General features: G+C 37.5%; 1 protein-coding gene and 2 long non-coding RNA genes across 6 annotated transcripts; 1 reads left to right on the forward strand and 2 right to left on the reverse strand.

The window, feature by feature from the left end:
• Positions 1 to 19,396: 19,396 nt before the first annotated feature.
• On the reverse strand, positions 19,397 to 62,442 carry LOC144360997 (uncharacterized). Of its 2 annotated transcripts, XR_013422333.1 has the most exons (3): positions 62,293 to 62,442; positions 24,753 to 24,889; positions 19,397 to 19,668 (listed from the first exon to the last, which is right to left on the reverse strand). It is a non-coding gene; the product is annotated as an uncharacterized LOC144360997 (long non-coding RNA). The 2 variants fall into 2 exon arrangements; XR_013422332.1 differs by lacking the exon at positions 19,397 to 19,668 and having other exon boundaries at positions 24,491 to 24,889.
• LOC100313563 (BRN1.2.4 transcription factor) lies at positions 39,603 to 76,683 on the forward strand. Of its 3 annotated transcripts, none has more exons than XM_078013342.2 (2): positions 39,603 to 40,947; positions 75,829 to 76,683. In XM_078013342.2, exon 1 carries the CDS (start codon positions 39,679 to 39,681, stop codon positions 40,921 to 40,923), a length of 1,245 nt encoding a protein of 414 aa, XP_077869468.1. In that variant the 5' UTR covers positions 39,603 to 39,678; the 3' UTR covers positions 40,924 to 40,947; positions 75,829 to 76,683.
• Positions 76,624 to 93,612, reverse strand: LOC144360993 (uncharacterized). Its single transcript, XR_014930830.1, has 3 exons — positions 93,221 to 93,612; positions 80,588 to 80,738; positions 76,624 to 77,568 (listed from the first exon to the last, which is right to left on the reverse strand). It is a non-coding gene; the product is annotated as an uncharacterized LOC144360993 (long non-coding RNA).
• Between the last annotated feature and the right edge of the window lie 32,706 nt (positions 93,613 to 126,318).

Genomic DNA, 126,318 nt, shown 5'->3' on the forward strand with positions numbered 1-126,318 from the left:
TGCGAACTTCCAGTGTCATTGTTTACAGATACGACTGGTGGCTTCAACGATACCAAGATGAACTGCTATGCTGCACGTTTTTTTAACTTAGCGAAAATAAATAAATGTTGCAGTATGTGTAACTTGAAAACTGATCTAAAACATCAGCTATGTCTAATTCATTTTCTAAAATAATAATATATTTTTTAAACTGCATGACCTGGGTTAAACACACACAGCAAACGTACATGCCCGTATCACAGGCTTACGTTCAATGCAAACAAAACACGTCTTTATCGTCTCACTGGAAACCAGGGGTCATCCAGGTGTCATTTCAGGCGACCCCATTATATAACATCGCCATTCCCTCCTTTGTTATGTCAATTTCAAATGCTAGATTTCCACACGATTTCCATTTCACACAATTTGCATGACAAGTTTACATAAACGCACCGATCGCTGTCAGTTGCCATCTACAGAAAACAAACAACTATTCGAAATTGACATTACCTCGTTTACTTTTCCTAGTTTCGTCCACTGATATCGAAATAACAATTCCACAAACAGAATTAGTTAGTCTCCTTTCTAATGAAATCAGTCTATTAATTCAATTTCAATTTAGCTGATAAAAAGCTTATCGTTTGCGTTTCCACTACCTCTTGACTGTCTTTTTCAATTAACGGAATTATTCATGGATAGTTTTTTTTTGTTTTCGGGCTGATCCAATTACTGGGCATCTCACGGTGGTTAGTCGCAATCTAATTGCGGGAGAACTGATCCAATTAAACGTTATCAAGTTTCTGGATAGGGTAGTTGTTCTCGTTATTCCCTGTGACATTTCCCATATCGTGTTAACTCAAACATTTAAACCGTCGATAAATGCCTAAAAATGAACAATTACCGATGTTTGTATGTATACGTGAACGTGACGTCACGTGGGTAATTTGAACAACAAATATCAAAGTTGAATTTCGCGCCAATCAGAATTTTGATAGTAACAAACCAAGATGACAAGGATACTAGCAACAGAAGTGTAGGTACGAAATATAACTTTTAACTGTGGGATGTCCCTCATTAAGGCATACAGGGCAATGTCGTTATTCATGGACCCGGCGAATAAAACACACATCACAATTCCCAAAATACTGTTATCTAATTTATAAACACAATATCGATGTGATCAACACTTTGTTGCTGGACCATCGCGAGATGGCGTTCACCAACAACAACATGTGACACGAGCTTTAATCAGACATATGCACTAGTATTTTGTACACGTAATGCTATTGTTTAATGTCAAGATATCCAGATTAAAATATGTTGGAACGTTGTAAATCATGTTTTTAATCAAATTAGTACTGGTGAAGTTTGTTTAATTTTTAATTTAAATATTAGAATATTTGGCCTCTAAAACTCATGCATACGAGTACCATAGTGCTGTATGTCTTTTCAGGATATCCAGGGTAAAATATGTTGGAATTTTGTTAATCATTTTTTAATCACATACTGGTGAAGTTTGTTTAAGTTTTACTTTTAATATTAGTCCTTATACCATGGTACAATATATAGTATTTTGTTTACATAATAAAGCTAGTCAGAAACATTATATTTGAAGAAAATGCTTAGAGAAATAATAAATACATATTTGAAAAGTAATATATATGATGATATAATGATCTGAGTAAAATGTTGACAATTTAGATATTTTTGATGTTTTTAGAAGAGAGAATTAAAACTAGTTTTTACATATTTGGGAAGGCTCGAAAAATATATGCAGGGTTATTTTGAATTATAATAATCTCGTACAATGGATAAATTAAGATAAGGTGGTATTTATCGTCTACAATGTTCGCATTATTAATATGTTGCGACATCTCTGGTTTATGAGACTGTTAAAATGACGTCAGACTTTTAAGCTGAGATTGTAAGTGGAAGAGCGAATGTTTGTTATTATTGATTTAATTCAGTAGTCTAACAAGTTCAGATATTTTTCCGGATCCAGAAACTGGCTACAATGTTTGAATCTAATGTGAATTTGTTATACCATGATGATACTTTTGTCGAATACAACTACCAATACAATTATGAAAATTGTTCGTGATCACTTTTCAGCCAAATTTCAACATGGAAACACATGCATTGGTATAGCTATTAATTCCCATTTTTAACATTTTCAACTTTTATGCAATATGCAACTTTTTAATTGCACAACATAAAGGCATTCTCCAAGTACCACATGGTTGCTGGTACTGCTGTTAACTTTCAATCGATCTTTTATTTTTGTACAATTCAAACTAAATTGTGATATGAATACTACACGTAATTATTTATGCAGTAAAGTAGCTATACTGCACATTGCTAGTGGGGTTTATTCCACAAAGCTCTGGTTCGACGTAATATTGCAGTAATTAAGTGTACAGTGATGGTCATGCATGTTGTGTTTGATAATCTGTGGAAATCCCGACCTCACTGCTACCAATCACAAACAAAGATGTAAACATAAACCGATGCAGTTGGCGAATGACGAAGTGTAGAATCTATGGTTTAACTTTTTTTTCTATTTAGGCCAAACTTTTATTATCCCTTGTTTCGCGAACCCGCCGAATGAACAGGAGCCAAAAATGAAATAAAAATAAAATTTTATTTTAGCGTAATTTCTCGCGCCCGCCGACTTGTAAGTGCCAAAAATTGCTAAAAAACCTTATTTTTTTTCATGTTTTTTTTTCCGCCCGCTGCATAGCAAACCCAAGTTGCATTTTCGCATATCTTGATCAAAGTACCGAAGTCTCGCGCAGACGGGAAACAAGGCTATACATGGAATACAATTTTATTTCATTTCTTAATTATTTTTTTTTCCGCCCTCTTCAAAAAATTGCCTTATAAACCCTCGAGAAACAAAGAATAAAAAAGGTCTGGCCTTATCCTTACATATCGTCGGTGCAATATGCTAATTATACATAGCGCATAAGTGTAACTGTTATCTGGAATATTTGGGAATAACAAATATCATATACTTATATTTATGTGCAGTGATTTATTTGTTTAATATCTTCATAGTTTGCAGCTATTTACTCACCAGTTATCGCTGACATCCAATAGGTGATTTTCCGTACAATTGCGAGATCAATTGCCTATCATCAAATGTGGACAGCACATTATTAAGCATGGAAATGTCCCCGAAATACTTTCGCGTTTGTCGAATCCCACGCGATGTTTGACGCGACTACGACGCTATGACTTTTGTTTGTCCTGTTTTTACGTTCGATTTCACGCATAACGCGTGATTCCCGCAGTGTACGGAAAATGGTCTATTGTTTTTAAATGTGTTCAACTATTGGGTGAAAGATTAACACAATGGGCTCTGTCAGTTCGGTTACGGCAACTTCAATGGACATGAAAGCAGGTGAAAAATAGGTTACCATTATTTTGTTTTCTCGAATACTAAGTTTAACCTAATAAATGCTTTTGGATTTTAGCACAAAAAGCAAGCATTTAAAAATATGCCAGATTAACACCCTACATATTGTAGAACACTAAATTTCACTTTATTGTTTTTACTCTATTTTGGAAGCCTAGCTGGTATTGGTAGGTAAATTGTTCATGTGTTCGTATAGGTGCAGATATCATGTACTAAAAAGCGTATTGCAGAAATGAATATTATAATATATGTTACCTAAGGCTTCATAAAATAGAACACTGCGCTCAGTAGATGTATCTCAATTCTGTACACAACAATCAGTACGTTGTATTAATTAAAAACAGGTAAAGAAATGTACACACAATGAAACGATCATTAACGTGTTATATCACTTGCATGCTTACAACACCTACATGTATTTAAGACATCGAGAGAATGCGCCAAAATTGTGATACAACTCTCCGATTGTTTACAAATCAGGTGGCCTATGTGCTCAACTTGGTCAGCATAATATATGTGTACTCACTACATAAAATGGTTATTTGCAATTTTATATTTATAAATATTTATTTATTTATTCAGTCAATCTGTTTTTTTCTCGGCTGACAATAAAATATTGCTATATATATGAGCGTAACATTTGCTATTAAGCGCCCGTCGTAAACCCCTACTGCGTATTTGCTTTAAGTAATCAATTTGTCGATTGTACATCACAAAAATAAAGCTACGTATTCTTGACATATTCAAGTACTATTTTTTTCCACTCACAAATCGAGTCAGGTTTCTATCGCTCCGGGTTTGTAGAATATAAATGTCATAGAGGGGAGTTTGTCTTCAATCACCAAACAACACAAATAACGACGATATAATAACTACCAGGTAATGAATTTTTGTTAACTCGTTATTACCTTGACTATACTGAGCCTCCCGCTGTTTTCTTTCAATTTCATTTCCTAATATACTTATTTATCAATAAAATGCCAGCAGGTAAGACATTATTGAATTAGCTCTGAATTGTTATCGCATGTATTCTACTCCATTATGGGAACATTTGGAAGGTTCAATTCAACCTCTTCGAGTCCACCTGAACCACGTCTGCGATTCATACCGAATTCATTGGAATTGTTCACGTGTGCGTGTTTTTGAAAGGAGATGACCATGAAACTAAGAATACACGCAATTGTGACAATTCCATTGCACAGTTTCACCTTAACGTTGTAATCACGCTAGCTTTTGCGGCTACGTATATAAATGCTTGAATCTTAATTTCTGTCTTGTCCTAACATTTGTAATGTAATTAACAATTCATTTCTGTAAGGGTCAAGTCTGTCCACGCATATTTTATGTTCACGAATACACAACAGTAACAGCAATTTTTTGGCAATTTTCATTCAATGAACATAGAATAAAATAATAGAACACCCTTACAAATTTCGAAGAAAATAGTTTTTACAGCATATAGTTGAGAGTGCAGTGCAGTTCCTATTTCCTATGGCATGGACATCCCTCAGTGTCTGAGGATTTTGCCTGGTGACATAAGGTGATCTGTTTTACAATTTTAGTAACTTTAGTTAAATAACAAACAATGTTTTCATTGTGATCATTTGATAATACTGTAACGTATAATAATAGCCAAATTTGAACTTTAAAACGTGTCACTATTTGCACTTAAAATATGCGCATACGTCGAAGACATAACAGGTAGAATTCTAAGAAGTGCATCTTTTGGATTGATTTATTTGAGCTGTGTCACATCAACTAATAATAGATTTAGCTTAGGATAATATGATAAGAAAAATAAGACTCTGTGGAAAACTTGTTCAACAATAAAACAATACCATGACCGAAGTACGATACAGCTTGGTAGAAAATTAGATGTCTGGAGTAAAACGAGCATAGCAACATTTGTTGTATAACATAAAGCCACATTTGTGAAGATCATTTTTCCAATATTGCTCTCTTTTCAAACCTCACTTTTCTGAATCGAGGTCTAGTCACGTTGCACTTGTTATTACCGTAATGGTACACGACCCTAAAATGAACAAATAATCATCTCAGTTTTAAATCGACTGATTTATTACGTTACATGTAGGATATAAGTGAGATGCAGGACTCCAAATAGATTTGCGGAGTTGTTATGTATATATAAAACCCAGATGTATTTATATTAACATTACACTAATCGGAAAAAAATAATATTTCAAGCAACGATATATTCGAAAGTTCATATCTGAAATATATGTGTAAAAGTACATATCCTTACGGCAAGTAAACAAGTATTAGTAAACATCAGGGTAGCAATGTCTAAAAATGCTTAGGAATAGATCATTATGCATAAAACAATACGTGGTGTTTGTCTTAGTTAATTCAAATGTAAGATTGCTGTCATTACCAGTAATCCTAGGAGATTTGAAGAAGAAATTAAACATGAAAAATACCCGCAAAATATCATATTGCTCTTTAAACTTGAATGCGCCATTAGTGACAAAGTCTGAATAGTTGTAGGTCGTTATCTTGTGCATAATTCTCTCTTCTCAAGGAGACATATATATCACACGCGATGCAGGTGCGCTGTTTGAAGAGACTTGTAAATAAAATAAATTACTAAAAATATAATCCAAACAAACCTGTGTAATTCGCTTTCATCTCACTTTCGTTAATTCCGGCTTTTATTTGCAATTACAGCTCCTTTTCATAACTGTTCCATCGATAATTATATATAATCAAGTTCGTGAAATTGCGATTAGTTTATTATTATATTTGTCTCATAACACGTTTTCCAATTATCTTATTATGTTCCTAATAGTCAGAACGACGTTATGAATGTTATTGTTAATAGATGATGCAGCTGATGTGCGTGAATGTATTGCTATACGTTCTGATAGACGCGAGATGCCGCAAAGCGTCACGGCCGCCACGCAGCGCGCTTCCGAATTTGACGTAAACAACAATGTATTTTATACTCGTTGTATACGTTGTGTGGAACTTATATCAAACACAACGCGGTGTGATGAATGTGACGCTTTAATTTGGAAGTTTAACAGTACACCTTGATTCGCAAGGACGTGGTATTTAGACTGCGTCCAATTCGCGTACCTTTCATGTATCTCTTCATATTTACCATGTCTCAGGCTTACGTTTTTAAACAAAAAATACAATTCTTATTTTAAGTATATTGGGAATCTAGGGAGATAGATATACCGACGAATCACATAATATAACTGTTAGAAAGTGTCCCCAGTAAGGCTCTAAGGTGAAATCGTATTAAAAATTCCCTCACGTGGCAATATGTAATGTGTAAACTCAGAATATCATTCAACTTGAAAGACATTATTTTGTGTGCCATGTTTCGAAAACTCAAGGGGACAAATACCATGTAAATATTTAAAATGTGAATATTATTTATAACAAAAGATTATGATAGTAATCTGTTTAAAAAATCCTCTTTTAAAAATAAGTACAAATTAGCATATTAGCAAGACAATGGGGCTGGTACAATAATTCGAATAATAATTGTTGTGTAACCGCAACCGAGTATTAATTATATATAGGTTTCACACTACGATTACAATATATGTTAATGCAATGCCTCCTGTTCAATAACAAGCTGCAAAGTGTATGACACAAGAATAGGGAGTACTCAGAATATTGAACGATTTCCACTCTCAGTGTGGTTGAATATACTTCATTGTTGACATTTTTAAATCTACAATGATATAATATACTATTTGATTTTAAAAACTAAACATTCCACTGCTTATTTTTCTTTTGAGTTTGTGGTATGAGTAAAACAGATCTGTATAATGTCGCCTATGGGAAGTTATTGTAGTATAAGACTTGTAGTACCAGTACACCTTTTATCGCTGCGATGTTAGCGCCATATTCATTTCAGTGTATTATACTATTCTGAGAATTTTCCAATAATCATCTCTTCGACATAAAGTGGGGTGTTATAACCGAGTGCTGAACTCTATTTATTCTGTTTTCCGCATGGAAAAGATCGATGTTATGACATGTTACACTATACTGCACAAATCAGTTGGCTGGATATCATTTGAAACATACACCGTGTGTGTTGTTTAATTTCACGGTATCCCATTGTGTGGTCTGTTTCAGATATCAGGGGATCCTCGCCCAGAGTCTCTTTGCGTGTGTGCAGATCCGCGAAGCACGACACCTGTTTCCTTTCAAGTACAATGCACAAACATTGAACATAGCCTCCCTTGAAAATAAACTGCGAATATGTTGCGATCAATGAAGGTGATACGCTTATAAAATTAGGAGGAGTGTTACGTAGTTTTGCTGTGTACGCGAATTGATGATTATCTTGCTCATTTATATATATTTTAAGGACGAATGAAATATCGTATTTGTAACTTAAACTATCGCTACAATGTTATAATTATACATATATACATATATGTATGTTATAGATGTTGTTATGTTACGCCTTCTCTGAATATAGCTCCTTTGTTTGTTAAAATAGTTTGTGTTTACTGTAACTTTTTTTATAAAAGACTGTGATGTCACGAGGATCCCGCATGATATTTTCATTGCAATGGCTTTGTCTCATGTACGTTTAATGTGTCAACATGACCTGTGTATGAATAAAATTATCGGACGTCTCGTTGTTCCTTCTAGTTGCTAATAACAAAGCTTGTCAGTGTTTACGCCGGTTGCTAATTTCTCAAATTAAACTGTAAAATATATAGACATCAAAGCACACTGAACATAGTGGTAAAATGTTGTCCTACCTATAAATAAAATATCTACACAACATTAAATTTTTCTGAACTCCTGACATTACTGAAATAATTCCTCGATACCGTGAACGGGATAATCAAAGTACATTTTTATATTTTGCATGAGTTTGAATGCCACATGCAGGGTTTGTGTATACGCCTATGTACCATTGCGTTGTCAGTTAAGTAAAATGCTGTATATTAATAGGTTTTCATGTTTTTTTGCAGAGCTTATTAAACCGTTGTTCATTACCTTGTTGGTTTGGTTTACAACCTATTATATCTTGTCTATTTTTTGCGGATTCTATGGTTTGAATGTCATTATTGTATGTTATGATGTTACAATATTTCTTCATATGATTAGCATTTATTGGTGTGTCAATCCGATTGGAAATCAAACAGATTTTGTTGAATGCAATGCGGTTCCCATGACGACTAATATTCAATATTGTTATTCATATAATAAACTGTTTTTGTCGTTTTTTGACACCTTCACTTCCAACTTACCAAGTGAATCATTCACCTTTATTACTTGGTGCTAGGGGACGTAAATGTTATCACTTTTAGATTTGATTCTTGAGTTAAATATATGTTTATTCTTCCGAAATTTGTTTTCTATCTTATTCCCTCTCTTTCCTTAATGCCACAAACATCTGAAAGATGGCCGAGAGACAATACTAACCCCGGGGTAAAAAACAACCTTTTCCGTGAAATTGCTCGCCATACTTGTAACAAAGGAGGTGAAAAAAACAGCAGCGATCCAGGTGCACCATCTTCCGGCTCAACAAAACTACATACCAGAGGCAGAACCTTTCAATACATAAACCAATCAACGCGGTTTTGTCTATTCATTCATTCATTCATTCATTTATGCAATGATATCAAGCTCGTTTTCGTTTATTTCTATATTTGGACAAGGATTCTTCTAGCCGGTTGATGATTAGGTTATGTTTTAATTTGTAAAATGCACATTTTCATAATATTGTAATAATCTACTTCTACTACAAATGGAATTGCATTAAATTCGTTAGTGATTCAATTTCAGCTTGTTCGTCGAATTGTTAACTTATGTTATTCCCATCGTGTTAACTCCTCTAGATATGAATGCAATGCACTTATGATACACATGCGTTTGAATGGCAATTGAATTTAGGTATTTCTCAAGTCCACGATGCGTCAGGCGATTTTATAGATTAGAACATTGACTTAACTCAGTGTACTAGACGTTTACGGTGCAAGTCGAACACAACATATAAACTGAAGAGTGTAGTTTATGGACGCCAGTCTATACTGTTTTGGGGAAGAAACTGTGCACTTATAAAATATAAATCGATCTACCTTGTGTTAGTGCATATGTTGTGTACAATGAAATCGGCCAATGCTTCGCTTTAATCATACTTCACTTTAAAATAGCCATGCATTACAGAAACAATTGGGCTAATAGTAAATTGTTTACATGAACTATAGTATCAAAACATGAACTTTAATTCATTCTTTGTCTAGTGTGTTTATGCTAGCTATAGATTTCATCGATGTTGAAAGCTCGACACTTTGCCTCAATCAATACATTTGGTTGTCATCACCAGAAATCCATACTGAGTCTGTGTGTTCAGTTTAACGTATTTTGCATTTGGGTGTAATCAACTACTAGACAAGTACCGGCGGTTATACGTTCGTACGATGTACTAGGGTCGTTTGCCCTTTAATATGATTGACACAACAAACTTACAAATTCAATGTCAAATTTCTGTAATTGTTTGTATTTATTATTGTTTATTATTTTACATAGAAAATACCTTAAGATAAACACATCTTTTCTCGAAGCGAAGGGAGTCAACGATTGACCCTCGCCATTTTTATAAAGAATTGATCATTGCAGCTAAAACACAGGTACACTTACAATTGAGTATATTCGAAATACAGCCATCATGAAGAGAGATCATGACGCACGCGAGAACCAGAATAGTTCACGATCTTCAATTTAGAATTTTAGACTAGCTATTTGGAAAGGTCTACAGGGAAAGTGATTGCTCGGACTAAAGCCGTCTGTATTTTAAAAGTGTTACCGTCTCTTTGCAAGTAATTGAACTTATAATCTCGATTACTGGTGACAATAGTCGAACTTGAATATGAAGATCACGTTTGATGTAAATCGAACAAAAAATGTTGATAAACTTTGTTTGTAAAAGTAAATGAATCGTCGGATATTCATTTTCATGGTTACCAACACTGGAGAACTTATTAATTAATTTATTTTATATTTTCAACTTGGACAATTGAAAAATCTTCACGCAGGGCGAGCATTTAACACTACAATCAAATTCGAACTCAAGAACACCAGGCACATACTTATGGTGTGATGAAATTTTAGATTTTCAAAAACAAAAATCTCTTCACGGTAACTTTGAATAAGTTATTCATAGGTGGAATCTTATTGTCGACTTGGACTCAATGAAGTGAAGTACGGAAGAAATTACTTTAACCTCTTCAGTAAAAATGTCAATGCACGATAGATTCCAATTAAACGAATGTAATCAATCGATAGCCTTTGTCATTTACGTGAAATGTGGTCATGTTTTCCCGATCACTAACAATATGTACGCCATGCGCTTACATAGCCCCAACAACAATGGTTTATTTTTAGGTGTAATGTAACCACTCTTGACTATTTTATTACGGGTATTTGAGATTGTAAGCTACTTTAATTGATGGATTCGTGAACCTGACATAGTGGCACAAACTTCTATAAGCTCATAGGTTATTTTATCCATGATCGTCGGATGCTACCTGAAAACTACTTTGCCATTTCACATTCACATGACAAAATGATATTGATTTATTTGGTCGAACGGCCAGTTGCCGGATGATTGTAACTCTCGGGCAATTGACTATTTAGAGGGCCGGCGATTACTGTAACACGTGTGTCTCACTTGGAATGGTTCCGCCACACTTTGCTTCGTGACAGGCGTGTCAACGCGAGGTCATAAATGTTGACATGCCTGCTTATTAAGAATGTAAATGGGTACCATTAAATACACGCAGAAAATGCAGCTTTTTAACTGAAATTACCATGTTTCTATGCGCAGATATGAAACGAACAAACTGCATACATACAATGAGGGGACATATATATTTCCAATTTTAAAAAAAATTCAATAGCAATACAATATAATAACAGTTTATTGTAGCCACCACAACATATATTGACGAAGCAGAGAATATCGGTAAATCTCTTTATTAGCAGCGCTGAAGATTCCAAGAATGCAGTTATGATTTTGAGTACCCTGTAAACTGGCGCAACGTAAATATTTAACTGAAATACTGTTTAGGACACGCTAGAAAAAATCTAAATACATGCATAAAACCATATTGATTAATCTGTATTCACTATACAGAGTATTCTATTCATAAATGACCTTGTTTAAATATTTTATTTGAATGACTACCCCACTCCCGTACTGTACAACATTACTTTCGTGTCACCTATGGGCAATTACGTTTTTTATTGCTCTTCTGGGTGCAGTATAGGACACTATAATGATCATTTTAGGGAGTCAAGGCCCATCGAAGCATGTACGGAAGTGTGACTGCCTCCATTCGACGGGGACGTGTTGTGTGACTTCAATGTATTTAAACGGCTCTTCGTTTTGAACTGTTTACGATTTGTAACGATGGTTGGCTGTAAATCTCTCGTCAATCAGAAATTCATAACGTTAAATCCCATCAAATAAAACTAATACCGGACTGTTTTGTACTTGCGCGTCAGTGAGGTGTGACGTCGCCTTTTCAAGTGCGCCGTGTCTGCCTAGTGCAGACTTTCTGTCAACTTTGTGTTTAAATACTAATACAAATGAGGATTGCCGTGGTAGTGGTTTGAGCGGGTACAAACATTGTCATTACACGGAGAAGGGGGAGATAATAAACCAGCCTTTGCAAAATTCATCGCGACGGGTGTTCGAAATGGCGTATACAACGCGTGTAAAATATATTGGAAGTTTACGTGAAATTGAAACGCACGTTGCACGACGATTGCGCTTTATTAAAAGTAAGAAAGATATTCGTTGGAACTAAATTACGGATGTGTTCAACCACTCTCCACTGTATGTTAGCAACTCGGATGGCTTCAGGTAGAGTTAGAACGCATGGCCTTCCCCTTTCCAGAAATAAATTTTACTTTTATTTCTCCGTTATTGCACTCACAACAAACCCATGAGGCGGGAACCGTAGCTTAGATGTTTTCATGTAAATGTATTGAACTTACTTGTAATACTTGTAAAAAAAAACATACAAAAAAAAACGCGCTCTGATGAATCGAGGAATGAGTTTCTCGCCAGATATTGAATCCTACCTGTAGTTGGCGCTCTTTACAAATTTCAAGTTATTTTATGAGCATATGCGCTCGTGTGATTATAGTAGACATTCATTGCATTAAAGCCAGCAGCGGGTAACCGGGACAAATAACGTGAGTTTGAGTTTGATAAAAACATGATTGATGTACAGAAAACAGCTGTGTGTAGGAGATATATAAGTCTTTCATGCACAATAAAATTACACAGCGTTACTTGGATGAGCGAATTTCGCAGTAAAATCGTACGCCAATGTTGTTCCAATAGAATTTGCCGTCCCATAAACTACATCACACAAAAGTACAAAACTAATTGCGTACCGAACTGTAATTGACCAGGGCATCTACTAGATATCCCAAATAACATTAATTAATCCAATTTCCATTTTTTGAAATAAGACTCTATAGTTTGGTGTTCATTTCACCTGGCTCCGATGTCACCCGAATTGGCCGCTGTAATTCCTTCATGAATATGCATAACCATAGTAGGCTTGTTTGTTTCCATTTTATTCAATTATTGTCTATTTCACGGAGTCTGTTCCCCGGAGAATTGTGGGTGAGCTATTCAATACATTGGAGAAGATATCAAATGTCTTTGATAAAGACGTTTATTTTGATTAGATCAAAATTAATCCGACTAGGTACATCTACGTCGATCAGCTAGAAAAATTGGCAATCTACTAGTAGTTTTAAACTCAACAACGATGACCATTCCTATTTAAAAAAAAAATTGTCAAAATTGTAAACGCATTTTAACAGGTAAATTGAAACTGATTTTGATCTGAAATATACGTCAGTATTTTGTGCATGTTATGGTGTTTTCTCAGAATACTGACAGCCAAGGAGGTACGCGACCTTAAAATCTGTCTTAAGGTTCAAACAGCCGCTTCGTATTTCCCTGGCGTGTAAGTTTCACCACTGTTGTTCATTTCATCTGCTCGCGTGAGAGACCAGGGGTTGGCAGGTGCACAATTTCTGCTAGACTTAAAAGCATTTTTAAAGATATTGTGGAATGATCCAAAATCACCTGTTTATTATTCATTTAACATTCATATCTCTATTATTACTATAAAACTATCTTAGTAACTCACTTACATTGCAAACTTTCACTTTGTCCTAAATTATTAACAGAAATACGAAAGCTCGTCAGCTTTTTATTCGAGGACAGGAGTGCCTATTATATTTATATCTAATGTCGTTTTCATAATGTATGTTATTGTTTCGTCAATCTTTCGTCTTAATAATCTCTGTTTTCTGTTCAATGTCGCATTATTTAATCCTCGGATTTCTACACAAAGCCGCACGCTTCAAAGCAGATAATTGTATTCTGAAATTAGATTTTGTTTACGGAGAAGAAACTCGTTCGCCAAATACGTACCTGTTACTGGCAGAAGCGAATGCGGTGATCAGAAATAAAAGCTTTGTTCGTACAAATATCTATGTATGTGACGTTATACATTCCTCTGTCCGAGCTCTGAAAGCAGGGCGTAAAGTTGTATATCCATCTTTACACCGCTCAGTGGAGCTTCTGTGGAAGGCAGTCTGAATCCGTTAAAAGTAGATAATAAAGTGTCCCGTCAGCGCCCCGCGTATTACAAGAATCATTCTGCAGAGAATAGTCGCAGAGACGGTGAGTTAGCGGTGAAATCCTTACACGGACTGTAAGTGAAATGATCATCGTTTTCCGTCTACGGTTATAATTATACAGTATTACAAAACACATTAGAATCGCGCTCTGAATGTTGAATCAAGTCAATATGAAAATTTCATGTAATACTATATTTCACTTTCTATTGTAGTACTCATTTTAATAAATACATCTAAATTGGACATTGCATGAAATTCAAATCTCGATGTCCATTGAATGTGTTAGACTGTTAATGAACCTTTTAAAAGTATTGAGTCGCCGCCACGCATATATCGTCTTCTGCTTCTCTAAATGTTAGGTTTAAAAGTTAATTGAAATGTTTGTGATGTTATTCGGCGCGTAAGTCATAAAGATATGAATAAAATCAGTTACTCCCTTGAATTAAATGTGTACACCATATCACGTGATTTAGACCAATGTCTTCTCGTATAATACTTCGTATAGAGCCCGCGCGGCCGTGAATTTAATTTGGCCCGGTATATGTTCAATAGTTCAGTCGATGAATTCTACATAAGCCTCATCGTATGGTAAAGTTAAAGTTGCTATACATGGCCAGTATGAATTAAAATACAGAGTACATAACAATTGAAGGGAGGTAAACGAATAAGGGAGTAGAGATATAACAACGTGACGTACGCGATCTTCTTAATAATGGAAAAATTGAACCGTATTTTCTATTTTTATAAATATCACCGATTTCTTCAAACAACCCATATTGATTCTGGTTTTATCAGCGCGATATTATGACAGTCTCGGGAACTTTATTTCGTTTTCTTATTTAGTCTCAGTTAATAAATAAAATGTTAGAACATGCCACTTTGGCACCTGATCAATGCGTTTGTTGAATCTAACTTGAAATCTATACATCGGGTGATGTTTAATTTCACCGTATCGCGTTGTGTGTTCAGTTTCAGGTATCGGGTCGTACTCACTATTTTCTCTAAAGTTTGTGTAGCCCGACACTTAATTTAATTACACTGTGTATGGGTAAACAATAATGATCAATAGAATTACTTCCCCATTACGGGAGCCACGCATTGCTAATTTCAACTGCTTGTACACCGAACGCCTGCGACGCAGCCACTGACGAGGCTCTCCTCCCGTCGAAAAAAGTAAGCTTGCACCTAAAATTATAATAAAAACACGCAGCATGTTGATCTCCTTTGAGTAAAAATATTACTGTACAAAGAAAATCTCGGCGTTTTTGGCAAAGCATACGCATTGGCTAAGTTAAGTGATCAGTTCACCGAGCAATCTGAAAAGAAGACCGTCATATTTCCCGATGGTTTCACCACGACACGGGCACAATAGACTTCATTGTATATTCTCGTTTTTTCACTTTTTCTGAGCTCCCCATTTTGTAATTTTAATCCAACAAACTATATGTACTTTCCGTGATTAATATGATAAGAAAGACTCTGCCACTTATTAAACATGGCATGTAATTATTCACATTAACGCGATTTTCTTGAGGGCTATAAAAAAGGGACATCATAACCTTAACCAGTGAATAGAATACCTGCAGGTCTGTTATATATATACATATTGATATGAACGTGAATATAAGTAGATTTATAATTCATTTGTCGATGAAGGAGTGCGACGTATGTTGATTGATATCGGATTTAAAAGTATTCTTTCATTTTGAAGGAGATATATTTTAAAACGCAAATTAGTGAGATAAGTATCTCTCTTCTGCTCGCGTTCGTCGCGGCGATTTATTCTCCGATATCAGTTTGAGTAAAACTTTTGAAGAGGGAACGAGGTGATGAGAAGTTCGCCCTTAGCTACGCAGTTAAAATGATTTGTATCCGCAAAACAAATAATATTCCAGTGATCCCAGGCTGAGTTCAGATTCGTATATATTGAATTCGGGTCTACGGATTTCCAATCGTAGATATAGAAGCTTCAATACCTTAGGATGACTTGTGGGGTTTCTGCCTGCTATCGGGCACACGGATAGAGTTGTCAGTGATATTGCACAGGCTATAAAATAACTATCTAATGTTCCTCGTAACGACGCTAAAATGTTTATTTTGATAGCGGCTAATAAATTCAATGGATGATTTATCGGAAATACAGTATTCAATATTTAATCCAAAAGAAGATGTCTTCATTCGTATTTTATTTATTAATTAATGATATTGTCGTCGGGGGATTGTTATTACGGTTTGAGTAATGTTCGCGCTAATTGGAATATGTACGATGTCCGTTATTTTCAGTCCACTGAGTTAGAGAAGGTTGGCGTGTTACATGTAGGTATTCATAGGCAATTCGAACACAAGAATTTAGTGTAGAACAATATACGACAAAAGCGGCGTCTCAGTTTTCATATATATATATATTTAAATATTAACGCGATATCCATCCGATTTCAATATTTATATGACGCATCTTCAATGCGAATATTAAACTCTTTATACATTTTTATACGTTTTTGACACCTAATAAAATTCGCATTGAATGTATATTACTTTCTATGTACCAGAGAGAATTCACGCAGCGGTGTCAGGAGTTATCTTCTAGAGACCTATAATTACGGTGCACCGGGAAAAAAATGATAATCTGTAACGTAAATTCTCGTACGAATATTCGACCAAAATTCATTTGTTTTTTGTAAAGTTTTATATATTGAATACAGTGTTTGATCTCATTCAGTAGATGGCGCTCTTTGTCGTGTTTTATTTGCATCCGCTTACGTTCTGTTTCTGTCGGTGCCATCCGCGCCGGTAAAAACAACAAAAAAAGCACTGCGCATTTTATTGCTGTAAGTCGTATATACAGGATGATAAAACGTTCGAGATTGGGCTGTGTGGTTCTTTCTTATAGAGATTGAGCAGGAATTAAAAGTCCCTTTTTAACTTGATCGCTGCTATTTCTCTCCTAAATTAAATCTGATATCAATTAACCGTCGAACCACCGTCGACTCATAAGCCGCTCTTAATTTTAAATCAGTGAAACGCGATGCCGAAGAGTGTCCCCTTACAATAAATCCCAGTTCTTCTGTAGTACGCGGTTTATAGTTTCTTGTTATTATAAAGATCTAAATCATTTTGTTCTCTTGCAATAAAAGATAATGTCAGGTCAAAGCCGTTCTTGGCTTGATTATCAAAATAGGTTAAGTGTCCCGTTGCCACATATCCCCCGCCATCTGTATAATTTCATATCATATACTCATCTCCTCAGCGAACAGTGCATTTAAAAAAACGATGACTCTGCCAGTGAGGCGGAGGCGAGCGTGACTATCTTTGCGACTCGCTGGCGATTAACCGCCTATTTTGTCATATTTATCAGCAGCCGTACCTGAATATCTACAATAATGTATGTGCGAATAATATTAATCTTTAATTTGTTTCGGGAAATAATATGAAACATATAACATTTATCATGCGTCTATGCGTTCCATACGGTCCTTACGATTCCAAGTTCATGACTAACTTTCGCTATATCGATTTAACTGTCAAATATCGATAAGAACGGGTGGGTTTATTTTTCAAATTGTGTGTACCCTAAAACGAAGCATTCCGGTTATTGTGCGAGAAGATATCGCGGACTATTTGCCTTTAGTTTATTAAATTCGCTCGATATTGGATATTCCTGTGGGATTGTTTGGTGCGGTAGCCATTAAAGCTACAAAAAAAAGATATCGATTCCGTTTATCCGGACTATCAGAAAGCTTTTGCATACCCTTAAAGCTAAATTAACTGGTCAGTTGAACTTGACATCATTCGAATCTCCTAATACTGCACGCTGTAATGACCAATTTTTAGCTCGTTCCCTGGCGGAAATTTGACTGCTATTAGTACTCGCCATGCTTGCAGCAATAAACAACATACAATGATTACTATATGTACTGCTAACTAATAAATACAAATCGATGAATAATAATATGTTTTCTATTTTTAAAAATGCCGTAAGTGGCTGAAAATGAAGATTTTAGTATTTCAAAGTAAGCAAATTCAGACTAAAATAAAAACCCTACTGTTTAACATAAATGTGAGGACATTTCTCTTATTAACTACCCAAGCAAATGAGGCGACGACATACGTGTGACGATTCGTACGTAGCGACAAACGGTGAGGGTACTATTGTGTACTGTGTATATTTCATAACTGAAATAGTTCTTAGCCACGTGATATATCCCGGAGTTGTAATTTGCAGCATTGAAACTAGAGGATTAAGTAGCAATCTAAATAAGGAAGAGAAATGAAGTGAAATTCTGAGTTACACACCCTTATGTGATCCACGTTCCATTCAAACTATCAATACGATTGTCACTGTAATTCTCTTCAGGTTCTTTGTGCTTTCTATTCAAATCTAGGGAGTGTCGAGTTATATAATTAAATTATTGTTGTTTTTGTATTGTAACAAATTTCACATTAATCTACCAATTGATTGCTAATTACAATGACTTTAAACATTGTTATTAATTCAATTCAATCGCCTCATAAACCATCTGGGGGACCTTTATATGCACGCTCTTTTAAATTAGCTCAAATGGTATCCGTAGGCGACGATCATTGCTGTTTCGAACAAACTTGAATGTCCGATAAATGGGAAGCAAATATATTTTGAGTTTATCGCTCAGAATAGTGCATGCAATCATTATTCTATAATCAAGTCACGTGTTTTGAAGAGTCTGAAAACAATCTTCTTCAGCCTTTAAATTTCACATTTGATGGATTTAAAAACAATAACATCCTCTCACTTTCTTGCCTGTAAAAGTATAAATTGTCAGTGTTAAGTCTTTTTGTATGAAACATTGCAGACACTGTGATCATTTGGCGTCCATGTAAGTCAATGTCTAGTCGATAGCTATACATTTTTGTGTGAGAGTCAGTGATGTAAATTATGTTAGAATTATGACCAGGATGCGCAGTACTGCATTTCACTTTCAAACGTGATGATGTGTCAGTCACGGACGCTACGCTATGTTTTTAAAGTCATTGCATTTTTTTCCAAAAAAGAAAAACGTGGCAACGCCGCTGAAATGTAATGCTAAGATGTTTTCGGAGTGCGTGTTCAGAATGGGCAATATTAATTAAGACAATGGCACATTTAGGACACCCCCAATTCAAGTGCATATTTTTTCTAATGATATTGCTACCAGTTTAACAGAACCTTTCTTTCAATACACCGCAGAACAGAATTCTGCACCCTATTATCTGTGAATACTACACCCCGCCTCAATTAGTTTCATGTGGTGATGCGCATCTTGAAAACTCAACGGTGCAAAGCTAAATATTACTCTTACTATTATAAAATTAGTGGACGGTAATTCGATCGATGTATTTATTCTTAGTTAAAATAGAACCCGTCATTATAAAGGCGTAAAACTGTGTGCTGGTCATGTCTCGGTTGGTTCAATGTCAGTTGAAATCCACACTATGCGCGTTTGTTTAATTTCATCTTGTTCATCAATTTGCGCTGTGTGCTTTGTTTAACCCCATCAAGCGATCCTCGCCAATGGCGTCCTTGCGTACATGTATATTCGTGAAATATGACACTTATAGTTCCGATGCATTTCCATAAGTACCTGGAAATCAAACAAAATGACATAGTGTATGCACACATCCCACTAGAAGCAATACACCTACGCAAACTAAAATATGGTATACTTTTTTGTCGCAATCAGTACCGATTTTAGTTTACATATGTTGAGCCAGTGGAAAACTCCAAGCACTGAATGTCAGTGTTTGGCCTCTCCACCTTAGTGTTAAGAGCATACCAGCCGTGCATTAAAGTTATTTTGCCACAGGCCTGTACGAGTAACATTCTATAATATAATGTAGCGATAATCCCGTCGACAACCAATACCAATCTACCTCAGACATCTACGGAACTGGGAAACTTGACGATCCCTCACCCTCCTCCTAAAGTGATATCTTTTATTGGGTGAATTTCGGTCAGTAGCCCTACAATGTATAAGTAACACATCAACTATGTAATTTGCCCTTTACACTGTCCAACCGCAGCTAGGATTTGAACCTGGGAGAAACAAACACATCCAACAGTAGCCAGTCACAAAATATATAAGCTTGATATTGTTGTTTTAGATTTCGTAATGAAAACGTCATCCATCTATACGGAGAGTCATAAACTCAATATCACTTTACAGACTGCCAATTACCTGAAGGACAGAACCAAGTACGGTAATAGTAATAGGACAATAAAAACACACGGTTGGCTGGCTATTTTCCCAGCTATGCTTACATTACATTAATGACTATTATTGCTAGCATACCTACTGTATGAGGGATGGCGATGAGCACTATCGTATTGACCACGTGGGTGACACAGATGCAAATGTGTCTATAAATTCAATAATAAATAATTAATTACCAGGGTCGCTTCAACTACCATATTGCGGTTTGAAATATCCACTTTTTATTTTGGCCTGACTTATGATTGTAAATCCCACATGAAAACGATGAAAAAATATTTAAAATACTGAAGATTCTATCATGTATCACGCTTGGAAAGGGAAAAGCGTGGATAAATTCGGGAATAACCGTCGAACGAATTGTTCAACGAATGCTATTACATGTGCTTTGCTTTGTTTGTTTTTTTTGTGAAAATGAAAACAACTTGAAGGCAGAGCGCTGTCGTTGGACATAATTTTGACGTCACAAAAATATTCGCATGTTGTATTTTAAGAAATAAGTAAACTCCGCGAAAAGAGACGCGACACGTACAATGTTGCTCAGTGTTTTGGGTCAAAGGTCACCGAGTGTACTTAGTAATTTGATAAGTTTACCAATTCCAGGTTTTGAAAGTGTTATCAAGCCCCATCTCACTGTGTACATTGTAATCAATTTCTCTCCTCTGTCGGCGTTGTTGTTTTTGAAACTACTAATAAAAATCAATCAACGCCAAACCAGAGCAGTTGTCTTTTTCTATTTTCGTCATTTAATGAAATTTTTAAAAGAGATCAACTCTATTTCAAGTCAATCATTGTTTAAATGTTTTTTTAGAAGATAAGCGAAGTTCTGCGATTGCAGAGGCGATTTCACGCTTACGAGATCCAATTTTAACGAAATTTCAAATTATTTTCGGCGATGTTGAAGGCGATTAGGCGACACAATAACGCAACGTGAAATATGATTTCGCTTGATCTCAAATGAGTGCAACAAAGCTTATTCTCGCCTAATGAACTACCTCGTTCAAAACATCAATCCTCGACAAACGCGTCACTCGCTTTTTTTCCCCATATAAGTGGTAGCAATAGCATCAATCAGGTCACTTTGTTTAGAAGTAAATTCGAATTCCAGTTTAAACAGTAGACTCTGTCACTAACTTGAAGAGAATTCGTTTGTAACGGCTTGTTATGGTACATTATGGCAAGGCAGCAATTAAACTTAAGTCTCCTTCAAGACGTCATTTTTAAGGGGCCGATGCATATAAACGCTAAGTGCGTCGCGATTAAAACTTGATCTAGCGACAGAAGTAGAAAAAATGTCCGAATGCGTATACAGTACGAGTCGGTCAAGACTTATAATAAATACTTCAAACAGCGTTCTAAAAGTCAGTTTGCGAAACAGTAGCCCGCGCGATGTGTCAATTTATGTAGCAGTACATAATGCACTGCAACTATTCGTATTGTGTCACGTGACATGCCGCTACGCGTTTCCACCAAAATGATTCTTAAAATAAACTAAAGTGAATTGGTGAGACATTTGCTTTCCTCAAATAATTTCGCGACTATCAAATAAATAATAATTGAATGTTTTTTTTTACATGGACCCAAGACGTAATAAAGTATACGGGATACGTTCAAAGTGGACGTGTTTAGACGTGGCATCGCGTCGGGAAGATAAAAACCTCTCTTTTCGATCTCACATATGATCACCCGTCTCGTCGATCACTCCAAACAGGCGAGCTGAAATTGATTTCTATGTATATTTCCAGGGAATCCCTAGAAACGAACACGGGTAATTGAAAATTGCTTGATAAGGAGCTCAGAAATTAATTCTATCATCTCGATACACATAGAACTAGTCACGGTAAAGTGAATTTCGTCTCGGCGTGGTTAGGACCATCGGGAGATAAGTTTCCAGCATGGAGAGTCTATGAATTTTCCCGCTTTTAAGTAGTTTTTAACGAAATCAGCGCATTTTACTTGCAATGAGGTGATCGCTATCAGTGTTCATTTCATGGTCCATTACATCCGGGTACTTTTTATCTCTTTTCGCCTGCGAAGTTATGAGATAAAATGTTCAAAAAAGTCAGCTTACAGTCAAGTTGGTAAATATCATCCAACAACAAAAAAAGCTTTGATTTATTTCATTCTGCCTTGCGTGCTGTCTTTATTTCAATGCTTGCGAATACTTTAGACGTAATAAAAATGAGACACCGGTAACCTTTACGCCACCGCGTGAAAGTAATGTTTGTAATCTAAAACATTTCGCATGAATCAACGTGAACGATTTTCTGAGATTGTTCACCATAATACATAATTCAGCGGTAACTGAATATTTCGAGAAAAAAAATTATATATCTATATTTATTTTTTATGCGGTTTTCTGGGAAGTGTTTTAATTATTCGTTACACAATCTCTGTTTATCGTGATGGATGCGGCGTACACTGTGCTGTTCTGTGAAGACACCACACCATGATGAAGAGAAATAGCTCATCTGAATTGTGATCGCTAGCAATCGTGACCACTTCCTTCAACCCTGTGAAGTTGTGTACACTGTTACAGAAGTATACTGTTATTCCAAAAGTTTAAATAACATTTCACTGGGTACAACAATTGATTAGAGAAAATGGTTTCCAATATTGATGTTCTGTTATTTGCCATTACTAAACTTGGGTCAACGAATTGTGATGTACGCCGAAGGTGGATTCATTAATAGTCTGTACACACGACCTCGAAAGGGCACACATCTTGGCACATTCTTGGGGTATTGTTGTCATTGGATTATTCTTGGGAGCGGAACTACGTCACAAAACGTTCTATTTCTATGGGCACTGCGCGAGCTGCTGTGAAACGGCGAAAACAGCTAAAGTCAAAGAAACAGCACAAAATCAACTTTGAAGTAATCCTGAGCAATCATTTTTTGTTTTCATCGTGATGGTTGCCAAGCGGTTAAAATGCCCGGATGTCCGCCCCGAGAGTACACAGATAACAATAATTTCGTTGTTATCTGTGGACTGTGAACAGTAGTAGTTTCCAATATATCTCGTTCTGTGCAAGTTAAACTGAAATACTTAATGATAGCAAAATATACCCCCAGAAAGTATCTGGTCACGTGACCGTTTGGGGTTACGCATAAGGCATATTGGGTGACACTCCTGAAATAAATTTAGTTTCATTATTTGTACTTCGGTGACAAACAAAAAATTTATCTTTCACTGCTGAATACGTCCTCACTCATCGAACCCTGCTATGCCCAGCAGCGGGTCTCGTAACACCCACGTAATACACTGTCATGGAATTCTACGTGGGGTTGACGAATTGACAGCTTAGAGCTATGGTTCCTATAGGAGCTACTAGCCTTTCTAAATGTCCATTCTCTTCAGAGGCAAGCTCGGCGTTGTGCATTTCCGGCGAGGATCTCATGAACCATTTTTGGCCGAAAATATAAACAAATTAGGGTGTATTTCATAATTATGTTTACATTAGACACGCACAAATTACTTCAAACTCAGGGATGAAAACGTAAATAAATCATCGATCAATTGACTGATTGACTTATTGAATATTGGTAACCTGTTTCAACTTCAAGTTGATGCCTAGTCTAACAGGTGGTTTGGTGGGCTGTTTTAATTGCCTGGCTGTTTTCACTACTTTCAAGTTCAAAATATCCTGTTAGAAATTAGGAATGAAATTATATATCATTAAATTCATACTTTCAGTAACATTAGTACATGCCATTAGACATGTCTTGTTTTCAAGAAACAAGCACTTTCTTGGAAAGTGACATAACTATCATGTTATCCTTGACATTGAATTGGTTTCTATTCTGATATTATTTCTTCACATCAAGAAATGATACTCGCTGAGCTCGGCTGAAAATGTAATTCGATAGCCACCTACTTCACATTTTTAATTTGATGTCGATGACTTCTTTTAAGAAATAAAACCACTTATAACAGCAATCAACTTGAAGTAGTGTGTACACAGACAGTTAATTTCCCCGGGAAACTTACCATGACGCTGGGGCAAATTGTGAACTATGCTTCTTGTTGATTTTCTAAATACTGGAAGCATTTCCTAATTCCCAGTCGTGAAAAGCCATTACTATGAAATCCAGGATTTATCTGATCTCAAGAGGTTCTTGCAAAAAAATTTTTTTTTTTCGGGATTAGGGTGACTCGGTAGTGGGTGCATGACACTCTTAAGATACAAACAATCTGCTTTTTCGAAAGTTGTCGTATATATTTACCGTTTTTCTATACTAGATATGAAAATCGTCAGATGCTTCACTCATCCCAATCAGCAATCAGTTTGGAAAATTAAGTTTGTAACAATGCTTATATGATTTGATCATAATGTTAAAAATAAGATACGGCACAAATGAATAAATTTAAATGACGCTGTACTTTTCGCAATTTCCATCCACAGGTGCCTGTGTTCGACCGGGCCTGGTTGACACCGGGATAGCGTATTAACCTACCATGAGACCAGTACGATGTAAAGATAGTCACACATCCTTTTCACGTAGTCCCAAAGCAAGGGATATGGTTTCAATATGTACATCCAGCAGCTGTCCTTGTAATGTGGCCTGGCACGAAGTTATTAAGAAACAATTTACTGTGGATAAAACAAAACATATATATTATAAACTAGTAGTGGGGTAATTGTTGTACCAAAGTAACTTTTTCCCTTTTTCGAACTGCTTCATCATTTTGTTCAAAACGACGTACAATATTTTCAATTTATATGTTCTCATGCAGATGAAAATAAAACATTATCACATTGGAAGATAAAGTCACATTTTAATTAGTGGACAAACTTCTAATATTTCGCACAGAAAAGTTAGATTAATTAAACTAATTGGATTATTTAATTAATTAATACAATCTAATTACGGAAATTGATCCAAACTGTCTTGATATGTCTACTACTTTCAATCGTGACTGCTGAGTGAACTTCCGGGACGAGTATTAGTTCGCAAATAATTTAAATTTATATTAATATTCTTCAACCAAATTAAGTTTGTTTACCATTAATTGCAGTGAGAGTTGATAGTCACCAATCTCTTTGTTTGAATAGACACCCATGATCAAAGTCGTCAAACACAGCCATTGTTCAACGCTGTTCGTTCCCAGGGTTAATCTCCTAAATTGGGTACGATATACTGCTACCTGTGTTCATTTATTTTAACTTGAACGCGTTTGGGATAGTTATACCACATGATTAAACTTTAAAAAGTATAACTGCCAGTTAGGGATGTCGATGTTTGTTACGAGGTCCAGATCTCGAAATCGGAGGTTCCCGCGTCTGATCAGCGGGCTACGGCGAACAAATAGCGTCCTTTCAATGATTATTTCATCAATATAACACACACTCAACTATTCGCAATGTTCTCAACTATATGATAGGATATATATGTTTATTCCACATATCAAGGCAGTTCAGTTTTGGTTAAAGCACGTGTGTGATATAAAGCATCGTGAGACCTCATGTGAGATCTCATTTTAAATTCTCCGAACCCCAACTTCTGCGCGTACATCATACACTTGTTTTTACCTAAATCTAGTGGCGAGTTGCCACAGCTTGTGAAAAAGCCACGGTTAGAATTGACTTCAGAATTAGTTATGTTACCAATGCATCCTAGAACTGTAAATATAGTGATGACAATAAAAATAACTACATTTTTAATGGCAATAGGGTAAACCAGCGGTAATCGGCGTTCATGTGCAGTGATCGGTTATGCAAACAAAACAGAGCGCTCTACGATCTTGACTACTTGTTCACAAACCACGATTTCTTTTTAGCAGTTTGAAGCTGCAAATAGATACATGAGATAAGCAGGATATAACCTGTATGACCCTACAATATCACATTTATTAAACGAGTGTAGTAATGTTTTCATTTGTTCCTACACTCGTCAAATAAATCTGACATTTTAGGGTTATTCATGAGATATACTCAATAAAGTATATATAAATAAATATATATATGAATTCTAGAATAAATTACGAATTTCCAATTATATCATGCACAATACTGACATTTCCAAAACAAAATAAAACTTGCTAAAATGTAAGAAAAATATAAATGACCAAATGCGACAACATTTTTTTTTAATAAATCACTGGCTTATAATTAGATTAGCCCCATCCTATTCAAGTTCAATGCGTAGATTCCTCCCTATGGTCTCAATATTCAACTTTGGTAACCTTTCCACGTGGCATGCTGACCGTATTATACAATTGGCTGACAAATTTGATGTTATTTATGATATAATTGCTTGGACCAATAATAGCATTTGTATTGTGATCGAGACATTCATTAAGTACAATAGCGAGTATCCGACGTTAATTCCATCTTCATGTTAATGGCAATACTTCGTCCGATTGTTCAATAAATTATTTCACAAGATTGGCACAACTTTTGGTGTGATATATACATGCTCCATACTCGTCACCGTATTTAATTATCTGATTATGTTGTGTCCGGTGATGTTAATTCGAATCGTGTTTTAGTTTATTTTGGTCTTCAAAGTTATACTGGTACGGAGGGGTGGGGGGTAAATTTGTTTTCACCAATTGTTTGTGTTGCTGTACAAAAACGACGGAACGTGGCAGTTAACAGCAAGCTGACACCTGTCTCAATGTGTGAATAGGCGAGGTGGTGTCCACATGAGGCGTGGTAGGAGTGAATAGTCCTTCACAGCTATATGTGAACGTCCTAAAAAACTCGACAAATGTTTTCATTCAAGAAAAGAAAAACAGACCAACAAAAGAAAACTGCTAAATTCACGTGTTTTTTTTGTTTTGTTTTGACAGGGACAACAGGTTGAAGTAGCTTCTCTTAACTCAGTGTATGACAAACTGTTATGCAAATTAGACATGGCACACTCAGTAATCGACATAGGTTAGTTTGCATCAAATATTGGAAACGGACCTTTATTCATGGCGGGTGGATAGTCTGAAATTTTGACCAGCTTATTTTTTTTTTACCGAATTGGCGTTAACTTTTCCCTTGTGAAACGATGTATAATTCTTAAGAAACTTGTTGTCACCTCTATTCACTGTTCACCAAGAGCCATTGTCGCTGATAGTGTTAACAGTCTTCACGCAAGGGTCCCCGTGAAAACGATTTAAACTGACGACCAATCATCACATCCGTTGTAACCACCAACAAGTTGTATATCTGTGTCTTATTTGAGAGCTTGGTGTCACGCACACGTGTTGATGAGTAAGCTCATGGGAATAATATAAAAGTCCATCTCATAATAACACAAAGATCTTATAGCATACCATACCGTGTTGAAGTTTATAATTCTGACATAGTTTAATAGTAGAAAGGACAACCCAAAAAATCTCGTGGCAATGTCGATATCTGTCTCAATTGGAAAAAGTCAATAAACAGTTTGACAAGAAACTCTACTACTCTAGTAGATTTCTCGTATTAGTTTTTTTTTTTAATTATTTCACGGTTTTATTGCTTTTTATAATTGATTTTCACAAATGACCACATGCACCCGTGTATGTGTATTTCTCTTGATGTGTGTGCCCTTCGAACTATCACAGGAGAGTGGTGTTTCTATGGTGATAATTTCTCCCGTCCGTATCTTCGATGACAATGGCTACATCGTGTTGCAGGTTACCTTGACAACAAAACTGAGGAGCGTGAGACCAACATAGGCAGCACGGTGTTCCCCTGGGTCTTCCCACACTCGATGTCGTGTTAACAACGGCGACGCAAATTTCACATCAATTGCTCGACACTTGTCAAAATTATTGTGCATTTTTTTTTTAAAAGCTCAAGATATAAATTCTGTCAATCACGAGTTCATGTTCAAGTTCATGCCACTCAATTATTATGCATTTGATGGTTCTAAATTAAACAATATAGCTTCAATAGAGAATCATTATCTAGTTTGTATGTGAAATAAACAAAAAAAGTGAATATTTATTTTTATTTAATACGAACACACACAATTTATACACGACATACAATTGTTGTATCACAAACGTGAATAGCATTGTCACATCGAGATTAAATTATTGAATGCAATATTATTCTATAAAATTAGTTAGCAATATTTCCACACTTTGTTATTTGCCAAGACTTCCTTCTCTATTATATGCTTGGACTACATAGCAATACCATGGTCTCTCCATTACAACACTAGGTGGCGCCTTACATATCACTGCTTAATATAGTTGAGTACTGTAAACCTGGCTGTAATGCAGATGTATGAAGGCCAGTCTGCTCGTTCTGCTTCGTGGATCATTCACTAATCATTGTCGTTACTTCCGGTTCCATGCATCGCCAACAACAACAATGCGGCGATCAGAGATGTTTAGTTTTGCCTGAAAATAAATAGGCTTCCTAGCCCTGATGATCAGTCATCGTCACATTCAATGTCCAAACTGTTTTCCCCAAGAGAAAGTTTCAACTAAATTGAAAAAATAGGCCGTCACCAGGGAGTAAGATAACCCCTCTACAGCGACTTTCGTCGTCGACTTGCAAAATAATGGTTACCGTAATATAACCGTTTTTTTGTTTGTTTTTTATTTTTTCGTTTTTTTTTTTAAATAAATGCAAGTATATGCAATTTTAATACTACGCAATTTGTTTAGATTGTTATGCTACAGTGGATTATTCATGTCTCTCGTTGTGGGTGACATTTGTCGCATTCGTATCCTTGGGAACCTGAGGGTTATAAAGTTCCGTGACCACTCGGACTGGAAGTACATCACCACCCGATACTGAAAAACATAGATTCTGAAATTGAATGACAGCATTCACTTAGGGAGGCGATTTGGCCGTAGAGAGTGTTTTGTTAATTTCCTCGTCCGAATTTACCTTGAAACAACATGGGAATGAATTAATGATGAGCAAACTAAACGTACCAAATAATTAATTAGATCAATTGTGGTGAAAAAACAAAGAACACCACGCCGTCACTGACCCGCATGGCCAACTTGAGTGTGACATTTGGCGTGGCCATCACATCAATGTCATAGCGGATACAATCGCCACATGTGTGACAGACATATCTGCACAATGGAGCCGACGAGACTAACTCTGATAATACACGGACGTGAATGGGGATACCGACCCTTAAAAAACATCTAAATATATTCTTTATTTTAGCGGAATGAATGACTTATTATTATTATTATTATTATTACATACACCTTTCTGTCAGTCATTTATTATTTTATTTTATAAATTTAAGTACTGTTAATTTCACTACATAACTATAGAAATACAAAAAAAATACAGCTGTGCATTATTTTTATTATTGCGTGTATTACTATGTTGGTATTTTGTTAATATAGTAATATACAAATACAGACACGGGTGTTAGCCTAAGAATATTATACAATGGACTGACGTGGTTATTTATAATATTGCAATTTCGGAGGGTCAACCGTCACATGTTGAGTTTACAGCTATATGCAATACATAGTTTGTACAATACTATAAATACACCGGCTTTAATTTAGTCTGTCGCGGGGCTCGGATCATTTCCACGGACGCCCGAGTGATATATTGCGGCTTTATTAAATATATTTATTGAAATAAATTCCTAAATACAGACGTCCCGGAAGTAAAAATATAGTGTAGTTTGTATAGTGTAAACGTTGTACTATTCTCGACTGTTTTTTTTTTTTGTTTTTTTGTTTTTTTAATTTATTTAAATATAAACTATACTATTCTCACGAGTATGGTCATTTTTTAATATAATTATTAATATATTAGGTGTACAAGTAAACGACATTCTGACCAATTCCGTTAAATTCTGTATACTTAGATGTCAACAATTGAACGTAAAATTAAATAATAAATGTTGATGTATTCACATTGATGCTAACAAACCCCGTGCTCTATCGACCTGCCTTCAGGTATAATGATGAAAGTTATCATTTTGAGAACGACGCCGAAGTTGACCTTTTTAATTTGCGCTGTTTGTGTGAGTGAACTGTGGTGAGATTTGTATAAATACGAGTCATAATGGATATCTGTAATATATACGTGCGTATTACGTGTGTATTGAATTATAATTTTTTTATTTTTTGTTTAAAATAAACAAAATTTTTATTATGCAATACAACTCGCGCGAATCATACTTTGAATTGTATTTCAGACAGACTTCTCCCAATTATAACGATTATTTGATTTTTTTCTAATAACAGTTTTTTTTTTCTTCATCTGTTTAATGTTTATCCAGAGTCTGTACAAACACACGTGTGTTAACCACTGATGACATCTCAGCATCTATGCATACAACTTGACACTCATTTTTATCGATGAATAGTACACAAAATAACTACCGACTGGTGGCTCGAGTTTGGTCCTCAACGGAAACGTAACAAGAGACAAGGTGAAAAGCTGAAACGACCATTTAGAGCACTGTTATTTTTGGATTAAATCTGGGCGCCATTGTCGTTATGTGCTTTAGAATCATTGTGCGTAACCTGATGGCGAAAAGATGAAGTACCCGGATGACTGCATTACCACAATAACATAGATTGCATCGGGGGTAATCTTCTTTTGTGTTTAAAAGTAACTTTTCACATCGCACCAGGGTGGCAAGCCAGTGTAATGAACTGTAATTCGGCCATTGTTGGATAAACGAATGACCACTGTTCACTTATTTACCATCGGTCCGAAATATCCAGCAAAACATGAGAATTTTAGGATATTCGCAAGCTGGTTTAGACTAATTTCTGGTGATAATCGAAATGCTTGCGATAATTCAGTTTTCTCGATGCTCTTCGGGGATAATTACACCCTTTAAAGCGTGATTTAGCATCGTACACGTGGGGGGTACAAGATGTTCTTGCGTGAAGTTAAGGTTCGTGTGAGAATTGAGCACATGTTGCAAAGGGATAACAATAGTTGTCGTCCAAAGAATAGCACGGAGATTGTTTCGTTCTAAACGTCTTAAAAGAACAATTCACGCTTCATTGCTATACGTATTTAAACAAGTCCCCCATATGAATGATACTAAGTTGCGCATATTCTCTCCATGTTTGCAATTTCCAAACTTTCAGTCAATTACACTTACAGCCAGAAACCTGTATTGTAATTGCTCCTGACTCTTGCCCATTCACTAGTCCGTGTATTGTACGTCCCGTGGAACTTAAGCAAACATCCAACTCGTTGTTCTGTTCTCAGTCAGGGCGCCTAATTCACATCGATGAAAAAGGCACGGGGTAACTTGAACGTCAGTGGACTCACGTCCCAGCTGACATGCCCATGTTGTGGCATAGCTTTCAAATGCCGACGTACTTAATTAAAACTGAAAGAGTCAAGAGGAGATTATTTTTCTCTTTATTCTTTATGCAATCGACAGATAGGAAAATCCACTCGCTCAGTCGAAACGGTACATAGGTTTTAAATGACGTGTGTGTTTTTTGAAAAAAAAAATAATGTTTGAGCTAGGTTTGATACAGGCCGTCGTATCAATCGACAGGCCAAGCCATGTATCACGTACGGAACAGTTCTCGATAACGTCACAAGGCGTCAATATTAAGTACATTGTACTTTTAATTACGTACTTTTTATATTCGTTAGATATGTATGAAAATATCTACTGACAAAAAAAATGTACTCATTGGAACAAAAACTGAAATTAGAAAAACGAATGAATAGCCGAAAACAACAGATTTAATGATTTAACAACGGTGCTATAATATATACATAGCGAAATACCGGTACTATCTTGGTTTTGCAAGTACGATTTCAGGAATACCCGCTTATTGTTACGACAGAATTTTGGTTTTTATAATGTTGACCTTCCCGCGTGGAAGGTATAAACCGTTTAGTACCTTCCGGAGTGCCACTGACATTGATATTTATATCTGGAGTTAAAGCATCGTGCACTATCTCATCGCTGTCAGCCTAGTACATATCGTCAGAGAGGATTTGTTCACATTGATTAGTAAGCCGCCCGGGGAGGGAGCCCCATGGTATGTCGGCGTCATTTGCATATCTCAACATTTAGCAAAGACTGCGTTTGCGGCATAAACTATTGAAATAACATTCAGAGGGTTCATCGTTTCAATCTCCAGTTGACCTTTAGTGAAATCCACCTAATGAACCGCTAAAAGATCTTTGTCAATTTCCTGACCTATGACCCAGAAGCGTTTAAACAGGGCGGCTTTGCGGAAGCCATTATATCCATTGAGGTCTAACTATATGAAAGCAGAAGGCTATCACTTTACGGCAACATGGCGCTTAGCATATCTTTAAATACTACTAGACATGATATAACAAAAATTAGACATTTCTTATTTTAGCTTTGTCGGCTATCACATCATTGGATAAGTTAATTTAAATACATATATTACTTTTTTTTCGAATTTCATGATCTATGTACGAGTAGTCGTGCACTTGAACACAAAAGTAAGAATAAATAAAAAAAAAAAAGCCACTGTTTGGTAGCTATATTTTTTTTTGAAAACTTTTTTTGACTTGAATGTATATAGATATTTTAGTTCACTATAAAGCGCGTTTTCATGGAAATATATACATGTAATGTCGGATTTTACCATCATGCGATGGCGGATACTGAAACACCCAATCCCACCACCACTCATAACAAAAGCATACCGATATTTATGCTGTTAGAATCGGTGCAGAATAGATAACTCACTGGGAGGAGATATAGCCGACAATGGTTAATTCATAAAACGGGGCGTTACTGTGGCAATTTGGTTAAATTGTTAAAATAAACACCGTACAAATGATTTCGTGAATTTATAAATATTTTAAAATCATAGACATTATGACCGAGTGGCTATGAGGGTGATGAATTTTTCATCCTAGTTTTCATGAAATTGTAATCTAACATTTACCAATATAAAATCATTGATATACCAGAGAAATGTCAGTTCATTTTTAAAATTATTACAAAACAAACTTAACGCCATGACAATAAACTGTATTTAAAAAATGGTGATTCTTGATGGCCATTTCTGAAATGAAAAAAAAAATCATACACACAATAATACGAGTTGTGTCGGGAAGCGGTTTGATGTACATTATAAGGCTTTTAAATACGCCGGATTATTCACTACATAGCAACATGACACATCTCTAGAATGTGGAATTAAATAAGCGTGGGTATAATAATGGAAAACTGTATATTTTCACGATATTATAATAGCATTTTATTTTCATAAAAAAAAATGTTTTTAGTCCGTGTTTCCCCCAGAAAATACACTAACACAATGTGATGATATCCAAACGCTGTGTGTAATGTTTGTAGAACGTTAAATGATCCGATCCGCGATTCCCTTTCTGTTTGGTCACTGCTGCGCGGGGGACAATTAGGATCATTTTGTTGCAGGCTGTGACATATCGCCAGCCAGCTATCCTAGTTTTTCATACGCACATTAATCGTACCGGAATATCATATAGTGAGAGGGGAGCGGGGTTGGAATAACAGGGGGTTGGATAATAGACAAGTACACGCACACCAGTAAAACAGTTTATTGCAGATTTAGTAGGACATAAAATGTGTACTCTTCAAATAATACTTCTATTAGCATAAAGTATTGTATAGTTTAAAAGCGTACAACTGCGCAGTTTCCTTGGTTAATGTTTCAAGCATGGACGTAATTATAGGTTAGCTTTCAGACCTTTGGCAAAGTGTATGTTATTATTTAGAAGAAAGTAAAAAAAAAATTTAATTATTTTTTTTTTCTTTGCAAGATGTGTTTGGGCATTGAGCACGAGTGGAATAATCGGGTCTTTTGCGGATTAATTACTTGCTAAGGCCAGCATCAGCAGCGATATAATCGGCTTGCGTGAAACAACTGTGTTTCAAAATAAGTAAAATACAGGGACCAGTGCACGCATGTTGGCCCAGCGTGCGATAAACGGTGTTCTCACTACTGGCACCGCGTGGCGCGCTGTGGAACATCGCATTTGTGTGTAGCGATATCATACTATTGTTTCAAACCCCTATTGAGAAATTTTAACTGCTGTCACAAGTTCAGGTATCCAGCTTAGGTACTTGGATTTTAACACCACGTGGTTTATTTTTCGTTTGAAGTTCACCGCTTTCGGGAATTCGATTCGGTGTTCGATTCGATTCGGAGTAGCATCCGTCTCCACATTTTGGATTTGTTTACTTTTTCCTGCTCTAAAATGTTCGATAAGTGGTTTACTCTTCCGAATCCCACATGTTCGCAGGGATGGGAGATTGTTGACATTTTTGTCATCCTTCGTAGCTACGGTGGAATCGCTTAATGCTTATTACTTCCGATACAGTGGCGTCACTTCGTTATCCCCTTTAGTGACACTTAGACACGCCAATGATCTGAAAATATGTGATTAAATTTCTCTTTACCAGATCAGGATAGTTTCATTAAATTTCAAACTACCGGGCAGATTTTAAAACTGGCCAGTGCAGTAGTAATAATACAATATTGGTGAGATATCACGTAACAGACTGATATTACCTGTATTCATAATAGTTTTACTATTGCCGGACATAGATTTTTTCTCAATCTTTCTAAGACGTAAAATAAAATAAAACAAAACAAATCCTACACAATCGGCTAGCAGATTTTTGAGGTATTTGGTTTACTGGAATGTTCATCGTAGAAAAGTAATCCTTCAATCTCTAGCCATGTATATATTTGATGTTAAACTTGAAATCCATAAAAAATACATTTAACTGAAATACAAATTCACATAAATATTAGTTTTATTGCAGTAATATGCAGCGCTTTAATTCAACTGTTTAAACACAAAACAAATACGATAAATATTAAACAATCTTTGTACTACTAAATGTGAGGGCGTTTTCGACACTGACATTTGCGACGTTTAAAGTAGTTATAACTTAGATGCTAAAAGCCAGACGCCTACAGAGGTGACGCATTTCATGATCATTAACGATGATGTCACGCAAAGACATTCCACGTTCAGTGTCAAATTGTTCTAAACAAACACGTCATTTCAACTTTATCTCGGCGAATGTCGCTCTCTTTCCTCCATTTCATTCCGTAGTTATGATAGCTCAACCAACTGAGTCGTGTTTCTGGTTTAATTAACTTCACTGCTCCCGGTTTCCCCCACTTTCACGATAGTATTGTTCTTTTCCTCACTACTCAATTTGCCTTTCTGCCCATGAAATGTTGAACTACTGCAACCCTAGCATATCCAGCCCTATCTTCACTATCTCTCTGCTACCTCCCCTGGGAGAACTGTGCTCTGTTGCCACATACCGCTCTAATATACTTTTTAACGTAACCCCGACTGTCGATTGCTTTGAAATATTAAATATCAATTTTGCTGCGGCGTATCAGTACGTGGTGTATGATAGGATACCGATAATATCTAGTTAGCTTATCTTCGTCTTCATCGCCGATTTGCTGTCTCACTCCTACAACGTGGACCTTTTCCCATCTATCCACAATTCAATTTCCCCAAGCCGAGTTTTAATCGAACAGGGGATAGTGGACCTAGTAAGGACTGTTTTTTTAATGGTTTGCCTGACGTTTGTTGTCATCCCATTCTCTTTCCTCTAACTACAGCCCCAGGATAACGCAACCAACTCAGAAATTTGAGTCTGTTGTTGAAATAGCTATCTCCTATTTTCCCACCGGTGAAATAGTCAGACGCACGGAATAGGCGAGATGTCGCTTCACGCATCAATGCCACTTGTTTTCGGAACAAAAATAGTAGCAGTAACAGGCGTGCGATGATGGTGTGTGTGGTGCACCGGCTCACCTCCATGGTTACGCGCCCCTCACTGCAAATATGCGGTGTCTGGTATTAGCAGAGAGAATATCCATAAGTTGGCATGGAAAGTGACTCTGTATTCGGGGCAGAGTGTACATAGCCAATTGCGTAGCTTTCACAACATGCTTTGTGCCAATGAATTGTCTCAAAGTATAGAATTGAGGTGGCTAGATTTTGGTCCTATTCTCTGGGCCGGTGTGTTTGAAAAGCCTCAAAGAAACAAAACCAGTTTCATCACATTAATTTAGGCATTCACTGATCCTGGAACATAGTTAACTTATCAATTCACTTCCAACAATGATATAGCATCCAAAATCTTGACTTTCGTTTCTCTTCTTTTTTGTTCTTTTCTCTTTTTTTCGTGATCGTGCAGGCAACATTTTCGGTATAATTTACGGGCATATTATCCGTAATAACAGATTAAAAATCAGCACCCCACGAGCCCGTGAGTTTGCGACGATTCGAGTTTGTTGCATCGGGTAAGCCTGGTGTACAATGATTAATGACCCACTGGCAGCACAGAAACGTGCGACGCAGCGCCAAAACGCCAACCCTAATAGCAGTATTAGCTGAAAGACAAAAGAGTCGATTCCCGGTTGTAAACCCAGCAATATTGAATGGGGGGTCCGCCGTATAATTCTTCTCAGCATATCGCCTCTGGGCAAGAGAAACATTGGGGAAAGGGGATAAAAGGGGTAATAACATCCAGCGATGTGTGTGCATTGTGGAGCTGCTCCCACGAGGGCTGCTCGGGCCTCAACTGACGCGTGCCGACCGGTTCGTTTTTTCTCTCGGCGTGGCCTTTAATTGCGTTTCAACCCTGTCGATGTCGGTGCACGGTAATGAATACAGCTACACGCAGCGATCGTACAAACCGACGACAGTGAGCGGCAGTGGCGGTTTGAAGTTGGTGGGAAATATAATTTTTTTGATAGTGGGCGTTGCGTTACTTTTTTTATTTCTTCGCCCGTCACGGTACTACAGACTGGTCACACATGCGAAGAATAGATTCGATTTGACCAACCATACGTGGATGAGTGATCTGGAACACGGAAAGCACGTAGCGAGCATTCAGCTACACCACACAGACCCGTATAAGCCAAATTACCACAGGTGACCAACGACGACTATGAAATTTGATTCCGGCCATTACAATAAATGTTCTTCAAGAGATCCACACGTAAACAATGCCGCAAACCAATTCTGTCACCGCTTCCCATTTCACGGTACCCGTATAAAAAGTGTCAAATGCACGTGCATTTTTTTCCCATCAAACATGTGAATTGCTTTGCGACTGAGTAATACACATATGCACGAGAACATCTTGTTAGCGAAATTAGAAGTAGATGGCGTGCTACTAGAAAATATTCTATGCATGGACTGGTACGCCTCGTGCATTGAACTCCAAGACGTCAATTCGATTTGATAAGTACATGTACGTGAAGTTGACTATTTTAATACTGCATTATACATTACTATTGAGGGCGAAGTTCGATTACGTAACTGCTATCAGCGATGACCCCAACACACTCTCTAAGGATCAGCTCACTAATAATTCAACTTGAACGAAAAGCCGGCATTTCACTACATGACGACATCCTTGCGTGCGTAATTTGGAGTGATATTCCAAGTCAAGCCAATAAATAGATATACAAAGCGCGGGGGGGGGGTTATTTAATTTATATTAAGGCTTGCGTCTGAACAGTGAAAAATATCAGAAATACCTGTCTCCTTTTTTTTTTATTGTAAGGCGTAGTTCCCTTGTAATATGCATTTTGTTCTCTTTTTGCTTTCTTTCTGTAATTAATTCGTAAAGGGGAATCACACGTTTTCGCTCGGTGTCCGAGAATACGTGTTCTTAACACTTCCGGGTATAGGCGCGTTACTTCTTGGAGCACGTACTTAAAATGCACATTTCAAACGACTTACAGGGTGTCTGCATATCATTTACATAATGGCCTCCAACGCAATTGTAGTACTCGTAACACTGGTGTATAAAAATAGCCATTGGCTCAAGGAAAATATAAGAAAAAGCAAATGCCAGGGGCAACGTCGCCAGGTAATATATATTTTGTATGTTTGAGGAAAAGACAAATGATTCAGTGACGTCACGAAGTAGAAATCCCGTTATCAGTTTCGTATCTTTATGAGGGAGCCTCATAGGAATGATAGTCATCGAATAGATGGACTCGTACTACTAGTCGACTGCTAGTAACTTGGCTCCGTAATAACTTAATTCAGCTCGTTTTATGATGATGCTAGCCGATGACACGTATATGTCGCGCTGTATGGGGGTGGGTGGGGTGTCAACTTATTTTTTTTACAGTCTGAAAAGCGTAAATTGTATCTATTGTATATTGCCTACAAATATTGCCAAGTTCCCGAGATAACACCATGGAATCACGAGACTAGTGCTAATCGGTTCATTGTTTCCCGTTTCAATTTTAATTCAATAAAGTAAAATGTGATTGTGCTTATAACAGAGTGCCCCGAGGTGTCTTTACAGTTACTTGATAGCTATTGCACCTCCGTAGATAACAACAAATTGGCGGTGATCTCGGTCGCCATCTTCAAGTTCGGGTAATACTTTTTTTTTCATATATATGGCGACATTAAAAGTACTGGTCTCTCAAATCTCCCGCAATCTCACAAAAGCACTAAAACGTAATCGGTGTCGTTAATATGTCTTGTCAGTGTGATTTTCTGATCATGACGTAAAGGGCGGAGTTGTACACTGTGTAAACACCAAGTATTTGGCCAGTCATTCCCGTGTAATGCAGGGAAGCCCTATATCATAATACCAACTGCAGCTGCTGAAACAATTTGCTACGAGTGTGGCAAGTGCTTTTTGAGAGCACTCGTTTTCAATAGATCTTCAGTTTATTTGAGGCTTTAAAAGCCAAGCGTACCATGTGACGTACAACGCATGTACATTTCAACGGCGTGGAAAGGCAGCGCAAGTACCCTAAATCGGCACAACCCCTTCATAAACTTTGCCTATATGGAAGTCCCACTGTATTGTTCGCTTAACAAAGGGACCCTGGGTCAAGAAGGAGACATACATATAACTAAAAACGCAGCTATATAACTTCAATGATTGAAAAGTTGACCATATTTCTTCCCAGTATGTACTGTCGCACAAGGTGGCGAAAAACAACTAGAATAGGGGGGCTGTTGCGTATCAATCACGCCGGTAAAACCGCCGCCTTCGTGCACAGTAACCGCCCATTCGTGTCCTTCTCTTCGACCCATTTCCTACTATGTGGAACCAACACTTGGCTTTTCTTTTCATCGACACACGTTATCGACCCCAGAGCGCACGGTTTGTATTTTTCATAATGTGGTTCCTCGAGTAAACAATAACAAAAGCTAGCAAGCTGCTCGGCGAAAATTAATGACCTCATTTAAATATTCAGTCTATTGTGGAGTAGTCATTGACGACTGAATGGATAAGTAGGAAATAGCCAATCAGCGCTGGCGACCGAGCGATTCATGCCAGTGTGGGTGTCAATCAAGTGAGTGATTAGCCAATGAGCAGGCCGATCGGGGTCACATCTTTCATCGCCGTGATGTATCTGGCGGCAAAGTAAAGTGGAGAGAGTTTCTACATAGGTGCAGTTTTGCAATTCAGATCAGTGCTGTGCTAACGAACTGAGATGGCTACAACAACGTCAACGCCGTACAACCCCATCAGTACGGTGGCTACCTGCACGACGTCAACATCGGACACCATGCAGAGCCACATATCTCAAACCATGTATCAGCGAGACTCACCGAAAATCGCCACTGATTTTATGGCGGCACCATCCAGCATAGGTAACAGTCACCCACTTAGTCATCCAGCCGGACCTCAATGGGTAGGTCTCACTGCACATTCTGAACCCAGTCCATGGCCGCTCCATGCGTCTATGTTGAGTCAAGATGTGAAAGGGACGGTAATACAGGGTAGAGATGATATGCAGACGCAGATACCTCACCGAACAACACATCACCATCATAACCAAGCTCCACATCCCGGTGCATGGAATACGCCTGTTACGACGACTCATATGTCGATGGGCACTACCGGCTCTGTGCTCAGTCACCACCCCCACGTTGGGTATGCAATGAACGGCATGATGAGCCCAGTAACACAACTAGGAGCCCACCTGAGGGATAACCCCCACAATGGGGAACACCATGAACATCACGATTTATCGGACGACGACACACCATCGTCAGACGATCTCGAGCAGTTTGCCAAACAGTTTAAACAGCGACGCATCAAGCTGGGTTTTACGCAAGCAGACGTCGGACTCGCCCTAGGTACCTTGTACGGCAACGTATTCAGCCAAACTACTATTTGTCGCTTTGAAGCGCTACAACTTAGCTTCAAGAACATGTGCAAGTTAAAACCTCTCCTACAAAAGTGGCTTGAGGAAGCAGATTCAACGACAGGGTCGCCGACGAGTATCGACAAAATTGCTGCACAGGGCCGTAAACGTAAAAAACGCACGAGTATTGAAGTGACTGTGAAAGGGGCATTAGAAAATCATTTCATCAAACAGCCCAAACCGGCGGCTCCAGAGATAACTCAGTTAGCGGAGAGCCTACAACTAGAAAAAGAAGTCGTTCGAGTGTGGTTTTGCAACCGACGGCAGAAAGAAAAACGTATGACCCCACCGGTGTCAATGGGAAGTCCCGGCCATCTCGAGCAACTAGGAAGTATGCCAAAACACGACTCGCCCGAGATGAGAGAAATCCACATAGCACATTCGTCACCCAGCCTGCCACAATCTACGATGTCGCTAGCGCATTCGTCACCGAGCCTGCCACAGTCAACAATGTCAATGTCAATGTCGCTTGCTAACTCGTCCCCACCGCCAGGGATTGTTATCGGCGTGTCGCAGGCAGCCCAATGACTGTGAAAACACTGAACATTGACTGTGAGTATCTACACACAAACAAACCTCAGCCAGTTCTTAGTGTATAGCCATTCTATCCATAGCTTTGAGCTAGTAGTCTTTATTGACTGAATTCCATTCTCTCTCGGTGTGTGTATGTATATTGAGTTTTTACTTTGGGACAATACCGACAGACTCAATATGCGGGGAACAGCACTGCTATTCACACACAGAAAAAAAAAACACGTTAGACCATGCAGTATTAGGTACCATTATCATAGACACTATCCTTTTTAAACCGCTGCATGCAGCTCAACATTTCGAACACTGGCATTTATTACAACCCACCAAAGCTGCTTGCAGCGAAATACCAGTTGCAAGACAAGCGAACGACGTTTATCTTCGCGACAAGGGAGAGAGAGAGAGAGAGGGGGGAGAGGAAGAGAGGAGTGAGAAAGACAAAAGTTTGGAATTTCATGTATGTTTCAATTTTGTATACCAAGCCAATAGTGTAAGTTTCTTTTTGTGTACATGTCTGTCAATTTTATCGTATGTCTCGCTATCAAATGCACATTTTTCGTCATTCGCTGGTCAAATTGATCAAATTAAGAGATACTTTTATTTTCCTGAGGAGGAAACACACACGATGGCATTGCCAAAGTTGTCATATGTATATTAACTAGACATTATGCAGGTCACTTTTTTTCAACAATTCTTCCATGTCAAGACCAGGGTAAATTATGTTATACATCAAATTATTCACAGAAAAACAAACGGGTTGTTTCAAACGATTTGTGTTAGGGTTAAGGGGAGGGGGAAACAAGGGCGGGGATATTTGGGTACTTTTTTCGTCTACATCTACCCCACCATCATTTGCATACGTTTAGCTCTGTTTAGCATTGCGTTCCCGACTCCTCTTTTTTCGGTTAATGTATATATACGCACCTTGATCACTTACACCCCAATACCCACTCCTTGATTTGCAATATATTTTTTTTTTGCCTTCTTGTACAGTTGCTTGATCAACGAGCCATGGTTTCGGTTTCTCGTCGAAAATATAGTGTTGAATATATTTTCTATTTTTATTTTCTCGATTTTATTTACTAGACAATCGTATCCTCGTTGTAACAGTATATTGTCAGTTTCCTTAGAGCTTTATTTATCATCATGTCTTGTATATGCCTACAAAATTGGACGTTATTGCACTTTCAGAAAAAAAGAACTATATTTTATATTAACTGCAAAGAAAACATTTTCAGAAAGAAGACAGTTTTACCGCCAAGATTTTGTTGTAATTTCAAAAAGTCTTGTCAGATTGTTCTTAGCAATTAGCCACACTATCAATTTATCATTGTACCACAAAAGAAATCGTAACGAAAATAAATACGTTTTTTTGGAAGAGAAAGAATATTTTTTTCATATTGATTTCGGGAATTCCCTTCGCATTAATTGGGGGTGTTGTTTCTGTGTTTGTTGCTGCTACGTTTGTTTTCAACCAAACCCCGAGTTGGTTAATTAAAACCCGAAACACGCTGACAACTGAGTCGTTTCGGAATTGGGGCAAGGACTCCTCGCGGCATTGCAGCAACAAAACAACCCAACACCTCGGTTATAAATAAACGTTGTTTGTACTGTCATTTTCCTCTTCTTCCGCGTTTGCCCTGATGCCTTTTCCAATGAGCTTGTCAGCTGTCACGAGTGGGGAATGCGTTCTCTCGCGTCGCAACCCTTCATTGTTGTTGTACAATTTACATAAGTCGAAAGTTGCCTCTTGCCGCAAATTACTAAGATCACAAACCAGCAAATGCATATTACAATGGGTGCGGGGGAAACGACACAAAACTACAGCTGCTGCTGTAAAGGTAGACTTCTTACAACGTATTAGTTGGTGCCCACAACCATCGGCCATTTTCCTCGGGGTTCCTTCATGCCCTCTATCTGACCTACCATTGATTTCTCGCGCAAAAAATGAGCTTATTTGCTTAATAATATACTGCCGTCACCTAGTCAAATACTTTCAGAATCCGGGATCGCCCCATTCTATTTTTGAACTCTTTTATTTACATGGCCATTAAGACTTGCACCATCCCGCGATGTGTTGTTAACGTCCACCCATAAAACACAAATGTTACAGTTTTTACTGTTGATTCGGGATGGCCATTAATACTTAAATATAATACTCATCTGTTCGTTAATGCTAATCCTTATAAATATCCCCGGTTTTGTTTCAGGTCAAAGTGGAGACACAAGTTATCTTCTAAATTTTGTTTGCCTATTCAGAAAATAACAATTGTTCGTTCCCACAGTTCTCGTGCATTTTTAAACAATTAATTTTGTTTTAGTTTAATTAAATCGAACGTGTTAATTGTTTTCAGCGGCTTGTAGCCGATTCACATTTCCACCTCTTTTTGCAACGTCACACAGCCATATGGGCATTTTCACTCGCATTACGTTTGGAAAAAAAAACATGAACATTGTCGTACGATTCACGATTTGTGACGACTGTGTGTCCGTTCAGCCGACAGTTGTACAACCTATTTTTTTAAGTTTGGTATAAGCATCATTAGTCTGTATTATAATGTTAGGCCTAAGCCACGGCACTGTATTAACAACTAGCACGAGGACACCTTTACTGTGTTAAAATATAGTGAATTACAAAAGGCCCCCGAGTTGACAAGCGAGGTGATTTTATCGCACTGGAGACACGTGATAATAACATCGTATAATTTTCATCAATGACATAAATTTTAATATCATTTCGATTGTTTGTCCAGCCTGGGATGTAAAATATGGTTGGATTTTACGTCACATTTCGTAGTCTCTATATATGTCTAAGGCAAATAAGAAAACTCACTGAAAGAGGCCCCTATTTTTATACTGCCTGAACACCGTCAACGAAGGTGGTTTACACCTGTCAGTGGGAGTCCCGATCTTCATATTTTAATCTATCTTTAAAAGTGTGTCATGCATCGTCGTCACCGGGGGAGTGTTCCGCATTCACTGCCTATCGACATGTTATCCATTGGAAACATAAAATGCCCGTTGTTTTTTGTGTGCAGCCTACCCTCGCCTTAGACTTTTTTTCCCGTCGTTTGCTGTTTGGTTGAATTCTCGAACGTGGATATTACGAATCAATGTCCCGCGAACCGATCTTCTTAATTGAATTAGCAAACATCGAGATGATGGCTATGAAAACAGCAGTGCTAAACACGCCGCTAGCCAGCCACCAACCTGGCTAATTATCTTGCAATTGTTCAGTGATTCACGACTGTGTACGAATACAGCTCAACAAAATAACAATCAAAGCCGTGTTTAATTTCACTGCCACATTTTATCGTCTGCGCCCCCAAAATACGTTTCTATTTTCACAATATTTTCAGTGAAACCAGGTTGCTAAAATAGCTTCACGCGCAAAAAAACACATCCACGGTTAGTTTGAGGGTCAAAACATTTCGTGTTTCGTTGACAAATCGATCAAAATTTACTGTGAATCTGACGAGTGTGTGACCTATGCTATAGTAGTGATTCAACATTAGCATGTGTGCGTTCAGTTGTAAATACATTTGAACAATACATTTCGAAAGCTGCCCCGTAACCTTTCCGTTCTGCCTCTCCGCCATCATTTGACCAAGGTGACTCATTTTCGTTTTTGATCATACATGTTATCTTTTCCTGTCTCAATTCTTTCACTCCAGATGTCGGACAGAATGGGGACGATCGCTGTGAGCTTACAGTGGTCGGTCAATGACAGATAAAATAGAAATGAAATTAATATTTATATGCATTATTTATTTGTATATTATTTCGCAGCGTCCACAAAATTACGTCTAAAGAAAATAGCTCGCGTCTGAATTAAGGCTGCCGAAATTTAAACGCGCTGTAAATTGAACACACCTTTAGCAAAAAAATCTCCACGTTTTACGCCACATTCCTATGCGTTTTACGGTAATGATTATAATAACCGTTTATAGACGGAGTGTCCCCACTCACCAATGTAGTCTATGAAATATTAATTCCATTACCGATACAATGCACCCTAGACCGACTCTGCATAGTCTTTGGTGTTATTGTTTTGATTATGTGTGTGCCATGTACACGCGAGTCTCGGCCATGCATTATGCAAGACCGAGTCTCTCTCTCTCAGTCAGTGCAAGCTCGTGTTTGTCATTACGTATCGACAGGACACGTATGAACATTTTTTTTGTTTCAGAGGCCAAGACGGGTTATTCACGGAAGCGAAGGTAGCAGTGGCTGTCGAGCGAACGAGCCGTATTGTTTTTCACTGTGCCGAAACATGTCACTAGAGGTCAACGATCACAGGCTATCAAAATGAAAAGTGGTAGGGTGACTATCTTGGGTGTGAACGACAAAGTGACGTACTAGGGCATGGCAGCTGCCGAGAGATTGTTCGAGCTCACTCGGTTATAAAATACAATGTAAATATCCGACTGAAGGTGACAGTCCTGTATATTTTGGGCTAATTCCTTAGAAATTTGGTATTTTTAGTCACGTACGCTTCAGGAACTTGTTTCTGCATTCTGCTGTTTGAGTTTCAGAAATGGTGTAGTGAACTGTTCACTCAGGTATTGAACACATTATAACAACATGGCGTCACCACGGCTGGCTGCTTGCCCCGGGGGACCGGACAGTACAGCCATATTGTGAAGACGGCAAGGAAATAGGGGCGAAACAAATACACAACTGGATGTTTAGTTTAGTCCTTGCAACAGTTCGGTGTGCACTAGCAGAATTCGGAACCCCCACCCAACACGCGAATCACAAACAGACAAGCACGCATGGAACTCAAATACGCATGCGCAGGAGGTGATTTTTTTTTTGCTAAACCATATGATGCGACTTTTAAAATGATGTTTTAGTTGAAAAGTTGAAATGCACAGAATAGTTCCTCTCTCTTGTAATGATTAAGAGGAACACTTCCTTGTACAGTATAATATATGCGAAATGGCGGACTCGGAAAGGGCAGCTGCCTCTAGTACACAGACACGCACAAAAAGAACGTTGTCGAAATTACTGTAAAAAGGGACAGCAAGCACTCATGATTTAGAGTACACAATTGTAGCACTACAAATTTGTTAGAATGCCTGGGAGTCAAGTTCTGCCAAAATAGCCTAATCCCTTGTCTGATTTGTCATCCAAGTGGTTTTTAGCTCGTGGGCTCTACGTCGAATATCATTCTGCGTATTGTAATGACGTTATGTCTGGTTGTTTTCAGCTTCCAATCTGTTTCCCTTGGACTCAAAACGACATTATATGAGCGTCGTCGAACGTTGCCGCACGTACTTGCAAAGAGCGGCTGTGTCCAGCCAGCCACCTTTTTATTTTCTGCTCTCCGCTCACAAATCACACGAACGTGTGGGCTCGTATCTGTCACTTCTCGTCTCCTCTGTGTTCTTGCAATTGTGGTGATTCGCGCGGAAAAAAATTGACAAATACAACTTTAAATTTGGGTTGTTTGAAGCACTAAATGGGCTCTTGTGTGCGTGTAGATTAGACTTCTAAAAGAACACTGCTTCGCATTTAGCGTATATTTGACCGACCTTGTAATTCTGTCGGTGGCTGCCATAATATCTGAAAATTGGGCGTGCGAATACAATAAAGCGAGACGGACGCCTTTGTATGCCAAAGTGTCTTGTATTGTTGTTTTTGTATATTCAGTATATAGTGCACAATTTGGCCATGTTATCATACTAAAGACATTTGCCCATCGTCTTAATCAAACACTCGGCAGTCGCCAGCCAAATAAAACCTTGCTTAGTGGAGGGTAATCCCTGCACACAGGCGTTAACATTTTCGATGCTTTTTTTTCTTTTTTAAGTTGGAGCAGACACGAATTATACCCCCCAAAACAACCTGTGCAGAGAAATATTCAAGGTTGGATGTAATCCCGTTTAAACCACGCGAGATGTGCCGTGGTTTGCAAAATATATCTCCCCACGGACGTGCTGCCACGTGAATGAATGGACGGACCGTCACGTGATCACTGACACAACATCAAAAGTTATAAATACATAATTCAGCGTTACATAATAAGCGTTGTATGAAAATGAATAAAAAAACAAATTTGCGTGATCAAGCAGGTATCATGTAATTGTTACGCATTTAGCCACTGGCATCCACACAGTAAGAATATATAGAATTTCTGTTCACCATTTTTTTTTCATCTGACACCTATAAATTAATATACTTGATAGATCAGCGGGAAACGGAATATCATGTGATAACAAATTGGATGAATTGAATGGATGAAAACGTGGTATATGTTCCACTGTTAATTATGCATATTTGGTAAAAAATTATGTTAGAAAATGTAAGGGAATGTGTGTCTTAATCTAGGTGCGTAGTGTCAGAGCGCATCTTCTTTCGCCCGACTGAACTTCATTTGCTAGTGGCTGGCTCGATTTTTGTTCTCCATCTTTTTATTTACTCATCTGGTTGTTGTTGTTGCTGCTGCTGCGGTGTTCTTGCTTCTAAATCAAGTGAGCGTCAATGTAGTGGGGAAATTTCCCAGCGGACAACGTAGCGAACATCTTTCCATAACGTGCAGAGCTTTCATGGAAGCAGAATTGAAGTTCAACAGCCCAGAAACAACGTCAAGCAAGCAAGCAAAAAGGAAACACCAAATAAAAGGTGTTTGTCAAACAGAAACATGCTGACAGCTCGACGTTTTTTTTCTTGTTAGCAGAGCCCAGCTATGGCACGAAATCCCCCGCCCACAACACTATGTACAGACCGTACCCCAAGCTATGTTCTAGAGTTCCAGTGTTTGCTTGAGCGTTCAGGCTTTTAGCTGTCATACAGAATCAACACAATGAAAACTTTTGTATAGTGAAGGAGGTCCCAATCGTAGCATGCGCCTCGTTTCCCATGGCAACCAACATCAGTTTGCAGTCCCCACGTGCAAAAGATTGGAATGGTCCAAATCCGCACTCCAAATAACTTTCCAGCACTTTCACCGCGTTCGAAATATTACGCTTTGTTGGTAAGACGAAACAACATAACGGACATGTTTGCTTACATTGTCGAGTGTTCGGATCGGGCCTCTTTGCTCATTGTTTTATCGTTTACTCCAGTCCTTTGTCCTGTTTTTAAGCGTTAGTCTTGTGTTTTCTTTGCACTGTGGTGATTCTGATCTAAAAATTCCAATTTTGCTATGCTCGATGAACGTGCGTGTACGATCAACTCAATAATACGAAAGAGTGGCCGAGAAGACGCACGCAGTGGTATAACTGATATACAAAAATAATTATCAGAATTCTTCTATGTATTCTACATTGTGTGCTGTGCTAGTTGTGACTTAGGCAAATATTTTCCTGCTATAAATATCTATATATTTTTATTATTATGAAGGTTAATATAATGTCATTGTTGATATAGAACAAACAAAAATATAACTCCAGTACACTAACGGACTAGGGGTGCAGGAGGTGTCAATTTCAGTCGTATCGTAGGGAGGTGGAGACATTTCGCGAAACGATCCGTCCTCTAACGGCGAACTGAAACTGCAACAGACCGTCTATCACATTTAAACAATGGCTGTTAAAATTAAAAGTTTCTTGTGGAAGGGCTTTGTGCACTCATGCGTGGTTATTTTTCCCCTAAGTAGGTTTTTAAATTAGAATCACAACCGACTTCATATGAAATATTTACCGGGATCGACAGAGCACACACTGCCCCGGTAGCGAGCTCAGCGTGTCGGCAACCGCACCGAGTGTTTCATGACAGTCCCAAGCGTTTTGACACGACTTTTTTGTCGATAAAATAACACTGAAACCCGGCACTGAATTTACTTAAGCATGACTTAACATTATTTGTTCAGGAAAAAAGTTAAAGCATTTTTAATCATGTCCTTTCTAACCCACATAACATGGGCGCAGCATAACGAAACCTATGTCAGAACAGAACTGTAATGAACGCACTGTTTGACACAACCATATCAGGATGTTTTGAAAATATTATTTTTTTATTTCACTTTATTTATTTGTATACTCACAGAGGCATTTACATCGCAATGTAAAGCGTTAATTCCCAAGTTGCGACGAAACTGTAATGAAGTAACAATATATATGTCCCCGCCCTGACAAACGCCTTCAAAGTAAATGTCTACCCCCTTACAACCCATATAGGAACGTGGGGTACGTGTTAATTTTACATTAGAATAGAGTAGATTTATTTAGTATTATGACAGACGCACTTGGGTATATCAGTATAGTATGGGGCTGGCTGAAAGATAGCTGTTGGAAAAACACGAATATTGCGGGAAGTTGTTCGCGATAACGGGAACAGTGCCCTCTCATGACGACATCCCCATTGGAAAAAGTGACGACTGATTATTGATGAAGTTTAATATATGATGGCCGCGGTGGGGATGGGGGAGGGGGTGATTCCGATTTTGGTGTAATTTCATCACACATTACGAACGCAACAACATATCTCATTTTATCCATCCAATTAAACTTGTTTTTTTTCTATTTGATTTTGAATTGAGTATTGTAATGAGATCGATTTTTACTAAACTACCGATGGGCTGGCCCTTGATGAAGTTACGCAATTTTCATCCGTTCATAGTATCATACGTTGAAAAATTACATTCGTTTCAGGGATCTGCGATCGATCGAATGGAAATCTGCGAACTACCGTAATAACGCGAAAATCATAGTGAAATGTACCCATTACGTCATAGCCAATGTATACCCCTGGCGATATGTCCGTCACGGTGTGTGTATCGTGAGACCCGGGCATTGCTACACGTTTCACCCTAAGTAATAGTACGCGCTTCACAAAAATAACCGTGGTCACAGTTCATTCCACCGAACCGAAAATATTACATCACTCAACTCTGTCACGATGACAGATTATTTTTTACTATACGGGAAAAATCGTTGATTTTAAGCGTTTCTGGGAATTATCTAATTGTCGGCGTCAACGCATGAGTCGATTCCAATTAAACTAAGGGCGCTGTGTCTCCCTAACTAGGCAGTAAATAACACCCGGAAGAATATACATAGCAAGACATACGACATCGAGAAAGAACAAAAGTGAAATCTGACCAGAGAATTTAAATAACAATTGTTAATATTGTATTTTTGTTTATATCTCAGGAACTACTGCGAAAAAATGAACAGATACGAGTGGATAAAACAAACAAATCAACGGATTTAGAACGTAGCATACCGCCGAATAACATTAAATACTCTTAAAATCAGGGAAACATTCACAGTTAAATTGTGCTTGATATTTATTCCTCCCATGTCCTTGGTACGCGGTAGTAAAACAGCCTAACATTACTTGCTGCGGGCTAGGATCCTAATTACTCAGGAACATTGTACGTTTAAAAAGAAAGAAAATAACTCCCCGAAATAAATGATTGAGAGCGGTGAATTTGTCAGTTGGAAACAACCCGGCACGAGACCGCTGGACTTAATTCGTCGTTGTTCGCTGTTTACTGCAGCAGAACTTGATGGTCAGGCACAAATGCTGCGGTATACATGAGTTATAGCAAGCAAACAATATACGATACTATTATTCTCCCTTTATTCCCTGTACTTTGTTGACTGAGAAGAATTACATGGCGTCGAATGTGCAATACTGTCTTGTAGAATAGACTTCTTGCCTGCGATCACTGCCGCGCAATATTAAGTTGCGACGATATATCACACCGGGCGACAGTTCTGAAACATGCGTCGACTGAACATAAAAAATATATATTTATCTATTTGCTAGCAACTTACATCATACACGAAGATCAATTTATTACTTTACGTTATGCCCCTTTCACAAATCAAGTTTACTCTGCAGCGACGTCTCGGCTCCACTGCGGCGGGTAGAGACAGTTTCCAAAGTGACTAAACATGGTTTATCCACAATCCCGGGGTATTGCACGTTAAGTTGTGGGTATTGCATTACACAGAATCTGTGGCGACACACGCTTTTGCACGGGTCGCCTTTTCTTTCCGATGTTTCAGCGTGCCTCTTAATTGCTAAGCTCCCAGATCAATAACCTAAGCAGACTTAACCGCTGAACGGCAGAACGCGATACCCACTTGCTGTGAAATGTACCGTGGTTGGCAGTATATCGTATGCACCATTGCCAGACTTTTCACATCTCCCGTCAAATCACACCGTCGTTTCCCCTTTCCCTGTCTACCCTTCCTAATTACCCCATGATTAAATCAATGCCTTCCTCAATTATATTCCCGAACCATGTTCCAAGGAGTTTTTATCGTTCTAGAAAGGAAACTACCAGTCCCAATGTCAACTGTCCCTTCCTTCAATTAGATCCGAAATTACCAACTAAAATTCTCGACCTTGTCTCCTCATTTATGTTCAGGCTAAACCTTGGCGGGAAAATCGATAAGAATTGAGAGGCAGACGACATGAACACGACAGCGCTAGAAGGAATGGCCTAATGGAAATACAAGACAAGCACGCGGTAGAATTATCTGGCTTTACGGTGCTGCATCATAGATGCTCCGGCGATTTAGAAACTCGAGTCATACGACAGGCAACTGTGGGACTTAACGTGTTCACTTCTTGATCCCCGGCGAAATAGAAATTCAAATCGATAAAACCATCTTTCTTCCCTGCCTATTTCGTCTAAGCCGTGTCACGACACGGAAGTGATGGCTGTGAACACTGGTTTCAAAAACATTCCGGCCTCTTCACTTATGAAACAATATACTTAATTGATCGCCTTTTAATCGTCCACCAATTTAATTCATGGCCATGTTTATTTCTGGTGAGACTACACACACCCAATTCTTTCCGTAAGTGTTTTCTTTTCTCCATGTTGTCATGGATCCCCACCGTGACGGAGGCAAGTGAACATGTCACTTAAAGGAGTATTGACCACAGCCGTCTCTTGACCTATAAGTTTTATTCTTTTTCAATTAATTTTCCCATCGCATTTAAAATTCTATGGATTGTTATTGATCGAGTGCTACCGGAATAATCAGGCTCGACAGGCTGTTATTTCGAGACCCGAAGTAGAATCGTGATACAAAAAATAAAGTTTCTGCCGCAGAAGATTAAGGCGATGAAGCATTCTGTAAGTGTTCGTAGAGTGCACTGTTAAATATATCACATTTGTCCTTTTGAAAAGTGAAGTTGCTCTATTGAAAATAATCATACTTTCAACCTATCATCCACAGACGTGTTGGCGCCCAAAGATCGTGCAAGCCACAACTTGAGGCGAGCGCACATACGTTCATATTTTAAATAAAAGGGAATATGAAACTGAAATAGGATTTCATTTATAATAATAATACTATCAAACTCAACTTGTATTAATTAAGGGGGCAAAGAAAGCGGTTCACAGTGGAGTTAACTGAGAAAATGCCAACATAATAAAAAAAGTGGCTTGGCGCGATTAGTTCGGCATCTTAAATATATACGTTAATGATGGATTCCGAAATCATCGCTTGAAATATTAAAGCGTCTTTTTCCATCTGCCCCCAAGATCATCAATCCACGATGCGTCTTCACACCTAAATGATTTTGTCACATCTCGAAGGAAATGATGAAATTGCTAAATTTCCTGTGTCAACTACTTGATACGGACCTTCATTTAGGGGGGGACGTGTACCTCGATAAGTCGCTCATACGAAATCGCTCAGATTGGATGAGGGGGACTCGATGACTATTCCAAGCTAAACTAATCCAGCTTTTTCAAGTTTGTTTTTGTGTTCCATACTTGCTTCCGAATCGTTAGTTTATTTGTTTTTAGCTACATTCAGACTTATCTGTATATAATACTACAATATGTGTTTTCGGTGTAACTTTTAAGAGTCGTAAATACTAACCTCCTTACAAAACTTGCACGTGATGACAGTAAATGCGGTACATATAGGAAAGGGGTGATTCCATTTCCGTGACAACTGATAGATCAGCGTCTCAGAATCAGTGGAATGGACACTCTGCAAACGTTTACTCCTGATGGTCAATATACTGAAATTCTTAACCATACATCGTCACGGCGTTCGAACCATCTTGCATTATTTCACACTATCTTGACGCCAACTATATTAAAGTCCGCTTTGGCTGTTTGCGTAATTTGGCATTTTAATATTCTTTGACAACTATCATTTTCACGTATAATGTAAAAGCTTTAGTCTTTTTTTGCGACGCACCAATGCATAACGTAACGCCACTGGGCACCCCTACTGGCAGTGGAAATTCAAAATGACATCGCGTTCTATAAGCTAACAAAAATAAGAAAACAGTATTCAAAGAGAAATTTCTCATTGTGTAAACGCAAGTTTAAACTTTTCATCAGAGTAGTTTGCAATCCCCGTGAACAAGATCAAATTGGCTATATATCCTCGACAGCGCACATGATACACATCATCTTGGCAAAATCCACGCTAACCACAGAATATGAATGATACTGACATTATGCTATTAAGAGCAAAAATACAAGATACGCTTAAAAAAGCACATTTTTTGCTCTTTTACAATTGAATATCTCGACAATAAAAAGTGATCGGTTCAGTGGGTTTTCTCAATTAATTTCATGTATGCCCTTTGAAGCAATCGACTTATTTCTGGTATACGCCGCTCGTAAACTGAAATCCTTTTCCATAAAAATGTAACGCCAGTGAATTTATGAAGCGAGAACAAATAATAGTTGAGATTTAAAAAAATATGATTTCTCTTTTCTTTTTCCAAACGGTCTCTGGTGTGATACAAAACAGTGGGGGCACTGGGGTATGAGGAAGAAGGTGTGAGGGGTATGCCCTGTTTGTGATATATGTCAGTGACTGTGATTACATCAATAGAAGCTAATCGTCACCATCTCTCTTATCATGACTTACACTTTCACTTACGTTTAAAATGTGTTCAATGTTTCGATGTTCCACTGTATGGCGGCATCGTAAAGACATATTACCCATGAAACATATATGTGTTCAAGTTCAAGACTGGTTCATTTCCAACAACTTGAATGAATGATAAATGAACAATGCTTGTGTTGATTGAGTTCAAGTTTTGGAGTAATCATCACTGAGCTGTCAAATAAATAGTTGCTTTGTTTCGTTCAAACTATATAACTGAATCCAAATATCTACCATTCTGATCAACGACTTTTTACGTTGCTTTAACAACGCATCTTGATAAAAATACGAAAAAACTGTATTATCGATATAAGGGAAATATTTAACACAACTAAAATTGACTGATTGCCACACTTGAGAGACCAGTGTTAATAGGGAGTGGAGCTCTCCTCCCCATTCTTCGCTCCAACATAGCCTCTGATCAAACATCGCCCTTGATATCTTAAAAGAACAATAGTTTGTACTGTTTTGCCAATGACGTCAGTTTTAGATTGACGAGTTACGTAGCGTATTAGTTGTCGGTCATTCGTCACGTGATTTGACTAAGATGTTTTCCTTTCAGAGTCCGCGTCGTTGTTGAACAAGTTTGATTGGATGTCAAAAGTCGGATTCCAGCAAGTAAAAAATCAACATTCAAACTGAGGGAATATCATTCCTCACCTCAACTTCATGCAGAAGCATTGGCAATGATCCTGATTTGGTTTTACCTTACTTGCTTGTGGCGTACTTATACCAAGCATTCATTCAATATTCATTCTCAGTCACAAATCAACTACCCCCCTCCCCGCTGGAACGAGGAAGAAGTAGTTTGAAAGCTCGATCCAATCTCTGAAATGGTGTTTTAAGTTCATCTTTCTAAACCCGTTATACATCGAGTCGATTTCTAGGGTATCATTGGAACATGCATTAAACAGTCGATATCTAAGCTACAAATGACAAATTTATCTGCAACTGGGGAAAAGCTGAGAATCGCCGAGCATGCGCACATAAGTAGTAAACTTGGATGGATACACCATTCGCAGATATTTCAAACGTTTTAAACTTTTCTTTGTTTAAATTAGAAAGTTCGTGGTCACAGTGGTCGAGAATTGGTGAGTATGTCACATGATCGGGTTGAATAATGTTGTACCTAGTTAGTATGAGCTAACTAGACTGTAATTGTACTCATAAATTGATCAGTTATACATATATATATATATATATATATATTAAAGTGGGCAAAAGTGGGCAAATGAAATATTCGCTTCAATTTTGATGCAATCTCTCGGTATTGAGCGTATTCTTGCCACTGGGAGTGTTAGATTATGGGTGAGAATTGGTCACAATTGGCCATTAACCGACTGCTAATTCGATTGAATCGAAAAATAAGAAAAGGAAACCGGCGTAAAGACATCAGTTGGAAATCCGGCGACAGGAGAGTTCACGCCTGTGTCACTACTAGGTTTTCCCATTCAATTTAGTCCGGGAGATAAAATATGTATATTTCCATTAAATAACTGGAGCGAAATTAAAGGAATTGGTGAATCCAAGGTGGGTATCAATGCACCCCAGGGACTCGGTTCCATGTGAAGGCACAAAGTCCTACACAGGGTTGATGAGTTGCCGGCGATTGAGTCATCATTATTTCGCACTGAATAATCAAATTCCTCGCAAAGCCGAGGGGTTTCGTTTTTGTCAACTACGGCGCTTGTAACATTTAAGGCCTTTACACGATAATACAAAAGGGAGATGGTGTCGCTAGGAACTCTATTACGTCAAGTACTCTTACCGAGGCCCGCAGAAAAAAATCCCACCTCATCATAGGATCTACTCAGTCGCTTTTAACGACCAAGCACTTGTGTAGAAAAAAAGTGTGGCTCCCCTTCAACACAAGTTGAATCTGACTAGCAATTATTGCGATAATCGACAACAATTTGGCTGTGTTAACTGACCAAATCCGCCAGCAGGCAATAACGGGGCTGTTCGATTTTGCTGCAGCCTCGACATCACAGCATGAATAATATTGCAAATGTGGTAAAAGGGGGAGTTGCTTCATCATCGACGATTGTCAAATACGCTTAGTTTATGTGACTGATCATCGCCTTTCTCCCATCACTCACATACAAATTAATTGTGTTCTTGTCGACCTACGCTAATTTCCGCCAATCTAGGCTGGTTATAGTTTGGGATTTTCTAGGTGGCCCCGCTTGGCCACTTTGCTTCAACCTTATCATTTTCGGCGCTTGGCGTCTGGACTTTGTTCCTCAGTTAATCAGTGTCTCATTCTGACATCTAATGTGAAAAGATTCTCCGTGTAGAGATGGCTATGATCGGAGATGACTTTACCTCCTAGTGTCGAGGGAGTTCTCCTTTGAAGTGATCATTAGCGTACTCGCATCATCTCTCACCAGGCCTGATTGTACACGTGTCTTAATGGTCACTGAATTCACTTTTAATAGCAGGCCTGAGTAACTCGTCAAATGAGAGGTTGGCAACTCGCTCAATTCTCTCTGTGAATTACACTCGCATCTCCCGCAACAGCTTGACCTCCATTTGTCATGGTAATCTGCCGACAACTGCCAAGAGACGACGGCTAAAATCACAGACAAGCTAGCACAATCGCCCTGAGTAATCTTTAGTATTTTCCCTGTTCTATCATCAACGGACGCTTCTAGCCTCCTGCTCCTTGTCTTCTCTAGCAATCGGTTGCCAGGGCAACGCACTTGAGATGGAAGGTAGCGGAGCGAGGTGTCAATCATCTACTCCTCGCACTTCAATCCAAGTTTCATTAAACTTACCATAGATGTGATGTTTGTTTTTTCACGTCAAATTTCAATAAAAGGAATTCCTTCCTCTTTTATTTCTTCCTCTCTCTCTACAAACGTTTGAATTTTTCATGAAGGCGATTTAATATGGGAAAAGAGTATGTTAAATGGCTATTGTATGATTCATGTATACTTTTATAGGTTGTTCGACATGCCCCATCATTTCCTAAGTTTCATAAACTCTACGCAGCGTTATTTCAAGTTCATCTAAAGCATTTCCTTTGCCATGACATCACTGTGTTTCAAATTTCCTCAACGTCGTTGTTGATTCGTCAGATGCAGGAAATCGACCTACTATACAATTTCGATGTTTTGCTCGTTTTATGGGATTTTAACCGAAGACTGCGACTTGTGTTTTAATAGATATTCAAATAAGCTCGAGACTAATATGTATTTTTGCTCCTTCACCACATCCTTGACTCTGCCCCCATTAACCTCACCCATGTTAATACCCACGCTTGGTTGCAACTTTCGAAATGATTATTTCTTTCTTTATTTCTGGCGAAAAAATTATGATTTTCCTCGGCAAATCAAGTGCTGATTTGAAGTACACAAGTTCCGGATCGTAATTGGTTCTGATGATTATCCTATTTCGTTCATTATGTTTAAGTCAAAATCACTATTCTATATGTGGGAAGCAATCGTACCAAATCAAATCCTTGGATCGATTTAAAAGTGTCGATTCGACTATATTTATGTTTTAATTTATGTTGTCTACTCGCCAAAAAATATTGCCTCCACAAATCAATATTCTTGAAATTGTTTCACGTAGTCACTGTAAAACTAACTAAGCAACGTGACCAAATAGGAGATTCCAGCGTCTTCCCCCATAGACCCAGGTGGCAAAGATGTAAGCGTATCTGAAATTTGTCACAGGAGAAACAAAAGCGAAGTGCGTGGACTTATTCTGCATTTGGATGTTCGTGATATTTTTTTCCATTTCCGTACTGCATTCGAGTTCATGTTTTGCGTGCAACATTTAGTCAAATCACAAACGTGAAACAAATTGGAGTTAATAAGTTTCAAATACAACCGGACAAATTCGCACGTGACCTGTCGAACCAAGCAGACGACACCAGATTCCATATTATCATTATATCTGAGGATGCTCAAACAAATTCCAAAAAAAGTTTGAACTGATGATTTCTTAGTAAGCAATTCCGGGTTGTCTTGGTAATTCCGTATTAAACTACTCCAAAATTCAACGAATAACACTACATTTTGTGTTCGGTACGAATGAAACAAGTTAGCTCACGAACTGTCTCTAACACAGTTCGCCTTCATAGACCCCCTGCTATGTGCTACCAGTGGGCTGAATCGATGGTGTCCAAATAAAAACTCACGTCAACACACTGGAGAACACAGGGCGATTGTGTTCACCATTGTACCTAGCGTCAACCGCTTCCGTCAGGGGGTATTTATTTTTATAATTAGTGCAACTTAATCCCTTCTATTTACCAATCATTATTATTTTTCTCTCGTTAAAGTGCCATGCAATTATCTTTGACTTCGTAGTAAAGGCCTTGTTTTTGAATATAAGGACTGACGCGATAAGCCTTTAAATTCGGACTCTTTTTTTGTTCCATGCTTTATGAGCAATTTTAAGATTTAATCCGAAATAATCAGTGTTTGTTGGGTACTTCTAATTGTTGGATAATTTTGCCACGCGTCTGACAGCGAGACAGGATTATAGAAAGTATAATTGAACATGGAAGAGAAGGACACGACGACCAGAACCATGCCATGAAGCGTTTCGTCAGATGGATTACATTTCTTTCCAGTTCCCCTAGGTAACTTTACGATGTACTTGTATTTTCTTGAATATATATATATATATATATAGTGATGATAGAAACTGTGACGTCATGGTACTTACTAAACGATGTTGTCGGTAAGTACTGCAAGATCGCATACACGTACATGGTTTGTTAGTTCTACTCGTTATGTCGTAACTCCAAGCGGTTACCCGGGTTACGTGATCCAAATCGACTTCAGGCTTTATATGTTCAACTTCCAATCGTCATTACGTCATGGTTAAAGTATTAATCGTGCCTTTAATTTGTTTTTAATTTTAAGTGGCGCATTGAAAGTTGGAAAACAGCATGAATTGTCATTATAATCGGAGAATTCCTGCGCACTTGAAGAAACTTTCTATGTTGTGTTAATGGTTAAAAAAATACCTGGGTGTTGACAGTGTGCCCTTAAGGTGCGTGTTGGTACAACTGTGTCGCCAATAGCATACTAGTAGTTCATATACCACCACGTGTCTTACTTGCTCGTGTTTATGCGCGAAGGTTTGTTTAAGTGTGTTGCTGCGTTGCCCAGAGCATGTACAATAATTTGAATTTCCCATTTGTCCATGTGATATCTCAGCTCCAAGACAATCGTGAACAGAAAACCATTACCAATCTACCTAGCCATCATGACGTATTCTACACCTGCACCAGGTGGAGTCAGTGAGCTTTCATCGCCCACAGTACTCTATACTTACTGCGCACTGTCGTCGACATTTCTCATCATGATCGTAACCCCCTCCCCGTTCCCCACCCATCATATGTAACCTTCTCAGTACAGGGGACTACCTGATAGCTTCATCTCACCTTCAACGGTACCCCGACCCACAGCCGAGAACCATACCGACTAAGTCAGTTCACCAAGCGTTGCTCGATTTCGGTCACGTTGAAAAGGGTTGTATTTTTTCGCACCTGCGGGGTCCGATCCCGAATATTCAAAAGAAATTTCTTGTTTCTTTTTACAACTCATTTCCATCCCGAGCCTGATTTTATTGAGGATATTTACCTAGGGTTAAACGTTGTTTATTTTACGGTCTGGGGTGCAGGGTACTTTTCGCTTTGGGCCGGGCTCCCCAAGAGCATTGTAGTATTTATGTGTATGTGTGTACGTCTGAATATCTTCAGTGAAACCAACATGTCCGTCTACACTATAGAAATACCCACTCAACATCTGAGATTTTAAAAAGATACCGCCTCAGTTCCGCCTCCGTGGGAATTAAGTATCCCACTTCAGAACGGAGCGGCATCTAGTCACCATCGTTTTGCCGTCACTATTATCTTAAATTACCCCCAAATGTTGCAGAAATTAAGATAAAGTCCTCTCCAAGGAGGATTCACGGAATTGATATGATGGGCATGTACAGGGGGGAAACTTTAATTTCACTAGTACGCGACCAGCGCTCACCAGTTTGCGTGTACATGCAATGAGTTAATCACCGACCAGAGTTATAGCAAAATCCTAAAATTGTTTGGACTTCGGGGAAAATGCTCGGTGTGATTATTTATGCTACTTCTGTGCAACATCGTCATGAGTGTAAAAAAGACTTAACTAAAAGTGTAAATGTTTTAATGGCGATAAATCTCTGCTCGTTAACAGTATATTCGGAGAGAGAAGGCGCGCTTTTGACAAATTGTCCTTTTTTCTCACTCTCCCTTTGAAGATACAGCTAAGCAAACATTCGTACAAAAACGAATTTCAACACCCGGTGAGAATTCATTAATTTGTATATAATACAAATGACGAGAGTAGGAAAATGAGGAATATGCGCACATATTTCGTGCGTGTACTCAATTTCTCAATTTTTGTTTAACTGTGACCCCCACCGAATACCGGTAGTGTATATCAGGGATTGCGATTGCATGATTACACACAGAGAATACGAGTTCAGACTCAATAGCCCGTCTGCATAGCTGATTGGCTGGTGTCGGATTTCTCACCAGCAGAACGTGTTGATAAGAAGCAACCCTTTCCTGGGCGTTTGTGTTCGTTTCAGTCACACAAAAACAACAATAACGTTCACGAATAAATTCAAAACTACCGTAATATTTCACAGCAAAGCAATGAGTGTGTGGTGTTTATTGTATGTATCGTTCTGAATTCGTATTTTTGTCTCTATCAAAATTACTTGTCCGATCGACATGCACACAAAAGGGTGTAACTCCACCGTATCCGAAACTCATTTATCTAGTGAGCGATGGAGCTGAAACGGAAATTCCTTGTTCCCGGGCGGCCACATCTTGGCACCGAGCTGGGAGGCGGAGACATGAATTGCTTTTTTTTTTCAAAAATCGTGGTGCAACTCGCAATCATCGCCGGTAATGGGAAATCGCGTTGTTTTTTTTCTTGTTCTAGTTTACTGGGCCATGTCAGAGCACACACCACTAGGTTCGGTATTATTTGTCTTAACCACTATTATGTATGTGACCAGTGTCGAATATTTCACACTAACCGACTACGATGTAATGGCAGACCCTTCCTAGTATCACTTATTCACAGCCGACATGGCGATAGCAGCATTGAGAAACAAATCGATGTTCGGATACAGTTTTCGATTCCACGTTGCTGACAGAAAGTGATAGCGATAGAGCGTTGATTGTTGCAACAGCGTGAAGAGAGACCCCAGCCGACTGAATGCGGCAGCGATGGACCTGAATTAGTATTACAGCGAGTAAGGAAATAAACATTAAATAAATGCATAAATGTGCTGACTTACATTCCAATTAATTGATACCGAAACGATATTCGGTCAATTTGTCTAGATTTGTGTTTTAAAAATGTATATATTTTATCACCAAACATACCTTATTACATCATTATATATATAAATTACAAAGTTTCTGAATAATTCATATATAAATCATGTGATCTCGTATTTGAGTCAACGAGCTAATCGCCCTGGTAATATTTCCGGCTGCTGCGTGGGTGGAGGGGGGTTTCGGGAAGATGATCACTAGCGAACGAGCTTTTGTCCCGCTTTCACGGCACAATGTGCGATGAAGCAATATATTTGTCGCGTCTGGGTGTACATTAGTAATTGGTTCCCACCACCGAATCACAACAAGACTACCCAGGTTTACAAGACTTCCTCACAATGAACTGATCAGACATGACAGTTTTATTTCTTTTCTACTTTGAAATCCAAATAAATCACTGCCAGTTACCCTTACTACTCCTTCCATACTCCGTCCATTCACTCATCGTGCTCAAGTGGATAATTTGAATAACCAGTCCCTCTTCTGATCCCATCGTTGTTTTCTTGCCACGCTGCTAAATCTCGGAGTTGAAATTTATCAAAATCATATATTATTTGTATTTTGGATATATTTAAAATTAAAAATTCGATGCAATTTATCATGACAACAAAGCACATTGATATTGCCATTATAATCTAATTATAATTTTCTTTTTATGGCAAAATGCGTTTAATGTTGTTTACAAAAGTTCGATTCGTGATATAGTATATGATTTAACAGAAATTAAAAAAAAAACAGTAATGACGAATCAGTTGATTATTTTATTGACGTTTCAAGTGAGTACATGTACATCATGTAATTATCGCCTTTTTGTGCGCAGCATAAACATAATGCACTTGTAAAAAAAAATACAGGTCACGTTTTGCGTTTTCGAAGTTTTGTTTCGCCCGAAAAGATGTCAGTTTTAGCCGATATAGATTGACTTGTTACCTGCCGTGCTGATCGATACCAATGCGAACACTGACTCCTTTGTACTGTGCTTGAAAAAATACTTGAGTTGAAAGTTGGACAAATACTAGGGATTTTTTTTTGGGGGTAGTTGATCGATTGGGCACGGCACATTTCAGTATGGAGGTAAAGGCACTGCTGTTCTGTAGCCAATGCAGCTGGTACACAACATAATTCAACCAACTGTAAGAACTTGGCGCGTCGGTGTCCCTGGCATATACGATTTGGACCATCACTTACCTGTAGACCGTGTTTGGACAGGACGGTCGGTCAACCATGGTGGGCCATCTATCATGCTGACTCTCCTCTGACTTCCCGACTAAAGTCGGCCAATATGCGAGCAATTGAATTATGCACGACGGGACCGCTGACTAGCTTACAGAGTAAAGGGGGGATAAGACCAGGAATACAAACACGCTATCAAATAGCACCGCTTGAACGCCTTTGTTCCATACAGAACTAGTTGAATTGTTCTTCGTCGCCCGGCGTAAAGAACACTCAAAATACCGCGACTTTGCTTTTTTTTAAACAGAGGGGTTTATCAGCAACCAAGTGTGCGACTAAAAAAGCGTCACGCGGGTGGGTGAGGGGGTGGGGGAGGGTAATGTTTCTTGTGGATTGTTTCCCGAAGTGCGCTCACTTAACGCTAACTCAGAAATTAGCCATTTAAGTTATGTGGAGTCTCATACACTATGCATGTAGCGATGATGCATACAATTTATATCAAGAAGCAATTTTGTTCACGCCGCTATTTTCAATGCAGTGGTGTATAACATTACGGGTTGCTTTGCATTAGAACAGCGCTGTTGTGTTCCCAATACGGGTCGGAGACATGCAGTCAATAGTGCACACAATTTTCACTCATGCCTTGCGCCATTCAGTCCCCATTGTTTGGTTCAGAAGAGACACCTGACACAATGGACGCCTTTGTGTCCAAAGAGGGTCCTTGGTTGTGAACAGCAAACTGCAAACAAACTGTCGACCGTTCAAAAGGAGCTGCCCTCGAGTGTGGAACGCTCATCGGATCATGGCTACTACCAAATCTTTTAAGGACTGGCGGAACGTCTTGAAATACGTAAGGTAATTAATCTACATGTACATTTCTGTTAGTGTGCAGTGGATACCACGTGGGACTATTACACCCGTGGGGGAACGCAGTTCAGATCAGCCGAACGGTTCTTTGGTTGCTGAGTTGGTCAAAACTCACTCGGGAAGGATGGCGACTGAACAAAACAGAACTACATTTCATGACACTTGAACAAATTCTGTGTTTTATACACTTCAACTTTATGAATGCACTCGACTTTCAGATTACAACGAGCCGTGTATATTCGGTGGTTGCCTTAATAAGTACATTTCACAAACCAGTCGTCGAGAGAGTTATGAAATGCACAGCTTAGAATATAGTGTCGTTGTCAGTTCTTACACGACGCGCAGTATGATTGGTGTAACATTTCTGCCCCTTCGTCACAGAGGTGAAAACTCGCTTGACTTGCGAGGTAAAACACGACGGTGGAATAGTCGTTGCCTTGTGACGCGTTCATCCAAATTGTTATGAATTTTTCATTCGATTTCCTGTGATGTTGCCGGTTGTCAGAGCTACCCATATAACCCGTCCGCGCTTAATGTGAGTCACTTGGACGATTTCCATATTGCACTGAAATTGACAACACTTCACTCACTTGTTCAGTTTCAGTCAAAAAAAAGTCTTCCGCATTCGCCTGACACTTTGTATGATTATGTATGAAACATATTTACCTTTGAAAGTGAACGAAATGTGCATAATTTATTCCTGTCAATAATACCATGCAAACTATTGTTAAATGGACATTATACAGGGTTTCATAGGATATATCACTTTATGTATATCTATGAGAAATTCGGATTGGTAGTATTGCAGACCACTCTCAGAAATTGAATGCAAGATATGTCCATTTTTACACCGAAATCTACAATTTAAAGAAATTACAGGGATGTCTGTTTCTAATATACTGGATCGCGGGGATTATTTTCTTTTCATTGTTTATAGTTTTCATAATGTCCATTCACAATATACTCAAGATGCACCTATAATCCACCTGGTGAAATACTCCTATCATTAACATGTAATACCTCCAACCACATCTACAAACAATTATGCCAAATTCAGTGTCAACATCGCGGGTTCATTTCCACGAGGTTCAAATTTCTCACTCAAAGTATTTTTTTTTGCTTTAAAATCATACGTCGTTTGCCACCTCTGAATGTGATATCCCTTGTGCATCGTCAACAAATTCAACAATAATTACCGATTTCACAACTTTTCTGCTTTCCCTGGTGAATTTCTTCTTTAATAATAACACAAAAAATGCGTTCTGTTACTACTTCTACAAGATGGTGCCTTGCGGGGTGTGTACTTACATCAGCTACCGGTCTTTAGGAAAGCATCGATAAAAATCACAAACCCCTTTTCTAATAATGATTTTGCAACATACTCGGTATCGTCGTTTATAAATCATACTATCTGCACACAGGGAGAAGAATACCAGGGCCCCCTAAATCACTCCAGTTAAACATTTGACGGAAATCCAAGTTCTTGTTTTCACTTCGTTATTTAATGATGTTACTTTAGTTGTCGGTAGGGATATTTCATGCTCAACTAAAACAGAATATTTGCTGTTTTATTGTAATTATAATGTTCACAAATTATAATAATACACATCGATAATACTCAACGTTGACCGGGAATTGCGCGTGTACACACCAATATATGGGTTAACACGAGGCTGTATTACCATAAATTTACAAAAAAATAGTCTCTTTTAAAAAAAAAATGTTTCTTTGTTTTCCTTTTCAACATGTCAATCTTTATAATCCAAATGATAAGAATATTACTAGATTTTTTTCTAACGTATAAAGCCATAGAGTACCGCGAATGTTCAGTTTTCTAGGCGTTCATTTCATCGAGATGATGAAATTCGCACACTGTGTGTGTATATATATATATAGCATGCCTGTAGGCTGTTTGCTCTATACTTTAGGCCTCGATTATGATCATTCATCCAATTTACGGTTATCCCCCCAAAATCGACGTTTCAATAATTTTCTTGACGGAATACAAAGAGGTTCGTGTACGCAGAAACAACAATCGACAAAACGCGCCGGGATGAATTTCTAAAAAGGCTCATTCCGCCGTGTGTCGCTGTTTTTCACGTGCTGTGCTGATCAGGCCACGGCAAAGTGTCGCGTGACTTTTTTTTACGAGATATGAAATTATAAGGTTGCATCGAATCTGCCGACAGCTGATTCTACCTTAAGTGGCAAGGAACAAAGGTGTTTGCAGGCCAAAAGTGCGAATATAACACCAGTATGTTGTCCCCAACCCTGTTATTTCAACCCAGTCTTGTTAGTTACTCATGCATGCACGATTTGTAAACACAATTCTCCCAATTGTGTAGCGCTTCCTTCTAAGAGTTGAAAAAAACGAATAATGTGTTAAAGTCTCCGTGTAAAATACGCAAAGTGTCAGACCAGTGCGCGGCACGGAATGACGTTAATTTTGAATCGCATTTCGCAGCCCCAAATGAGATCGGTGAAATGTACAACAGAGATGTAACATGTCATCATAATGTTCATGCAGGTGTAAATTTCATCTCTCGCTTCTCAGCTTATCAGACGGCCAGGGAAGAGATTATGCTATGATTTCGCTCTGCGACTTGGGTTTTATCTTCAGAAGGCGTCGTTTTCTTTACGCATCCACGCTTCTCCATGCCTGTCTGATTTAAGGGAGCTACGCTGGGTAACAATTAGCGGTAGCAATTCAATATACACCCAGCCAAGATGGCCGCCTCGTTTCCAGGTCAGCGAGACTGAAATCTGTACAGCCGCGATGTGGTATATATTTATTTTTTCACTCGCATTCCGTAGCAACGCAGCTGAACCACAATAAAATTAAAGCACCCCCATGTTAACAAACCACATTAAACTACCCCAAGTAGGAAGGTCCGCACTCGGCAATAATATGTGTAGGTCCCTCTCTTTTTTCCCCATCGAGACATAGAGAGGCAGAGAGGAAAGAACACGACCTGTATTTGACAGACATGAGTGTGGTTCCATCTGGAAGGGGTTTGAAATATTTATGTCGTTCGTGTTCATTTTGATGGGGTCGTGATGATTTATGGCGTTTGCTGAACACTCCAGAGTGCTACGAAATTTTATGGTTCCCGAGATTCGAATGGAATTGTCGATTGACTCGCGCGGAAAAGTAAAAATAGCACTCTTTCAAGCATGACGAATTTTGGAGAAAAAAAAAGATTAAAGGTTGCCTGCTTTATTTTTGTATAGAATAGAACTTGATTTGTTTTAATAAATATATTTGTTCGTTTATTTATTTTACAACAATTTGAAATTACGTAACAATTCCTTTGCCTTACATACATTTTAAAGTTTGTTTTGATTTTTTGGGCAACTAAAATATTTCCATCTTCATAATCACATATTTACATTACTTATCACAGACTGGTGTATTTTTGTGTTATGACTCAAAACAATTCAATTTGTGCAGAACATATCGTCAGATAATTTCTCTCCCAAGAGCTATAACAATCTTACATAATACCTTTATTTTTGTTCATCGTTTAAACAACTGAGTGCATCAGCGTAGCCACAAAAACTATTCGTATAATTTAAAAAAAAATACCTACAACACAAAGTGGAAGTCGTTTTCTCGTAGAGTGTATTAATAGAAAATTGACCGTTTCAGATGTGCATAAACTAACAGTCCGAACATAATTTGTTTGGATTTAGGTTGGGTGTATTCATTGTCGACGCAAACCTTAATTCAGTCGAGCCATCCACACACCGAGAGATTCTCGTCTTCTTTATATATACTTTAAATTAAAGCCTTGTTTCCATGGTTTTAGTGAAACGTCAATTCATCACTTTGAGGTGAAAATAATAATAAACATTTCATTGAAAGACAATATATGTGTTTGTTTTGTTTTTTTGCCAAAAATAAATCGTACAATTTCGAGTTTGTTTGTTGTTGTGTTCTTCGTCATGCAGATCTTCTAACAATTGTAATGAGTTTCATTTTGAGTTGTTACCATAAAATTCACTGAAACCGCTAAAACACCACTAAAAACTGAACAAAGGATTTGAAAAATATTGAGTAATTTGGAAAATAATAAATCATTGTTCGCTGATTTTTTTTTTTATCGCAAAGATCGAGATTAGGCTACAGTGCATGATTTCTCATAGTTAAATCATAAATCGTCTTTCGCGCCAAAACAAGATTATTGTTGTGTTCTAGCCATTCATCATTTGTCTAGCTATTTGATATTGATGAACATGCTCAACTTGAATGCGATCATCGTTGGGTTGACTCATTAATACATAAATCATAAACCGCCTTATTTACATAATTTGCATAAAAATGTGCATGCACTGATTACCATACATAACAATGGATGTAAAGTTACATCATGGCGTAGGTCAGGTAGCCGAAAACCTACAATGAATTGTCTTATCGATACATGCGTCTCAAATGTATAATCTTTGTACCTTATTTCCATTGCCCGGATTCTTGGAATTAAATATAAACTTGACTGCTAATGTTGTCATCGCAACTTTGCACCGGTGACACCGCTACAAACATAAAATGTTTTTTATCGGTTCAGGGGCTCGGATTAATCTCATTGTAATGACGCGATTATCATGGAATACAGAGGCTGGATTAACACATTCGATGTGGAATTTTTTTATGCATATCTACCTTTAAAATATTCCGGTTTCTGACCTGTTATTAGTATGTGTCGTTCCTATTTCAGTATATTAACAACTATGGAAATATTGTTCTAAATATTGCATACCCTAATAATGTACGAGATGGCGAAGAAATTAAAGGGTAATTAATAATCTTGTCAAATAAGTGCTTTGCCGCCTCGGATTGTGTTGCCCTTGCGCGGTGAGAAATTGATAACCAAGGAAGTTCCGTTCTATTGTCACTTAACCGAAGCCAGTTAAAACGTGTTTTGTTTCTCTCTAGTGTATACATTCTCCCGCTTCCTGGGAATTGACAGAGTCACTGAATTGGTAACAATTTTCGGATGGGTGACGTTTGGAGTGTCTCCTGAACCTCACGTGTGCAATGTACAAGTCTCCCTCATATTATTGATAGTGTATGGTTTCATCATTTATTTATAGAAATCCAACATCGCCACCCTAGAATTCATAACATCTCATATGAATGTTTTATTACATCGTTTTTATAATAAGACATATTTTATTAATTAAAACGAGGTGAATGGCATTGACAAGGAATATATATATATATATTAAAACCCCATTTGAGGACTATTCTACCTCCAGCTGGAATACAGTTCGTGCGGAAAGTGAGTGTGATGCATCTTACTAAACAGGAAAGAGTTCATAATTGAAAAGATGAAATCAGCCTGAAATTTGATAAAACTTGCTCTGTATTGTTAATTAACAGCAAATACCCAGGCAGATAAAAGCAGGACCGTGTTTTCTAATACATTGTCGATGTAATACGTTGTTGTGAAGTTGTCAGTTGCCGGAATCTCCGTCACCCTGTCCCCAATCCCTCTTCTTCTCTCCACATCATCTAAAACCACACTACCCGTTGGCGTACATTCGTTTGAATTTTAGATTATTGTCTTAATTATGCGAGGCAGTATTGAAATGAAGGGAGCCGCGGGGTTAGGCGAGGAAGAAAGGAGATCCAACTTCTCGCATGGAGAACATGTTAACGTTAATAAATACATTTTTGTTTTAAATGTCACCCATGAGCATTATTAGTGCTATAAAGATATATGTTATTTATAAGAAATTCATTGTCGATGAGAGAGGGTCATAGCTAATGTAAGGTGGGGGTACGTGCCCGATACCACTGATGATATCAGTGGAGAAGTGATAGGCAATATGTGGGTCCCCTCCAACGATTGTATATACATAAAATAGATGTTGCCCGCTGGAGGTTCTTGCAATGGATGATGGAACTGGGGGGAATGTCGGGGGGGGGGGAATAGATGGTCTCCATGTAAACACAAAAGAAAGAAATGAAGCCTTGGCACTTTCCGATGGTGGAAAGGTTGGAAGAACACGAGCATGTTAATATATGTTGACGTTGCGTTGTCTTTGTTTCGTTATTTTAGACAGAATAGAAAACAAGTTCCTGTGTTTTGCGTAAAGGTTTATTGTGTATGATACATAATAGGGGAATATAAATTAAGGACGAACGCCGCGAGTTGTATCGTTGCTCAACATGCGAGAGCGTATTGGTATTACGACATTGCTACGACATTTCAGCATAGATTTATTCACTAGCTACCTCAAGTTTGTTAAGGTTCACAGGTGCCTGTGTTCGACCGTGCCTGGTTGATGCCAGGATAGCGCATTATAATGCCATTACAGCCCTGTCACGTAGTCCCAAACTGGAATACGTTGTCTTTGGTAAAGCGCACTATATGCCAGCACTGACACTTGCGAATAGCATGAAATGATTCAGGAGAGGTATCAAGTTAAAACCAACAAAAAAACGAGATAAATTTGCCTTGAGTTGAAAAGCTCATTACTAATGAAATGAAAACTATAGATGTTGGTGAAAACTTTGGATTACAATTTCTCGTAATATTTTTCTCCAGTGATACCGCCCTCAGTTGCGAATTCGCGTGAGTTGTTATTATTTACGCTATTGCCATCCACCACCGCGAAGAGGTGATGCATTATACATGGCCGCACATTGTTTTAGGAAATGAACCAGATTGTCGGCTTGATACTAACGCTGCAACGGACATGGGGTGTGGATTTCCTAGTCTTGTTCAGCGTGCGTTAAGTTGGTATTAACTCAAGCTAAAGTGAAATCAAACGCATTAACGTTGTATATTACTCGTTGATTTGTTAAACACGGATACTTGTGAAGTTGGATTTGTTGGTGTTGAACGGAATATGAAGTGGGATATATTTCCCCTGTCGATTTCAATTTGGAGTAATATGCTTCTGATAGGCTGGAGATATCGAGTTGTGGCAGCGAGAAGTGCTAACATATTCAAACGCTTGCCAGGTGCGATCTTGATAATAGCGATAGCGCGTCTCTCTGATCTCTCGCTCGAAACATCGTACCTGCTTACACCGGTATTTCAGTTTGACATTGTTCGATTAAAATGTAAGCTTATCCTTGACGGCTGGGAATTATAGGGGGGTTGGGGGGCGTCGCGAGCACTTCGCCGTGACTGGCATAATTACACCCGACAACTACTGGTGATATTGAATCCTATCGGAAGAGGCGCGTTCGTTTCTACTATAGGATATACGGTTCAAAAGAGAGGTATTCTCATGTGCCATATCACACTATATATGCCGCTCTAATATTATATAGCATAATATGAGAGTACCATACATCGACGAGTCCTTTGTATGCCTAAGTCACCCTTCACCCTCAAAAATCATATTTTATTGGTATACTCTTACTATATTTAGTAAAAAAAACACAAATATTGAGCATTGCTGGTAAATATGATCAATTTTTAACCGGGCATTCTTGGGTGGCATTTATTTCGGAAAAAATAATGTTCCTCAGAGATTACTAATGAGGATGTTTCACACTAGCGCATATTTCGATGCCAATTCATCTTCAATCCCAGAGCACTCATGAGTATGTCCCGCCAAGAGTCGGCATACAGATATGTACATTGCATGTGTTTGGATTGTTCTCATTTGCATTCTTTAATTTTATCATATAATGATAAAAAATATATTAATGTTTAGTTTGAAAACGGGCGATATTTTCGCAGATCCTAATGGAATAATGTGGTCTAGAGTGCAGCACTGCATGACGGGTAAGCAAAACATCCTGAGAGCTACATAGGTGGTGGTTAGTGATGCTGATCTTGGACAGAGGGTTGTTCATAATTCACGGATAACAGAATCGGACAGAAATCTTCGATAACATCACGTTCCTAAAGATGGTTTGTACAGTGAATCATGATTCATACTACCAGCGGGCTGGTAGATACTAAAAGCTACCCAGAGGGGATGTCAATCACTCGCTGAAGACAGGGGAATTCCGTGATAAGACAGCGCCGCCAAGAGCTTCCTGGACGTTCCTCCGCGACCCCCGATTAGGTGAGCGCAGCTGAGTCCGCTGAACCGATGGGGGTTTAAAAAGTAACCTGAATGAAAAAAATAATCGCAAGGAGTTGTCCGGGACACCATTAGTTGCACAGGAAGAATCAACCAAAATTTCAAAAGGGCAGCTTCCTGGCGGAGATATGTTTTGTTTGGAAACGCTTTCAAGTTCATACGTAGCTCTTGAACCACATTAAAAAAAAAAAAACGTTGACCAGTTTAGCACTGTTGGTTTTGACCTTATTTGTTACGATAACTTTTCAGAATTATGCTGTACATTTGAATGAGTCAAAAACGGTCTGTTCTTGTGTTTACACGCTCAAGAACTGACTGTTCGACAATTCATTTTTTACAGCAAAAATAAATCTCTCAGTGGAGTTGCTGAATCTTAAAGGGCGGCAGTCGTCGTGCCGCGTCCTGTTCGATATGGGACTCATAGCGACGTATACAACGCGTGTAAAATACATTGTTTATTTACATGAAATTCGAACACGCGCTGCGCGACGACCACCGCGCTTTGACGTGATATTTGAACAAGTGTGTCTAAGAAAACTATCACACCACTACGTGACCAGCACCGCCATGCCTAAACGCATGCCTGCGATGCAATGCATAGGTACACAGAAACAAAGTTGCTCAAGCAATACGAGCTAATTATTGATTTGTGCCGAGGTTTAATTAATTCCACCCCTTCGACACCCATGTCTTTTTGTTCACTACGTCGTTGAACAAAATACCACAAAAAGTGATGCAGTAACTAACTGACTTTTAGTACCTTGCGAATGTATCCATCAATTTCTCCATTCGCACTGCATCCATATGAAAAAAACTTCACATGGTGCAAACATGTTATGAGTTCAACTGTCAATTATTTATGTTGAAAATCGTAGCCCAACGCTTCCCGATATCGATGTTTCCGTTTTCTTCATTCGTCACACGGCAGTAGTTTGCCCACTGGACTTGCCTGTTCTGTGCTTTCTTTATGGGTCCACTTTTTCTTAAGTATTAAGCGTGTTTGAAGCTGAAGTAATTATCTAACTTCAATCGTCATTTTGGTATAAATATTTAATAGACACTAGATTGAACAAGCAACATCACAAACGACTAGTTTGCTCGTTTTTTTTAATTTGGTCATTGCGAACACATTCAACTGTTTTTCAATTCTTTGCGTATTGCGTTGAATTTCCCCCGATCTTAAGCGTCAATATAAATGAACTCGACAGTAGACACTGCCCTGAACCGAGGCTGAGAAACTAGGACGAGAATAAAATACCCCTGGACATTTTAAAAATGAAAGTCTATTTCAATACGGGTGGCAGTTTAAAAATATATTTCTACAGCCAACAACACGACAACCCATTATGTGACCCGAATCGGACTCCCCAGGAAACCGAGGTCTCACAATATTTGGTTGAAGAGATTTGAGAGCACATTAAAGGATTCATTTGACTTGATGTGTGTTGTAGGCTAGTTGTATGATGACCTTTGCTCCCTAGAGATTTGACAACTGTACGTGCATACACATGTAGATGTCACTTCGTGCGCTATTTACCGATGGATTGTGTCTGATCGAGCATGCATGCAACTCGAGTTTTCTTGCTATGGATTGAAGCGTAAATGATTGTTATCAAACCGTATAGGGGTTATAAAATATAGAGAACGGAGCAACTAGTCGTCTGATTATCCAATGATAGACGCCATCGTCAGCTGTCAGTCGACATGCGAAAATTTAACTTTCATCGAGGTCAAAATGTACGTCTGCTGCTGGTGTTTCCGTTTTTTTTCTCCAGTGGACACACCCTGGAGGTGGATGCAGTGTAATTTGCATCGTCAGCGGAGAGTGGACGGGATTTATTTCGCTTCGGCCCTGCGGCAAAGAAACCTTTCGCGGGAGTTGGTCCTTGTGGTTTTTTCTTTTGTCTTCAAGTGTCTGTTTATTTTGTGTGGTCTTCAATTTTGACACAAGGGTCAGGCGTTTGATTTATAATTCGATGGCTTCTATCCGCCATTCTTTTGCAGGTAATAGAATTGGATATACTATAACAGGCGTCATATCCGCTAGGACCTACCTGAAGTGTACACATTGTTTGTTATGTGTTGTTCAATTTGAAATGACTTCAAACTTGAAGTTTTGTTTTTTAAATATCAAACCGCTTTCCCAACGTACATTGCATACTCAACAACACAGCCTGGTACATGTAATGGTATATAAAGTACACACAATACACACGGGGGTACGAAAAAAGTTCTTTTGTCCCTGTATGGTGCAACATACGAAATAAAATGTTATATCCCTTGGTAGCTATTATTTAGTCATTGAAACATATATCACCTCTGTAATATTTATTAGTTCTCATGCAATTGGACATGAACCGTCAAAAGATTAAATGGCTGAGCTTCGATCATTACACCCAGTTTGGCCGTTTTCCCGCTTATGATTTATTTATTTATTTATTTATTTATTTATTTATTTATTTATTTATTTATTTATTTATTTATTTATTTATTTATTTATTCTTTTATTCTTTATTTATTCTTTTATTCTTTTATTCTTTTATTCTTTTATTTATTTATTTATTTATTTATTTATTTATTTATTTATTTATTTATTTATTTATTTATTTATTTATTTATTTATTTATTTATTTATTTATTTATTTATTTATTTATTTATTTATTTATCTCCGCTAATTATTCGTTCCCTCATTTTTTAATGTGCAATAAATTATCAATGCAATTCTCAGTCACCGTAGCAAGAACAAGTAGAATATTATCAAAACATTTACAATAAAGAACATCATTTACGGGAATCTCTTTTAAAATTACGGTACACTAATGATACCCATATTGGGAACCCGTTAAAATGTACGGAATCATAAAGTACATAAAGTGTCGTCGGTCATGGAGGGTTGGTGATAACTGAAGTCAGAGAAGGTTTTCTATGAATGGTGTGAGTTAGAATATCTTTCACAAATTTAGAAATCAGTCTAGATAATCATATTGTTGCCTTTCTAGTTGATTTGAAATATAGTGGTATGACAAAAAGCTTTAAAATTAGCCTCAAGTTTCCTGTCACCTTCAACATGGGACGTTTTCTACCAATTTGAGAATAGGTATGAGATTTCGCGATTTCACTTCTGTTTGGACTTTGATTAACAAAGAAAAAACGCACCCCAATCGCGTCCACGCAAGGTGTATCAAATCAAATTCTACCATTCGATAAACTTATGCATATATTATTTTGGTTCTGAACGTTTAGTGTACAATTTTGGTACCAATCTGATTTATTGTCTATTTTTCCCTTTTAAAGTATAAATTTAATTTTTTATATGTTTTACATTTATTTATTAGTTTGTTAATTTTCTGCTAGTTCTTAAAAAGTTTTGATAAAAAAATTACCAAATTATAACAAATAGAATGAAAATTTAATCAAATAAAAATAAAAAAAACGGTTGCCGTCTTTGTGCGTATTTCTTACGTCACGTGATCTCGTCGGATAACAGAAATGGCTTTGTGGAATTTTACAAGTCGTGTGTACTTGCATTACGCATTGACCGTATTATATTTGAGATTTAATGACAGTAAGACGTAATACAATAAGACGTAGCTGATTCGCAATCATTGAGTTCGGCTGGTCAGTGCGTGGTCTGCTATAATACCAGCTAGATAATACACTCATTCATGTTTTTGTTTTTATATATACTTGTACTTTATCACGATGTTCCAATTGTTTGTACTTGTCACGAAACTGGCCGAACTTTCGGGACCGAATCCTGTCCTATTTTCTCTTGATCTGAAGCTCAATCTGTCGAAAAAAAAATCAGCAGAGGTCATGAAAATTGACCATCGGTTTTGATTTGTCAAATCCCCCTTTCCCTCATTAACCTTAACTAGTGTTTGGTAACCTCCCAGTGACGTCACGTCACAAATATTTGCATTGCAGCTGCGCAGTAGCCGAGTCACATTATATATTTAAATCTATTTAGTGTCTGCTTGTAACACTATGAGCACTTACACGTCTCTTTATGGTCTACCATCCACTTGCTTTGGGCAGGATATAAAGCGACTGTAATGTCACTTAAGAGTTAATCTCCTTCTCATCCCTCTATTGTAACGTTCTACACTATCGCCTCCTTTTATATGTCTCAATACACGGACCAAGCAACATGGTCGCCTGGAATACCCATCATGCCTCATGCATAATGCATAGCCTGTGGGCTGCGCAGGTCGTAAAACAGTGAAACGCCTGAAATCATAGTAGATTGTCCCTATTAACCCGTTTTACGACATTGGATTTCATTTTATCGCGGTCTGTACACCATTATTACAGATCCCTTCCAAATTGTTCCTGTCCTCTTTCAGTTTACATCTGTGTAAATCCATAAATTACGCTGCTTCACCCGAAGCTGATATCTCAACAGTGTCACGTGACACGGATGAATTGTGTTAAATGGGCATATTTTATGTCACACACCATCAGACATAAACTCCGTATGAAATTAAATTGTTCTGCAAGATAAATTTTAATATAAAGAGTAAACCAATCCTGAGGTATATTTATTAAAAACACTTACTTTTTTATATATTGTTGTCATTCTGTCATACGTAGTGACATTAACAACAGTTTATTTTTCTTCTTTCTAATGTTAGATGTCTAACTGAAGATGATTCTGAGCGTCCTGGAATTTAATTGTCTTTGAGAAGGAGTATTCCGAATTAAAATTCACCACCATGCTTGAGGGGAGCGCCAACAATACTGGACAGCGATATCGAAAACAAGAACACGAGTTAGTACAAGTCAATTTAATCGATTTCGTGAGAATTCAAGTTCAGATGTGCACAGTCGAGCATGCGTATCATTCATCGCGGTTTTTATTTTGAAAATGTGATTTGCTATTATTATTTCTTGTAACTCTATATAACACATAGAAAAATTATGTATACACTTATATATAGTGAAAATAAATGGTGTCGTATTTACTTGTCCCACCTTCCCAGTTCAGTTTACTTGAACTGTGTACTGAAACGTATGTGGGCCGAAACACGCCGATTTATGACTAATTTTAACGTTTGTTTAATTATTTTGTTGTTTCAACTTCGTCGCAGTTATTTGATGGATTTTAAAATTACTCCGTTTGAGGGAGAGTAATCGTTTATGCTAGCCACAGGCTCACCATTGCCAGATTTGCAACTCGGGGAAAACATAACTTTCGACTCACCGCATCTTGACTCACCGATGCGTAACTTCTTATAGTTGTTTGTACATTTCATACAGCCAATGAATGACGTGAAATGTACATTTCACGCGGAAACTAACAAGAAGGAAGAAAGTGCAAACTCTTAAAAATTTCTCAACTATACATCGATGTTGTTTGAAATGCACAAACAAAATAACAGGTGGAGATAATGATACACAAACTAACAAACCACTTCAAAAACACACAGTTGGCTGATGGAACGTTTATTACGATGTATTTGAAATAAATTACATGACAATCAACATTATTTTTCAAGTTGACATTGTGCATATTTGTATACGCATTTATTTATATAAATACGTTGATACATTTGGGTGACGTCATCATGGTCGAGATTATTTGGAGCACGAATAAATGTTGGTCATTTAGAGTTTTTGGCAAAAGAATTAAACATTTACGGTTTTGAAAGTTAAAAGCCTGTCTTTCAAATGCGAGTTTTTGAATGTATTGATTGTAAACAAACAAACAAACAAGTACAAGATAATTAATTTAAAAAAAAATATCACTCGAACATGGGCATCACATGTATTACTTTCTTCCACGATTTTTTTTTTTTTTTTTACCGTTTTTTTTTCATGTTGTTTTTTTTATTTCCACAAATAATCGATTATTCAGTACAGCTCTGAATACCTTAGTATTTAGGTTGAAATACAAATCCGAATCTTTCCACTGGATGTTGTCATAGTAACAATTTAACGACATCTTCGTTTTTGAGTCTATTATATCAAATGACATAATTTTGTTTCGCTCGAAAGAATAACGTGTGTTTTACCCTCACGTCCGTAGCACGCACGGACGGTGTCGTAGTGCCCACACTAATCACTCCATTGCTACAGGAAGATTGTCAGACGGAAGGCTTGGCACGTCTTTCCGTTGCGATGGCAAAATATATTTGAAATGCGTCATGTTGACTTATCCATTACCTATGCGGGGGACGTGACCTAGACCGAAACTCTGTGCAGTCACGTGTACAATCTCCCCAACTGCAATTTATTTTTAAAACGCTCCAATCAATCATGGTGTCGTAAAAGACTATACAACACATTCCGGAAGCGGCGCCATCTTGGATTTCCGTCAACAGTGGAACGGTATTGTGGGAGTGTGAGTCACGTGACAGTCCATACATACTACTCTGCAAATAAAATGGAATAACATAAATTAATTATATGAATTTTCAATACATTCCCGGTCTCACTACTAATGGTTAAAAATAGTTTACTAATGGTTTATGAAAAATAATAACAATAGTTTAGGTGTTGTTGAATACAAAAAATACTGGCATTTCATTCGTGTATGCTGATCCGTGCAGTCACTCCACTCACTTAAATTTGTTCGTATGTGTTTGTGTGAAAGAACATTTTACCATACGGCAGAGCCCCTTTGCTTGCCTGAAATATACCATACACACTATCTCTCTTGCTCAATGTGACGTGTAGTTCGGAAATAGTACCCTGTCGTCTGTAAGCAAGTCACACCTATTATGTACATACTCCATTAAATAATGCACATTGAGGAACTCAAATCACCCACTTTCTGCCACCTTCCAACTCGAGAAGGCAATGGACGACCTCGTTGATGGAGGACATCTTTTGATGGGTAAATTATACTCATTGTTATGCAAACAATGTACCTTTAAGGGCAGTGCGATGAATCTTTCATTAGCTGTCTAGTAAAAGTTCCTGTTCTGTTTTCCCGCCTTTTTTTTACGCAGACGACATCCCTGATACATCACGGAAGATGCACACAGCACTACACGACCGCGCTACGTTTTGTTAAACGCTGCATGTTGAATTTGTATATTTCTTTTTTACTGTTTCATAGATATTTAAATTTATAGTAATTTCAGTTAATTATATGATTTAAATTAACAAATCACAGATTCCTCAAAGGTGTGACGAGCAGTGCTTTACCAAAGTGTTTGTATTTTTCTGTCCATATGACTCAGAGGAAAGATTACGTATCGCACCAATTGGGGTCAAATATCAGCACAATGTGCAAGTTATGCTCATGTAACCATTACCTAGACAGCTGGGAATTTGTTTTATTTCAAGCAAAAAAGTACAACTAGCTATATTATTAGTAGTAAATATTAATTTACTCTCAATCGGTTTTATATTGAATGTTTATTTTACACAGTTTAAACAATATGACTAAAATATATCAAAAACTCAACTCTATCCATTTAGACCAATGACAACCACGCTGTCAAGTATAATTTACATTATATTTGTGTTTACAACGTCAGGTGTGGGATATATTTCATCTCGCATATTGGAAAAGCATCATCAATCTCACGGTAAAATGTATATAATTGTAGCATATTTCTTAATATGTTGTGGCGTAAACTATATTACGCGCAACATTCGCGTCTTTATAGAAAGGTGTTTCGACCTCTGACCTTTTTAAAATAGCCAATCAGTATGATGTATGGTCGATGTGAGTAAAGGTTAAAATCCGCCTATCGCTAGGGTATTAGATTGAATACCCTTTTGAGACAATCTGAGTTTGCTTTGTCGACATCCACTGCACATACAAATACATAAGCTACGAGTACTGGGTTACATTTACTGTGCTATACACTCGTCACGCAGTGCGTGGGCGAATTTCGCGTAAACAATGTACATTGCACGCGTTGTAAACGTCGCATAGGCCCCAATATTGAGCATGACGCAGCCCAACGACTGTGTTCAACTTACAAGCGAAGTGGTACGATATAACGCCCCGCCCGCAGTGCACTTCCAGTAGCTACGTTAACGCGGTGTGTCGTCTTGAACCCTTGTAGAGTCTCGGTATGAGTGGCCATTCGATATATCAATATATATATACACATGTATATGAATTCATCGAATTTAATAAAACTCAGATAATATGGAATTAATTTGATGAGCAGCTTTAGTCGAGCATACTAAGAACTCATTATTTCGTATTCGCGAGAGTTTGCTTGGCATGCTATAAAACTCGATGTCGCGATGTCTATACCGCGTTTTATCATATTTGGGTCGATCTCCGAACTAGCAAAATGCTTGTTTATAACTGTAAAATATCTGTAGTTTTATAATACACATTTTTTTTTATGAATTATCTACATCTCAAATTAGCCAAATCAAAAACTGGTTGGCTAAATTAGCCACAAATCCAGCTAAATTAGCTAAAATTACAGTATGATGACATAGTAGGATTAATTTCATTTTATTGCTTTTTTTGTTTGTTTTGTTTTGCGAAGTCATGCAATGAAAGTTTCCATTCATACTATAAGTCATACACAATAGTATAGTATGGTATATACATAATATACAACTGTCTGTATATACCGGCGTAGTCGCATACATCACAGATTGTCGTGTTTATGTCATCATGTCAGGGCTTGTTCGACCCGTTAGGCGTATGCAACGCGTTACTAAAAAATCAACTAGTACCGTTGCGCTTTACCTTTGTGTTAATTAGAAAACAAGTATAAAACAAAATTATACAAGAAAACACATACAACTATTAGGCGGCTCCGGAGATTTGCGAAATTAATATCAAATCATCGAGCCTCCTGCGTAGAAGCAGAAATGTCGGTTATAAAGTTAAAGTACATTTTCTGAATTTGTAATTTGTTCACAAATTGATAATTTTATTTCTGGTTTTCTGGTTTTCTTTGATCAAACATAGATTCATTGACGGAAGGCAGTTGGATTTATTATGACGTCAAGATGACGTGCAATTTAGGACAATGTTTTAAAAATCAGTAAATTTAAATTCTTTTCATTGTGAAAATGATTCTGATAAAAAATTACTATATAAGGTATAATTTTGTTAAGTCATCTGTGAGTAAAAATGGAAAATTAGCAGACTTTAAAATAATACCCGAATCCATTCGTGAGTTGAGGCGAGCGTAATGCTAAGTTTGGTTACGTCATCAACTTATCTTCGCATGCTCGTGTTATACCCATACCCCACTACAAAATGACTGCATATTTGTTTTCATTTCATTGAATTGAAGTGATCGTCGACAAATTGGTGCGAACGAGGACGCGGATGTGTATACGATTTGATGACGTACTTCGACAAAAAAATACCACGTGGCACAAATGGTTTAGTGTAGAGTGTGACAAGTAATTCTGATAGTTTTGAAGCGGTGCACTAAACTATCTGTAACAATCACGTACTGTAAAGTGTTGACACATCCCCCGCTGAACCAGACGGACACTTTCATTTATAACACTAAATGCCAAGTTCGTCTAATTTCGTTTCGCTGATGTCTTGGTTGATCGATGGTTCCTATGGTAACGACTCTTGCCGCTCTTCGATTAAACTGTACTGTAAATAACGAGAAGGATTATAATTAAATGTTGGTGTCATAATAATTAATCAAAACGTCATTTCTGAACTTGAACTAGAAAAGGCCGCGTTATCGCCGCTGTGCAAACGTGGTCGTTAAATAATATTTGCGTGTGTTAAAATTGCTTAGTCTAGCGGCTATAGTTATGTTAATTTCGTCTGGCTGATTGTTGATTTCGGAGATTGAATTAAGCACGCTGTCACGGAATAATATAAATTTCTCTATTTAAAACACATTATATTGAAATGTACGAAATTCGCGATGATTATACCTACTAGCCGCCAGGTGAAATCAGTGATAAATGAGGGCGTCCTTCTCATCTCGTTCGCCTGCCTCATTTTTCTTTTCGCCTAATGACTGTGTTTACTTAGATTTTAGTCATTTTGATAAATGGCGGGAATTTAACCTGGGGTTAACCAGGGGTCAGGCAAACCGAATGTCGTATTTTGTAGCAGTAGTAAGGAAGTCGTTTGAAACGAAATGATGTAAATAATATGAAAACAGGAGAAGGGAAGAGAAGAGGAGAGAAGAGAAGAGGAGAAGAGAAGAGAAGAGAAGAGGAGAGAAGAGAAGAGAAGAGAAGAGAAGAGAAGAGAAGAGAAGAGAAGAGAAGAGAAGAGAAGAGAAGAGAAGAGAAGAGAAGAGAAGAGAAGAGAAGAGAAGAGAAGAGAACACAACACAACACAACACAACACAACACAACACAACACAACACAACACACTGAAAAGAACAGAAGAGAACACTTATTGAGTGTACGTCTCAAGAACCCCATAATATTTGAATTGGTATGTCAATTGAGATGTCAAAACACGTGGTCTCTGCGTCATAGTAAAACTTACTGTTAAACAAATATACAGCATTCGCCTAGACTCAGTGGACGAGAATTGATCAATTACCAAAATGATTTACTGGAATATGAGGTCGGAGGCAGGTTAAATAATGAACTCCCGTATCTTTGCCACGAATCTCTGTCGTATTAAATCGATGTTTTTTTTTATTATACGGGAACTGGATATAAACATTGAAGTATCATCATGGGTAATAAAAATAATATATTTTATTATCTCCGCGACATCACTTATCGTCTGCTAGGCGTTATGGCGCCAAACTGAAAACTCTAAAACCGAGACCAGAAACTGAGTTTTTCTCGACTACTAGCTGGAAAGGATGACGTATTCAGCTTTATAGAAAGGATTCTACAAGACAACTAACTAAAAGTTAAAATTACGTTACGTTATTTATACAAGCCCAACAAAGTTGGAGTGTGCGGTTTAACGCGATTTTTTTTTCAAAACAAAAGATAATATTTTTGTTTCTAATTCAACGAATGAGTAGGAATAATTAGTCATATGTTTTCGAATTCTAGACCACGGCCTTGTTGTTAAAGTTTGCCAGTTAATTCATACTACAGAATAAATCGAAGGGATTTGGCATTGCATATTGTGGGTATTGTAAACAGTTTTATTTTGTAAACTGCAACGTCATTTGACCTCATTGTGATTGGTAACGAGGCTCCGTAATTAAAGCATGTAACTATAACTGTTTGGGAACTTGCCTAAACACGTGAAAATGTCCCACACACAAACGCCCGGGGATTCTCATTTAAGGAACACGAATTATTCGCTGTTCAGGGTAGAAATAAAATGTAGTTGCTTGGCTGTCTTGCCCCTGTAGATAATTTTTCAGTAACCATGACAATGGTTTCCAGAGACTGTTTGAAACAAAAATGTCTGTGTATTAAATTAAATGAGTTCATTAGACTTTGTACATTCATGGAATGTGCTCAACTACGTAATCTAGACCCGTGTTTAGTATTATCAATCGGAGCATGTGTTGGCACCACAGGAAAGCAGGTGTTGGAGGCCGGGGGGGGGCAATTATCACGCGCGATCTTGGCAAATTTAAATCTCGCGCAATACAATATTATATGAGGTATACTGCGCGAGTTTTCTTTTATTTCGTGCGCAGTACCCATTACATGCTGGGTGCAGTGCGAGAAGTTTCTTAATTTTTTTTGCAGTAATAGTGATGGTCAGTAATACAATGTAAATACATCGAGTGATGCTCCCCCTTATTAATATCGTTTGCACTTCGGGAAAACTAATTGCGAGTAATTGGTGGCCAACGTAGCTTTTTTATGGCAGAAAAATAAAATCTGGAAAAAATCGAAGAACTCCTGATTAGAGGATTTCCCAATAAGATTTCCCGACTTTAATCTGCAGTCACCGTCCAATCAACGCAACTGTCAATCAAAATCGCCATCACCCAATCAAATGCTAAATTGTCCCTAACCGATGATGATGAGAAACGAGTCTGACATTTGTAGACCCACAATCGTCAAACTAATATTGATTGATCATCGGGAAAGAAAATCGCTTAAAAGAGGAAATGTTGTCGATTTCTAATTAAGTTTATCTCTTGATGAGGAGAAGAGAGTTTTTCAATCAGACGAATCGATGTCTACAAAGTCATCTCTAATATCGTTAAAGTAATGACACCCAGAAAAACTTATCATCGGTTGTTGTACTAACTTCACTGGACACCTGGGATCTGACACTTTCCCCAACCCCTCACATGAAAATAATAAAAAAAAAAAACAAGTTCATCACCTGCACGGTGTTTGCCTGGCACGGGTTCCAGCCTCGACATGGGGTATTGTATAACTGATTGCATGTTATGCACTGCTTTGTTGCAAGGCACTAAGCCTAGAGGCGATTTGTACAGCGCGCGTGCTGTCACGTTGCCGGCTCTACCCCCAGGGCGTGGAGCTTGTGTTCTCATTTTGACAAAGCGCTCAGCATGAGTAAACTAACTCAGACTTTTCATTCAGAAGAAAATATTTAAAGATATAAAAGAGTCAGGTAATTAGCACAATAAATCACGCTTTAATACCCTGTGTTCGTGTTAGCGTTTTTTAAAATCAGATTAAATAAATTTCAGCTTTTGCCTTTTACCCACGTAAGGCCCGTTTTGGATCGACGTCTAAAATTATGGGATGCAGACCCCGGGATGTGGACGGATTAGCCTGAGCAGTGAGGACTGGAAACGGTGGCATCGGTCTCCCGTGTCGCTCATAATATCACTGGTCACTATAAATAAGACCAATTACCTAAACAACTTTTGTTATCATCTCGTTAGCTTTGGTTTGAGGTATTCAATGAATACCGATTTTACTTCTTACGCGGACAATGCTTTTACTTCGACAAGCACACGACGTTTGTTTTGTGAACTAAGAAGCGATCTGCCAGCTGCAAGCCATGAATTAAAACGCGCGATGGTCCTTGAACAATCCCCGCTACCGGGGAACAAACGCACCTTTATAGAAGGGGTTTTCAACTGACACGAATACAGTAAATTAAATATGCCGCATATTTGGTAGCGCTATTACTTTTTTTATCGCTTTATACCGGAACTAAAACAAGTATTACAAAGTCTTACTGGACAATATTACGCAATAATAGCCATTAACGAAATCGATATATATATATATTAAATGGTCGGTTCTTTACAGAAGGTAAGAATTCAAAATTGACGCACAAGACGTGACGGGTCGAACGTCTAGGCTTGGTGAGAACGTCTGCTAAAGTTGAAATACAAAATTCTGATATCGCTGAATTGAATGTACAGAGAAGTGAAAACTGACGAATAGCCCAAACTTCCCGAGGGCACTCATGTTCGCGTCTTGGCTATTATCTCCATCAACACCTATGTATTGGCCCCTCTTTGAAAAGTGACTTGCATGCACGCCCTATTGGCGATAAGAACGTATTTAAGTAATTTCTAAAACGACTCTCGCTGTGACAGACAAACTGTCTGCTCCACTGGGGGTTGAAACTAACAACAACAAGCTGGGATATCCTGATACAAAACGTTTAAATCACGGAGCGGGCAACGGCAGGCAAAACAGCGTGTCGAGAAGAATGCTTAATGTATCTCAGCAAACAGCATGGCGTTCGCAAATTCTGAGAGAAAGAAACGTGACAAATACGGAATATTGTCTTCTCAGTTACGTTACAAGAATTCGAATGACGACAAGGCATGTAGTATAAAGTCGAAGGGTAAACGATCAAAGCTATGTAATAAATTGGTTTGAAAGAAATCTCAGACAAAATTTCACGATAATTATTTATATATTTAAGGCCATTTTACGAATTGATAAGGCTTGCCCAGCAGCAATCACGTTTGTTCGAGGCACTGTTTCATAACTTTCATTCGATCCTGGTTAAAGTTTTGCCTGCCATATTTGGATGTGTCGAAGGAAGAATGAGCCTTTCACACACCTTGGTAGAAGTAAATAAGCAACCTTTGACGTTATTCTGTCGAATCTTTGAATCTAACTGGCACCATTGTATTTTCTCTCTCTGAGACTTCAGGGTCAGGCTTCTGATAAATTGCCGGACAAGAACGTTGGCGAGCAAAGCTGGCGATCTACTTCACCATAGTTACATATAGCATATACATCTCACTAAATTATATTGACGTCATGTTCCATTAAAAAAACCACCCGACCACCTGTTGCTTCCCATAATTTCGCTAATCACGTGACTTCAGATAAAATATATACACGCCGCGTGTGTGATAAATTCTGTCCGACAGGCGACGAAAACATTCGCACAAAATGGCCGCGATCTTTGTGCGAGGTGGAATAATCTTCAAAGACCCCCGCTGCGAGTTCGATTTAAAAATCACAATATTCGTGTCAGAATGTCAATTTTACAGGGCAGCTCAAAATTGAGAACTACTCTGAAAACGTTGACTTTGTGAACTTAAGATTGGTTATACTAATTACCGCACCAAATTATAATTTAAACTTTAATCTATAAATACTATTCTCAGCTCAATTTATACAAAAGGTGTCTTTTAATTTCCCACGTGTCAAATGGAATAATACTACCGGAGAAAATATATTGCATCAATAACATGACTTTAAGTTGTTTTAAATAACGTGAATGACATTATGACGGAGAACGTCCGCTCTTCAGCGAAGCTCCTAGATTTTGGATGCAAGATCTCCTCCAAAGTATTTTTTGGTTTTCTCATCCCGCCATTCTCCGTCGCGTCCATTTTTTCTACGAACACAGCCGGTTGTCTTGTTACAAAATGCAAATTCTAAGGGGGTTGGCCATTAGAAATTCTGGGTGGGGAATTGTGTACATTTTATGCCTTCAGGTAGTTTTGAGTTAGTTTTTTTTGGGACTATGCTGCGCTTATTTGTGTTTGTTTCACTGTGTATTTGCGTTTTAGAATATATATATACATATACATATATACTGGTATATATATTTGTAATTCTTTCTGTACTTCTTTCGTTTTCCAAATCTACCTCGTCACACAGAGTATATAATGATCAACAGACTTTGTAATGCACATGCGTTACTAGACATTTCTCTAACCCGTCTCTTGGCCGAGTTCTGTCACAGCTTTGGGTGACATGGAGGTCGTCATCTATCAATGCTGATTTCCTGCGAGTCGTTTCTAACCTATGACCTCAGGTGATTTGCTATTCTCTCTGTGAAGCCGTATGACTGAAAGGGGGATGGCCTCCACCGACCTTTGAGTCATCTAATCATTCGGCTACCTGGGCGAGTGTCGTCGAAAAATAACAGCACGGGACGAAGACGGATGAGTAACATCATATCATAAACAATCGTTACATGGAACATCTCTTCTTCTTGGGTAATGAAGAGTGACGTAATCCGGCAAGCCATCAACCAATCTATTGTTTGCCTGGCGTGACATACAACGTCTATGTCCATGGTTTGCAACAATGCGTCGCCATTATGGGAGGTTTTTTTGGGGGGGTGAAGTGGAGGGGTACAATTCACGGACTTCTCTACTGGTTTGGAGCGTGGGACAATGAAGTATAATCGAGGACACTGGGAAAAGAAATCGGAGGTCTGCAACCCGAATTGGTTTTGAATGTTGTCGAAAAACGTCAAATTTCGGACAGTTGTCAAATTCAAACCTTGCACTGCTAATGCATTATGGCTGAGAACGTTCCATTGTATATAATGGGAGACTTTTATCATACTGGAAGCTTGCTAAACTAAATGTTAAACATTTAAAGAATGTATATCAATAATAATATATAACTTCTTCACCCTATGTCGCCGAGCAAAATTTTGAGTTTTGAATAAATAAAAATGAAAAATTGTCCATGACATTTGAGACACTTTGACATAATTATCAAAATATTGTCTGGTGACCCCAATTGCTTTTTTCGGTATCCTGGGGTCATTGACCAGCTCCAAATCCATAAATCGCCAATTTTGCCGGTTATTTATATTTACTGTTTGGTAAAATCTTGCATGTGAATGGATCTACTTGATGAGGTAGATTGGTTTAAATTCGATTACCATTAGAGTGGCGCTATATGACGACTGTGTTTGTTCACATGGTAGTATATAACACGGGAAGTTGCAAAGATACTAGAATGCCGAAGCCCCAAAAGGAATCGCTTTAAATGATGGCGCTATTATGAAGACGTCAACAGTCTTCAAGTGTCGCCTGGTTTTCTGAAACTGCACAACCCAGGTTACTTGTACATCTATATTTCATATATCTCATTATCAAATATCTGAGAACCCTGGTAAAAGGTGATATTTCGAATATGCATTTTACGCAAGTCCCCAAAAGGTCACACATCCGGGCACTTTCGTGAGCTATTATTGTCACGTAACAGCGATATTACGCCTTAAATATTGTCATGATTTTCAATTTTAATGACAACTGCTTGCATTTTATTTTTTAAACTATATTGTACATTTTTCAATCATAGCTAATGTCACCCTAACTCAAGGAAGTATCCGGTTGCGTAACATTTGAGACATGGATGAGACCTATTACACATATTTTATGTTGTTGTACAGAAGTACTTGTGGTAATATACATATTGCATAATTTATTTTGTCTGAATTCTGAGACAAATTGTTAGCCAACTCATTTTCTATTTTCTCATAAAGAATTTTTTCCTGAAATTAATGTCCCTTTAACATTTGCTAACATTTTATTTCAGCCATATCAAAGTGTGTAAGCGTCACATTCGTCACGCCGTGGGTCCCATATGACGTATACGACACGTATAAATTACTTTGTTTGATAACGTGAATTTCGAGCACGCCAAACGGCGAATATGGCGCTTTAATGAGGTGAATGCTACTTAAACGCAATAAAAATAATGTAATTTCCCAAGAAGGAAAAAAAAATGAAATATGGGTCAAAGTACTCGGCTCGGAGAAAAACGATGTACAAAATGATGTGAAAAAAAAACATGTTTTGTCTGTTTTGAGAAATTTGACTTTTGTTTCCTATTTATTTTCAAAATATCTCAAAATATTGGTCGGTAACATATTTGCAATTTACTTCAGGGGTATTAAAACAATATATTAGCTATAGTGTGTAATCATTATGCCATTTTATGCATATTTGACAGTGAATTAAAAGAGTCCACGTGTTGACTTGAAGTCTAAAACGTATACATGTGTACACATTTCGACACGAATATTGCCATTGCTATATGCGCTAATATATGTACACATGTTAAAACGCAAACGTGTTAGTATCATTCTCATGCACACCACGAGGGCAAGAAAAACAACATTTTTCCGGAATGTTCTTCATGAACCCTTTGCCAGTAGCGTCGTTTATTTTCGAAATCACTCTGCAAGACACATTTCTTTATGGGCTTTCAGCATGTTTATACTATTTATTGAGCCCAAAATGTTAAATACACGCATGATATATTCAAGTCGTTCTGACTTTAGTAAGCTAGAATTGTTTGGTTTTAGGTTGATGAATGTTTGGTGTGTTTTTCTTCGCACATTAAAATATTTGCTCGAATTTATACGCCTTGAAAATCTACGAGCAACCGTCGAATGTGTTCCTGTCATAGTGTAAGTTCCGCATCACAGCCCGTACCGGTTTTAAAATAATTTTAATCAATATATTTGACCTTTTGTATGGAAATAAATTTCAGTCATCTATTTGGTGGTTATTCATTTATTAATAAAATTATAGACACGTTCTTAGTGAAGCTTTCTTAAAGTCGACGACGGTGGTAGCAGGTCGGTAATCCTGTACATCAAGTTGAACCGAATTTCGTTTCCATTTACCATATCTTCAATTTAAACATTGCTAACATTTTGAAACGCTCAATTTCTTTAAAAGGGACACTGTACACAATACGTGATATGTTGCCGGTTTGCTGACATTACAAACAGGTTTCATCCACGTTTCATCGAGTGTCACAAATGCTTAACTCCTGGTTGATGTATCGTCTTGATTAAGGTATCCGTATCACTAACGTCCTTACCGACACATCATTGTTGAATTATTGGGAACGCACCCGGTTCGTGACGTGTCTTAGAAATAATGTCTCACAATTTGATCAATGTCGCTGTGGTAATTGGCCTCTGCACAAAAAAGGCCCATTTGCAGATGACGAGGCTAAGGTGCGATAGAGACCAGACAACTCATATTAGCTAGTTTTTCTTAATAAATGAACGGCAAAAGGTGTGAGTTTTATCGTATTTTGATCTCCCTAGAAAATACGCTCAATATTATGCAGTTGTGAGAACGAAACGTGACAAGTAGAGCGGAAATACGTGGCAGCAATGTTTTGGTATGAACCCGCAGTTTGTGAATGCCATACAACAATGAATACAATAAACAAAAACAAACAATGCAGAAATTTATACATTCGCATAATAGAAATACAGTGAAATATGAATAATATTGCAGGTAAATAACACCATACCAAATATAACCACTGCCGCATGAAAGATTAAAACACCTGCGACTATCAGACTGGCGGTGATCGATGCACTTTGTCGATCGGGTCAAATAATAAAACTTGTAGCTGTTAAGATTTATGTGTCAGGATCTGCATCAATTGGTGAAAACAACTCGGACGGCGAGTGAAATGTATTCACACACGTCTTCCGGCTTATCACAAAACCCTAGGACACTGTTAACAACTTTGACATTTGGAAAACTGCTAAAAAGTAGATGAAAAACAGGTGATGGCATTTATCTCGTCTCTTTCACTTATTATCTCGACATCTGTCACTGATTGGGGAGACTGATATGAGAGGCATAGTTACGACGAGAGTAGAATTGCAGAAATGTACATTTCAACTATAGTATTACGATATCAGTGATGGATGTTTATCCTTTTGAAAGCAACACTGCCGTATTGAATCGCTCATTGAAGCAGTTGTTATGAGGACTCACGTGTACCCAGTCCAACCTAACACGAAGATATTAAGACAGATCATCTTTTGTCCCGCCTTAATCCGCACATATTCTATAGATATACGATTCATCATAGTGTGTTAGCTTTGGAATTAGACGATAATACGACGGATATACCGAAGTGTCGGATTTAGGGAGTTTTATATTTTGAGAGGCATCTTTTGATGTTTTCTTGTCCGCTGTTTTATTCTTAAGTAGAAAATAATGATTTAGTCTAATTCGACGAAAGACACAGCAGAGTAGGTTTTTGTGATTTTTTTTCTATCGCCAGATTAGAGACACGTCGGCTGTTTCAAAGTGATCAGCAAGACGCAATTAAGAAGGATTGTTGACGATCTGGAAAGCGCGTGGCGTCCATTACACAGTCCAATATACAACTTCAGTCTACAAGAATGATGTATGGGACAGTTAGAAAACAGGCACAAAGTGAACGCAACGCCTTCTATAAAACGCGCGTAAACAAAAGATAAAATGAGCGAGTAAAATTGTTTAGGTATACTCGACGTTTTATTAATATATTAATTATTTATTAATTTATATATATATATATATATATATATATATATATATATATATATATATATATATATATATATATATATATATATATATATATATATATATATAGTAATGAAACTAAAAAGTAAGTACTATGACGTAAAACGAATAGACAATTTCATATCGTTTTGAAAGTATTGTTAAGCCAGATACAATACAATTTTGGGATTAAACATCCAACTTTATTTTGAGGACGACAGAGGGAGAAATACCGGTAGCGGATAAAGAACACTTTCTATTATTACATTATATTTCCCTAGTGGGTCGCAATTGAAATAAAGAATAAAGTGTAAAATAAACTTGTCTCCGATGTCGAAAAAACTCAATAATTTTTAATTAAAACGATTTTTTTCTCTTGCTCATCACACGCTGATAATTAAAACACATCTCGCTCTAATGAGATAATGAATCAGTTTGACCTTTGACACGCTCGTCAACGTGATCGACGGACAACCTTGATCGGTTTTAATTAAGTGAAATTGAATGATTGAGTGATGACAATATTAACTGCAAATGTCGCTCATTCCATCTCAATATTGCCATTTTCTCGCATTTCTATTTTGATTAAAAATGAAGGCAACTGGCAATTCGGAAATAAAATAGTATTCCATCTATTACGTATCTGTGCAATTGTACTACAGGACTGGGTGTTGCAACTGGCTGCTTGGTAGTCAGTTTCCAATTGTTTATTTGAGTAATGTGAAAATTCATTACACGTATTCTGTTGACAACCTCGGAGACTGTGAAGACAAACTGTTTCAACATCGTAATTGTTTTAAATCAAACAAAAATTCATCACTGAATTTGGATCATAAATATTATACGTGATATTACACTCTAGATTTTTTTATGTTAACAGCAACGGCTGTAAGTGACGTCATAAAATAATAATAATTCACTATTATCACATTCAAGTTTTGGGCTGCAAATTGACATCTATTTATTTTATTTATTTATTTTATTCCTTTATTTATTTAAAAACATACACACTGTGTACGAGTTGAGCTAGGATAAATGCGAGCATTGTACTGGCAGCTGATCTTTAACTAATTTGCCGTCTGTTTTCATCACAACTAAATCGGAAACCAGCCATGTCATAATCCCGAAAACGAATACCGAATAGACAAGAATCAGTAGCCGGATGAAAGTAACGTACTACGTACTAGTATAAGAAAAATCCACATTGCACAAGAATTCCGAAGTAGATATGCTCGAGAAGTTATCAATGCTCAATTCGTTCGCCATAGAAAAATAAATGTTAACAAAATTCTGTTGACTTGATGTCAGTAAAAATTGTGTTATATTTTTTTGTTTATTGCGATCATCTACCCCAGATATGTATGAGTCATTCAATACGCGACGCTCCAAATGTGTCGGTAAGCATGGAAACGGCTTCTGAACGTGATTTTTCCAAAACGTCCCGATTTTGTGCTAAACAACAGCCCACAATAAATTGATTTCTTTGCCGTGATTGGAATCTAATTTAACAGACTTATTAGTAAGGTGATTATTCCTGATTGCAAATATCATAATTATGATCAGCGGTAAAAAAGGAAATTATTTTCACCGCAAATGGTCTTGGTTGTGTACTTGATGGAAGAGACTGTGTGCGAGTACAAAGCGGTACGTGACGAGAAGGGTTTCCTCCGTTCACTGTTACTTTTTTGGCGTGATGTTTCATGATTACCTCTGTGAAACGCGTTGTTTGGGGGAAATTGCTTCTGTGAACGACTCTTTCTGCTCACCACAATGTCAAAATGTTGTGCCTCGTTATTTTTGGGGTAACTGTTGAAACATTTCCGTGTTTACGTTTTTATTTGAGGTGTACACATGTTTGCTTAACCGCGATGTTAACCGCAACATATCACTATGCCTCGTTGCGATGGGGTTTCCGATGATATACTTGTTGTTTATGTGTGTGTATGTGTGTGTGTCAACAGAAAAGCATTTCTGTAATCTCAACTCGATGTCGAAACAGTTATAGGTAAATTGAACATTTTCTTTGCCCATAACAAGCTACTATTCTCAGAGGCAGAAAAAAAGATGAGTTGATAAAAGTGAAAGAGAACTGGGTAAAGTACATCCCCGGGCTTTTGTTCATCATGGTATGATCATCGTAACTGACGTTAATTATTGAGGAACCCTCAACTAGATCTGACGGTTTTGCTTGTTACATGGAGTGACTCTGGGTTACATCAAATACCGCCACCATATTAAACGCGGACAGATTGACCAACAATAGAATAATTGAGGTTTAGTTCGTCAGAAATCAGAAGGTGTAACACAATGACACCATGACAACGTGTCACGTTATGAGCAGGTGGGAAGAGCGTCTTTGAATGGCAAAAAGAACAGTGTCCCTCAGAGTCAATTTGAACTACACGAATCGGGCCCACAAGGTTCCGTGATTTGAGTACTTAAGCATGCTAATGTACTAATTTTCGGGGGAAACGCCTAAATTTTAAACAGTATAATTCTAGCAATATGCCAACAAGGCTGAAGGTATTTTTATATGAAATCCACCTTGTTTTAAAATGGTGTGTAAAAAAATAAAGAAAATAAAAAAAGGAAAAAGTCAAACACTGTGCATCAAATAATATACCGAGCGTTACAACTAACATCGTCAGCCACTGAGAATAAAACATGTACCTTGGTTAAGACGATACAGTCCCACAGGCTAAGATCCATCGCCGTCTACACTGTCGAGCTTAAACTTGTCGTCTTTATCATGTACCTATTAGAAACATCTGCCGTTATTGGCTGTTTTACGGTGGGGAGCGAGATTTCCTCAACCGGCCATCTTGAAATATCGAGTCCATGATGGTCTGCAGTTAAATTTTGGGTCCATTAGCTAGTATGTTCATCCGCTAAAACGATAATAAGTCGACCATTTCGCGGTTTCAGTACACACCTCTTGACATAAAATCGGCTCAACGAAATCATCTTCTCGAAGAACGCTATTACACCTATGAAAAACGTTCTTTTGACAGGATAATATTTCCATGGACAGTGTGCGTCTGGCCCGTGTTGCCCGCCCGTGTTTGCAGCATCTACTCAGTACTGTATGCTAAGTCAGCCTATATAAAGAGATTTATATATTGGTGTTGTTTTATTTATAAAGCTGACTGTATTTACATTTCTATCAATTACACGAGCCTATATTACTGAGCTACACTTCAACCGCTGTTTCTCGTATTCCGATTTTACTGTCACTCGATTTGCAAGATAATGATCATGGACGATGGGTGGGTCAGAGGTCAGGCCTGTATTCGTGATGTACATTTCAAGCGCGAGACTCCGGCTCAATGCAATAAATTGCGAGTATGCGTCGTTTCTAATCTAGGCAGAATAAGTTTCTGTTCGGGAAAGTATTCCCTTTTGGCCCATAACAGAGAATGAAAATGAGAACTTGACTTCGTGTGTGATAATTACTTTCGTACAGACATACTCCGATACACCGTCTACTCTCGCTGGCGGACACTCGTCATGAAATCGTGATACGCGCCAAAATTGTGTGTGATAGGTTTTCCGCTCCATCAAATTTTCGTTTAATTTCCTTCTATAATTTTTGAACAATATGACAGTGTTCGTCTTACATTCTATTTGAATTCGCTAAAGTATTTAGAATTTAGTCTGCGAAAGAAAATGATAGGATTTTTTTTTAATTTGTATTCAAGAAGTGAAATAAATGAATGATTGACGAAGAAGCGTGTGTTTGCGTGGGAAATTACAGAATACTGACGAGGACACATCTATAGGTTTAAAATCGACTCACAACACGAAGCGGAATCACGTATATTGTACGTTGTATAAAACCTGGACACGTTTCAAGGAAAGCCACATTTTATTTATTTGAAATACAATAAAGTTGCCACCAAGTGTTATTGAAAAAAAATCATATCATCCAATATTATAGCAGGGTGCTTGTTTGTGGGATTCTAAGTACCGTATAAAAAAAGATAATATCAGTCACAATCTGGACACGTGATTAAGCGACGGAAAGGTCATGACTTCATAGTCACTGAGATGTGAAAATCTGTTAATGAGTTCGTCAGCGTGAATGGATTGCAAAATGTGGAACGAACAAATCTTTTTATTTCAATGGAGGATAGGAACTGAAAAACACCAGCATGGCACTGTGATTAGGGAGATTGCTATAATCGCACAAGAATTGCATTTTTGAAAATAAGTACCGTGATGATTAAGGGTCGTATCGATCGCTCAGTGCGAGCTAAGTGAAAAACTACTAATAATATAATAATAAAAAGTGTAACACATGATGATGATAATGATAATAATGATAATAATAATAATAATAATAATAATAATAATAATAATAATAATAATAATAATAATAATAATAATAATAATACATGTAAAAACGAATCAGTATATCACAATCATGAGGAATGTTTCCCGCCAAATTAGCTCTCTCTTTATGAACCGTAGTTTGATGCAATTCTACGACATTGTGCGATGTTATTTTACCACGTACACGACGATAACAACATCAACTGAAATTTGTCGAAGAATTATAGAAGCGTAACAACTTCTCCAAAGCACATTTTGCTCACGAAGATGTCACTGATTCGATCTCGGCTCGGTTATTACAGTTTGAGGCGAAAAACACACTTCTCAATATAAAGCAGTTGTTGAATACGGTACAGCAGACATTTCTCATGTCTATATAGGTATGCTATATGAGCTATAAGTCTATAAGTTCTTCAATATTGAATTACGTTTTAAACTAGGTTACGCTCGCCTTCGCCTCGATGCAATGACATATAAGTGCTGTCGTATTGTAATTATTTCCTATAACAATAACAATCACACTACATTGGACAGCGCGTGTAACTAATTATTTTGCGTGCATATTTTTATTTGTATGTAAGGTAGCTCGCTCCGACGTAGCGAAAGAAATAAAACACTCGCCACGAGATTGGAATGGTTGATGACTGCGATCAAATTGATAAAGGCCCCTCCCACGAGACGATGCTATGAGACGGAATCAGCGATAGTGTCGTTTTCCTATCAAATTTAACAGGCCACGGTTGCGAGTCCAAAACCCAACCGTGGATATGTACGTCAGCGGGGCAGATGACACTTGGAGATTAATTTAAAATACAGCACAGGAGAGATATACCGCGTGTATTACAGCCACGGAAGCGTGAAAAATTATAACAAGCAGAACAAAGGATGAAATCAAACAAGGTTTTCATTTCATCAAGGAAAAGTGTAATTTCCACTGATCGTGTTTCATTAAAGAAAATGTAATTAATTTGAAGGCTTGTTCCCGCCAATTGAAACTGACAATATATAGCGAAATGGACAAATCCTAGCAACATAGTGGGTGTTATTATGGGATGGCGGTTAAGGCTAATGCGTGGCGAAGGATACAAAACGATTCGTACAGTTCATACAGAGCGGTTCTAGTGTACTTCTGCGTTATATGTAAAACATACGGTGGAATCAAGATTTTGTTCTATTTTAGGCAGCCCATCGTGTAAATTATAGGTCAGTGCAAATGTGCATTTGAACTAATTATAAATATGCAGATTTGGCGAGTAGCCTGCTGCTTCCCGTTAAAGTGAGTTTTTACAAAGGTAAGGGGGCTAAGGGGAGGGTGGTGAAAGTACCGGTACACAAAACACAATGGGAGATGATTGCAAGTTAAGCAGGGAGGCCTGAGGGTACAATTTGGGACAACTTGTGATGTTTCACAACAATAATAGATGGCAAAGAATTAGATATAACAATTCTGCAAAAGCCAACATAGTGATGTTTCCTAGCTACGAATGCCTACATGAAAGAGTTCCTTATAACGAGTTACTGTGTAACAAGGAAATACCATAATAAATTCTCCCAAAAATAGCGCACTCTTGAGACCAAATTACGAGAGGGTATATATCTTAAAGTGAAAAAATATATGAACAATTCAAAGAAAAAATATCAAATTAAATTGTCCTTCATGTGTGTATAAAACAAGCCACCAAACTTGAAGCGATCTCAGTATCTACACGATATTTTTTTAACGTTACCCAGCCTTGAGTCATTTTCAAACTGTGACCGTGAAAAGGTTGCATCAAAACAAAAATAAACCGATATACACGAAAACGCTTATCGTATTGTGTACGCCTAAACTAGATCATTAATAATTCATTTTCAAATTACATAACTGTACAAGTCGTATATCCCTGTTTCTAATGACTACCTAGATATCAGATGTGATGGTAAAGGTCATTAAGACGAAAAAGAAAAAAGAAAAGATTAGACCCGGTTGGAATCGAGGTATGGGATAAGCACTGGATTACGATCTGCGACCATTGGGACCGTGGTCAAAGCTGAGCTCATTTGTTAGTTTCACCAATAAATCAACCCAATTAATCAGTGTCCGAGGGCGTTTTATTCCCTGTAAGCGTAACACGGCGACTTTAGCACACGTGTAGCAGTTGTGATGTGTATTACAGCTTCGCGGATATATTCAGATGAACGCCCGTCCTGACTAGTAGGCGCGGCACGGTACTAACATCGAGAAAGATATTTATTTAAATTGTGTGTACATATTTCTGTCTTTCTTTCATAATTTGTCAAAATCCCTGTGCTGTAAAGAAAATAGAAAGAAAGACAATTAGTGGTGGAACTCTTTGATCGTCTTATAAATGCCAAACCATCATCTTGAAATGACACTATCACAGAATTGGGCATTCTCCCTACGATAGAAGACCGCGTTCTTTATTGCATTTCTTAATTATAATGAAATCGGATGAAATCAGTCCCACATCAGTCGATCTCTTTCTTTTAAACTTATTCATCTTCATCCTAATAAACCCAATTTAGTCGCGTTTTCAAATAAAGTCAACTTGTTTTTATTTGTGGAGCCAATTTCACATTATATCATAAAAGTGTTGCTATGGCATTAAATTGTGACGCGGCGGGGGTGATTCAGGCTTCACAGAGACCGCCGAGATATGAGTCGTGTCTCATCATTTCTCGTTCATTTTCTGTCTTTATTATTGCATGCAATCCATTAAAACAATCGTAGTGCCAAGCCGCGTCCACGTTCGATACATTTTTTTAGTAGCAGGGCATTTTCTCTCAAATAGACTTAGAACAACATTATTTTAGAATAAAACACGTCTGGACGGACCTGAAAACCTGTATAATCTAGAATCATACCATTTTTCGTCAAACAATTCACGGCCAGTAAAATGGCGTCGTATCGCTGATGAAACATCACTCGCATTGAGACCACAATGTAATGTGTCTTAATGTTTTTTTTTTTGTTTTTTTTTCTATGGGGAGACTACAAAAAATCACACACGAGATTTTGAATTCTACGACGTTCCCGTATGTAGGGGACAGCACCCACGAAAAAAAGACAATAGAGCTTCACCTCATGCGACTTTTGGTATTTTGGCACATGTTTCGATCCTTCGGGTAGGGAATGCGACGCTATGGTAACAACATACCACTATAACCTACTCCCCATTGCTACGTAACGAATTTTCCACGCATGCGCTTACAATCAGTGGAGACGTACTTGCGGAATAAATTGTAAACAATCTGAATAAGGAATGATTGGAAACAAAAGTTTTAGCTGATCATCGCTGTAACTGGTCCGAAAGCGTGATGTGGCAACTATTACTAGATGTGCCAATCATTTGGGTCCTTAATAACCTAAACGGAGTTGTTAGCGTTATTCTTGTAAACACACGACTTCTTAACGTCATACCTCCACCAATTCACCACTTCACGTTTTTTTGTGCTTTAACCACAACTCACCTGGCGCTTCGTCGATGCGATACTCTCTGATCATTTTTCAACACCGTACACCCCCGCCCGCCTTTGAGTTACACACAATGCCGAACAAGGTAGCTTGTTTGTGCCTCCGTGACGCGGCATTAATTCGCCAAATCGACGCGAAATAAAAACAAAGCGGTCAGAGATTGATTCGAATGTCACGTGACAACGGCGTTAATCGCGACTCTTTTGGTGGACCTGTATCTCTTTGTTATAGCATGTTTTACTTACTCAGCACACTTTTCCCCTTTCAACAGCTATTCTCGGAAACCGATTCCGCCATTAACTGGTGACCTAGGCGACGATAAGGCAAAAGTCTCATGTACCGTCACTACTGTTGTGAAACAGCTCGCACACTCAAGCACGTGCGCTCAATATAACTAAACCTCACGGTCTTTTATTTGTTTTCCATTTTCCACTGCGTTACCCCGGGGCTGTTTATACAAGACGCGGGGTCGGCTCGTAAGCGCGTAGGACAAGATGAACGGCCTGCAGGCAAAAAACGCGTGATTACTGTGCTTTGTGCTTGATTTTGCGTTCGTGCGCAGTACTTCCGCCATGGGCGGGGAAAGCAATACAATTTAGAAGACGTCTAGGAAAATAGTAAGCGATTTACTGTAAAAGTCATGATGTACTGGATTGCCACCTGGCCAGTAGCTCCGCACATTCTCGACGTTGATAGTAATCGCTGCGAGCCAAGAAAGCTACTGGGTCAGCACTAATTCGCTCCGTGCTTAAAAATAATTATATTTCCTGCTTCTGTCACGTGATCGTGAAAACAAATATACTTAAGCAATACATCTCCGTCACAGTATACAGCGACATATGCCACGAGCCGCAGGCTAGTGTATATATGTCTTGAATTATGCAATATCAACTATTATACCCGACTGCGGCGGTTGTTTATTGCTATTGATATATACCAATTCCATTTTAAATAATATTTTGACACATGTAAATATTATTAAAGTACTACAAACCATGTACACATGTAATAAAGCGTCCTGAACGCTCTACTTGCAACTGTGTTCAAATAAAATCGTCTCCGGAACTAGTATATATCGATTATAGATTCATCGAGCTGTGAAGCAAATTTGTGTATTTGTACAATTTTGTGTTAGTGGCAACATTGTACATATGTAAAATCGTCTCAATTTACATCATTTTCAAGAAAATACAGACGCCAGCGCGGTTTGTGTCATAGCACTGATAACGTTTCGAGGATCGACAAAACTTTCTGGTTCACGAGTTAGCCGCTGCACTGAGACGGTAATCAATGTTTTTTTCCAGGAAAAAAATAGCATGCTTATCGTTTGAATCCTAAAGTACAAGATTGTCGCAATGTACTTCATTATATTCCATGTTACTATTGCTGCAAGTCATTGCCAATTCTATTTGACAGTAGGATTTACCATTGTACGTTATTCACGTTTTGGTTCTACATCTAAACACGAAAAAACACGTTGTACTATCGTCTAACTAACTAACTTGCATAACTAAGCACATGCCCTCCGCGGACCAATCAGAAGGAGTTTTCAAGGAAATATCACGGTTACTTCTAGTAATCGTGTAGGCTTGATCGCATATTTTGAAAAACAAAATTGAGTCATAATATTAACCGGGTTGATTATGTTAATGAACTGTAGGGGATTATTTCTCATGTGCATGTTGACTGCATTTACGACAATCTTATGCACCGTGTCAAAGACCGATGCTGCTGTGTTTTTTTCTCGACTCGCCGAAGCAATCCTTCAGTAGTCTTCGGTAGTAGTCAGTAGTCTACCCATAATACGCAATGACTCATATCAAGTGATCCCATACTTTCGTTTTCGACTTTTAATATTTTCCACGTAAGTCTTGTTGTATCCGACACTGTCCAATATTTCTATTCGGGGAACTAGATATTTAAATAAAATCAAGTAAATCTTCACGTTATGTAATTATTCAATGCAATCATGTAACTATGTCACGAGATACACAGAAACAGGAAGAGCCTAAACCGAAGAACACTAAAGTTTCCTAAAGCGTCGTCTCAGAGACAAACATGACATGTGGGTAAACTGAAAAATAACGTATTCATTCTCAGAGTTTTTTTTGACGACTGGAAGATAAGATGACCGTGAAACTTGAAATCTCCATCGTTAGCGTAAAAATGATACTATTTATCGAAAAACAAATTATTTATTACCTATTTCGTGTTTTCGTAGCGTGTAGCAAATTGTACAATAATTAAATCATGATATTGGTCAGAAGTCTTGTCCAGGCTGCCACGGTAGCCTCGATCTGGTAATTAATATTCTGTATATAGAGAACAACATCTTCTTGCGATAGAGGGCGCCACTTAATGTAATGCAAGATCAACAGGGAGCATGCAGCCGTTTTCTGCAGCAAACAAAAAACGATAAGTAATTATATAGGAAGTTTCGACCATGTCGAGACATATTTACGGGGAGAGAAGTTGAAATATCACTGATAAACATTAAATGCCAATATTTTTTTTAGAGAAATGACATTTGCTTTATCTTACTGTTTTACGCCGATTGCATCAATACAACACCGTACCGTGTGTGTAGAAATACGTCGCCACCAATGATTGCGAGACGGTCACGGTGAGACCTGAGCCTCGATATAAAACAGCCACAGCAACATATCATCACCATTGTCGATTTGACATTCAGGTTATCACGTCGGATGGATGATTTAACAACTAATATTTAACGCAGGTACTTAAAAAGATTACGTGTTCAACAGGGAGTATTCCGGTTAGGCGAGTGGGGTTGCTTTACTGTCAGAGAAAGCCTAATTTAATTGAATAATTTACTTTGCAATCATATTCACGATTTAGTAATGAGCTGAAGACATCTTCAAGATCTGTTCGTCACACTACACTCCATACTAACCCACTTCTTAAACAAATGTTGTCCGATTTAACGATTTCTCGTAAATTGTTCATGTCGTCGTGAAGAAAAAATATCAAAAATCACGAGTGTGTCGCGACAAATCATGGGAATTCTGTTCGCAATGACCACGTGTAGTCACCCCTTTGTGTAAATCATCATTTTTTTTTTTAAAACAAAAACAGAATACGACCACGAGATTAAATCGACACAACACATTTTCACAGACACTACGCACTGAAACTGAGAAAACCAGACCGTAATTAAATTCGATCTCCACATCAGCTTATACTGTCACGTAGTTCCCGATTTCAGAAGGAGTTGACAAGCCCATGCTGGATTTGCGAATTTTCCTCTAAATCCCTGTCCACACAGCTGAAAATGACAGTAACCACTCATCTTAAAAAAAACACACGAGATTGAGCCTTTCCCTTGCGTTCAATCATTTTATAAATGCAAAAACAGATATTTCCAAATTGCCCTATGAGGTCTAACCTTCGTGTACATACATTAAATGAAGCTATTTAGACCTAAGTTCAACTTACAAAAACATCATCAATATTTATATTTTTTTAATGACCCTGTCTATAAGGAAATATCTTTGAAACCGACGAGTGCATCACAATTATAAATTATGCAAAAAATAAATATTTTTCAAATGTACACAATGTTTTGATAAGTGTGTGCCATTTCTCGCTTGATGATTTACTAAGGTCGCGGGCACCCCTTGGGAAGCATCATCATGTTCACGTACATGTGCTATAATAACAATTCCCCGGTCATAATTATTTATGATGATGTGTTATCTTCACGTCCCAAGTAATATCAAGGTCGCAATCAATTTCTCTCCTCGTTTCGTAGTAATAATTGATATAAATAAACTGTATGTGTCAGACGATTTGAATAAACTTGTTCTCGAATAACACTGTAGTTTTTAAAATCGACCCGTCGCGATATGATTATCAAGGGGTTGAAAACAGAATTAGTGACACTACCCTGGTTATATAACGCATTATTAAAGGTGAGTAGACAGCCAATAAGCCAGTTAGTCTACGAGAAAGGAATACTGTCCCCGGTAGAACACTGTCCAAAGGCGCTTTTAGGGGCGAATGACTGTTTAGTACTCCATGCAGCGTGTGTATACAGGGAGTACGCTACACACAATCGCCGCAGCACACTGCAGCCGAGATTAGCTGGCCGCGTATCGGTGTTGAGTAGCACTCCAAATAACACTCAGGAAAAATAATCAAGCATTGTCCCCCAGCAAATTATTTCAATCTGTAATACTAGACATAAGAGAGATGAAGTGGTGGATCGGCGGAATTAATCCAATTATCGTCAACACAAAAGCTGGAGTGAACGAGTCGCGCAATGCCGGGATCGGGTATCGTGATATCGTCTCGTTTAGTAATCAAACGGCAGTTTGGTCAAAATACGCCGTTATCACGGAGTTTAAAGCAAGGGGATTATTAATGATAACGTTTTCGCATTAACCCCGTTGACTCATATGAGAATGAGTCCCCTTTGGAGCAACGTGTTCCCGGCTATTGTTTGTAATAGACTGCACTCAAGGTTCGATGCTGCGCACGCGCATGTTCCCTCTTTTATTTTAAGAGGTCAGGATATTATGAACGTTGAGTTAATTCGCAGTTAGTACACCACCTACTAAATGTGACACTCCTGCCGCGGAATAGAAAGTTGGAATTTGTATAATTCAATAACGTAAGACCACGCTAAGGTGAAAAAAAATATATACGTGCATAATGTCTGATACTTCTCAAAATACATTTTATTCGCTCTTAAACTTATGCCAAATGTCAAATCTGTAAAATATACAATAATACAGGCTTTCGTTTCCCTCGCGAAGAATTGTTGTTGTTGATATAATTTACTCTATTCTCACTTATTTCTCCGATTGAGGGAGATTGAATAAACAGCGAAATTCTGTTTTTGTGTGTCTTGTATAACTTTTCCCAAAAATACTAATGAAAGAAAAATAATTTGCGGAATAATTCGCAAGTAAAAAAGTAATCCGGACGCTACCGTACATCTTCCGCACTAACTTGAAATGTACATGTGTAGTGGTTACGATCCGTCACACAGTAAATGGCACGCGTGTAGTATTTTAATATGGTTTTATTATTGAGTTCTAGTCAAACGGTAAGCGACCGATTTCAATTAGCTCCAGAAATTACGCCTGAAATTGAAAAATTAAATTCTCCCAAACGGAACCCTTTGATAATGAAGCGTTCCCCACCGTCGGTCACCAAGGTTACCCCAAATGCCCCCCGTGTTCGTTATTGAAGTTACCAAATTTAGACAGGCGTGATTGTTGTTAATTTCCCATTGCGCGTCTCCTCGTACCTTGCAATAACTCGGAAACTCTTATTCATTTGGGACTAAGACCCTAACCCATAATAGTTTCCACGGCGTGTTGCTAGGATTTGTCATTTCTACTATATATTGTCAGTTTCAATTGGCGGGAACAAGCCTTCAAATTAATTACATTTTCTTTAATGAAACGCGATCAACGAAAATTACACTTTTCCTTGATGAAATGAAAACCTTGTTTGATTTCATCCTTTGTTCTGCTTGTTGTAATGTTTCACGCTTCCGTGGCCGCGATACTATAGGGGCTAACTTACCGATGGTAGATATTTATAATGCATCTACAAAAATCGGCTTGCATTCCTGACAATAACGTTCACATTTTGGGGGTTTACGATTCTCACCGGGAATGTTACGTGTGGCAGCAAGGCGTCATTGTCACTGACCTCATCTCAACGCATCGCCCCTCAGGATTTTTCAATCTTAATCAAGCTGCGATACAACCGTATCCCTACTGTGCAAATTATTGTTTTCTTTCTCGTAGTTTTAAGTTTAATTTTACTTTCAGGATTTTTCTCCCATTGAATTGTTGATGTATTATGTTTCCCAGTGCATTTCTTCTCAAAAGCACACAGTTTTATATATACGTGTGTACTTTGCTACAATTTAATACTTTTTGTAATCTTATTTCCAATTATCTTTTAGAACTTCGGAACTGCGAGCAACGAGAATTCCGTTGCACTCTAATTATCAGTGAACTTGGTTACGTGGTGCAGGGAATTTGATTTTTTTTAAATAATAAAGTCATTCAGTGCCATCAGTACAATATTTATAATTGTGACAGTCAGGTGGAAGTCGGTGGAAGTCGGCGACTCAACGTCCCTTTACGAACACAAGCTCGATTTTTTTTTATTGTAATTTAAATTTTACGAAGTATTTAATGAATCTTCACGATGTCCATATCGTATTAGGGAGGAACTAGTCCGTGTGTATTAGAGATAATTATTGTTCGTATTCACTGAAAAATGATGAAAACACCCCCAACTAAGATCAATAACATCCTATGCTCGTGACCTTAGCCTCCACTTTTATCCCGGTTGCCGGTATCTTAATTTCGCCTATAAATCAAAATTACCCTTGCGTCGATCCATTAATCAACTCACCGTAGCCATATTCCAAAGTCTCGATCCGCGAATTCAAAAAGAGTAGATTTGTTCGTTTCACGCTGACGAACTCATTAACAGATTTTTCACATCTGAATGGGGATGAGGTCACGGCCCCTTCTGTTACGCACCCACGTGACCAGATTGCGCTCGATGTCGCCGCTGTAATGACACACCGTATCGTGAATGAAGGGAACAGTAGGAAAACGTTGCCGATTTCACTGATACTTCACGTCGCGCGACCGTTAAAAAACACGCTGAGAGCAAAACACATTAAAACATACAACAACAAAGTCCCACCATTCGATTCGCATTTATCGTGAACGTCGACGGTAACGTGCTTAGTGGATTTAATGAGACTTGTCATATATTTATAAAATAACGTTCTGTTCGATTTTACTTCCTTGGCGAACGCGAATTACATTCCTAATTTTCGCTTACCATGGCCCGAGGCAGTTTTACTGAATAAACATAATACTTTGTATTATTAAATTAATACAGAATGGGCTCCCCCAATTCGGCATTTCTAACAGTGAGAGCTAATTTCTACGTGAGTTTTAACGCGGGAGAAATAATATTAAATGTCTGTGCATTTTATGAAAGTTCAGAAATACCGAATCGTTTTGCGTAAATAATTGTTTACTTATTTGCTTTGTGTTTTTGTCATATACTAATACCAATATATGCCAACGAATGAAATGAAGAGGGGGAAAAAGGAAAATGTTTGAAAAATAGAAAGTTTCTCGCAGGCTATACTCACATTTAAATGCTGCTCTTCAAAGATTTGTTAATGTTAAATGTCAATTCTGCTGTGCTGTGATGTCCAAAACTAAACTGCTGACATTGCATGTTTGTGGAACATTATCACAAAGTAATATATGAGTTTATTCTTTGATTCCCCCCTAACGTTACCCTGAAGCATAATCTATTAAATACATAAAATAACACTGGCGATAAATCATTAAACATATAATTTTGAAAAAATGTTAAGATATTAAAAAAAAAAAAAACTTTCCCAGTATAACTCCACAAAATCATACTACTTCTCATTTGAGTTCATTCCATGTTATTTTATATTATATCGACAACCAATATTACACCCCTTCGATAGAAACTATATTTTCTGAGACGTACCGAGACCAATACGGTTGTCTCCGAAACTGGACACGTTAGCATTTCACGTACGGCCCAACACCTACGAATGGAACAACGTTTAATTCGTACCTATTACGAAACTAATCCGAATAGAACATTCTATAACGTTTTGGAGTTTGAAACAGTTAGCAATTGTTTTTATAAAGTAAAGCGTGGCAAACTTGAACCGATTCGCTTACTTTTTGCTTGTTAAATTAATTAATAAATCACAGGCTAGAGGAATCCCTGCTGTAATTACTGTAATACATTTCATTACATTACGAGAATATGAATTTGAAATGTACATCACGATTGCCCGTCTGAACTGTGACCCCGACCATCGTCCATGATCATTATCTTGCAAATCGAGTAACACTAAAAATAGGAATACGAGAAAGAACGGTTGATGTGTAGCTCAGTAATATAGGCTCGTGTAATTGATAGAAATGTAAATACAGTCAGCTTTATAAATAAAACAACACCAATATATAAATCTCTTTATATAGGCTGACTTGCACGCACATAGACGCTGTAAACACGATGCATGGAAATCACATACTGCTAGGCAACTTGTTCCGTCCCATGGTTCCAGCGATAGTGTGCGTCCAACAGAATAAGATGGATTATATTCTACCGAGTCGTCGAACACCGGAAGTGACATTTCTGTTGTGGAATACATGGAATCTGCGAGCTGATTTGAAACTTGTTTTTTTTTTTTTCAATCACGCTGTGTGTTTACATATAACGAGTTCAAATTTCTAAGTTGTCATTTTCTAAAACTCCAAGTGAGTCTGTTTTAGGGAAATCAAAATTTACGACAATATCTTGTATTGTATGCTTTGAGCATAGAGTTTGAAAATAAGTTTTCAGATTCTTGACTTTAAGCTATTTTGGTCTGGTTATATGGTTTGAAGCCAATTTTATCCGTTTAAACTTAAACACAAAAAATACTTTTTGGCTGTTTTAGAAAATGACAAGTTAAATTAGGAAATACGGATATGCGACGTCATTAATGTCAGCGGCGACTTGTTGTTTATCTTGTCCCGTTGTGCACGTGAGACTCAACGCATCAATGAACGACAGTCTTGAAATGCCGCGTACGGAAGAGACTCGCTGTTTTCCCACACAAGCGATGAAATGTGTACCATCTTCCGTTCTATTCACCCGAGTCGGTCCTCGATATTATACCGCAAACAAATACTGAGATATACCTCGCGGATTCATGCCAAAAAGGGGCGGAAAGCTGCTTTGTAGTTGTTTCATGTAACGGCCATCTGTGCGACGCAAACTAATCTCGTTGCAATTATTAAGGTGAACTGCTGGAGGTGTATTACAGCGATCAATGGAGGTGATCGGGAATTGCTTTGGACTAGTCTTCTTCTCTATTTCCATTTCCGAGACAATGACATTTATATAACCCGTCACTGTGCTCAAGTGACTCACCATGTTATACTACTGTGCATTTTCTTTGTTTAAAGTTGTTTTTCCATACTTTTAATCAAGCAATCAATTAATTAATTAATTAATTATTGTTTACTTTGTATTAAGGATATGCCATACACTATTCGATATCAACTGCCTTAACTGTAGATTGCGATTCGATGTTACTATGAAACATTGAAAGGGTATTGTTAGAAAACAAAATTAAGCGTTGAAAACGGCGGTTTGCGGTGGCCCACAGAACCAACTAAAATTTGCGTCTTTTAACAAATAACTGGCTCGATTAAATCAATACATCCATGGAATGTAATAATTACATACTGGGCAATATTTTTATTGTACCCGTATATCTTCAAGAAACTGTGCAATGAACAACAATAAGCATCATTAGCGGTGTCAATGAACGTGGAAATAAAAACTATCGGCGTCTGTTTCACCAAAAATACAGCCCATTTTTAGGTATACAGATGTTTTAATCAAACTGAAATAATCTTTTCAATAACTACAAATTTCTAAGCGTTACTCCCCAAAGCAGTATATTCAATCATGATTACACAAGTATGACATTAGTATTGCCACTATTTGCCCCAATTAAAGCCAATCCATTTTTTTGCGTCGACCACTTTGACGAGCATGCCAAAGGTTATCGCGATACATTTTCTCATTAGAGCTAGATGTGTTTTAATTAGTAACACGAAATGAACACGAATCGACGACAACTCTTTTAATTGGATTGATTAAATCATGGCAGGTAAGTTTATTTTGGATTTCGATTTAATGTCAATTGCTGATCACAAGGGAAATGTACACGTAATGAATTGATTAGTATGATTATGTAACAATTTACGGGAAATTATCAGTAGATTGTTATGCGAAAAGTAATTTTTTGCGCTGAATGATCTTCGAAGCACAACACTGAATTGTTGACAACAATTTACAGTAGTTCTAATAATGACATATCGACTTCGAATTTTCACTCTTTTGACATGCGAGTCAATTGGAACAAGTGTTAGTTGGGCCCGAGTGAACAAAGAACACTGAATTGGCATATCGATATTGGCGCTAACAACAAATATTCCAAGTATCCTTAAAAGTGGTCAATTAGGTGTTGTTAGTTATTGTAAAAGCATAATTTTTTGTTGACCTTTAATTTCACTATTTTGATATTTGATCGAATTAACTTGATTTTTAATCTATGGATTTTCCAAGTTCAAATGGATTTGATATTACAGTAGCGGATTACACTATCAGTGAAAACCGTGGTTTCGCGGCTCAAGAGTCATGATGTTTTGACAATCGTGTAATATTACGTCGTCTTTTCCGCTGCGGACTCATCTATGTCGAAGAATGAAAACAAAATGACACTTCAAACTAACTACCCGGGGTAACTAGCCTGAAAACAACAACCCCATTTCCCTCAAACGCTCTAATGCTAGACTACACCTACAACATAACTACGGTTATGTTGATATTTGAGACAAAGCAAACGATATCAGAATTGCGACAACATAATGCAGTCAAACTAGATTTACATTGTGGTGGGAAATATACCGGATTTGCATACTGCTTAGTAATAAATCGCGATAGTACACGGAGTAACTAATTTTCCATTACAACGAATTATCTTTGAAGTAATCAAGGTGTGCGCCAATCAGCCACGAATGATTCAAGTTGTCCCATTCAACCTGTGAATGTTAAAGTGAGACGGAGGCGAGGGTCATAAATAATACATCAATATGATTATCAGATTGCTTTGGCACGGGGATATGAATGACCAGATATCTGAAGAAAAGCTTTGATCAAGACATTTCAAAAAAAAAATATTGATTTCACGATATTGAAATCTACATTTATTTCACTCATATACGTCATTTTATCGTCACAGGAGCGCCCGTCACTAGAGGGCGCAACTAATTGGAAAGATGTTGGACTGGTGTCGGGCTGCCTGTAAATATGCACATTAAAATACTGTTGCAACTTACATATTGTAGTTAGGTGGGAATCGACAGCTGCACATGCGCAGTTGCAACAACAGTGTTCAATATTTATCACTGTCTTATACTTAAACAATAAATATCATGTGACCCATTATCCGGCTATAAAGCGATTTCAATCCAAAATAATGAGACTCCACTTATAATAATACTACTTTTTATATCAATGCTGTGTCAATTCTTATTAGGTTTTATAGAATATATTTCATAAATCGCAAAGATAACGAAAAGAACACACACTCCGCCAATTATTTTAAATTCTCTCGAAATCCATTCATGAAATCTACATAAGGACGGCGGCGTATTTCTTCGTATTGAATAAATCAAGACCAAGCGGATCCTTATTCTTACGCAAATGAGACTCAAAACAGAAAAAAAATAACGAACAACTTCAAAGACTTCAAAGACGGATTTTACTAAGTATTTTTTACTTTATTTTGCTGCAACTCCTCGTTTATACCGAAAGTATTTCCTCGTATTTCTATCAAAATTAAGACGCATGTAAGAAATCAAAAACCTCAATTCGGCATCGTATTGCTATGCAATTTGACAATTAATATACTACAGTATTAAGGTTCGGGCAGAATTTAATTTCTTCCGACAACCGTGACGTTTATATTAATATATTTCATAATTAATCGTCTCAAACAATAAATAGATATTAATTGCGACAGCTTCGAGAAGACGGTGTAGTAAATTACAAAGTTTCTGAAACATATATATACTTACAATAAGTTTAATCAGACATAAAGTTGTCGATTAACTAGAATCTTAGCTACCGTGAATCAAGAATAATCATGATCGTAATATATATCACCCAAACTATGGTGTATGCTACATAAGGTATATTAGTTAAGAAGGAATTGTATACGTGTCGTGCTACCATTTATTATCTTCAAAGAGTTTAATGCTACGCCAGATGACTGGAGACATAAACGATGACATCTTTTACGCTGTTTGTCTTGTTAATGGGTTTGGATTATAAATGTCATACGATGTCTATAGCGACGTTTTCGCGGCTCTCAAATGTCAGCTAGGTGTGTGACAAGACATTTCTACTCGCGATAAAATGGGGAATGGCAAGGTGTAGATTTTTTTTGTAAGCTGCTCGCTGCGCTATACGCATTCACCAAATAAATGAAAACCATCGAACTGCGGATTCAGGTAGCTTGCTGATATATGGAGGCACTGGAGCAAATCGATCCGCTGGGCACTGCACTCATATGTCGCTCACGTCAGTGCACGTCACGTAGTCTCTACTAGGCGTCCATGGTGTAGTAAAACGACACGGTCAGACACATCCATCACGCAAACTCACATAAATCGTCCCAGCTTAATAGTATACCTGTACTAGGAGCCTGGCAAGGTGTGCGTCATGGTTTCATTTCTACGGCTCTTAAATATTGTCCGCTAAAACGCTGCAAGGGCAGATATGTGCTTAGGTTATCTATCTCGTGTTAGAGTAGTTAGTTCGAAATAACATAGCCAACTCGTGTTGGCACTTCTACTAGTATTATAAGATACAGAATAGTGTACATTTCATTGTAGAGTAATTGTAATTGTAATCACAATTGACCGTACAGTTAAATAGAAAATAATAACCTCATATTGAGTTATAACATTGGATTATTGTCGCGGGTTAAATTGAGTGTTCATTTCCGTTTAGCAGTATTGACGTTGGATGTACTGATCATACCTACCAAAATACTGGGACTGGTGGTTGATATTAGATGTTGGAGGCATTGTTCACTACTCTATTGAGGATTCAGTTAGATGATATGAGACATTGGAGGTACTACTCATACCCACTACTCTATTGTAGAATCAGTTAGATACTATGAGATATTGGATGTACTACTCATACCCACTACTCTGTGATGGAATCAGTTAGATGATATGAGATATTGAAGGTACTGCTCATACCCTCTACTCTATTGAGGATTCAGTTAGATGATATGAGATATTGAAGGTACTGCTCATTCCCACTACTCTATTGAGGACTCAGTTAGATGATATGAGATATTGGAGGTACTACTCATACCCACTACTCTATTGTAGAATCAGTTAGATACTATGAGATATTGGAGGTACTACTCATACCCACTTACTCTATTGAGGATTCAGTTAGATGATATGAGATATTGGATGTACTACTCATACCCCCTACTCTGTGATGGAATCAGTTAGATGATATGAGATATTGGAGGTAGAGCTCATAGCCACTACTATATTGAGGATTTAGTTACATGATATGAAATATTAGAGGTACTACTCATACCGACTACTCTATTTAGGATTCGGTTAGATGATATGAGATATTGGATGTACTACCCATACCCTCTACTCTATTGAGGTTTTGGTTAGATGATATGAGATATTGGAGGTAGAGCTCATACCCACTACTCTATTGAGGATTCGGTTAGATGATATGAGATATTGGAGGTACTATTCATACCAACTACTCTATTGAGGATTCGGTTAGATGATATGAGATATTGGATGTACTACCCATACCCAACAGTCTATTGTGGATCAAGTTATACATACCCACTACTTTATTAAGGATTCGGTTAGATGATATGAGATATTGGATGTACTACCCATACCCTCTACTCTATTGAGGATTCAGTTAGATGATATGAGATATTGGTTGTACTACTCATACCCCCTACTCTGTGATGGAATCAGTTAGATGATATGAGATATTGGAGGTAGAGCTCATACCCACTACTATATTGAGGATTCAGTTACATGATATGAAATATTAGAGGTACTACTCATACCGACTACTCTATTTAGGATTCGGTTAGATGATGTGAGATATTGGATGTACTACCCATACCCTCTACTCTATTGAGGATTCGGTTAGATGATATGAGATATTGGATGTACTACCCATACCTTCTACTCTATTGAGGATTCGGTTAGATGATATGAGATATTGGAGGTACTACTCATACCCTCTACTCTACTGAAGATTCGGTTAGATGATATGAAATATTGAAGGTACTACTCATACCGACTACCCTATTGAGGATTCGGTTAGATGATATGAGATATTGGATGTACTACCCATACCCAACAGTCTATTGTGGATCAAGTTATACATACCCACTACTTTATTAAGGATTCGGTTAGATGATATGAGATATTGGATGTACTACCCATACCCTCCACTCTATTGAGGATTCGGTTAGATGATATGAGATATTGGATGTACTACCCATACCCTCTACTCTATTGAGGATTCGGTTAGATGATATGAGATATTGGATGTACTACTCATACCCACTACTCTATTGAGGATTCAGTTAGATGATATGAGATATTGGATGTACTACCCATACGCTCTACTCTATTGAGGATTCAGTTAGATGATATGAGATATTGAGGTACTACTCATACCCTCTACTCTATTGAGGATTCAGTTAGATGATATGAGATATTGGAGGTACTACTCATACCCACTACTCTATTGTGGATTCGGTTAGATGATATGAGATATTGGATGTACTACCCATACCATCTACTCTATTGGGGATTCAGTTAGATGATATGAGATATTGAGGTACTACTCATACCCTCTACTCTATTGAGGATTCAGTTAGATGATATGAGATATTGGAGGTACTACTCATACCCTCTACTCTATTGAGGGTTCTGTTAGATGATATGAGATATTGGAGGTACTACTCATACCCACTACTTTATTGAGGATTCGGTTAGATGATATGAGATATTGGATGTACTACCAATACCCTCTACTCTATTGAGGATTCGGTTAGATGATATGAAATATTGGAGGTACTACTCATACCCACTACTCTATTGAGGATTCGGTTAGATGATATGAGATATTGGAGGTACTACTCATACCCACTACTCTATTTGTAGAATCTGTTAGATGATATGAGATATTGGAGGTACTACTCACACCCTCTACTCTATTGATGATTCAGTTAGATGATATGAGACAGTTCCAGAACACACACACACACACACACCACGCAACTAAAAACTCAATCAGGTGATATGAGGCATGGGAGGTACTGTCCAAATACACCACTCCACTATTGAAAAATTATTGGGCTGATATGGGATGTGAGAGATAATGGGCATACCTATCACACTATTGAGGATTCAGTTAGGTAATACAAAATGTGGTATGTGTGCCCATGCTAAAATCTGTATTAAAAGTTGAAGATGGCAGGCAATGAACACACCCACCTCTATATTAAGGATTTAGATAGATGATATTTGATGGTCATCCACGTGAAAGATATGGTGTAGGGGGGTGTCCTATACCTTCCATTTTATGAGACAGGTAAGATCCTTAATAAAGCCATTACAATATTAAAAAATCAGATAGATAATAATAATATGGAGGATTCTGTCCACACCTCCGATTGTATTGATTGTTCGGGTAGAAGCTAGGAGATGTTGGAGGCATTCTTAATACTTTCCACACTGTTAGGGACTCATTAGGTGCTCATACCAATCACTACATGACGATTTAGATATGAATGTTGAACATTTTATGATTTCTTGAAATTTAAACTTGAATCTGTAATGCTAAATTTGCAAAACTGTTTGAATGTGCACATAACCGAACTATCCCCATTTCGGAATTGAATTGCCCGAAAGTGTTTCTACAGAACGTTCTTAAGTAAACAAGACGTCATCACGCGACTCCACTTTTAGCGTTTGATCTTTGTCGAAAATTAGAAAAATCTTGTGAGTGGGAGCAGCTTCCAGATTACGTGACTTTATACGATAAAGTGACCAACACTTGCAAGGTTGCAGAAAAAGGATGTTAACTGACGATTCTGAGTTGCGCTATGTGCCGATTTACAACACCGTGACGGAGGGAAGGGGGTATCACGAGGTAAAAAGATATCGCGTGAAGTGGATCGACTACCGCAAAATAATGCCACCGTTAGAATATAATAATATAAGGTTATTACGAAGATACCTCAAAGTATGCACGAAGACAGTACAGCGGCAGTATCGACAGTATCGACATATTTTCCCTTCAAGGATACATCATGAAAATGCCGAAATCCCAAAAGTTTAGAACAGAATCAGCGAACTTCTTTGTATGGAGTCCGGTCAAATCCTGGTGGCAGCCATGTTTGTTTTTATTATTAGAGGACGCTTACGCGCGTAATCATTCCATATTTGGAATTCGCATTTCCAAATATGGTAGTATGAAAATACCCCGTAAAATACCGCAAAATTACGGCACGCTGTAACTTATGGCGTTACGGTGACAGATGTATAATAATACATGATATTCTTTGAATTATTTAAAACCAACTGACTAAGTATTGAGTGCACCATTTTTTTTAATTCCAAGTAACTACAGATTTAAAGCGCAAAGTCGCCATGCCAGTATTCGAATTTCATGTAAACAGAGAAAGTATTTTACACGCGTTGTATACGTCGCTGTGAGTCCCATATTGAAAAGTACGCGGAGCGACGACTGTAACGTTTTAAAATCTAAGTTTTCTTCTTGGATCACAACTTACATCAGTATTGATGATAATCAGATCGATATCGGAAACGTTCGTCCTCGAAATTTACAATATCCTGAATAAAAATGCACCCACTCGTTTGTCTTCGCAAGACCAATTGGTCACAAATGTATACGCCCCTTCAAAGTTTGTTTGAAATCCACGCTTGCGCATGCTTAGATTTGATTTGACCTGATTGCAAAGTATTTTAAATCTAATATTTATAAGTGTGTTTGTCTTTTTGCTCATATAACAAGTCTGAGCGACAAACTAGGACGAAGAATTGGACATAGCATCAAACTTGTATTAAATCTTCGATTGATATATTGTCACATATTCACCTTGTGTGCATAAATAAACTACAGTAAAGTCATTGTTGGTCATATTTTTTTTGTTCAAATTTCATGACTAAGAAGAGAAAGTTCTAATTTTCAAAAGACGCCCTCTTCAAAGTCCTCGTCTTAAATGATGATTGTGGATACAGTGGAGAGAGACCTAGCTCGAGCCATTCCATTAGAGCGCGTCCGTTCCATTACAGAGCGTTCCATTAGAGAGCGGTCACGTGACGTGTGATCACCTGATAAGTGGTGGATACACGCTCTAACGGAAAATACCGTTAGGTTTAGCGAATTTACGAACCGTTACGAAAGAGTTTGCTCGTTCGAAGACCGTTTTTGTAAAAGCGACAGCCTTGGTCGATACACTGTTCATTTACACAATCTTTCCAGGCACCATACGCACTCACACTGTTAGCGGCGGAGTGAAACGCGCCCATGTCATGCCATTAACCGATTACTGACGTCTATGTATTTCATGTCTTTTGCATGAAAGCTATAAAATATATAAAATACAATGCCTTGCTATCGTTTGAACATTTCAAATATTTAATTAAACTAGCGTTTTTTTTGTTCATTCCATTGGAGACGAGTCGCTCTTCATTTCATTACAGGACGGTATGACCCAAACCACTTTCTAACGTCGCACTATTTACTTGAATTGATATGGGAGCCATTAAATATATTTAATACAATATATTCAAACAGGTTTGAACATTTCAGTTATTTAATTGGCCAAGCGATCGCGTCATTCCATTACGAACGAGTCGCTCTTCATTCCATTACAGGACGGTATGACCCAAACCACCCTCTAACGTCGCTCTATTTACTTGAATTGATATGGGAGCCATTAAATATATTTAATACAATATATTCAAACAGTTTTGAACATTTCAGTTATTTAATTGGCCAAGCGATCGTGTCATTCCATTACAGACGAGTCGCTCTTCATTCCATTACAGGACGGTATGACCCAAACCACCCTCTAACGTCGCTCTATTTACATGAATTGATATGGGAGCCATTAAATATATTTAATACAATATATTCAAACAGTTTTGAACATTTCAATTATTTAATTGGCCAAGCGATATTGTCATTCCATTACAGACGAGTCGCTCTTCATTCCATTACAGGACGGTTTGACCCAAACCACCCTTTAACCTCGCTCTGCTAACTCGATTTGATATGGGAGCAATTAAATATACTTAATACAATATATTCAAACAGTTTTGAACATTTCAATTATTTAATTTGCCAAGCGATCGTGTCATTCCATTACAGACGAGTCGCTCTTCATTCCATTACAGGACGGTATGACCAAAACCACCCTCTAACGTCGCTTTATTTACTTGAATTGGCATGGGAGCTATTAAATATAATTATTAAAATATATTCAAACAGTTTTGAACATTTCAATTATTTAATTTGCCAAGCGATCGTTTCATTCCATTACAGACGAGTCGCTCTTCATTCCATTACAGGACGGTATGACCCAAACCACCCTCAAACGTCGCTCTATTTACTTGAATTGATATGGGAGCTATTAAATATAATTATTAAAATATATTCAAACAGTTTTGAACATTTCAATTATTTAATTGGCCAAGCGATCGTGTCATTCCATTAGAGACAAGTCGCTCTTCATTCCATTACAGAGCGGTATAACCCAAACCACTCTCTATCGTCGCTCTATTTACTTGAATTGATATGGGAGCCATTAAATATATTTAATACAATATATTCAAACAGTTTTGAACATTTCAATTATTTAATTGGCCAAGCGATATTGTCATTCCATTACAGACGAGTCGCTCTTCATTCCACTACAGGACGGTTTGACCCAAACCACCCTTTAACCTCGCTCCGCTAACTCGATTTGATATGGGAGCAATTAAATATACTTAATACAATATATTCAAACAGTTTTGAACATTTCAATTATTTAATTTGCCAAGCGATCGTGTCATTCCATTACAGACGAGTCGCTCTTCATTCCATTACAGGACGGTATGACCAAAACCACCCTCTAACGTCGCTTTATTTACTTGAATTGGCATGGGAGCTATTAAATATAATTATTAAAATATATTCAAACAGTTTTGAACATTTCAATTATTTAATTTGCCAAGCGATCGTTTCATTCCATTACAGACGAGTCGCTCTTCATTCCATTACAGGACGGTATGACCCAAACCACCCTCAAACGTCGCTCTATTTACTTGAATTGATATGGGAGCTATTAAATATAATTATTAAAATATATTCAAACAGTTTTGAACATTTCAATTATTTAATTGGCCAAGCGATCGTGTCATTCCATTAGAGACAAGTTGCTCTTCATTCCATTACAGAGCGGTATAACCCAAACCACTCTCTATCGTCGCTCTATTTACTTGAATTGATATGGGAGCTATTAAATATATTTAATACAATATATTCAAACAGTTTTGAACATTTCAGTTATTTAATTGGCCAAGCGATCGTGTCATTCCATTACAGACGAGTCGCTCTTCATTCCATTACAGGACGGTATGACCCAAACCACCCTCTAACGTCGCTCTATTTACTTGAATTGATATGGGAGCCATTAAATATATTTAATACAATATATTCAAACAGTTTTGAACATTTCAATTATTTAATTGGCCAAGCGATATTGTCATTCCATTACAGACGAGTCGCTCTTCATTCCATTACAGGACGGTTTGACCCAAACCACCCTTTAACCTCGCTCTGCTAACTCGATTTGATATGGGAGCAATTAAATATACTTAATACAATATATTCAAACAGTTTTGAACATTTCAATTATTTAATTTGCCAAGCGATCGTGTCATTCCATTACAGACGAGTCGCTCTTCATTCCATTACAGGACGGTATGACCAAAACCACCCTCTAACGTCGCTTTATTTACTTGAATTGGCATGGGAGCTATTAAATATAATTATTAAAATATATTCAAACAGTTTTGAACATTTCAATTATTTAATTTGCCAAGCGATTGTTTCATTCCATTACAGACGAGTCGCTCTTCATTCCATTACAGGACGGTATGACCCAAACCACCCTCTAACGTCGCTCTATTTACTTGAATTGATATGGGAGCCATTAAATATATTTAATACAATATATTCAAACAGTTTTGAACATTTCAATTATTTAATTGGCCAAGCGATATTGTCATTCCATTACAGACGAGTCGCTCTTCGTTCCATTACAGGACGGTATGAACCAAACCACCCTTTAACCTCGCTCTATTTACTTGAATTGACATGGGAGCTATTAAATATAATTATTAAAATATATTCAAACAGTTTTGAACATTTCAATTATTTAATTTGCCGAGCGATCGTGTCATTCCATTACAGACGAGTCGCTCTTCATTCCTTTACAGGACGGTATGACCCAAACCACCCTCAAACGTCGCTCTATTTACTTGAATTGATATGGGAGCTATTAAATATAATTATTAAAATATATTCAAACAGTTTTGAACATTTCAATTATTTAATTTGCCAAGCGATCGTGTCATTCCATTACAGACGAGTCGCTCTTCATTCCATTACAGGACGGTGTGACCCAAACCACCCTCTAACATCGCTCTATTTACTTGAATTGACATGGGAGCTATTAAATATAATTAATACAATTTATTCAAACAGTTTTGAATGTTTCAATTATTTAATTGGCCAAGTGATCTTCTCATTCCATTATAGACAAGTCTCTCCTCATTATTTAGAGCCCACTATGGCAGAAACCACTCTCTACGTCACTGTATTTATTTTATTTTACATAGGAGATGAAGAATATATGTAGTAAATTTCAATTATTTATTCGCCAAACGATTTTCATTGTTTGAAGTACGCACAAAGGCTATTGCTGATTCAGTTGCTATTCAGTTGCTAACTGAATGAATGATGTCTAAACATCATATACATAAAACTATTTCCTGATTATAGCGACGTTAAATCCATCTCATTAGGCGTTGAATTACGTCATCTTCGGTGGTCGTCTAATTTATTCAATGACATATATCGCCCGGCAGGCAAATGGTTTTTTGAGCTGGACCTGTATTTGGAGTCAATACAAAATATTTTGATGCATTTTGTTTCCCGGGACGATAGACGTGATGAATCGGTATGGTGGCATGACATCATCCTTGGGTATTTTTTTCTTATTTTTCATAAATCCGAAATGGTCATCACGATACCATAACACGGCTTATCAACACCTCCAATTAATATTTGTTCGTGATTTAAAAAGCGACATTCTTGTTAAAAGGTACTAGAATGTCTCTTGAGCGAATCATGTGATCATTTTAACATTCCTTATTTGCATAACTCCAAGATAACCGCCTTAGTATTATACTATTAATTTCTCCATTAGAATTGTGTTTAGTTCAAAAATTAGTCTAGTATTTGTCAGATAAGAGAAGAATCTGTATCATTGGTATGTTTAATTCCTGCGTGATTTTTATAATTTGAATGGCTATAATATACGCATATAATAACATTAAAGTGCTTGTGAAATGCCTGCTATTTTTTGGCCAAAATCATTTATTGGTGCATCAATATCAGTATTTTTTACGTTATTAAGTATAATATAAATTTCAAAGTGAAAAAATGGGTTTCAAATGTAGGTTTAAAATGTTATTTTAATGTATTTTAAAACGAGGCTCTTCATTAACTCCTCATTTGCATACTAGTACTCAAATATCCTTTTTGACATATGAATGATAACTTGCTGGTCAGCGTACATTGCCGTTAATCTATGTAAGACGCATTTCTTATTCAATTTTCTTGTCTTTGACTGAATTGCTACTCAGGTATTTGTTTCGCGAGGATGAGTGGACCATATAGACCACATATTATCGTTATAAGTTTATCGTACAGGGTTGAGTTAGATACAAAATATATCCTTTCTGACGCGTCTGGTCGCCGCGATCAGCCGTGTACTGTACAATCACAGTCAATTGCATTGTGGTCGATGAAGTCGATTGAAGTGCCGACTACTATTGCCGTACAACTCTCAACGGTCGCCATGTCTATGTCGACTTGAGTTATCGCGATTGTCATAATTACGACATCACATTAAAGAATATGTGGACGCAAAATATTGACAGTCCACTTATTACGCAGATCAAATTGCAAGAAAAGATAACAGAAGTGTGAAATCAACACCAATCACAAAACAATTCAGAAAATTTTAGACAGCATAATTAAAAACAATTGCGTGTGAATTCTGCGTGATTTACTGTTGACGCACCGGTTTTCGCGTCACGTCATTGCTACCTCTTACATAACACGAACTATATTAGTCTGGAAGCTACTTCTCAAAAGCCTTCTAAAAACGGTTTTAACTGTACCCCACGTCAAACATTGTGGAAACAGACTTTTCTTACGCAAAATGATCTGACATTTTCAAAAATGCCTGTTTCCAGGGCGGAAAATGCCCTAAAAGTGGTGAAAATTGACATGTTGTTATGGCAACCTGAAAATATTATGAAATCCTTAAAAGATCTATATTTTCAATACATATGAAGATATAGAAGTAAAGTTGGTACCAAAATGTAGATCGTGGATTGGCCCAATTATTTATGACATCATATATGCTAATTAGCTCATTTGCAACAACACTGTCTTTTTAAAGAAAATTATATATATTGCGTGATTGGTTTTTCAGGAAGATACAGTCTTCACAACACTATTTGCCCAATTATTTATGACATCATATAAGCTAATTTGCATATTAGCTAATTTGCATATTACTTAAATAGCATTGCAATTAAGTTAACCATGTACAAGCATTTATCTTATCGGAAATAGTTAACTAGGGGTTATCGAAATCCATAGGATTGTGTGTAGTCATGAAGCTAAGATCCCACGGAAATCTCGTCTTGTACACTGCGATATTTGGAACGTATTTCAATGAGCATGCGAAAGAACCCAGGACGCTTTAACAACAATGCGATTGATACAATTTCCGCTTTGGGAGAAGTTGTTTCTTTAACCAAACAAGGTATATATTTCAGTGAAATATTCAAACCATAGATTTTGATATTTAATGTCCAACAGGGTTGATAATCGCCAAATCATTCAGTTCTTTTACATGTCAAAATACGAGACAATGTTTTCATGGGATCTTGTTTTCATGACTTACAACTTACTAACACTTAATTATGTACCCTTGTCTCATTGATACTAAACATTTCATAAACAGTTGTTCCTTACGCAAAATGGTTCAGAAACATTCTATTGTCACTTTCAGCTTAGAGTGTGATCACGATTATGACAGTTGCATCCCTGGTAAATAATAAAATCAAATCATGTTTGTTACCAGGGATCCAAATGCCATTCATATGATTACAGTCTAAGCTGAAAGTGATTGTAGACCATTATGCGAGGTGTGGGGAATACTAACTAAATGGTCAGTTTGGTTTTCAACTATCAAAGTAAAATCCATTTGCGAAGATTCCAGAGGATCTATTGAGAAAACAATAAACAAGAGGAGCAAAATACCAGGAGGAATTCTTGGAAAAAGCGGAAATCAAGATGCAGTTGGGAGATGGATTGAAATAACAGATGACCGCTCATAGATAACTGAAAACATCAGAAGATATGCTGGTATGTCAGATGAATGCAAGTGGCTCTACAAAGAGGCAGGACCCTCCCGGATAAAAAAAAAGATGAGAAAGATGTGAGACGTGTAGTCAAGGTCCTTGCCAGCATGTTGAATCCATTTTCTAAATCAAAGAAGTTAACTTCAATTTCAACAGGGGTAGCAGCAGAAGATAAAACAGAGAAGTTTCTACTACTCAACAGAATGGTGATCAACTTTGTAAAGAGTTTGTGAAATGTCGACTGATCAAAGCTGAATCATCAGAGTCTGCTGAAGCATACATTTTTGAAACGCTATCGAAACAGAAGCTTTAAACGTAAACTTAAAGTTACGGGGCGAAATTTAATCATCAAGGCAGAACATTAATTTTTCTGCAAATTGGTGTTTTTTGCAAGGTCACGAGAGCTTCACCTATTTCAGGGCAGATGCAGACAGTGATTATGACTAATGATGATTTAAAACACCTTGAAAACATTGGACATGTATTAATTTTAGAAGGTTTTGTATGATTTCCCAAAACTAGTTTTGTAAAGTAACAGAACATAAATTTGAAGTATTTGCACAATTTGCTGCAGTGCAGATGCACACTTTCTTCAGAGTTATCATTACTGTTTTCATGTAAAACCAAGACACATGATATGGTGAATAGTTTGCTATAAAGCTTGTTCATTTCGCATAATTGTGCTTAGTTCTGTATGCAAATAATTTGTATAAATAAATTATTTTTTTCAAATCTTATTACCATGTTCATAGTTGTATTGTCTTATTTATAACATGTTATAATTATAGAAAATAAAATGATAACCTTCAGAATAATATTGAGCAAAAATAGTGTTGTGAAGACTATATGTTCCTGAAAAAACAAAACACGCAATATATACAATTTTCGTTGAAAAAACAGGTTTGTTGGTAATTTCTGAATATGCAAATTACCTAATTAGCATATATGATGTCTTAATAAATGATTGGGCCAATCCACTATCAACATTTTGGTACCAACCTTACTTCCGTATTTTCATATGTATTGAAAATATAGATCTTTTAACGATTTCATGATATTTTCATGTAGCCATAGCTACACAGCTTTTCAGGACATTTCTGTTCTGGAAACAAACATTTTTGAAAAAGTCAGAACATCTTGCATAAGAAAAGTCTGTTTCCACAATGTTTGACGTGGGGTGCAGTTAAACTCCAAATTCTTGGCCTTAGCTTCCAGACTATATGGTCTCTTCAAAAAATCCCAAAACATTTGTCCAAGTTGTTCTTTTATAAATGGGGGCAATTGTTTCGCGTGGGGGTTTATGGTATGACGGTATAAAGAGAATGTCCATCCCAGCTTTTTCTCATTGATTTTAAGGTTTTCGTATACTGATGTTACAACTTTGGATCGTTTGAAAACGCGTAAATTCGCACACCATTACGCCAAAAATATAACGTTTTAAAAAACGCTGACCGAAAAATATATATCGTTAATATTATTGTTAAATGACGCAGTATTATAAAATTATAGTACAAGAGCATGGCTTCCTCTCATATTTTGGCGTTTGATGGAGCACCTTTAATTCGGCTAGAGTCGGAACGCCGAAAACAGTCGACTGTTTCAGGATCGGTGGGCATGGCTACAACAAGAGAAATATCTCAAATTTACTCAGATACGAATAATCATTTTCAACCAAAAAAATCAATAATTGTCTATTTCAGTGGAACACAAACACAAAACGGTAAATGTGTGGTTTGGCATTTCACAGTCACAGGCATGTTCTTTGTAGAAATCATGACTATTAGCATAAATATATAATAAGCAATCAATAACATATTATAAAAACAAAATATACTGGTTCAAACAATAAAAACTAAATACATGCTAGTGCACAGCTAGCTGATCTTGTTGTAACAATCTTCTATGTGACATTCACATATAATACATGGTAGTCATTTTACTTTATACAGTCATGCATTTTTGGTACAGGATACTCTCACATGAATAGCTATATGAAATGAAATACTATATTGGAACACGCACCGCTCATCAAGTATTAGTCAGACTTAGTAATTTCATCACACATTCAACAGTGAAGTATAATATCTAGTGCCGGTGTACCATACTTAAATACATGTTTCATCACATTCATTCAGTTGTGGTGGTAGTAGCGTTTTGTGTTGACATGCTATGTTTGCGAACTTTAACTTAACCTAACCTAAAGGACCATATATGGGCATCAGTTTTTGTGAATTAAAGATAGGTAATTTATACATATTCCGCAGTAGATTCATCGAAAATTCTTCCAATATTATACACATAGCCACAACATTTTTATTATTGGATGTAGGTACACCCATGAAGAGATAAGTCATGAAGGAGATGTGATCCAGCATCAGCATATCTCAACTTCTCATGTAAAGAAATATTAAATCATTACGCTACAAGCAGTGATAAATGTAAAGCTAAATAGATGTACATGTATAATGTATCGGCAGTTGATACTTATCATCTGTACTATGTATATATCCATCTCATACTTCACTATTGAGAGCCACATCTTAATGTATAAACTGTAATTAACACCGGAAATACACAACATAGCACAATACCTAAGTGTTGTCCATGTATGCTCTTTGACATATTTGGCTGTTATTTTATAATTAAAGAAAGTTCGTCATAAAACACATTTAAGAATGCTATTTAATGTCATAACATAGCAATGTTCATGTGCTCGAACCTATCATAGCAACACACTAGGCTACACAAGCTTATAAACAGAAATATTACCTGCAACAGAATTGCAAGATCGTGTATGGGAACATGAAACACCAACACTAGATTATGCAATGCAATAGCTATTTCTTTGTTGCAAATACTATACTCGATAGTGTTACCCTTTCTCGAAGTATTCAATGCGATCCTGTATGAACGAGTCATGAAAATACAAAACTACCATGTGTTATTATTTGGATGCCACACAAGTCGCCTGTAAAAATGAGATGACAGCAATATGAGATATATGATGCAGAGAACTATACTTGATATGTAAATTACAGTGCATGTATCTTCTGATTATTAGAGATGTATCAGTAACATGAACATGTACAGGTATGATAGTAAAACAATATATAGGTTTCATCAATGTATTTGTATTACATGCATTATTAAGGAAGAGTATTCAATTTAATTATATAATGCTGACCATTATTATAATTTAGTAACTACTGGTGCCACACAGGCATTGTAACTTCGAGTTACGGGTGACATAGATTTTTTATTTTGTTTAATGTGTTATGTTTTCCGTAACTGGAAGTTCTGTTAACAGTTAATTCGAAATATATTAGGTGGTTGTCAAAGAAATTTTGGTCAATAAATGCCATGTGGAACTAATTAATTATTAATGTAAGTCAGTAATTTAATTACGTATATTAATAAGCAATTAGTAGTTGCTCCATATGTATCTCAAGAACCACTTAACAAGCATGAGTAAAAGTTGAAACTCTGGAACTATATATGTATGGTACAACAATTTTCCTTACTCTGTTGTATCGTATCTTTGGTAGAATTACTAACTTCATTACTGTTGATCACTTTTCGAATTGTGCATCTCTGACAGTTTAGAACGGTTTAACACAAGATTGAACACGCATGGGTTTTGGGACTCATAGTTACGCGTATTGAAAAGATGAACGTGTAATTATATTTTATTCAGAATATCTGGGAGTTATACACATAGTGGTTTTCGTTTATGACAGTTGAAGTTGCTGTCATGATTTATATTTACATGTGTTTAGTGTATATGAGTATATAGCTTTATTACCATCAACTTTTAATAATTTAGGAAACAACGATATATAATTCATTCCACCACATCAACACCGATGTATGCGGTCAAACATGGGGAAATATATTTTGCTTGAATAAGTTCCTGTAGGAAGATGTAGTTAAAGATGCATTCACACATCAAATCCAATAGCAAGCTAAATACACAAATAATGTGAATGTTATATATTAAAAGAAAAGTCTGACAACATAAGAACATACAATTTACAGTTTTTTCAAATCACTGTTCATTCTCTAGATATTTAACTTTTTAATAATTTATGTAGTACACCATCTTGATTCTTCAGCAAAGTATTATGGGTAAAGTATGACATCATATTCTCTGTTGTCAGAAATTGACAAATGATTTCATCTATAACTTCGAACTTCAAATTGGCTGAAAGTGTAGAACGTGGTAGAATGCATGTACCGGCGCCAAACAAGCATATAAAAAAGTTGTCAGGACGGAAATGTAAATACCAGTATTCATTTGTGTGTTTTTCTACCAAATGCTCAAATGTCCTTATATTGTATACAATTTATCAATGTGAATAGATTATACTGGTGATATATAACCTGTTGGCAACAAAAAGGAACAAAACAATGTCATTCTACTTTTAATGATTAAAATAATGATTGTTATTGTTTTCACGTTTTTGGCAATATCTTCACTTTATGTTTATTTGTAACATTCTAATTTCCATTACTACAATTAT

This window comes from Saccoglossus kowalevskii, chromosome 11 (assembly GCF_978046115.1).
Source record: "Saccoglossus kowalevskii chromosome 11, keSacKowa6.1, whole genome shotgun sequence".
Taxonomy (NCBI): Eukaryota; Metazoa; Hemichordata; class Enteropneusta; family Harrimaniidae; genus Saccoglossus; species Saccoglossus kowalevskii.

Excerpts from the sequence above, each read along its gene's own strand:
- LOC100313563 (XM_078013342.2), top strand. The coding sequence starts at position 39,679 with ATGGCTACAACAACGTCAACGCCGTACAACCCCATCAGTACGGTGGCT.